The following is a 135090-nucleotide window of genomic DNA, read 5'->3' on the forward strand; positions in this document are numbered from 1 at the left end:
GACATATAGGAGTGCCAACAAAGAAGCTCGTCAAAGGTAATGAATGTTTTATATTTTATTTCTGCGTTTTGTGTAGCGCCAGCTATGCTAATTATTTTGTTTACGTCCCCTTCAGGTATTTCGGGGTGATGCATGCTATCAGATAATAGCTTCTCATGCTTTCGCCGAAAATCATTTTAAAAAACTGACTTGTTGGCTAGATTCGCATCGAGTGTAGCTTTAATTCAGTACCCTGCATGTGTGTTTTAATGAACGTTTGAGTTTTAACGAGTGCTATTAGCATTTGGCGTGGCGCATTTGCATTTCCTGATGGCTAGATGGGACGCCTGCGTGTCGGGTGGGCTTAAGAGGTTAACTTAAGTCACATGTGTTCAGCATTAGGAAAGACACCTACATCCAAATGTGGGGGTTTAAGTAAGACTGCTTATAACAGTGCCCCCTATAGGCCAATCCGGGCCATTATTTATCACTCATGGCCTCTAGTGTGCCAAATTAGAAAAAAAGTTGACAATCTATGCTTGAGTTATTTGACCATGTCAGGGGGAAAAAAATGTACACAAGTTCAGAAAATGAAAATAGGTGGTGTTCAAATAATGTATTATCTTAATCTAAATATTAATGTTTAAAGAATATGCAGCAGAAGCTGTCATGCCCCTCACATATCATCCCAGCATTAATTGATAAAAGTTTGCACTGTCAGTAAATTCTGTCATCTGCAATGTAAATACAGTTGTGAAGACACAAAGTGTAAAAATACAGTGGTACAAAAAAGTATTTAGTCAGCCAACAATTGAGTCTTCAAAAGTTCTCCCACTTAAAAAGACGAGAGAGGCCTGAAATTTTCATCATAGGTACACTTCAAGTATGACAGACAAAATTAGAAAAAAAATCCAGAAAATCACATTGTAGGATTTTTAATGAATTTATTTGCAAACTATGGTGGAAAATAAGTATTTGGTCACCTACAAACAAGTAAGATTTCTGGCTCTCACAGACCTGTAACTTCTTCTTCAGTTATGCATTAGCGGGCGCTATTAACATTTTTGGATGAAAAACGTTCCCGTTTTAAACAAGATATTTTGTCACGGAAAGATGCTCGACTATGCATATAATTGACAGCTTTGGAATGAAAACACTCTGACGTTTCCAAAACTGCAAAGATATTGTATGTGAGTGCCACAGAACTGATGTTACAGGCGAAACCCAGAAATAAATACAACCAGGAAGTGCCGCATTTTTTGAAACCGCCTCATGCCAATGATTCCTTATATTGCTGTGAATGAGCTACGAATGAGCTTAAGTTTTCCACGTATTCCCCAAGGTGTCTACAGCATTGTGACGTCTTTTTACGCATTTCCATTGAAGAATAGCCGTAAGGGACCATATATAGCAAGTGGTCACATGGTGTCTCCAGCAGAAAATCTTGCGTAAAATACTGAGGTAGCCATTTTTCCAATCGCTTCTTATGAGAAACCAATTGCCTCGGCGGATATATTATCAAATATATATGTTAAAAACACCTTCAGGATGGATCCTAAACAACGTTTGCCGTGTTTCTGTCGATATTATGAAGTTAATTTTGAAAAAAGTTTGACGTTGTTTAGGTAGCATTTTCTGGTCGATTTCTCAGCCAAGCATGATGAACAAACGGGAGCTATTTCGCCTACAAAAATAATATTTTGGGGAAAAAGGAACATTTGCTATCTAACTGGGAGTCTCCTGAGTGAAAGCATCCGAAGTTCTTCAAAGGTAAATGATTTAATTTGGTTGCTTTTCTTATTTTCGTGAAAATGTTGCCTGCTGCCAACAGAGCCTAGCATAGCATTATGCCATGATAAACTTACACAAATGCTTGTCTAGCGTTGGCTGTAAGGCATATTTTGAAAGTCTGAGATAACATTGTTGTTAACAAAAGGCTAAGCTTGTGTTTGAATATATTTATTTCATTTCAATTGCGATTTTCATGAATAGGAAAAGTTTCTAGGGGTATTTATGTCCGCTGCGTTATGCTAATTCGTTTGAGGCTATGATTACAATCCCGGATTGCTCTTCGCAAGAGGTTAAGAGGCTCCTCTGTCCTCCACTCGTTACCTGTATTAATGGCACCTGTTTGAACTTGTCATTAGTATAAAAAACACCTGTCCACAACCTCAAACAGTCACACTCCAAACTCCACTATGGTCAAGACCAAAGAGCTGTCAAAGGACACCAGAAACAAAATTGTAGACCTGCACCAGGCTGGGAAGACTGAATCTGCAATAGGTGCGCAGCTTGGTTTGAAGAAATCAACTGTGGGAGCAATTATTAGGAAATGGAAGACATACAAGACCACTGATAATCTCCTTCAATCTGGGGCTCCACGCAAGATCTCTCCCCGTGGGGTCAAAATTATCACAAGAACGGTGAGCAAAAATCCCAGAACCACACGGTGGGACCTAGAGAATGACCTGCAGAGAGCTGGGACCAAAGTAACAAAGCCTATCATCAGTAAGACACTACGCCTGCCAGGGACTCAAATCCTGCAGTTCCAGACGTGTCCCCCTGCTTAAGCCAGTACATCTCCAGGCCTATCTGAAGTTTACTAGAGAGCATTTGGATGATCCAGAAGAAGATTGGGAGAATGTCATATGGTCAGATGAAACCAAAATATAACTTTTTGGTAAAAACTCAACTCGTCGTGTTTGGAGGACAAAGAATGCTGAGTTGCATCCAAAGAACGCCATACCTACTGTGAAGCATGGGGGTGGAAACATCATGCTTTGGGGTTGTTTTTCTGCAATGGGACCTGGACGACTGATCCCTGTAAAGGAAAGAATGAATGGGGTCATGTATCATGAGATTTTGAGTGAAAACCTCCTTCCATCAGCAACGGCATTGAAGATGAAACGTGGCTGGGTCTTTCAGCATGACAATGATCCCAAACACACCGCCCGGGCAACAAAGGAGTGGCTTCGTAAGAAGCATTTCAAGGTCCTGGAGTGGCCTAGCCAGTCTCCAGATCTCAACACCATAGAAATTATTTGGAGGGAGTTGAAAGTCCATGCTGCCCAGCAACAGCCCCAAAACATCACTGCTCTAGAGGAGATCTGCATGGAGAAATGGGCCAAAATACTAGCAACAGTGTGTGAAAACCTTGTGAAGACTTACAGAAAACGTTTTACCTCTGTCATTGCCAACAAAGGGTATATAACAAAGTATTGAGATAAACTTTTGTTATTCACTAAATACTTATTTTCCACCATAATTTGAAAATAAATCCATTAAAAATCCTAGTGATTTTCTGGATTTTTTCCCCTCATTTTGTCTGTCATAGTTGAAGTGTACCTGTGATGAAAATGACAGGCCTCTCATCTTTTTAAGGGGGAGAACTTGCACAATTGGTGGCTGCCTAAATACTTTTTTGCCCCACTGTACTTGTCATACAGTAGTTTCAATATATCTCACAGGAGATCAACCACAATAATATATATGGATTTTCACTTAATGAAGTCCACAATCCTGACATGTGTAAACGTTCTCAACTGTGACTAGCTGTGTAGGCAATTAATCTGATTATACTTTATCCTTACCTACTGAATAGATAACTAAGGATGACCTCAATATGGACAATAGGCCTAGAGCATGCAAAAAATCTGCAAACGATCCACATTCAGAACAACCAGGCTTCTTGCTATGGTCCAGCAATGAAATAATACCACAGGCAGCTAAGAATGTTATCGTTTCCACTATGGAGGAACAGAGCGACGTCAGACCATTCAGCATCATTAATTCTCTAAACATGTTTTGAGATTAGGCATTTTACTCCTCCTGGAGCTCGCTCAGAATGCTGGGGGCTTGGTTCTGAGATCGATGCTAAACCCTTGACCTCTGTGACCGTGCAATGCTAGTCAACAGTCAGGCATGAACTTTGCCTCAGTACTGTCCAGTACAGGTCTAAATCCCTCTGATGTCTGAGGAGAAACCTCATGTCATCAGTTCCATCCACACCCAGAAGAGACATACATAGGCAGTCCAAGGGAGGGGAGAGATCTGGACATGAGCCTAGCTATCCTATAGTTAACGACTAATCATAACTACCACCTCACAGAGAGCTGAGCACTGTTGAACACTTACAATTCATCAAGCCTGAGGTTTCTCCACCATTGAGTCGTGTTAGTTTGCAGGGAGCAAGTAAATTGTGTCGAAAAATGACCACTCTGGCCATTCCCACTGAGATGTGGAATTTAATTTGTAATTTTATGATATTATTAGGATAAAAACACTGTAACGCTAGCTAATCTTCCTGGGGTCCAACACCAATTAACAACATACTACAAACAACCACAATCAAGACATCACAAACATTCAACAAGTAGACAATACAGATAATGAAAATACCTGACAGGAAGCACATTTAACATTCGGTTTGCTGTCCAGTCACATGGTCTTATATTTGAAGGGCTTATCATATTTGACGTTTGTCAAATATGAGGGGTTGATGGGAAAGCTCTGAGACCTTAATGTAGGGTCCGGGTTAACACTGGGTTGAGGACACCAGTCTTTAGTTGACGACAGCAGACTTTAGTTGAGTACACCAGCCTTCTCACTTCCTAGAAAGCAAGTCCTCCTCCATGTTCAGACTATGAATCAGACTCAATGTACTGAACTGAGTCATTCATTTGGTTGCTGCAGGGGTCCACATCTTCAGCTGGATATCTGATGCATGACCCATAAACTGTGGCTTAGGGTTATGCACCTGTGTTCCTGCCTGGGTCAACCTCAAAGAATGCAACAGCTAAGAGTGGTTGGGAACGCGTAACATGAAAAGCCAGGCCACCACTCATGGCATTACCCCTTTAACCCTAAATTATAAATGCCAATAAATGATCCAGATGCTTATTTTGTTGTCTTTATTAGTTTAAATATACCCGTAAAGCACTGCCATTTCTTCTTTGGTATTAAAGAAACCATTAAAGCTATACCACCTACAGTGCATTCGGGAAGGATTCAGAGCCCTTCCCTTTTTCCACGTTGTTATGTTACAGCCTTATTCTAGAATGTATTAAATAAAAAAATGTCTTCATCAATCTACAAAAATACCCATAATGACAAAATAAAAACAGGTTTACATGTTTTAAGCAAAAATGTATAAAACCCTTTGCTACAAGACCCGAAATTGAGTTTAGGCGCATCCTGTTTCCATTGATCATCCTTGAAATGTTTCTACAACTTCATTGGAGTCCACCTGTAGTAAATTCAATTGATTGGACATGATTTGGAAAGGCACACACCTGTCTATATAAGGTCCCACAGCAAAAACCAAGCCACGAGGTGGAATGACTTGTCCATAGAGCCCCCGAGACAGGATTGTGTCGAGGCACAGATCTGGGGAAGGGTGCCAAAGAAATGTCTGCAGCATTGAAGTTCCTCAAGAACAGTGGCCTCCATTATTCTTAAATGGAAGACGTTTGGAACCACCAAGACTCCTAGAGCCGGTCGCCTCACCAAACTGAGCAATCGGGAGAGAAAGGCTTAGGGAGGTGACCAAGAACCCGAGTGTCAGTCTGACAGAGATCCAGAATTCCTCTGTGGAGATGAGAGAACCTTCCAGAAGGACAAACATCTATGCAACACTCCACTAATCAGGCCTTTTTGGTAAAGTGGCCAGACGGAAGCCACTCCTCAGTAAAAAGCACATGACAGCCTGCTTGGAGTTTGTTAAAAGGCACCTAAAGGACTCTCAGACCATGAGAAACAAGGTTCTCTGATCTGATGAAACTAAGATTGGACTATTTGGCCTGAATCCCAAGCGTCACGTCTGGAGGAGACCCGGCACCGGTCATCATCTGGCCAATACCATCCCTACGGTGAAGCATGGTAGTGCAGCATCATGCTGTGGGGATGTTTTTCAGCAGCAGGGACTGGGAGACTTGTCAGGATTGAGAGAAAGATGAATGGAGCAAAGTACAGACACATCCTTGATGAAAACCTGCTCCAGATTACTCAGGACCTCAAACTGAGGCAAAAGTTCAACTTCCAACAGGACAATGACCCTAAGCACACAGCCAAGACAACGCAGGAGTGGCTTCGGGACAAGTCCCAATGTCCTTGAGTGCCACATCCAGAGCCCGGACTTGAACCCGATCGAACATCTCTGGAAATACCTGAAAATAGCTGTGCAGCGACGCTCCCCATCCAACCTGACAGAGCTTGAAAGGATCTGAAGAGAGAAATGGGAGAAACTGCCAAAATACAGGTGTGGAAAGTTTGTATCGTCATACCTTATGAAGACTTGAGACTGCTGCCAAAGGTGCTTCAACAAAGTTCTGAGCAAAGGGACTGAATACTTACGTGAATGTGATAGTTTTACTTTTAATAAATGTGCAAACATTTCTAAAAACCTGTTTTTGCTTTATCAGATGGGGTATTGTTTGTAGATTTCTGAGAAAAAAAATATTTAATCAATTTTAAAATAAGGCTGTAACATAACAAAATGTGGAAAAAGTCAAGGGGTCTGAATATTTTCCGAATGCACTGTATACTGAGCCCTACGGGCATGGTACGGATTGTGTTTGTCAGACCATTCCTTAGCCACATCACCGTTCACCAGTCTCTCTTAGCTGGAGACATTCTGCCACAAGCCAATGTTCTGGATCCCCGGGACCACCCATACGTAGAATGTATGCACACATGACTGTAAGTCGCTTTGGATAAAAGCGTCTGCTAAATGGCATATATTATTATTATATTATTATTCTGCCAGTCTTTTGAAGCTTATAAAAGGTGGTATCTGTTCTCTCACAGGGGAAGGAGACCGATCAATTATGGTGTGGTCTATGTATCTCATTCACTCAGCTCTGTGATCACACTGCCTTGATTCAAACATGACTAAAGGCAGCCTCTTTCCTGAGGCATCTATGCAGCAACTACAGCCATTAAGACCCAAGAGATGTAGGATCTTCATTTGAGCCAGTTTTCTACAGCAGGAAAATAATCCAGCAGCAACATGAAATCAAGTGGAAATTATACTTCAGAAGCACACTCAAATACACTTCAAGTTTTGCATTGCAGGAAAGTTTGTCTGCAACAGCGTGATCAAATTAAGATCCTACATCTGTATGCAGCCACTACATCCTGCAATACTTCAGAGAGAACCGCCTCTTATCTCATACATTAACCACCCTTAATTCCCCCAGCACAACATTTACATTCAGAGCAGGTGGTCAATAAAAGTAGCTTAAAAAGGACACTCAAACATGTTGGTTACTAAACTTCAAGCTTAAGGAATTTGAACAGTGAAAGCAGGGGTCTGCAGACGTAGAATCTTAATTTGAGCACTTTTGTTGCTCAGAATTTGAAATGGAAACTTGTCGTGTTCAAAATTAGAAAGGCTTCTAAAGTTTGTAATTTCCACTTTAAAATGTCAGACTTGATTTGCCCTAACGAAAAATACATCAACCCCTACAAAAAAATGCCCATTGATTATTATCCACATAATTCACAGTTCCTGTTGCTGCAGCATTATTTTCCTGCTAGTAAACTGGCTCAAATTTATGCCTTCATTTATCTTTATCTTCACAGTGAAACCGCTTTGGCTGGGGCTTTTAAGAGAGTCCTGAATACACAGATTCTTTAAACAAGCCGTTTCAGATCAGATACTGTCCAAGATCATTATTGCTGGGCATCAAGAGTAGGAAAATAAAAACAATTATGAAAGGAATTTCTCCAGCGGTAGAGCTTTACATGCTTACGTTGGCTCAATAATATAATTTAAAGTACGTCCAGGAGAGGAGGTATAGTGCGACCAATACACAGATTAAATACTTTAGTACAATTTACCTTGGTAGAAGTAGCATTTGAGGTCAAATGTATACAAGTAGGCCAATTTATTTAAATTCATCCTTTGGCCTGAAGGGATGATTTTATGACATGCTGAAGTAAAACTAGCTTTGAGGCAGTAGCATTTAAGGCCAAATTGTATGATATGAAAATAGCTGTTCTAAGGATGATGATGCACCCACAGTTTGATGGTTGATTGCAAGGGCATTTCTAGCAAATGCCAGATGGGCTGTTCCATTTTTTGCATATTGGACTACTATTGTTTTAGCAAAATTATATTTTTCTGGCAAAAATTGGGGGCTACAAGGAACAAAATGGGCTGGTGTGGGGGCCTCAATGAAAAACATGGTCTAGTATGTTAGAAATGCCAGAGACCATTTCTGGTCCCAGTCCGCCCCTGGTTGGTCGAGGAACATGGTCCAACAGAGAGAAGCCACATCCTTTGTGTCCACTGAGACAAACCACAGCGCAATCTAGTCACATTTGTGGTGAGGGAACCATGTACGCTTCACTCCAATCGCACATAGTTTCATCTGGTGTTGTCTCATTATTTTACTAGGAACTATACAAGGCTGGGGGCTGTTACAGATACAGGATCTTAATTTGAGCCAATTTATTACAGCAGCAACAGGAAATTTGAATTATGTGGATTATAACTAACATTTTTGTAGGGGCTGATACATTTTGTTGTAAGGGAAAATCCAGTCTGAAATGTCAAAGTGGAAATAACTAACTTCAGAAACCTTTTAACCCTCAAATACCCTGCATTGCAGGACAGTTCTTCACAACAGGCTGATCAAATTAAGATCCTACATCTGTAGCTTTCAGTGGAATCAAATGCATATGAGAAGTAATTTAGGTAGACTGCTGGCAAGAGTCATTGCAGAATGAACCAGAGACCTACTTTGTGCTGATGAAGGAATCCTTGGCTTTGGGGAGAAGGAGAGAAATCATGCCATAACAGAGTGTGACTTATAGTGTGTGCGCATGTTGGGTAGAAAGGGCTATCATTGAACTGGACTTGACATTGAAGGTCCCAAATAGCAATGCACATATCCAGATAAAAAAAAATATATTATATAAATAAACATTTGCTTATCATACAGTGAAAACATACTAACACAGCAATACCCTCTGGAGAAATTGCATGCAAGGCCAAGGAAAACAAATCAATTGGCTTTCAATGAAACAGAAACGAAAGGCAATCCCAAGTGGATTTTGAGGATAAGGGTTGATTGTCACTACAGAAAATGTTAATGTTGGCTATCCTCCTATCCTTAGGCCCTGGAAAAATGCTGCTGGCCGAACAAAAGACTGCTTTAAGTAGAAGGTACAGTACGCCCGCCACCTAACCCTTATTTCAGTTACGTCACCTCTCCCCAAACAAGAGGCGGTTTTCCCCGAACGCCCTTACATGCCTGTCAAGAGGATCAGCAGAGAGAGCAGGGTGTCTGAGTGCTACTTGTTACATGATGAAGTAACCCTCATGGCAAACGCATGCAATCCTAGTCATGTGAAATCTTCACTTACATGCCAGAAACTACACCCCATGTTTTGGTCACACACTCTCAGCCACACCACTGCCACCATCCATTTCTCTAAGTGTCTATTACAGCTTTAAGAACTTGTTACTCCATACATTAGAAACTAGCTATAAAATTGGTAAAAATCAACAAAAATGTGGAGACTTGACTTTCCAAGTGCCATTAAATCAAGGTTTATTTAGGGATGATAAACCAGAGAGAAAAACATTCACAGTATTTCATTCATCTCCCCAACATTAGAAAATTAGAACATTAGAAAAATGTTGTGCAGCAAAGCCTGCGTAAGCCTTAACAATTATACAAATAGGTTCTTCTCTATACAAAAATACTTGTGGGAATTTTTTTTGCCATTTCTTCACAACTATTATTTTCTAAAATAATTGTTTCCCTCGAGTTGTTCTTTACTTTACCTCATGACTGAAAACTGGACAGAAATGGGGAAAATTACAATTTAACACCAACTAGGTCTGCTATGGCACCACGTGTACCTGAATAACAACCCTTCATATGTTAACCTTTCTACGCAAAGCTAAATATAGCAAGACAGATACAAGTCTGGAAAGACGGTATTAGTGGAAGAAGAGAATGGTTTACGAAGAAGAGAATGGAAGGTGAATTTGGTCGCTTTAGGAAGCTATGCAGAGGTAGGGATGTTGTCATGGTCAGTTTCTCTAGAGTTGCATTGTATAAGGTCCCGGTAAGGACGCATCAGACAGTGATTCTTTCTAGATGAAGGCATATATGAAAGAGCTTGGCACAGACATGGCAGGACTCTAACTAACCATTTGACAAATCAGCAATTCATAAATGTATCCATGCTAAATTAAGCCATAATCTCACAATTTATGATAAATTCTAACAATCATATTATGATACTCATCTTTTATTAAACTTAAATCTACATGGTTCCTTCAACATCTCTGTAGTGTTAAAAGGGGAAACTTAGCTGCGTGGCGGAGGGCCAACTGAAGCTACATTCACTAAATCCTTCTTCTTGAAGCCTCTAATCACATGTAAAACATTACCACTACATCACAAAGCTGGTCATTACACTAAGCACAGTCCACCAAACGCATTCAAGAAAAAATACAACCCATACAGTTAGTGATTAGAGTAACTATTACTGACAATGGCTTTACATTGAAGTTAACAGTTGCTGCTAGGCAAAGGTTGCTAAATGCAAATCAATTTGACACTTGTGGTACGATTCGGTCAGGTCAAATACAAAAAATCTAACTACAGTATAAAACTGGAAAATGAACAAACATTAAAAAATCTAAAAATAAAATGTAAAAAAAGGTGACACTTGCTTTTTTCCTTGCTTTGAAAAAGAGGGTGAGAAGAAAATGCTCCTGGTGAGAAAGAGAACAGCTACTCATCATCATCGCAAAAAAACTGTTCAGAAAAAAAGGGAGGAAAACTTGTTGCCAGGAGAGGAAACGACAACATTAATGCTACGTCTAACTATTAGCTTGTTTGTGCCCACTCCTCTCCCCCTCTGGACGTGTGATGCCCTGGACCTCGGTCTGACGGTCCCGGGTCCTACTGCACCAGCCACGACTCACTGGCTGGCCTCGCGGACTTTAGCCTGCAGTGCGTCGCAGGTCTTCTTGGCATCTCCAAGCAACATGGCTGTGTTGGGCTTGTAGAAGATGGGGTTGTCCACAGCAGCATAGCCCACTCCCAGAGAACGCTTCATTACAACCACCTAAGAGACAGGGACACACACACGGCCTCAGCTAAGACATTTACACAACTGAGAAAAAAACACCTGATAAGTTGTTCTATCCTACATTTACAAATAATCAAAAGCAATGCAATCACCCAGTTTTTTACCCTCTTCAAACTCAAAATCATGATGTGGCAAATTAGCTAGCGCTCCAAATGTCATTACTGCTATACCACCTCTTGTCTAGTTTGGTAAAGACTTCAGATGTTAAACACTTATCTAAGAACAAACCCTTAACAGGGGTACAAATGTTGCACCTGCATGTCCTGTAAGTTGGAGATGGATGGGGAAGGGTTCCATTTGGAGGAGAATGGGGAGAAGAGTGTTTGTCTCACAACTAAGGGGTACTTAAGTTGAGGCCATTTACAAAATGAAGCATCATTAGTGTCTGAATTTGCAGTCTTAGGCAGAGAGAGAGAGCAGGTCTTGGGAAATGGATTGGAGCATCCCGTGATTGTGAGCATGTGTTTTGGTGCCTGGAGGCACATATAGCATTATAATTGGATAAGTAAAACCAGAGCAACACTCTCAGCCTTTTACTCCCTGCTATCTGACACGCTGAATGATACTTGGAACAGAAGCGCCACATATCAAGACACAAAAATCAACAGGAGGAACGTCGGAAACCCCTCAGAGGCAGGGGAGGATCAGTAGTGGCCAGGTGACTCAAGACACAGTGAAGTGTTCCCATGCCACAGTCCCACCCACAAAACCTATTCTAAAACAAACACTTAAAAATTCTAAGTTACACACACATTCATACAAAAAAAAAAGTAAGCATGTACTGAATCACAAACACCCACTCCCACTCGAACACCCTCCTGTGAGAGAAGACTAAAAATGGATCCCACTATGGTAGTGGTTCAGGCCAGGATTACAGTAAGGATCTGGGACACCCAGGCAGGCCTACCCTAGCCAGCCTCTATGCAGGGCCTCCCAGTCCTAACTCCCAGGCCAGCGAGGGTACAGTACCAAAGGAATGCCCTCTGCCTGCTCTGCCAAGCTTGGCTATGGTGGCATAGAGGAGCCCCGCCCAGTTTGTTTATATCTACAGCCAGACTGCATATAGAGCCCAGACCAGGACACCCACCCACTCTACAGTCTGACCGACCCCACACAGTATCACATAAACATAAGCCACAAGTGGAAGGTTATTAATTCAAGTGTCTGAGTCACTGAAGAACAATGAAAATAATATTTTCAACAGTAGTGCAGTGAGTCCAGGGGATGTAAACACACAGGTCACTCCAGCTCAGAGTAGAGGGGTGGGATGCTGGTAGTCTTAAAGTTCTATGATTTCCCAAGGGAACCTCTGGAAATTAGGGGTTTTAAAGTAGGGTGGTGAGGCATATGAATCTCACTTTTAGGGAACGTTTCACTCGGACGCTCCAAAAATGTCATAATTCCAGAGGGAGCGAGTCACCCCTAATGGAAGCCGTGTGAGATCTGCGCCTGCTTGAGCTACACCTAGGTAGGGACCTATTGCCTCTGTGACAAAGAGTACGAGATGCATGTGTGTGTTTGCATGTGAAAAGAGGCCTGTCTTTTTCTCTAAGGGTGCATCCAAGTCTGGGACAGACTAGAACAGAAAATAAGAACAGCCGCTTTCTGAACCAATGTTAGTCGCTCCAGGAGAAGTTGGCGAACCTCCAAAACTAAACTTTCACCATGGAGAGAGCCAGATTAAATCCACTCAAGCCATTCTGTAACTATCAGAATATGACGGGGATGCAGTACCATTCTCTACCCCTTTTTCCACTTTGAAGTGTGAAACCAATGGACTAGTGTAGAAAATATGGTAGATCTTCTTTCTAGACCATGCAGGCCCCTCCCTCTCACCTGTTTGGACTTCCACACTTCCAGGACAGGCATGCCAGCGATGATGGAGTTGGGATCCTCCAGGGCTGCAGAGTTCACCGTGTCGTTGGCGCCGATCACCAGAACCAGGTCCGTTTCTGAGACACAGGGAAAGAGAATCATATTAGTTCACAGTAAACCAGAGACAATGGGGTAATTTCAAACATGAACACGTGAAGAGATAGATGAGGGTGAAAGCAAACATACCAGCAAAGTCCTCGTTGATCTCCTCCATCTCCAGCACGATGTCATAGGGTACGCCCGCCTCAGCCAATAGCACGTTGAGCTGCCCAGGCATACGACCAGCCACGGGGTGGATACCAAACCTGCAGGAGAGAAGGATCACCATCTTATTCACCTCCACGGCTTGTGGCAATGCAAGGACAAGGGTTAGGAAACCCTTGTAGCTGAAAGTATTATAATAGTTTGGCTATTGACAAAAGTTTGAGATACTTCGGGATTTTTGGCAATGAAGCCCTTTATCAGAGTCAGATTAATTTTGATGTCTCAGCATCCAGTTTGAAAGATGTTAGAGGCAGTTCCGCGAGCCATTGCTATGTAGCATTAGCACACTGGCTGAAAGTCTATGGTAACAGCTAGCATGCTTCCAGTCACTGTGCTAACACTAGTTAGCAACTTCCTTCAAACTGCACCCAGACACATAAAAATGGAATCCACGATGTCATCTGACTTTGGAGAAGTAGATAAAGGGCTTCAGTGCCAAAATCCCAAAGTACAGGATGGAGGGGCCATGATGTTAGTAGAGGGGTAGTTTGAGTTTGAGGGCCTGTTTTAATGTCAGAGGTCATTAAGGGCCTGAGAAGCAGGGGAAATGGGTTGAGGATGGAGGATAAGAGGGCCCTACGGATAGACACTGGAGCAGCAGGTTTATGACCAGAGATTAAAAGCAGAGATCAGAGCAGCTGCAATCCACTCACTCAAATCAAATCAAATCTTAGTAGTCACATGCGCCAAATACAACAGAACTTAGTGAAACGCTTACTTACGACCCCCTAACTAAACAATGCAGTAAAAAAATATATATGAATAAGAACTAAAAAAGTAACAAGTAATTAAAGAGCAGCAGTAAAATAACAATAGAGAGACTATATACAGGGGGGTACCGGTACAGAGTCAATGTGCGGGGGTAGCGGTTAGTCGAGGTAATATGTACATGTAGGTAGAGTTATTCAAGAGACTATGCATAGAAGATGACAACAGAGTAGCAGCGGTGTAAAAGAGGGGGAGGGATGGTCTGGGTAGCCATTTCATTAGATGCTCAGGAGTCTTATGGCTTGGAGGTAGAAGCTGTTTAGGAGCCTCTTGAACCTATACTTGGCGCCCCGGTACCGCTTGCCATGCGGTAGCAAAGAACAGTCAACGGACTAGGGTGGCTGGAGTCTGACAATTTTAGGGCCTATTGCCTGAGTCGTCTCGTTCCCCCTCTCCTGCTCTATCCAGACACTCATCTCCAGCCATTATCAATCAGTCCCCGATTCTCACACACACACACACACACACACACACACACACACACACACACACACACACACACACACACACACACACACACACACACACACACACACACACACACACACACACACACACACACACACACACACACACACACACACACACTAGGAACTTTGCTACACACAAGGGTATTCAGTGTGCGGAGTTAAGTAACCGGTTAGCTACATCATGTAATGCAATGCACATGTTACAGTGTTGAAATGGGAGGGGGCTTGGCTTTCACAAGAAATGCTAATCAGAGCAACATCAGACTGTGTGAATTACATTATATTACTGATACATTAGGAACAATATCCATCTCTTGAGCTCCAAACAGTGGCAGCCCCATGTCCCGCCCTCATAGCAGCCCAACATTCCCACCCAATTATCCAGCCGAGAGGGAAGGGGAGGAGGAACGGGACTACAGAATCTGGCCACTCTGGCCACCCACTTCCTCCTCTAATCAACTGCAAATGCTCTAAGTAGCAGCAGCTGCTGGAACCTCAGATCAAACGAATGAAAGAAAATTACAAAAGCTTCCGGTGTGCCTTACCCCTTCCCTCCTCTCCTCTCTCCGGTGTGCCTTACCCCTTCCCTCCTCTCCTCGGTGTGCCTTACCCCTTCCCTCCTCTCCTCGGTGTGCCTTACCCCTTCCCTCCTCTCCTCGGTGTGCCTTACCCCTCCCTCCTCTCTCCGGTGTGCCTTACCCCTTCCCTCCTCTCCTCGGTGTGCCTTACCCCTCCTCTCCTCTCTCCGGTGTGCCTTACCCCTCCTCTCCTCTCTCCGGTGTGCCTTACCCCTTCCCTCCTCTCCTCTCCGGTGTACACATTCCTCCATTTGTGCTGCTCTCCTTCTTTCTCCCCCTTTCACCTTCCTCTCCTCTCTACAGTAAGCCCCAACCCTGTCCTTTCCTCTCCTGAAGAATTGTTTTTATTTAATCAAGTTTAGAAGTCTATAATGTAACAAAATGTGGAAAAAGTCAAGGGGCCTGAATACTTTCCGAAGGCTCTGTACACACAAAATATCTAATGAAGGGGTTAAGGCGATAGCTTTGGTTACAGTGTATTCTGAATTTATTCAGACACCCTTACAATTTTCCACATTTTGTTACAATCCAGCATTATCTAAAATTAATATTATTTGTTTTCCTCATCAATCTACACACAATTCCCCATAATGACAAAGTGAACAGGTTTAGACATTTTTGCAGATGTATTAAAAATAAACAAACCCCCCTTATTTACATAAGTATTCAGACCCTTTGCTATGAGATTCAATATAAAGCTCAGGAGAATCCTGTTTCCATTGATCATCCATGAGATGTTTCTACAACCTGTGGTAAATCCAATTGATTGGACATGATTTGGAAATGCACACACCTGTGTATATAAAGGTCCCACAGATGACAGTGCACGTCAGAGCAAAAACCAAGCCAGTAGGTTGAATGAATTGTCTGTAGAGCTACGAGACAGGATTGAGTTGAGGCAGAGGTCTGGGGTAGGTAGGGTACCAAAACATTTCTGAAGCAATGAAGGTTCACAAGAACACAGTGGCCTTCATCATTATTAAAATGGAAGAAGTTTGGAACCACCAAGTCTCTTCCTAGAGCTTGCCCCTGGCCAGAATGAGCAAATAGGGGAGAAGAGCCTAGGTCTGGGAGGTGACCAAGAACCAGATGGTCACTCCGACAGAGCTCCAGAATTCTTCTGTGGGGATGGGAGAACCTTCCAGAAGGACAACCATCTCTGCAGCACTCCACCAATCAGGCCTTTATAGTAGAGTGGCCAGACGGAAGCCACTCCCTCAGTAAAAGGCACATGAAGGCCCGCTTGGAGTTTGCCAAAATGCACCTACAAGAAACAATATTCTCTGGTCTGATGAACCCAAGATTGAACTCTTTGGCCTGAATGCCAAGAGTCACGTCTGGAGGAAACCTGGCACCATCCCTACGGTGAACCACGGTGGTGGCAGCATCAAGCTGTGGGGATGCTTTTCAGCAGCAGGGACTGTGAGACTAGTCAGTATCGAGGAAAGATGAACTGAGAAAAGTACAGAGAGATCCTTGATAAAAACCTGTTCCAGAGACCTCAGGACCTCAGACTGGGGTGAAGGTTCACCTTCCAACAAGACAACGACACTATGCACACAGCCAAGAGAACGCAGAAGTGGCGGACTTGAACCTGATCGAAGAGACCTAAAAATAGCTGTGCAGCGACACTTCCCATCCAACCTGACAGAGCTAGAGGATCTGCAGAGAATAGGAGAAACTCCCCAAATACAGGTGTGCCAAGCTTGTAGCGTCATACGAAAGACTCGTGGCTGTAATCTATGCCAAAGTTGCTTCAACAAAGTACTGAGTAAAGGGTCTGAATACTTATGTATAAATGTGATATTTCAAAAACTGTTTTTGCTTTGTCATCATGGGGTAGTGTGTGTAGATTGATGAGAAAAAAACAAATACATTTTAGAATAAGGTTGTAACATAAAATGTGGAAAAAGTCAAAGGGTCTCAATACTTTCACCAGGGTAATGAAGGTGTTCGGGCCAATTTCCCTCCATTTTCTTCCACCACTGAGCACATTTCAGGTCTGCTGAGCGTAAACGTGAACGTTGTGAAAATTCTTTGCATCTTCCGGCGCATTTACTGAGTACACTGAGGCTGTACCCGCTTTAAGTTGACAGTTTTAACAGTGGCTCATAATGTATGCCTACCAGAGTGGCCTATCATCCAAAAAATGCATCATTTTAACATGGAAATAGTTGTTCCATCATTCAGCCTACAGTAGCAGCCAATGTGTGGTGTTCAATGCTTACATTCCATGAGACTTAAAAATAATAATAATACATGCAGGGCTTGACATTAACCTGCTAATCTACTTGTCTTTCAGACAAGGTGACTGAAAATGTTTGATGCAAGTAACCACTTTACAAAGTAAAATGAGTTATTATTCCATACCATTATTACAGAGAATCAGACAAATTATGCTATGCTCTGCCTATTGGCTACTTAGCTTATTCAAGACCGTCTCAAAATACAACACTTTACCTGACTCGCTTTTCAAAGATGCACACATTTTGTGCTCTTGTTGGAAGCAGTCACTCCCCCACTGTTGACTAGAAATGAGTTATAACTGTGCTAATAATGCACTAACTAGCAAAAATATGAACAAATGTGCACAGGTGGCTAAATGCAGCTCTCACTAAGATCTCAAAACAAGCGTAGGGTTGGTTATCTGTTTACCAGGGTACTGAAGGGGTTAGGGCCATAGCTTTGATTATCCTTTTACCGGGACCCTCACCTGACTTTCTTGCCCTGCTCCTGCAGCATCTTGACCAGTTCAGCGATGGGGTACTGGGCCTTGGCAGCACACAGACCATAACCTGAAGGACAGGAACACAGACAGTGAGGGAACCTAGTCTTCCATAAAAACTAGCAGCTTTCAAAATAACATTTTCACATTTGCTTTGAAAACCTGTAAACTGCTGTTAGAAAAACAGAAGGAACACAATAATATAAAAACTTTTGGAGAAACTGTCTACATTGACTGACTGGCACGTCTTAATCCAAATAAAAAAAAACTGACTTCCACCTCTGAATTGTGATTTTTAAAAATGCTTGTAGAAATATCAAACATATTCAGGCAATCCCAGAGATTCTGACCCGGACATTGATATCGTAGATGATTAAAACACACTGGCATAAATCCTTATCGAACTTGCTTCAAAAGAATCCTAATATAAACAGTTTGAACATTTCGTAAATAAATGTTATTTCTCCGTTTTTGGTTTAGACAACAGGTATTTGGGCACCGTGAAACTGATCAAACCAGAACAGTGATAACAAGAAAGTTATTCAAACCAACATATCCCAGCAATAGGGAATTAGGGAGTTTTTCTGTTGAGTATAATTTTAGAGGACCAGCGGATACCCAGAGGAACAGAGGATGTCTGAGGGCTCAGGCATAAACAAGTCTACTAACCTACTTTATCTGCATGGTTGGGTTTAAATTGCAGAATATGGTTTTGATAATAATCCTGCATACAAGGGGAGCTCTTTCCTCTCATTTCAACAAGACCGGAGGTAAAATAACAGAGCATTTTATTTTATAAAACAATAAACAAACGCTGTAAAATAAACAGAAGGGACATCAAGGCTGAAAATAAAAATCAGTTGTGAAATGATTTCAAATCCCTTTATCTGAAGAAGTTCAGTGGGAGAATGTGCAGGATTCTGGAGGAGGGCAAACAGAAATAAATTATGTTACTGTTAAAGGAGCAATCTGTGATTGCTATGTTCATTTTGGACTTTACAATTGATGATACATGGCCATTGATTCTTCAAGAATATAATTTATAAAATGCCACATGAGTTTCCAACTGCAGATTGCCCATGTAAGGATGATGGTATCAAAGTACTGATGGAAAATTACTTATTCTGCAAAACAAAAATAGTGGGATTTTCATAGAGGTACAGTGCGTTCAGAAAGTATTAATACCTATGCACTTATTCCACATGTTGTTGTGCTACAGCCTGCAGTCAAAATAGATTTAATAAAAACAAATGATCACCTATCTACACACAATACCCCATAATGAAAAAGTGAAAATGTATTTTCTGGGCAAATTTATTGAAAATTAAATACCGAAATCTTTCATTTACATACAGTGTTCACATCCCTTAGAATTTTTCCTATTTTGTTGCCCTACAACCTGGAATTAAAATGGACAATTTGGTGGTTTGTATCATTTGATTTACACAACATGCCTACCACTTTGAAGATGCAAAATATTTATTTATTTATTGTGAAACAAACAAGAAATAAGACAAAAAAACTGAACACTTGAGTACATTACTGTTCACCCCCCGAATTTCCTTGTATTTAGCAGCATCCATCAATGAAAAACATCCCCACAGCATGATGCTGCCACCACCATGCTTCCCCTGTGGGGATGGTGTTCTCGGGGTGATGGGAGGTGTTGGATTTGCGCCAGACATAGCATTTTCCTTGATGGCCAAAAAGCTACATTTTTGTCTCACCTGACCTGAGTACCTTCTTCAATATGTTTGGGGTGTCTCCCACATGCCTTTTGGTGAACAACAAATGTGTTTGCTTATTTCTTTCTTTGAGCAATGCTTTTTTTCTGGCCACTCTTCCGTAAAGCCCAGTTCTGTGGAGTCTACGGCTTAAAGTGGTCCTATGGACAGATGTTCCAATCTCCGCTGTGGAGCTTCGCAGCTCCTTCAGGGTTATCTTTGGTCTCTTTGTTAGATCTCTGATTAATTCCCTCCTTGCCTGGTCCATGAGTTTTGGTGGATGGCCCTCTCGTGGCAGGTTTGTTGTGGTGCCATATTCTTTCCATGTTTTAATAATGGATTTAAGTGGTGCTCAGTGGGATGTCAAAGATTCTGATATTTTTTATAACCCAACCCTGATCTGTAAATCTCCACAACTTCGTCCCTGACCTGTTTGAAGAGCTCCTTGGTCTTCATGGTACCGCTTGCTTGGTGGTGCCCCTTGCCTTGTGGTGTTGCAGACTCTGGGGCCTTTCGGAACAGGTGTATATATACACTGAGATCATATGACAATTAAATCAAGTCCACCTTTGTGCAATCTAACTAATTATGTGACTTCTGAAGGTAATTGGTTGCACCATATCTTATTTATGGGCTTCATAGCAAAGGGAGTGAATACATATGCACGCACCACTTTCCCATTATTTTTATTTTTTTATATATTTTTTAAAGTTGTTTTTTTTCATTTCCCTTCAACAATTTGGACTATTTTGTGTATCTCCATTACATGAAATCCAAATAAAAATCCATTTAAATTACAGGTTGTAATGCAACAAAATAGGAAAAACGCCAAGGGGAATGAATACTTTTGCAAGGCACTAAGTATTCACACACCGGAGTCAATACATGTTAGAATCACCTTTGGCAGCGATTACAGCTGTGAGTATTTCCCTTAAGTCTAGAAGACCTGGATTGTACAATGTTTGCCCATTATAGTTTTAAAATTCTTCCAAGCTTTGTCAAGTTGGTTACTGATCATTGCTTGACAGCCATTTTCAAGTCTTGCAATATATTTTCTAGACAATTTAAGTTAAAGCTAACTAGGCCACTCAGGAACATTCAATGTCATCTTGGTAACCAACTCCTAGTGTTTTAGGTTATTGTCCTGCTGAAAGGTGTATTTGCTCCCAGTGTCTAGTGGAAAGCAGACTGAACCAGGTTTTCCTCTAGGATTTTGTCTGTACTTAGCTCCATTCCAGTTTTTATCCCACAAAAACGTATTTGCGGATGACAAGCATACATATAACATGATGCAGCCACCACCATACTTGAAAATGTGTTGGATTCTTCCCAAACACTGTATTCTGGACAAAGTTAATTTCTTTGCCACATTTTTTGTATTTTTACTTTATTGCAAACAGGATGCATGTTTTTCATATTTGTCTTCTGTACAGGCTTCCTTCTCTTCACGCTGTCATTTAGGTTAGTATTGTGGAGTAAATAAAATGTTGATGATCCATCCTCAGGTCTCCGATCACAGCAATTCAACTTTGATTTAAAGACACCATTGGCCTTATGGTGAAGCCCCTGAGCGGTTTCCTTCATCTCCGGCAACTGAGTTAAAAAGGACACCTGTATCTTTGTAGTGACTGGGTGTATCGATACACCATCCAAAGAGTAATGAATAACTTCACCATGCTCAAATGGATATTTCATGTTTGCGTTTTCTATTTTTACACATCTACCAATAGGTGGCGGTCTTTGCAAGGCATTGGAAAACCTCCCTGGTCTTGATGGTTGAATCAGTGTTTGAGATGAGGTAGTCAAAGACACATTAAGAGTCTCATTTTTAATGAATTTGTAAAAATGTCAATAAAAATGATTCCACTTTGACATTGAGGTGCGTGTAGGCCAGTGACACAAAATCTCAATTTAATCAATTGTAAATTCAGGCTGTAACAACAAAATGTGGAAAAAGTCAAGGGGTGTGAATACCTTCGGAAGGCACTGTATATCGTCAGAATGTGTACATTATAAGCTGTAAGAGCACATGCATTGCTCCAGTAAGTGTGGTTGGCTGAACATTTCTAACTTACCAAGTAAGTCTTTACTTACTGTTCGTCACCATTCCAAAGCCAACCTAGGCCTGTCAAACATGATACGGACCATCAACACTCATCTGTCATATGGCCCGTGCAGAGTTCAGAAACCTCTCACTGAAATTAGCACCATCCAAGAGAGAAACAATAATTCAAAGCAAATGGACAATTTAAAGCCTCAATTGCTGTTAACAATGTTTGATTGGCCTGTCACAACAGCCGTCAAATACTCAGCTTTAAACATAGCATGCTGCACTGAACATGTCTGTCTACGGTCTATTCTAGCTTCTTAATGATATATATATATATATTTTTTTTTTTAAATAATAATAATAATACGGACTCAAACACAAGGTTTTCTCCTAACGAAAACAAGTCCGTCCAGACAAGACCCATGTTTATAAAAAATAAAAAAAAGTCTTAAACGTTTCCACAGATGTCAATCAAGAAAAGTGACTGCGACTGGTCCAATTATAGGAAATGTGAACAGGAAAACAAGAGTGCCCCGGGTTCCAGCTCGGGCCTGGTGTAGTTTTGTGCACTGGAGTCAGATGGAGAACCTGGGACCCACTGACAGACCACAACACAGCAAGCAACAGTGCAACAGTGCATCCTAACACCAGGCCTCAGAAGCTGAGGATCACCTTTCAGTCTGGCAGGACTAGCTGGCACATAAACACCAGGTAAATTGGAGAAATTAGGAGAAGATGCTTGAAAATATTGTTCAGGTACAAAAAAAGTCTGGGTTTCCAGTAGTCAGTTAGACCACTGTGTACTTTGAGGATTCAGAACATCCTCCACAATAGATACATAGATCCTAAGTCTCCACCACTGTCTACAGATGCCCGTGGTTTAGATCAATGTTAGATAGACAGGGTCTAACGTCTGGGTCAGGACACCCTACGGTTGAGCCTTGCTGGACGGCTGGAAGACCAGGGGTATTGTGTTGTGCTTGGCCCCACATGCTTGTTTACTCTGGAGTGGCCACATGTTTATATTTACTTTCTCTACATTTATCCTCCCACATCTCATTGCCACTCCATCTGTCCTGGGGTGATGAATAAAACAAGTGAAAATCTGTCACTCATTGAAAGTAAGTCTGGTAGATATGTTCTTTGTGCACTAGTTCTATGCTTCCCATTCTTAAGTTTAGTTTTTGAGTCTTTAAATTTCAGTTTTGCACACCAGCTTCAAACAGCTGAAAATACAATATTCTTGGATATTGAAAATATATTTCACAGCGGTTTAGGTGGTACAATGAGTCTCTACACGACAATAACTTTGTTACATACAGTGGAATTAGGCTAACTATTACACATTTTGCAACCTGGAAATGGCAAGGCGATTTCTGCATATTAAGTGAGAAGTAGGCATTGTTCTGAAGCTTAAAAATAAAGGAAATTCACAAGTACCACAATGCAAGTACCACAGATTCCTGGCAATTTCTCACATGGAATAGCCTTCATTTATCAGAACAAGAATAGACTGACGAGTTACAGAAGGTATTTGTTTCTGGACATTTTGAGCCTGTAATCGAACCAGCAAATGCAGATATTCAACTAGTCTAAAGGAGGACATTTATTGCTTCTTTAAATAATTTCCGATGTCTTCACTATCATTATACAATGTAGAAAATAGTGAAAAACCCTTGAATGCGTAGGTCTGTCAACCTTTGACTGGAACTGTGTGTGGAATTAGGAAGTTAACAAACACTTAGGTTGGAGTCATTAAAACTCGTTGTTCAACCACTCCACAAATTTCTTGTTAACAAACTATAGTTTTGGCAAGTCGGTTAGGACATCTGTGTGCATGACAAGTAATTTTTCCAACAATTGTTTACAGACATATTATTTCACTGTATCACAATTCCAGTTGGTCTGAAGTTTACATAAAATAAGTTGGTTCTGCATTTTAAACAGCTTGGAAAATTCCAGAAAATTATGTCATGACTTTAGAAGCTTCCAATAGGCTAATTGACATCATTCGAGTCAATTGGAGGTGTACCTGTGGATGCATTTCAAGGCCCATCTTGAAACTCAGTGCCTCTTTGCTTGACATGGGAAAATCAAAAGAAATCAGCAAAGACCATTTTTTGTAGACCTCCACAAGTCTGGTTCATCCTTGGGAGCAATTTCCAAACGCCTGAAGGTACCACGTTCATCTGTACAAACAATAGTATGCAAGTATAAACACCATGGGACTACGCAGCCGTCATATCGCTCAGGAAGGAGACGCGTTCTGTCTCCTAGAGATGAGCGTACTTTGGTACGAAAAGTGCAAATCAATCCCAGAACAAAGGAACGTGTGAAGATGCTAGAGGAAACAGGTACGAAAGTATCTATATCCACAATAAAACGAGTCCTATGTCGACATAACCTGAAAGGCCACTCAGCAAGGAAGAAGCCACTGCTCCAAAACCATAATTAAAAAGCCAGACTACGGTTTGCAACTGCACATGGGGACAAAGATCATACATTTTTTGGAGAAATGTCCTCTGGTCTGATGAAACAAAAATAGAACTGTTTGGCCATAATGACCATCATTATGTTTGGAGGAAAAAGGGGGAGGCTTGCAAGCCGAAGAACACCATCCCAACCGCGAAGCACACGGGTGGCAGCCTCATGTTGTGGGGGTGCTTTGCTGCAGGAGGGTCTGGTGAACTTCACAAAATAGATGGCATCATGAGGCAGGATAATTTTGTGGATATTTTGAAGCAACATCTCAAGACATCAGTCAGAAAGTTAAAGCTTGGTCGCAAACAGGTCTTCTAAATAGACAATGATCCCAAGCATACTTCCAAAGTTGTGGCAAAATGGCTTAAGGACAACAAAGTCAAGGTATTGGAGGGGCCATCACAAAGCCCTCACCTCAGTCCCATAGAAAATATGTGGGCAGAACTGAAAAGGTGTTTGCGAGCAAGGAGGCCTACAAACCTGACTCCGTTACATCAGCTCTGTCAGAAGGAATGGGCCAAAATTCACTCAACTTATTGTGGGAACGTTTGACCCAAGTTAAACAATTTAAAGGCAATGCTACCAAATACCAACTGAGTGCATGTAAACTTCTGACCCAATGGGAATGTGATGAAAGAAATAAAAGCTGAAATAATTCTCTACTATTATTCTGACATTTCACATTCTTAAAAATAAAGTGGTGATCCTAACTGACCTAAAACAGGCCATTTCTACACAGATTAAATGTCAGAAATAGTGAAAAACTGAGTTTAATGTATTTGGCTAAGGTGTATGTAAACTTCCGACTTCCAACCGCGCACGCACGCACGCACACACGCACACACGGAACTGGTAGTACCTTTTAACATGAGTCTTCAATATTCCCAGGTAAGAAGTTTTAGATTGTAGTTATTATAGGAATTATAGGACTATTTCTCTCTATACCATTTGTATTTCATTTGTATTTCACAAACCATCAAGCGCTATGATGAAACTGGCTCTCATGAGAACCGCCACAGGAAATGAAGACCCAGAGTTGCCTCTGCTGCAGAGCATAAGCTAATTAGAGAGTTACCAGCCTCAGAAATTGCAGCCCAATAAATGCTTCACAGAGATTAAGTAACAGACACAACTGATCAGCAACTGTTCAGAGGACACAGTGAATCAGGCCTTCAATTGCTGCAAAGGACAAAGGACCACTAAAGGACACCAATAATAAGAAGAGAATTGCTTGGGCCAAGGAACACGAGAAATGGACATTACAACGGTGGAAATCTGTCCTTTGGTTCAATGAGTCCAAATTTGAGATTTTTGTTATCATCCGCAAAGTCTTTGAGAGACGCAGAGTAGGTGAACGGATGATCTCCACGTGTGTGGTTCCCACTGTGAAGCATGAAGGTGGTGGTGTGTCCAACTTTTGACTGGTACTAATATATATATATATATATATATATATATATATATATATATATTAGTACCAGTCAAAAGTTTGGACACACCCACTCATTCAAGTTTTAAAAAATATACATATATTTTCTACATTGTATAAAAATCTATATATATATATATATATCTATATATCTATCTATCTATATATCTATATCTATAGATATCTACATATATATATATATCTAGAGATATGTCATACTTTCCAGGTCCATACCCAAACAGTTCAAACTACTAATCTTGAAAATTACTCTCTCCAGAAATAAGTCTCTCACTGTTGCCGCCTGCTACCGACCCCCCGCAGCACCCAGCTGTGCCCTGGACACCATTTGTGAATTGATTGCCCCCCCATCTAGCTTCAGAGTTTGTTCTGTTAGGTGACCTAAACTGGGATATGCTTAACACCCCGGCAGTCCTACAATCTAAGCTAGATGCCCTCAATCTCACACAAATCATCAAGGAACCCAACCAGGTACAACCCTAAATCTGTAAACAAGGGCACCCTCATAGACGTCATCCTGACCAACTGGCCCTCCAAATATACCTCCGCTGTCTTCAACCAGGATCTCAGCGATCACTTGCCTGTATCCGCTACGGAGCCGCAGTCAAACGACCACCGCTCATCACTGTCAAACGCTCCCTAAAACACTTCTGTGAGCAGGCCTTTCTAATCGACCTGTCCCGGGTATCCTGGAAGGACATCGACCTCATCCCGCCAGTTGATGATGCCTGGTCATTCTTTAAAAGTAACAGATATAGCCCTTGGTTCACTCCAGACCTGACTGGCCTCGACCAGCACAAAAACATCCTGTGGCGGACTGCAATAGCATCGAACAGTCCCCGCGATATGCAACTGTTCAGGGAAGTCAGGAACCAATACACGCAGTCAGTCAGGAAAGCTAAGGCCAGCTTCTTCAGGCAGAAGTTTGCATCCTGTAGCTCCAACTCCAAAAGGTTCTGGGACACTGAAGTCTATGGAGAACAAGAGCACCTCCTCTCAGCTGCCCACTGCACTGAGGCTAGGTAACACGGTCACCACCGATAAATCCATGATTATCGAAAACTTCAACAAGCACTTCTCAACGGCTGGCCATGCCTTCCGCCTGGCTACTCCAACCTCGGCCAACAGCCCCCCCCCCCCCCCAAGCCTCTCCAGGTTCTCCTTTACCCAAATCCAGACAGCAGTAGTTCTGAAAGAGCTGCAAAACCTGGACCCGTACAAATCAGCTGAAACTATCCGCCGCCATTGTCGCAACCCCTTTTACCAGCCTGTTCAACCTCTCTTTCATATCGTCTGAGATCCTCAAGGATTGGAAAGCTGCCGCAGTCATCCCCCTCTTCAAAGGGGGAGACACCCTGGACCCAAACTGTTACAGACCTATATCCATTCTGCCCTGCCTATCTAAGGTCTTCGAAAGCCAAGTCAACAAACAGGTCACTGACCATCTCGAATCCTACCGTACCTTCTCCGCTGTGCAATCTGGTTTCCGAGCCGGTCACGGGTGCACCTCAGCAACGCTCAAGGTACTAAACGATATCATAACCGCCATCGATAAAAGACAGTACTGTGCAGCCGTCTTCATCGACCTTGCCAAGGCTTTCGACTCGGTCAATCACCATATTCTTATCGGCAGACTCAGTAGCCTCGGTTTTTCGGATGACTGCCTTGCCTGGTTCACCAATTACTTTGCAGACAGAGTTCAGTGTGTCAAATCGGAGGGCATGCTGTCCGGTCCTCTGGAAGTCTCTATGGGGGGTGCCACAGGGTTCAATCCTCGGGCCGACTCTTTTTTTATGTATATATCAATGATGTTGCTCTTGCTGCGGGCGATTCCCTGATCCACCTCTACGCAGACGACACCATTCTATATACTTCCGGACCGTCCTTGGACACTGTGCTATCTAACCTCCAAACGAGCTTCAATGCCATACAACACTCCTTCCGTGGCCTCCAACTGCTCTTAAACGCTAGTAAAACCAAATGCATGCTTTTCAACCGTTCGCTGCCTGCACCCGCACGCCTGACCAGCATCACCACCCTGGATGGTTCCAACCTTGAATATGTGGACATCTATGAGTACCCAGGTGTCTGGCTAGACTGTAAACTCCTTCCAGACTCATATCAAACATCTCCAATCGAAAATCAAATCAAGAGTCGGCTTTCTATTCCGCAACAAAGCCTCCTTCACTCACGCCGCCAAACTTACCCTAGTAAAACTGACTATCCTACCGATCCTCGACTTCGGCGATGTCATCTACAAAATTGCTTCCAACACTCTTCTCAGCAAACTGGATGCAGTTTATCACTGTGCCATCCGTTTTGTCACTAAAGCACCTTATACCACCCACCACTGCGACTTGTATGCTCTAGTCGGCTGGCCCTGGCTACATATTCGTCGCCAGACCCACTGGCTCTAGGTCATCTACAAGTCCATGCTAGGTAAAGCTCCGCCTTATCTCAGTTCACTGGTCACGATGGCAACACCCATCCGTAGCACGCGCTCCAGCAGGTGTATCTCACTGATCATCCCTAAAGCCAACACCTCATTTGGCCGCCTTTCGTTCCAGTTCTCTGCTGCCTGTGACTGGAACGAATTGCAAAAATCGCTGAAGTTGGAGACTTTTATCTCCCTCACCAACTTCAAACATCTGCTATCTGAGCAGCTAACCGATCGCTGCAGCTGTACATAGTCTATCGGCAAATAGTCCACCCATTTTTACCTACCTCATCCCCATACTGTTTTTATTTATTTACTTTTCTGCTCACCAATATCTCTACCTGTACATGACCATCTGATAATTTATCACTCCAGTGTTAATCTGCAAAATTTTAATTATTTGCCTACCTCATGCCTTTTGCACACAATGTATATAGACTCCACTTTTTTTTCCTATTGTGTTATTGACTTGTTAATTGTTTACTCCATGTGTAACTCTGTGTTGTCTGCTCACACTGCTATGCTTTATATTGGCCAGGTCACAGTTGCAAATGAGAACTTGTTCTCAACTAGCCTACCTGGTTAAATAAAGGTGAAATAAAATAAAAATAAAAAGGTATTGTGGTGCTCATGTGAATTTCCGTTATTTTTCAGCTTCAGACCATTGCCTACTTCTCACTTTTAAAAAAGTTTACAGGTGATTTTGGTTAAAGGTGGATTATACATTTCCACATTCTTTGACTAACCAAATGACTGTCATTTGCAGTGCTATTGTAACCTACAATCCAGCCTCTGAGAAAAGGTCTGGGCCTTAATGGCACAGGTGGTGTGCTTGCATAACTGCAAGGGTTGCTGGTTTAAACCCTGGTAAGCTGCCTCTAAATAAACGAGACTGCAACAGAGTCTTACATTATAAAGTAGGACTTCCATTCATATTAAAGTTTTAACTCAAAGCAAAACTGTTTTAACTGATTGACTTCTGAATGTCTTAGCTCAGACTCTGATGGTTAGACTTTTACAGTTTGTTTCTAGCCTAAAGCGTTGCGGAGTTATGCATCTTTAAACACTGGTTATCAGGGTTTGGGAGAGGTTGCCAACCACTGCACCCCCCCCCCCTCCAACAAGGGGAAACACTGCAAATAGACTTAGCTAGTACACATGGGATAGGTGTCAAGCAGCCAGCTCAGAGTTGTCAAGTGCAATCAAGAAACATGGCAAAGTTGTTGGCCAGAGATCTTTGGGATTAAATGTCAAGAGGAGATGGAAGAGTTGACGATGATGGGAAATTTGCATCAAGGTCAGAACTAGCATGGCATTTTCCCAAAGTTCCGTGTAGGCTTTGAACTAATTGTTTTGTTGAAGAATGCGGGATATGTTCAACATTGAGTTGGGGTGCACGAATGCCAACACCACTGTTTGGGTATCCTTGGCTAATGTTAGCTAGTTAGCTAACTGGCATTAGGACATGTGTGAAGTAGCTAGCTAAAGTTAGCTGTGTGAAGTAGCTCGCGAGCTAGGTCAGCTGTTGTCTGGCTCTTGTCGCTAGCTAGCTAACTAGCTAATGACCGAAGTAATCTGCGTAAAAACCTTCCATAACCAAATATAGCTAGCTAGCCAACATTAGCCCTCACCTGACTGGCCAGGCTGGAGTGTAATCAATAGTCCAAACAGTTGCAACTAAAACAAGGGTTTCTATTGGACAAATTCAGATAGGTTTTGCAACAGAATTGGTGTAATGAATACACCCCTGGTATAACGTTTTCATGCGTAGCTAGTTAGCTACAACTGCTGGAAAGCTACCTAGATTATCAAAACAAAACCACATTCAGTGGCTTATCAAATCTGAAAACAGCTCACTAATAACAACCAAACCATTGTTTCATGACGGACAATTATCTGTATGCTAATGGAATGATTATAATAAAGGGAATAGGGTGCCATCGGGACAATGGTTGCAAAGATACTGGTAATATACCAAAATTAACAGACTCTTCAGTAAAATAAAACATCTATGGCAATCTATCATAACTTTGGTAATTTATACTTGAATAACTTTTGAAGATGTATTCACATATATTCTTCATGTTTTATATCTGTGTCCATATAGTCCATGAGTTTCTAGTAAGAGTTTTTAAAACATTCTTCCTATTTTTTTTAAGCGAGTGTACATTCCTGCCGTGAGCAGCTCTACGGGCGCATTCTATTTGAGTTGTTGTTGTTATTGTTGCTATTATTATTGTCTATTAGAAGATGGTGTTAATTTAATATTGATCTGCAGATGTTAATGTCTCGATTTAACTTAACAGTGAGAACTCGGTGAATGCACCAATTTGTAAGTCGCTCTGGATAAGAGCGTCTGCTAAATGACTTAAATGTAAATGTAGTAGATAGACCATAGTTCAAGAGAATATCCTAATTAATGAAAAAAGGATAATGTTTTACAGCTTTGTCATCCTATTATAATAATAAGTTCATTACCTGAATGCATCTATATAGCCTAGGCGTTAACAAAATATTCATACAAATATGATTTGGCCTCATAGACTAGGCCTTGTAGAAAGAGGGTTAATCATGTTAGGTCTGCCAAATTAATGTATCATTGGAAAAAACATACTTTCAATCCAGCCAAAGTATAACCTTTCATCAAAAAAGGTTTATAACATGCACAATTAGAAGCATCAACATATATATATATATATATATATATATATATATATATATAGAGCGAGTGTGACTAAATTCGAGCCCAGTAACTTTGCTCGCAGCATCCTCCTTTGATACTCTCGTCTGGCTGCCACGAAAATTAATTATCTGCATGTCGCCTGCAGGTGCGAGCGTGTTTCACTGTCCAATCAGAGGCCCGAAAATGATCTGAGCGCGTGGCCTGAGGCTGTTTGGTCTCTTGGGGATCAACTTGGGAAAGCCTTAAGGGAGAGCGGACAGCGCTTTATAAACAAAGAGCCGCATATATTGGCAAAAAAATATCAGATCTTTAAAATATTTTTGGGATGTCTGGAGAAAAGTGAGTCGGGCATCAGTTAAACAGTAATTCAACTTTGTCCGGCCTCATCTTTAATTATTTCATATATTTTACATGTGATAAGGCCAGAGATAATTAAAGACACCAAAATTCTGGTAGTTTACTGGTAAACTTTGAAAGTTTCCAGTAATATACCCTCCATTTGCAACCCTAATTGGGACCAGGGTTGGGTAGGTTCATTTATTAATATAATCCGTTAGTTACCTGTCCAAAATGTAATCAGTAACTTAACCCTTGAATAACACAAATGTAATCGGATTATCTCCTTAAGAGGTGCAGGTTAATAGTTGGCACTGCCACGAAGTCATGAAATTAGATTTTAAGCCTAACGATCACCTTAACCACACTGCTAACCCTAAGGCCTAACCTTAAATTAAGAACAAAAAGCTCATTTTTACAATGGACTTTAGCCAATTTTGACTTTGTAGCTAGCCCATCTAGCGGAAATCACTAATTGGGATGAACATTGAGTGAGTCACCCACTACATTCAGGGTGATTCAAGTCCCATTCCAAAACATTACCCAGGCTCTTGGACCACCTTGGGATGGAGTGGGCCTGCATGGATGATGGACCCTACAGGAGAGGTGCCCCAGTGAAGGTTTGCAAATTAGCTGGTGATGTAACAAGGTCAGAGGTAAGATAAATAAAGAAAAAAGTTCTGTAATATCTGAAAAATGTGGATGGCAAAGGACATGTTTTATACTTTCTGCACAAGACCTTTGGCCACAACCCACTTACTCTCTAGGTCTTAAAAACGTTTGCAAGTTGAACCCTGTGTACGCGAGTGGTTTAGTTTACATTAACCTACTGTCAGTGTCCCAGTGTGTGTAAGTACACTACATGGCCAAAAGTGCTCGCAAGTATCTCATTCCAAAATCATGGTCATTAAAAATGGAGCTTCCCCCCTTTTATTGCTATAACAGCCTCCACTATTCTGGGAAGGATTTCCCACTCGATGTAATATTGCTGCAGTGACTTGCTTCCATTTCATGAAGCTCCCGACAAACAGTTCTTCTGCTGACCTTGCTTCCAAGAGGCAGTTTGGAACTCGATAGTGAGTGTTGCAACCGAGGACAGACTATTTTTACACGCTACCCGCTTCAGCCCTTGGCGGTCCCGTACTGTGAGCTTGTGTGGCCTACCACTTCACGGCTGAGCCATTGTTGCTCCTAGACATTTCCTCTTCACAACAACAGTTGACCCGGCAGCTGTAGCAGGGCAGAAATGTGACAAATTGACTTGTTTTAAAGGTGGCATCCTATAACGGTGCCACATTGAAAGTCATGGAGCTCTTCAGTTCGTGCAATTCTACTGCCAATATTTGTCTATGGAGATTGTATGGCTGTGTGCTCAATTGTGTACACCTGTCAGCAACGGGTGTGGCTGAAATAGCTGAATCCACTCATTTTTCCACATATTTTTGTGTATCACCGTGTTCATGCTGTGTGTACGTGTACATGTGTGTGGTGCTTAGGTTTTGACTACCTGGAGTAGAGGTTGACCGATCAATCGGAATGGGCAATTAATTAGGGCCGATTTCAAGTTTTCATAACAATCGGAAATCTGTATTTTTGGGCGCCGATTTGCCAATTTTTTTTATACCTTTATTTAACTAGGCAAGTCAGTTAAGAACACATTCTTATTTTCAATGACGGCCTAGGAACGGTGAGTTAACTTCCTTGTTCAGGGGCAAAATGACAGATTCTCACCATGTCAGCTCGCAGGATCCAGTCTTGCAACCTTACAGTTAACTAGTCCAACGCAATAATGACCTGCCTCTCTCTCGTTGCACTCCACAAGGAGTGAATGCAGTAAGCCAAGGTAAGTTGCTAGCTAGCATTAAACTTATCTTATAAAAAACAGTCAATCATAATCACTAGTTAACTACACATGGTTGATGATATTACTAGATATTATTTAGCATGTCCTGCTTTGCATATAATCTGACTGAGCATACAAGCATCTGACTGAGCGGTGGTAGGCAGAAGCAGGCGTGTAAACATTCATTCAAACAGCACTTTCGTGCATTTTGCCAGCAGCTCTTCGTTGTGCATCAAGCATTGCGCTGTTTATGACTTCAAGCCTATCAACTCCCGAGATGAGGCTGGTGTAACCGAAGTGAAATGGCTAGCTAGTTAGCGTGCGCCAACACTTTGTTTTTTAATTATTTAAACCAAATTGAACATGTTTCATTATTTACTTGAGGCTAAATTGATTTTATTGATGTATTATATTAAGTTAAAATAAGTGTTCATTCAGTATTGTTGTAATTGTCATTATTACAAATATATATATATTATTATTATATATATTAGTATTTTTTTATATATATATATATATATTCTTTTTTTAAATCGGCCGATTAGTCGGTATTGGCTTTTTTGGTCCTCCAATAATCGGTATCAGCGTTTAAAAATTATAAATTGGTCGACCTCTAACCTGGAGTGATGATGATGTTTTGGGCGTCTTTGATCATTTCAACAGTTTGGTCCACGTTGACCTCTGTGTGTGTTCCTACGATCTCCATGGGCTTTCCTGACCCAGTGGATGACGTACCGTACCCACCCAGGATCACATTGGCCAGGGAACGGTTCATGGCCTAGCCAGTGGGAGAGAGGAGAAGAGGGGGTGGAAAGAATAAAAAGCTGCTCATTTCTTTTGAGTCAACTGCAGTTTCAATGAACCCAGTTTCCTTCAGGCAGTCAATGCAGCCAGGAAGGCATTTAAGTACAGTTAGAGTTCCTCCTAGTGGAAAACGGTGGAAGCACAGAAAATGCCACTTGCATATTTCAGCATTTTCAAGGTTTACCTGTATAGTCATGGCCTGATGCTCCCTATTCACCTCATACTATCTGATGTGTGACACATCCTACATACAGACAGAAGGATGATATCCTATAGAATGATGAAAGTATAGAGTCTGTGTGATACTTCTAAAATACAGAAGAACTTACAGAGGATGCTTACTTACCACACACATTATGTACGAGAGAATGGCCCCTGAGGAGCCGATGAGGGCGCCTACGATGGTGAGCAGGTTGTTGTTGAGCAGGAAGCCCTCGGCACATAGGGCCCAGCCAGAGTAGCTGTTCAGCACCGTGATGACCACCGGCATGTCTGCACCCCCGATGGCTGCTGTCAGAGTCAGGCCCTATGAGAACAAGACCACCGTTAGACTAAAGGTTCATATGGAATTGGGGTTAATAAAGCAAGACGTACTTTCCTTCATATGTTGCTAAATTGAATATATTGCCCATTCAAAAGAAGGTATACAAAGATAATGTTCCACATGTGCGTAGTAGGCCTGGCCATATATAAACGCACATGTAAGCATTTTCCTGAATCATTTTGGCATAAACAGACAACACCCTGTATTATTGAGCGGAAAATAGCGAAATCTGATCAGGTAGTAGAAATGTTGTGTATTTAACCCCTATCAGATTGCAGTGGGCCTCAGTCTACTCATAAGGCATTTGTCAAAACATGGAGTTTTCATTTCAAGGGCTCTCTATGATATCATCTTAGTGTTACTCTCAAAGATACTGACCTCAGGGAACAGTTATAACCAGAGCCAGCTACCTAACATTATGTAATGATCCACTCCATCAAAAAAAAGAAGAAGACTTGAACAGTATCAGATTTCCTTTTAAAGACATTCATGCTCAGGCACAGGTGATTGTTTAGCTACACCTTAATATCAGTCAGAGTGATGCGATATTGTATACGTAAAAATGAATATCCACTGATTTACTCAACATCAAAATGTCCTTGTTACTGACAAACCACATGGAGGACTGAGCAGCCAACATTCACAACAGTTTTAACCAGAACCACCACCTCGCGGGGCTGCTTCAAAACCTAATCATCTTAGTTAGGATCAATCCATAATATGATGATAGATGGAAGGCTGTGTGTAATGCTTCCAATGAACTCTCTTTCAGGGCCAACAGTTGAGCAGGATCGAGAGGAGAGCATGTTTTATTGAAGGATAGCTGGATGAACCTAAGCCTACCTTAAAATGGGCTAAAGCACAGGATCACAATGGCACAAATAGGTAAGACTTCCATCCTATTTCTAAAGGTTCAGTTCAAAGGCCTTTGTTTAGCACTAGTCAATCCAGGTTGGTGGATATTAGCCGGGCCATAGATATAGAATTAGTAGAACAGGAAATGCCCTCACACCACAACAATTTCACTGTACCATCATGACTTCAAACATGGATTTGAATGGGGGATGTCCATTCCAGTCGTTCTATTTCTATGTTTAGAGCAGAGAAGGCATGTAGATCATACCATGACGGCAGAGAGTGCGGACACAGAGCCCAGACAGGTGATGCCTGTGGTGTAGCTGGGGTCCAGCATGTAGGGGATCATCAGGCCCACACTGGAGGCCATTAGCCCAGCATTCATAGCATGGCGCCCGGGAAGATGGAGGGGGGTGGAGCTCAGCACACCTGGAGAGAGGAACACAGTAGGCATGGAGATAGTGAAATCCTGACATGCATTTAGCTCTATTTGCTGTCCATTTAATTTATGATGTACTTTGTTTAGTATTCAGCCCCCAACCACAAGACACATACTGTATGGACTAAAAAGGGAGTAGCTTTTTTTTATCCCTGATATGATTCAGGTACAAATATAGCAGAGAAATAAAGTTACCTTTTTAAAATAGATTTTGATTTCAGAGACTAAAATGTGTGCAGTTGAGGCTTTCATGCTAATTTAAAACAATGCATGTTGACAATCAAATGAACAAAGCTTGCACCTGGATTCCGCCATCTGTGATACAGGCCACATTTTAATGTTTCATTTACTTGTTTTGAATGCCCTTCAAAAGTACCCCCCAGAAAAAAAGTTTTAAAAGTATAGCATGAAATGGCTACTTTTAATCTTATCAGAGCAGGTTTTCCAGGTTCCAGTGAGACTGGAGTGGGAACGCTCCCTGGGATAATGCGTTCCAGCTTTCGGGAACAAGTGGAAAATGACTGTGGGTGGAGGGGCTAATTAGTGCCAAACAGAGAGGTTCCGCCTGGCCTAGCTTTGAGCAAGAGGGCCTGGGTGGCACAACTGGGCCAGGGGACTGATGCAGAGTGGGTTACAGGCCCTCAGGTATCAACCAGAAGGACTCAGACGGCTATTGGTCTACTACTAGTAGTACTGGATCAAACCCCAGCTGCCTGGAATAAGATGTGGTGTCCAAGAGCAGCAAATTCCTAAAACTTCAGGAAAATGTCTGTGTGTGATATATATTAATAATAACATTATGGACAAATGAATCAAACCAATGAACCATGATGTTGAATATGTATGAGAAATATAAGTATGCTTTTAAGTGCCTCATTTGCTGACAGGAAACTTAGGTAAAATTGGAACCTTAACTCATGGCGTGCTTGGCCTAGGACTGCCTAAATTCCTACCCTTTTTCACTAGCAGCTCCCAACAAAAACACCATCCCGCTTCCACCACCCCAGTAGCATAGAATTTTAAATGTAATGCATCTTCCCAAATCGCCCTTACTCACCTTGCAGTTTCCCATAAGCTACCAGGGATCCACTAAATGTGACCCCTCCAATGAAGGTGCCCAGGTAGGCGATGATCTTGGTGAGGTTGGCAGACGGGTCGGTAGCAAAGTGAGGGTACTCGATCATGTACTCTGCCACGCAGGTGAGCACTGCAGCCAGACCCACCAGGCTGTGGAAGGCAGCTACCAGTTGGGGGAGGTCAGTGATCTGGATCTTCCTAGCAATACCCAACCCTGGGGAGCAGTGAGGATGACAACCAGTCAACACACGCACACAGCATGGTTTCCACTAGGAAAATTTGGCAGTGGACAATGTGAATTTACCAGATATTCATAATCATTGGGTGCGTAACACATTAGGGAGGTCCACCAGTGCTCAAAATCACATATAGATTATTGTAATTCATTCATAGAAATTAGCCTGTAAAGTTGTAATAAAATAAAGTAGAACGATGTTCTTATACCAACATGACAGGATTTATTGAAAAGCACAACATTGTGCCCGTTGCGTCTTCATCCCTGAAATAAAAGTTATATAGAAGGGAAGGACATAACTTTTGTCAGATTTAACTTTTCGTAGCAGGTTAGGAGAATTAGGTTGAGGTTAGGAAAAGGGTTAACTAAAATGCTAAATGTTTTTACTTTTGACATTAATTTGACAAAAGCTGGATCCCTTCTAGTCATGACTGGGCCGGCTCGCTTCACTCCCCATTCCTGCTGTGATCAAAATCACAGCAGTGGAAGGGGACACTTGGCAACCACAAAATTAAGAAATTATAAAACTGATGTTGGACAATCAAATTCGATATGTAAATAAACAAAATTAGTTAAGGCTGGTTCATTGAGCGAAAGCTTATTTTTACAATGCTCCTGTGAAACGAGGCCCGCCACCATGAATTTATGAAAGCACGTTTCCAAAGCTCAAATTATAGCTCATTCTTTTTACAGTTCTACTGGATGATATTAATAAATGTGATGTTTATTTTGATAGCAATTTGAACTATCGTGGGGTCGTGGCTCATGTCATGTCTGATTTACGTGGCTTATTGATAACTTTCCTACTAATAGGCAGTTGGCTGCCTAGTGATTACAACATTGTAACTTTCCGATTTGAATAGTTAACAACAATGTTTCATTTCCTAGAACAACTGAATAAGCTCAACTGATATGAACCAATTGCACATGATACCAGTGGCGACCCGTCATTCAAGAGCCCCATCTGTTTTGAGCCCCACCTGTTTAGCTAAAATAAATACATAAAAATAGCTTTTTTGCCTGTTATTTTGGCATTAATACCTGTCACATATCAGTTTGTAAACAATGTAAAAAAAATAATAATAATAATTGTCGAGTTAATAAATCCACACACAAAACATGGTCTCTTTGTTACTTTCTAAGGCAGGTCCATGCAGATTTTCTGTGTGCTTCACAACAAAACGTATTTTGCATCTTCAAAAGTGGTAGGCATGTTGTGTAAATCAAATTATATAAACCCCCCCCCCAAAAAATCAATTTCAATTCCAGGTTGTAAGGCAACAAAATAGGAAAAATGCCAAAGGGGGTGAATACTTCGCAGCCACTGTATATGCCACCTTTATTTATCCTATAGTTTTGACTTGGTGTGCATGGAGAATACTGTAGTAGTTCATTTCAAAAGTGCTGACTAAATAGTTATATTGACTACGTCCGTCTTATCTCACTCATTGTCTTCATCAAAAGTACGGATTGCCTCTTATCCGCTCATTGTTCCCTTATGCCAAAAGGTTTGTACAGGTATATCTCAATTGTCAGTAGAAACCACATGTGTTTAAGCAAGTCAGCCATATCAGCTATGTTTTTTTTTAAAGGCAGTAAATTAGGCTGAATGAAGTGTTTCGCTGCCAGACAAGGCTCTGTTGATAGCCACGACTACTAGTGGTAAGGATTCACTCCAAGGTGCTGAAAAGAAAGCTCTGCTGTTCGGACAGATTTATGTAGGCCCTAACAGTTTGTGGGCACCATTTGTCACAGTTCGAATGCAATTAATGTATTGTTGAGATTGCCCGACCAAGATTTACATGCTAAGATCACCACTGCAAGATACACATCATTACTCTACTCTATCAATCCATTACAAATCTTTATATTATATTTGACACGGGGGCAGCTTATGTTGATCTTGCCTCAGGCAGCAGCAAATCGTTAGGACCGGGCCTGATGAACACAATAATTTGCCTCTAATTTACTTGCATTTGCGGCAGACCTTGCTTGACCGGCTCAAAGTCAAAACTCAAAAGTCAAAACTGTCCAACTCCCTGGATCAACTTGCGATGCACATCAGCCTCATTACGTTGTGCCTCAATAAGGCGCAATCTGGAGGTCATCTTTACTCTGTTTTAGAGAAAGAATCCCCTCTCAGCAGGCACATTAGAAATGTGGACAATAAACTCAATCTTTGCTGTCCTTTATGGGGAGTAAAAATAGAAACACCCAAACCTAAGCATCTTGAGGATTTATTATCCTATGAAGCATATTTGCTTTTGAAGTTGGAGAAAATCGACTGGTATTTCCATCAATGAATAAAAAGCATTATTTTGCAATGCATTTTTCTTCTCCCGGACAATTTGGCCGGCAACAATTTTATTTATCGGCTAAAGGAAACCCTGAACACATGCAATCACACGAGCCAACACACACTAAAGGATTGCTGGGAAATGGGTCGTCCTGAAGCACAGGTGTTGCTGATGAGGGTTGTTTGGGGGAAATTCCTTGTTTGTGAGTGCACCTCAGTGTGTGTGTGTGTGTGTGTGTGTGTGTGTGTGTGTGTGTGTGTGTGTGTGTGTGTGTGTGTGTGTGTGTGTGTGTGTGTGTGTGTGTGTGTGTGTGTGTGTGTGTGTGTGTGTGTGTGTGTTCTTCTTAAAGCCCTGTAGACATGGGAGGGGTTAACAAGAGCATCTGGAACAGGGCTAGCGTCTGAATCAATGGTTTAGTCTAGGTTCCAGCTTGATTCCAGGAAAAATTTACCATGAAGATGGACGCAGAGCTCCAGAGGTCTGCTGGGTAATACTGGTGATTCAGACATAATGGTGACCATTACCTTGGCACCACTGTAGTACAGCAGTTGGAAGCAGACCACCACATGAGGACTACAGACCACCACCTGCTGTTAGACGATATGTTCAGACAGAACATACAAATGGCAGACAAATTTCATTTACCACCACACACTTACCAGCGGTGCCACCCACAGCCATGGCGGCACTCATCTGTGCCAGGAGTTCCGGGGTGGGCTTCAGGAAGCCCAGGGTGGCAGCGATGCCCCCCGCCACCCCCATCATACCCAGGGCATTACCCAGACGGGCAGTGGACTGGTTAGACAGACCAGCCAGGGCTCCCACACAGCACATACCAGAGCCCAGGTACATCATCTACAGAGAAAGGGATAAACACACAGCTGCATGTTCAGGAGGGCACACTATACTATAGCAACAAGTATTTTGCAATTCTAAATTGGCCAAGTCTAGGTAATGCATGCCTGTTTAACTCTAGTTTTCTGCCTACTTAAAGGTGTACTATGCAGAAATGTTAGAACCGGAAGCTTAGAAATAGCGCACAAAGAACAGATATACTGCTTCTTAGACTTGCTTTCAATAAAAATAACAGATCTATAACACACATTTCTATGTTTATTTGGTCAGGTCGCCCAGAAAGTTACATATTGCAGCTTTAACAACCTACTGAACACAACTACTAACCCTGCCACTGGTTAGAGTTAGGTGATGCTCACCTGTTCAATGTTGTAGCCAGCCTGCATGGCAACTCCATAACCCCCAACGAACACCCCGGTGGGCAGTAAGTAGAGATAGTTGTATTCTGGAGGGTCAGTGGGACGCTTGAACATGTCCAACATCTTCTTGGTGACCAGGAAACCACCTGAGAGAGAAAGAGAACAAACCCCGTCAAACTCAACCTGGTAGACAACGGTCTGCACATGCGCTCTTTGCAACCGTTTGGCATCTGACCACAAGGCATTACAGCGGGTAGTGGGTACGAATTCCCTGCCATCCAGGACCTCTATACCACCCAGTGTCAGAGGAAGGCCCTAAAAATGTTCAAAGACTCCAGCTACCCGAGTCAAAGATTGTAATCTGCTGCCGCACGGCACCGATGCACCAAGTCTAGAACAAGCAGGACCCTTAACAGCACTAACCCAAGCCATAAGACTTCTAAATGGTTAGTTAACCAAATAGCTACCCGGACTATCTGCATTGACTCTTTTCTATTGACTTATCACATATGCTGCTGCTCCAGTTTATTATCGGTTATTATATTCCTAACTATACACAGTGTACAAAATATTAAGAACACCTTCCTAATATTAAGTTGCGCACCCTCCTTTTGCCCTCAGAACAGCCTCAATTCATCGGGGCATGGACTCTACAAGGTGTCGAAAGTGTTCCACAGGGATGCTGGCCCATGTTGACTCCCAATGCTTCCCACAGTCATGTCAAGTTAGCTGGATGTCGATTGGATGGTGGACCATTCTTGATTGACACAGAAAACTGTTGTGTGAAAAACCCAGCAGCGTTGCAGTACTTGACAAATCCAAACCGGTGCACCTGGAACCCACTACCATACCCCATTCAAAAGGTAGTTAAATATTTTGTCTTGCCCATTCACCCTCTGGCACACACACAATCCATGCGTCAATTGTCTCAAGGCTTGAAAATACTTAATTAACTTGTCTCCTCCCCTTCATCTACATTGATTGAAGTGGATTTAACAATAGACATCAATAAGGGATCATATCTTTCATCTGGTCAGTCTCATGGAAAGAGCAGGTGTTCATGTTTTGTCCACTCAGTGAACATACATATCTACCTCAAATACCTCGTACCCCTGCACAATAACCTGTGTATATAACCAAGTTATCGGTATTCTGTGTATTTACTACTACGTGTTCTACTTTTTTATTATTTCTCTATTTTTTTCTCTCTATTTTTGGGAAGGGCTCGTTAATAAGCATTTCACTGTTAGTCGACACCTGTTGTTTACGAAGAACGTGACAAATAAAATTTGACTTGAATGCTTTAGGCATAACAGGGTGAAGACCATAATATTTCAAATATTATTTATTGCACTCTTATTTGAGTAAGTCATTAAAACTGCACACAAAAGGTTAATATAGTGGTCAGGGGTTTTCTTGGTGGGGTCTCTCCCGATATAAACGACCAAACGGAACACTTCATTCTGTTGGGGCGGATCACGTTACGTTCCTCTGAGTTCTCTTCAACCCCACTACACCCAGACAGGTTATACACTGGCTAACATCTGTCCACTTCAGCTGTATGGGCTAATTTTAGCCCAGCCCAGACCTCAATCACTTAAACACACGAATAATAAAATAAAATAAATTCAGACTAAGGCTTAGAGTCAATACATTCAGATTCAAGAATGAAAAGGGCAGGTATTTAAGAAAAGCAAGCGCAGGATTTTTCCATGCTCCCACTATAAAAACACATGGAAATACTAAAGACTCTGGCTAGAGCCAGAGGAAGAAAAAACTATTCCTCGACCCCTGTCGTATAAGGACCAGGTAGTCTATAAATTTCAGAGCTAGTTTATGGAAACTAATATTGGAGGGTCATTTTTTGTGTATTCACTTGACAATATAAAACGTGTAGAAGAAGGGGTAGGAAAACAGACGGTGGAATGTCAGTTTTGATGTTAGTTAGGGTTTATGGGTGGCGCGGTAGACCACTAAGAAATGTTGCGTGTGGAATGGAAACCAACTGGACCATTAAACTGAAATTAAACATCTGCTCTTTAAATAACATACATACATACATACATACATACATACATACATACATACATACATACATACATACATACATACATACATACATACATACATACATACATACATACATACATACATACATACATACATACATACATACATACATACATACATACATACATACATACATACATACATACATACATACATACATAGAGGTGGACTTCAAGCACGCTGGAACACATGCACAAAAGAGATCTGAGAATTATTAACTGGTTATTACAGCAAATGGCAAAAATCTGCCATAATGCCCCAGTAACAGGGCTTTAAATCCCTGCCATGATCTTTGAACCTGCTAAGTAATCTGACCTATCAGAGGGCCCTCGCACACACTGAGACCTTTGGACCTCTGCAGCTTTTGCCTTAGTGGCTGTCTAGAATCATGAAACTTTTCTGAAACTACCGTTAGTGACATTCCCTAATTTCTTCTCAGCAGAGCCAGACTAAGCCTGGTTTATAGCATGTCCGGTGCTCTTTTGAAGATAACTCCGTAATTTCCAGTTCAGGTGTGGAATTCCTAATTTCCCACCTGAAGTGAGTCAGGGAACGTGTGCTCTCACCTGAACCATGGACTAATTCACTTCTTGGTGACAGGGGGGCAGTATTGAGCAGCTTGGATGAATAAGGTGCCCAGAGTAAACTACCTGCTACCCTATCCCAGATGCTAATTTATGCATGTTATTAGTAGTATTGGATAGAAAACACTCTGAAGTTTCTAAAAACAGTTTGAATGATGTCTGTGAGTACAACAGAACTCATATGGCAGGTGAAAACCTGAGACAAATCCAACCAGGAAGTTGGAAATCTGTGGTTTGTACTTTCATTGAAGTGATTGCCTATCCAATATGCTGTGTCTATGGGGCAAGATTGCACTTCAAGGCTTCCAGCAGATGTCAACAGTCTTTAGAAAGTTGTTTGTGGCTTCCATTGTGGAAGGTTGTCGAATAAGAGCGGGCGTGTCGTTCCTTCTTTTTCCTCTGTAATGAATACGCTTATTGAAGATATACTACAAAAATACCCTAAGGATTGATTGTTAACATCGTTTGACATGTTTCTACAAACTGTAATGGAACTCTTGAATTTTCGTCTGGATTTTGCGCTCGCACATTGTGTCTTTGGAAAAGTAAACTAAAAGCACAAACAAAACAGAGGTATTTGGACATAATCAAACAAAAATATTTCTTGTGGGAGTCCTGGGAGTCCTGGGAGTGCATTCTGACGAAGATCAGCAAAGGTAAGTGAAGATTTATAATGCTATTTATGACTTTTGATGACTCCACATTTGGCGGGTAACTGTATGGCTTGCTTTTGTGGCTGAACTGGTTATCAGATTATTGAATATTGTGCTTTTGCCATAAAGCTTTTTTGAAATCTGACACAGCAGTTGCATTAAGAACAAGTTTATCTTTAATTCTATGTTAAAACATGTATCTTTCATCAAAGTTTATGATGATTATTTCTGTTATTTGATGTGGGCATTTCTGAACATGGTGGTTTTTGGATATAAATAGGAACTTGATCGAACAAAACATACATGTATTGTGTAACATTGAGTCCTGGGAGTGTCATCTGATGAAGATCGTCAAAGGTTAGTGATTCATTTTATCTATATTTCTGCTTTTTGTGACCTCTCTTTGGTTGGAAAATGGCTGAATGCTTTCTGTGAATAGTTGCTGACTTAACATAATGATTGATATATTCTGCTTTCGCCAAAAAGCCTTTTTGAAATCGGACACTGTGGTTGGATTAACGAGAAGTGTATCTTTAAAATGGTGTAAAAAAAATGAATTTGGCATCCTGCAATTTCACTGGCTGTTGGCGAGGTGGGACGCTAGCGTCCCGAACGATCCCAGAGAAGTTAACGGTCACAAGTTAGGAAGCGGGCACAGTGGAGCAATAGCCTTACTTCACCTGCCACGATGCTCTACCAGTTTTTTAAATAGATAGTCAAATGAAATAAAATGTCCCTAAAGGGTCTGATATCCTTGTCTCTAACGTATTCGAAGATCTTATATATGGGGACGAAGGGGATACAATGTTGAGGTAATTGAAGCTCAGTTTGTCTGCTCCATTCACTGTCTTTTTTCACAGTTACTGTCTGGTTTAGTCCAAAGAGTCACTCACCAGCGATGTTGACTGAGGAGATGAAGGCAGCCGCGACAGCCAGGGTCTCGGCAGAGGAGGAGGGGGCGTAGCCTCCCCCCCCATGAGAGACAGACCGCCCACAGCTGTCAGACCTGGGGGAAAAAAAGAAGAAAAAAAGCTTAGATCACATGGCAACCCTTTCCTTTCTGATCTTTTGCACAATTGGCAAAAAAATGGAGGATCAGAATTAGGCTCTGTGTAAACAGCCTTAGACCCACATGTGTTGAACTGATGACAAAATAACAGTACAAAACAAACAATTATTGATTACAGTTTACATAGACAAATACATTTAAACCATTTGAGTTTCACAATGCCTGACATTTAATTCAAGTAAAAATTCCCTGTCTTAGGCCAGTTAGGATCACCACTTTATTTTAATAATGTGAAAATGTCAGAATAAAAGTAAATGATTCATTTAAGTTTTTATATATTTCATCACATTCCCAGTGGGTCAGACATGCTACCAAATACTAATTGAGTGTATTGCCTTTAAATTGTTTAACTTGGGTCAAACTTTCATGGTAGCCTTCCATGAATTTTGGATGAATTTTGGCCCATTCCTCCTGACAGAGCGGGTATAACTGAGTCAGGTTTGTAGGCCTCCTTGCTCGCACACGCTTTTTCAGTTATACCCACAAATTGTCTATAGGATTGAGGTCAGAGCTTTGTGATGGCCACTCTAATACCTTGACTTTGTTGTCCTTAAGCCATTTTGCCACAACTTTGGAAGTATGCTTGGAGACATTGTCCATTTGGAAGACCCATTTACGACCAAGCTTTAACTTCCTGACTGATGTCTTGAGATGTTGCTTCAATATATCCACATCATTTTCCTCCTCATGATGCCATTTATTTTGTGAAGTGCACCATTCCCTACTGCAGTAAAGCACCCCCACAACATATTGCTGCCACCCCCGTGCTTCACGGTTGGGATGGTGTTCTTTGGCTTGCAAGTCTCCCCCTTTTCCTCCAAATATAACGATGGTCATTATGACCAAACAGTTCTATTTTTGTTTCATCAGACGAGAGAACATTTCTCCAAAAAGTACAATCTTTGTCCCCATGTGCAGTTGCAAATTGTAGTCTGGCTTTTTTATGGCGGTTTTGGAGCAGTGACTTCTTCCTTGCTGAGCGGCCTCAGGTTATGTCGATATAGGACTTGTTTTACTGTGGATATAGATACTTTTGTACCCGTTTCCTCTAGCATCTTCACAAGGTCCTTCGTTGTTCTGGGACTGATTTGCACTTTTCGTACCAAAGTATGTTCATCTCTAGGAGACAGAACGCGTCTCCTTCCTGAGCAGTATGACGGCTGCGTGGTCCCATGGTGTTTATACTTGCATACTATTATTTGTACAGATGAACGTGGTACCTTCAGGCGTTTGGAAATGGCTCCCAAGGATGAACCAGACTTGTGGACGTCTACAAAAAAATGTCTGGGGTCTTGGCTGAAATGTTTTATTTTCCCATGATGTCAAGCAAAGAGGCACTGAGTTTGAAGGTAGGCCTTGAAATACATCCACAGGTACACATCCAATTGACTCAAATTATGTCAATTAGCCTATCAGAAGCTTCTAAAGCCATGACATTATTTGATGGAATTTTCAAAGCTGTTTAAAGGCACAGTCAACTTAGTGTATGTAAACTTCTGACCCACTGGAATTGTGATAGATTATTCACTGTCTGTAAACAATTGTTGGAATAATTACTTGTGTCATGCACAAAGTAGATGTCCTAACTGACTTGCCAAAACTATAGATTGTTTAACAAGCAATTTGTGGCATGGTTGAAAAAAGAGTTAATGACTCCAACCTAAGTGTATTCCGACTTCAACTGTATGTACCCAATTGCCTTGTCAGACAAAAACAGCTTAATAACATTTGAAGTGCTGTGAAGAGAGGTATGTTTTACACATTAGAGAACAGCTGTACAGCTTAATGTGGAAATTGTCAGAGCACAGAGGGAATCCTGATCACTATCAGCCCTATATTGACTTACAAATGCTGCCTGCTATACTGTAGTGAACACCACAACAGGCTCGTCAGAGACCGAGCCAGCAGGTTCGTCAGAGACAGAGCCAGCAGGTTCGTCAGAGACAGAGCCAGCAGGTTCGTCGGAGACAGAGCCAGCAGGTTCGTCGGAGACCGAGCCAGCAGGTTCGTCGGAGACCGAGCCAGCAGGTTCGTCGGAGACCGAGCCAACAGGTTCGTCGGAGACCGAGCCAACAGGTTCGTCGGAGACCGAGCCAACAGGTTCGTTGGAGACCGAGCCAACAGGCTCACAGTCATGTGTTTCTGTATGACTGGGTGAGATTTTCCTGACTGTCCCTTTCTGGAATTACACAGTAACAATTAGTCACAGACAGACAGACCAGGGGTTGAATTAAAAGGTGCATTGCACACTACCTCAGTGTCACAGGAAATGCATACAGCAGGCAATTAGAATTTTCTAACCTATTTACACACTCAAAAAGCGAGACATGCTGTTCACTCACACTATCCTAGACACGTCGCCTACAAGGTGAACTTTGAAATCTTTATGCCATCAGATACCCACCTAAAGTTCCCCCCCTCGAAAAAGAGGGTGATTTACTCCACCCTCAATGTGAGGTTACATTTGGAAGGGGCGTCATAATCAGGCCATTGAGATCACAGACATAGGCTACCTGACCAAATAGACACCAATACCACCTACCTCCTGCTGACTTATCAAGACAGCTCTTAGATAGTAAGCCAGTGATATTTAGTTTGATCACATAAACCCACACACAATAGAGATGAGGTCCCATGGGAGGTGCATAACATCTCACCTAGAGCAGACTTCAGAAAGGACAGACTTTTTCCAATTGTGAGTCAATAGTTTCAGGTAGATTAAAGAGACTGTCAAGAGACTGGAGGATGGCGCCATAACTGCCATTGGGCAAAACCAAAGGTTCCCTATCAAAAGTAACCCAATGCTCTAGACGGAGTGACACCCACTTCTCATTCCCTCATGAGAATATGAAATTCCAAATTCCATTATGCTTCACTAACGTCTCGGGCTCTTTAAGTTTTTTACATTTGGCACAACAATAATAATTCCAATGGCTTCAAAGTTTCCACTTCTTTGCATGACCAAAATAAAAGGCATTGTTTAGGTAATGCCAAATATGCGGGGAACACACCCAAGAGTGTGTTAGGATAGAGACTGACTAGGGTGGGGATGGTGTGTGTGTAGTAGTGAAGGGAGGAAGAAAAAAATCATAGCTACATATTTCAATATTCTTTTTCGACAATATAGCGTATTTGACTCCTTTTAGTCATCCCTAATGTAGGGAGCTTACCTAGCGGTAGTCGGCTGTGCCAAAATTCTGATATTTTTCATCGTATAGCTTGTTCTCCTTTTTAAAATAGTTAGCCAACATGTTTTCAGCACTTTTATTTCCCCGACTTATCAAAACTAGTTCTCATGCTCTCTCGTCTCTCTGCAGCAGACATCAGTGTTGTGTTCGAGACCACCTAAACCGATTCAAGACCAAGACCGAATCGAGTCAGAGTCAAGACTGAGAGGGGGACGAGGAGTCTGAGACAGAGTCAAGACCAGAAAATTGCGAGTCCAATTCAAGACCATGATTGTAATTGTCAAGTCACCACCATAAGAGTTCAAAATGTCCAGTATTTCTGTGTTCATATTTCAGGAGAACATATAGATTCTTTAGACATTCAGAATGGTGAAAAAATGCATGCTGAGGGCAAATAGAGCCACTTTACAAGTTGTTACTAACCCAAACACAGTGGGGAACAACAAGGGCCTTCTAGCCCATCAGGGAAGAGCTAAGGATTTATAAAATAATACAATAATAATAATAATAATTTAAATGATGTTCTGCTTTAATCCCTTCAGTTTTTGTTGGAAAGGGATAACTAACACTGGAGAAAAAAAAATATCCAAATCAGGATTTGTTTTGTTGGTCTCTGGGGAGATAAATCAAGCTAGCTAAATCAGCCATTGACTAGGCCATCTGCCATTGAACTATATTTGGGCCAAATTTTGGAGTGACAGCAGAATCAACCAATCCCATTTTGACTTGTAATGGGTGGCACCATTTTTACAAAAACCTTCTGCCTTCTCCAAGGCCAACAGGTCACTGCACAATAGTGAGCTGTAGTTCTCACGGTCTAGCTAGCTTTTGTTTTAGCTTAGTTTGCAGTTTCAAATGATCATCGTCTGATGAGGAAAACTGTATTTATTGCAGCTTGGTTGCTGTTGTTTGCCATCTCTTTGAAAATAACTTGTGTGTGAAACATTGTTGCATTTAAATTAAACTTTAGATCACCGGTTACTTTGCGTGCTCAACATTAATATGTTTTTTGCAAGGGGAAGTAATAGTTGTCCATTTTGATTGGGAAATGCTTAGCCTAATGGTTGTGTTTTTGTATTCTTAGGATTGGGACCTACTGGCCTTTTATGTGAGTGAATGACTGCTTATCCTTAAACCTCATGCTGTGTGTGACTGATGTCTTTCTAGCAGCCCTATGTGTCTCACTAAAAGTGCACTCTCCTACATTGAGCGTGCTGGTATTAATGTCACTGTCCTTTCAGCATCCTTTGACGTGTCACTGTTGGTGATAGTGAGGGCTTTAGGCTACCATAAGTTGCGTAAGCGGTACAATTGTAGTTGTTGGCAGCATTATCGGTGTGGGTGTTCTCTCTGTGTGAGTGGCAGCCTGAAGCTCGAATCAGCCTCAGGGCTGTTTGATTCAGTAGGGGGCATTAAGTGATGCTATGTTTCTGTTTGCTACAACGTGTTGGACAAATTGTTTTCCCCACTGAAGGCCTAGGTCCAATAGCCACAGTTCGCCACAGCACAAAACAAGTCTATAATAAATATAAATACTGTTACAATTCCTCCCGGTCTCCCCTTACTAATAGTGAGCATGCAACTTTCAAACAATTCCCCCCCACTCTTCCCTACCAGGGAATCAAGGAAATGCTATAGTAATGTTACGAGTAAAGTAGGAGGCCCAAGATTCAATAGGCGATAAGATGTTTCATGAAAGGAGTGTATATATTTGGCCTGGCGCAGCGGTTTTATGCACTGACTGAATGGAAGCGGATAATTACTGTATGATTTTTTTACTCCGCTGGTATCGGGAAGAAATTACGAGTTCTCACTGACCAGTTTAGAGCAATACAACACTGGCAGACACCGTGAGCAATATCTTTGGAACATCAAATCGCAATACAATTGCAGTAATACATACATATAGTATTGTGAGAATCAATGCCATACAACACTTCTTCTGTGGCCTCCAACTGCTTTTAAATGCTCTTAGTAAAACTAAGTGCATGCTCTTCAACCGATTGCTGCCCGCACCCTCCCGCCCGACCAGCAACACTACTCTGGATGGTTCTGACTTAGAATATGTGGACAACTACAAATACCTAGGTGTCTGGTTAGACTGTAATCTCCCCTTCCAGACTCACATTAAGCATCTCCAATCCAAAATTAAATCTAGAATCAGCTTCCTATTTCACAACAAAGCCTCATTCACTCATGCCAAACATACCCTCGTAAAACTGACTATCCTACCGATCCTTGACTTCGACAATGTCATTTACAAAATAGCCTCAAACACTCTACTCGGCAAACTGGATGTAGTCTATCACAGTGCCATCCATTTTGTCACCAAAGCCCCATATACTACCCACCACTGCGACCTGTAGGCTCTCGTTGGCTGGCCCTTGCTTCATATTCATCACAAAGCCCATTGGCTCCAGCTCATCTATAAGTCTTTGCTAGGTAAAGCCCCGCCTTATCTCAGCTCACTAGTGACCATAGCAACACCCACCCACAGCACGCGCTCCAGCAGGTATATTTCACTGGTCATCCCCAAAGCCAAAACTTCCTTTGACCGCATTTCCTTCCAGTTCTCTACTGCCAATGACTGGAACGAATTGCACAAATCACTGAAGCCTTATCTCCTTCTAACTTTAAGCATCAGCTGTCAGAGCAGCTTACCGATCACTGTACCTGTACACAGCCAATCTGTAAATAGCACATCCAACTACCTCACCCCCATATTGTTACTTAACCTCTTGCTCTTTTGCACCCCAGTATCTCTACTTGCACATCATCTGCAAAATTGTCATTATTTTGCCTCTATGGACTATTTATTGCCTACCTCCCTACATTTGCACACACTGTACATAGATTTTTGTGAATGCACCAATTTGTAAGTCGCTCTGGATAAGAGCGTCTGCTAAATGACTTAAATGTAAATGTACATTTTTCTATTGTGTTATTGACTGTACGTTCGTTTATGTGTCATTCTGTTGTTGTTTTTGGTCGCACTGCTTTGCATTATCTTGGCCAGGCTGCAGTTGTAAATGAGAACTTGTTCAACTGGACTACCTGGTTAAATAAAAGGTGAAATAAAAATGTTAAAATACTATCTTATCGTGAGATCCCTGGTAATTCCCAGCAATAACATGCAGAGTGTGGCATAATAAAGCAGTCGACAGGAACTGTGCAGTAGGTCCAGGGAGATAATTGCTACATTGGATGCCGCCATCACGCCTTCTCTGAAGTTGGCATCTGTGGCGACATGAAGGGGGCTTTAATGTTGGGCCATCATGGGCTCATTAACAACCAAGTCTTTCCTGGTTCCTGGACCCAGACCCTGGTCGTGACCGACTGTCCTACCGCCGAAGGGAAGAACGAGGAAATGCTTAACGGAGTACCAGATACCACAGCCAGCTTGTCACTTCCACCCTTGTCAAGAATAATCAACATGCTGCGAACGGACACACACCCTCTCATGTTAATGAAGTAGTTGTGGAGGGTGAGAAAGAGGTTAAGGGGCAACTCATAACCAGGGATGCAAACTGGGGAAGGCCCAAAAAGGTGACACTTATTTTTTGGTTTGCACTGAAATTCCTGCTAGGGGGAAATGCAGGTTAACTAATTAAACAAAGAATAGGATCTACATGATCAGTCTCTGTGTAAAATAAGTGCTTCATGGGAACCTAACTCACAGCTAAAAAATATAAAGAAAGCAATCCAATGTTATTTGTAGCCTAGACTTTACTGCAAAATGACACTCAAGTCTTGAGGAAAAACAATACACTAATATTGCAGTTAGCCATGATAGCCTTTATAATAGAAAGCTTGTGACCACACACATAAATATTGCACTTGGGGGAAAAACATCTTAAAGTAGAAATAGAATGAAACAAACAGGCATTCTATTTTTGCACTATTATATAGTGGCCACTACAGACATCGAACAAGTGCACAAAAATAACTTTCACTGAGTAAAAAAACATGTGTTACTGTCAAGTTCAACAATTTGCTATAGTATTAAACTGGTATATGACTCCTTACCGTTCCTCAAGTTATAACGCGTTAGTTTCTTACTGGACCCTGGCAATGTGTGTGAAATGTTAACTAGCTTACGAACTAATGTTTTTCCTCTACCGTATGTGGTTCATTTACAGAATGAGAGAATTAGGTGAAAATGAGGCGTTGCTTGTTAAAAAAGTGGATTCAGGGATCAAGTGTGGCTGGAGCTGGGCCTGGTTGAACTGGATGCCACTATAGAGGTGTAAGGAACACAACACACTTCCCTCATTCTCACTTTTGCTGGCACATTGTAGAACCGATGTTCACAGGCAGAAAGTGTACAATGTAATAATGTGCAGTGTAGCCCAAAGATGTTGTTTTTGTTGTGGTTAGGTTACTAATGTTAGCTCATCTGATGTTGTAACATTAGCTGTCTAACATTAGCTAGCTAACATTAGCTGTCTGACTAATTTTCACATCAATAACTCAATTATTTGATCAGATTTGGCTAATGTTGCGCAACATTTCTCTGGCTAGCTATTACTGCGAAAAAAATGCCATGCTATTGTTTGAAAGCGCCTAACAACAAAACACTTTCTTCGTGGTAGGTTTGATAAATCCACCTCTGAAGGTCAAATGTGTACTTACATTCTGAAATCTTGCTCTGATTTATCATCCAAAGGGGTCCAGAGATAACATGAAGTGTTAGATACATGTTTTTTTAGATAAAATCCTTTTTTCATATCCTAAAAAGATCCAGAGAGCATGCACGACCGATTTTGTACTCATTCAATTTACAAAGAAAGGAATCTGAAAATCTCACCCAAAACGTTGTTTCAACGAGTCAAATCATGTTCATATCTATTCCTCAGAGTAACAAGACTTATTTGGTCAGAGAGCTGCGCCTCCATGGCACGCCGATGATGCGGGTGGTCATCACTCAAATGACTGAATCTTTGTCAAATAAGCACCAAATCGGGGTCAAACAACGCTAGCTAGATGAGCTGGGCTTTACGGGAGTAGTCAAATGTAGCTACTAACCTTGTACAACAGCATGCCTTTTCATTTTGGAAATAATAAGGATATTCAGAGTTATGAAGACTGGTTGTTTTGCAAATGTTGAACTTATACGGTAACTAATACTTGGAAAGCTAAATCAAAGTCCAAGTATACAGATTTGACAATATTCTTGCAGAAAAAAACGAAAAACGGAATATGGATGTCTCCTTCACAATTTGCACAAATGTACCTGGGGACTTCATACTAAAAGTCTTGTTCACTCATTTTTCAAGTTATCCATCTGAAACTTTGCACATACACTCCTGCCATCCTGTGGACACTATCATAATTACATCCATAGTGATGGCTAGAACTGGGACCTTTCTCTTGCATTTCAAAGATGGTGGTAGAAAAAGACAGGTTGGTATTTTCTTCTATCTAATCTATTGTTATATTCTCCTACATTCAATTCACATGTCCACAAACATCATTGTTTCCTTTCAAATGGTACTTTCTATCTCTTTTTGATTTTTATTTTGTTTATACCTTCCGGAAACCTGCCTCACCCACTGTGGTACGGAATCGCTGTTACTTTTAATTTTAATTTTATGACACACTCAAGAACCTCCAGACGCTAACCAGCTAACTAGCTACAAGCTATTTAGTCATTGTTAGTTTAAAAAAAAATTTAAAAACCTGGATAACACTCGCCAGCCCAGCCCCCCTGCCCCATCCACCGCTGCCCCCTGGACACTGATCTCTTGGCTACATAGCTGACGCACACTGGACTGTCCATTAATCACGGTACTCCACTCTGCTTGTTTGTTTTATCTGTCGGCCCAGTTGCCTAGTCAACGCCATTTTACCTGTTGTTTGTTGTGCTAGCTGATTAGCCTCGCCCACTGTTTTTAGCTAGCTTTCTGAATTCAACACCTGTGACTACTGTATGCCTCGCTGTATGTCTCTCTCAAATGTCAATATGCCTTGTATACTGTTGTTCAGGTTAGTTATCATTGTTTTAGTTCACAATGGAGCCCCTAGATCCACTCTGCATACCCCTGTTACCTCCCTTGTCCCACCCCCCACACATGCGGTGACATCACCCATTACAACCAGCATGTCCAGAGATACAACCTCTCTCATCATCACCCAGTGCCTGGGCTTACCGCAGCTGTACCCGCACCCCACCATACCCCTGTCTGCGCATTATGCCCTGAATATATTCTACCATGCCCAGAAACCTGCTCCTCTTATCCTCTGCCCCCAACGCTCTAGGCGACCAGTTTTGATAGCCTTTAGCCGCACCCTCATACTACTCCTTCTCTGTTCCGCGGGTGATGTGGAGGTAAACCCAGGCCCCGCATGTCCCCAGGTACCCTCATTTGTTGACTTCTGTGATCGAAAAAGTATTGGTTTTATGCATGTCAACATCAGAAGCCTCCTCCCTAAGTTTGTTTTACTCACTGCTTTAGCACACTCTGCTAACCCTGATGTCCTTGCCGTGTCTGAATCCTGGCTCAGGAAGGCCACCAAAAATTCAGAGATTTCCATACCCAACTATAACATCTTCCGTCAAGATAGAACTGCCAAAGGGGGCGGAGTCGCAGTCTACTGCAGAGATAGCCTGCAAAGTAATGTCATACTTTCCAGGTCCATACCCAAACAGTTTGAACTACTAATTTTGAAAATTACTCTCTCCAGAAACAAGTCTCTCACTGTTGCCGCCTGCTACCGACCCCCCTCAGCTCCCAGCTGTGCCCTGGACACCATTTGTGAATTGATCGCCCCCCATCTAGCTTCAGAGTTTGTTCTGTTAGGTGACCTAAACTGGGATATGCTTAACACCCCGGCAGTCCTACAATCTAAGCTAGATGCCCTCAATCTCACTCAAATCATCAAGGAACCCACCAGGTACAACCCTAACTCTGTAAACAAGGGCACCCTCATAGACGTCATCCTGACCAACTGGCCCTCCAAATATACCTCTGCTGTCTTCAACCAGGATCTCAGCGATCACTGCCTCATCGCCTGTATCCGCCACGGAGCCGCAGTCAAACGACCACCCCTCATCACTGTCAAACGCTCCCTAAAACATTTCTGTGAGCAGGCCTTTCTAATCGACCTGGCCCGGGTATCCTGGAAGGACATTGACCTCATCCCCTCAGTTGAGGATGCATGGTCATTCTTTAAAAGTAACTTCCTCACCATTTTAGATAAGCATGCTCCGTTCAAAAAATGCAGAACCAAGAACAGATACAGCCCTTGGTTCACTCCAGACCTGACTGCCCTCGACCAGCACAAAAACATCCTGTGGCGGACTGCAATAGCATCGAATAGCCCCCGTGATATGCAACTGTTCAGGGAAGTCAGGAACCAATACACGCAGTCAGTCAGGAAAGCTAAGGCCAGCTTCTTCAGGCAGAAGTTTGCATCCTGTAGCTCCAACTCCAAAAAGTTCTGGGACACTGTGAAGTCCATGGAGAACAAGAGCACCTCCTCCCAGCTGCCCACTGCACTGAGGCTAGGAAACACGGTCTCCACCGATAAATCCATGATTATCGAAAACTTCAATAAGCACTTTTCAACGGCTGGCCATGCCTTCCGCCTGGCTACTCCAACCTCGGCCAACAGCTCCGCTCCCCCCGTAGCTCCTCACCCAAGCCTCTCCAGGTTCTCCTTTACCGAAATCCAGATAGCAGATGTTCTGAAAGAGCTGCAAAACCTGGACCCGTACAAATCAGCTGGGCTTGACAATCTGGACCCGCTATTTCTGAAACTATCTGCCGCCATTGTCGCAACCCCTATTTACCAGCCTGTTCAACCTCTCTTTCATATCGTCTGAGATCCCCAAGGATTGGAAAGCTGCCGCAGTCATCCCCCTCTTCAAAGGGGGAGACACCCTGGACCCAAACTGTTACAGACCTATATCCATCCTGCCCTGCCTATCTAAGGTCTTCGAAAGCCAAGTCAACAAACAGGTCACTGACCATCTCGAATACCACCGTACCGTCTCCGCTGTGCAATCTGGTTTCCGAGCCGGTCACGGGTGCACCTCAGCCACACAAGGTACTAAACGATATCATAACCGCCATCGATAAAAGACAGTACTGTGCAGCCGTCTTCATCGACCTCGCCAAGGCTTTAGACTCTGTCAATCACCATATTCTTATCGGCAGACTCAACAGCCTCGGTTTTTCGGATGACTGCCTTGCCTGGTTCACCAATTACTTTGCAGACAGAGTTCAGTGTGTCAAATCGGAGGGCATGCTGTCCGGTCCTCTGGCAGTCTCTATGGGGGTGCCACAGGGTTCAATTCTCGGGCCGACTCTTTCCTCTGTGTATATCAATGATGTTGCTCTTGCTGCGGGCGATTCCCTGATCCACCTCTACACAGACGACACCATTCTATATACTTTCGGCCCGTCATTGGACACTGTGCTATCTAACCTCCAAACGAGCTTCAATGCCATACAGCACTCCTTCCGTGGCCTCCAACTGCTCTTAAACGCAAGTAAAACCAAATGCATGCTTTTCAACCGATCGCTGCCTGCACCCGCATGCCCGACTAGCATCACCACCCTGGATGGTTCCGACCTTGAATATGTGGACATCTATAAGTACCTAGGTGTCTGGCTAGACTGCAAACTCTCCTTCTAGACCCACATCAAACATCTCCAATCGAAAATCAAATCAAGAGTCGGCTTTCTATTCCGCAACAAAGCCTCCTTCACTCACGCTGCCAAGCTTACCCTAGTAAAACTGACTATCCTACCGATCCTCGACTTCGGCGATGTCATCTACAAAATGGCTTCCAACACTCTACTCAGCAAACTGGATGCAGTCTATCACAGTGCCATCCGTTTTGTCACTAAAGCACCTTATACCACCCACCACTGCGACTTGTATGCTCTAGTCGGCTGGCCCTCACTACATATTCGTCGCCAGACCCACTGGCTCCAGGTCATCTACAAGTCCATGCTAGGTAAAGCTCCGCCTTATCTCAGTTCACTGGTCACGATGGCAACACCCATCCGTAGCACGCGCTCCAGCAGGTGTATCTCACTGATCATCCCTAAAGCCAACACATCATTTGGCCGCCTTTCGTTCCAGTACTCTGCTGCCTGTGACTGGAACAAATTGCAAAAATCGCTGAAGTTGGAGTCTTTTATCTCCCTCACCAACTTCAAACATCAGCTATCCGATCGCTGCAGCTGTACATAGTCTATAGGAAAATAGCCCACCCATTTTCACCTACCTCATTCCCATACTGTTTTTATACTGTTTTTATTTATTTATTTTTCTGCTCTTTTGCACACCAATATCTCTACCTGTACATGACCATCTGATCATTTATCACTCCAGTGTTAATCTGCAAAATTGTATTATTCGCCTACCTCCTCATGCCTTTTGCACACATTGTATATAGACTGCCCATTTTTTCTACTGTGTTATTGACTTGTTAATTGTTTATTCCATGTGTAACTCTGTGTTGTCTGTTCACACTGCTATGCTTTATCTTGGCCAGGTCGCAGTTGCAAATGAGAACTTGTTCTCAACTAGCCTACCTGGTTAAATAAAGGTGAAATAAAAAATAAATAAAAAAATATGCATATCCATGCTTCAGAGCCTGAGCTACAGGCAGTTAGATTTTGGGAATGTCATTTAGGCGAAATGTAAAAAATAAAATTAAAATAAAAAGGGGCCTATCCCTAAGAAGTTTAACAATGCTAATATTTGTTCCACCACACTTTCTCAGTCACCTCAAGCTTTACAAATGCCAGTAGTTTTTCCGTTACAGCTCATGAAGTATTCTTCATCACCTTCTCACCCCTGTCCCCATGGTCAGGCTTCTCACCTAACGCTACCTCTTCGTTAACTGGCAAGCTGCCTTTCCAGAGTGTGCGCTGATGCTGTAACTAGTAAGTTGGTTGTCTCTTCTTCAATCGTGTGCTGCGCTGCATTCTGTTATGTAAACAATTGGCTGAGCCTTGGATACAGCAGCTAGTATTGCGCCAAACGCACATCACTCATTTGCTCACAAAAAAATGTTCTCGCCCGTTCTACACGAATCACGTAGGTCACACATTTTGGATTCACAACTGCGAATATCGCCGAAAGGTGACTAGTTTGCATCCCTGAATAACGCCACAGACATCAGTGCGCAAATTAATGTCTTCTTCATCTAGAACAGAGTAATGATCAAATGTCTTGTCAGCATTATCAAAGCATTGAGATACCATTTTATCAGCCTAATAATCCGTTTCTATTTTATTTACAGACAAAGAAATATTCAATTACAGATTAATCTACTATAATCTATTAGCCTATATTCAGAGTGGAACCTGAGACCTATGCTTTTAGTTGCTTGAAGCGGATCTCAACTCTGGAGTAGAAGCATTTTAAATCATCCAGACTACAAGGATCATGAAATATTTCCTGTTCCCTCCAGGTCTTACTCATCACCGAGAAGAGAGGACCTGCAGGTGTGGAGGTAGAGGGAGATTTTAACCTCCACGTCTGTAATGGAATCTCCTCTGGACAGCATGCTCTTTATGGACGTAAATCAAATAAAAAACATTGGAGTTTAAAAACTGGATTTATTCTCATTTGAAGCCAAATCCCAAGTGATGTAATGTAGGCATATATGCATTTTTATCAGTTGGTTTACCTCCCTTCATATCTATAAATACATCACTAAATATACTAAAATAATGACTTGCCTATGTTTAGTCTTGCCATTGGTGAACTAACACTCACACCCAACTTGCATATTTATTTATACTTCTTTTCTACTAGCACTGACTTTGCTGATAGCTACTTGGAGGAAAAATGTGTTCTATGACAGATGTGTTGTTGTCCCACCTAGCCATCTTAAGATGAATGCCCTAACTAAGTCGCTCTGGCTAAATTACTAAAATCGAAATGTAAAATGTAGTCTTCTTTGCACTGTGTCCATTTCATTAATAGAAGTCTTCATAAACACTCACCAGAGATGGCGTTGGTGACGGACATGAGTGGGGAGTGAAGGGCTGGGCTCACCCCCCACACCGTGTGGTAGCCCACAATGGTAGCCAGGCCAAAGATGGTCACCATCTGAGTGAAGGCTGCATTGGGCGCAGCTAGGCCCAGGCCTAACATGGTGCCAAGACCTGAGAGGGGCAAAGGGTTAATAAATAACTTTACACTAACCCATGCTACATATCTAATGTCTATATGTAATATAGATAAGGGCTTTTTACCAATTCAAATGCAAAATAAATAAAATTATAATCATTGATTGTCATAAGGTGTTGAATTGAATTAGGCCATGTCCTATGAGGCACACTAGACATTATAGAGTAGAAATGCTGACTATTTCTGATGTCTACTAATTTTCTTAAGTGAGGACAAGAGACAGACGTTGCCGTTAGCAATTTATCTAGGCGCAATTAGACAGCAACCCAAGTATGGTGGTGGTACACGACGCGCCGACCACAGCCAACCTAAAACGAGCTGCTTGGAGGAACGTGTGAACGGGGTTTACAGGCCTGCTGTCTCCAGTCGCCACTACCAGAGCAAGTGTCTGTGGGAAACAGCTACAGCACTACTTCAGACAGACACAGCAGGCGGAGGGAGGGCTCGACATCCCACATTTTATTAGTCCCAGTTTCCTGGCACTAAGGGGCTGCTGGTGGTGGTTTGAGCTGAGAGACAGAGAGGGAGGGGGCATGTTAGGTTAGGTTGAGCTCTAATTAGGTGACCAATCCTAATTTCAAAGGGGATCTCCTCCTCTCTGGCTTCTCGCATGGCTGATCCGGTGGTCAGGACATCACGATGGTCAAGCAGCACCTTCCTTGGCTTCAGCAGGGAGATACGGAGCAAACTCACTCAAGAAAGAACAGGAAGATGAATGTGCCCGTTTGTTAATCTCAGGGTGTAAACACAGTTTGTGGCTCATTTATCTGACTGTTGGGGAAGGAGGACGTGTTCTCTGGATCTCTTTGATGTGATTTTAGAACAGAACAGAGACGACAGTTCCTGCCTGCCTCGTCTGTAACCAATAGAAAAAATCTGCAGGGATTTCTGTTCAGAGTAGCTTTTATGTCTGATCACGACTGTTGCTACTCTCAGAATGGGGTCACAGCTCACCTTTCCCACATAAGTCAGATAAGCAGAAAGACTTGTGCGTGTGTTAGTAGAGAACGTAACAATGTAATGAATGTGGTAATAAAACATTAACGGGCTGCTTTTAACCCACCCGCCATAGTCCTGTTAACCCAGGTCGTTGTGAGGAGAGCGAGACCACCATAGGAGCTCAGAGAGACTCGTGACACCGCTCAGTTTAGGGGCCATTATCCTGACAGCCAGGGTTGTTCTGCATCCTCTGCTTTCTGCGATGTCAGACATTTTAATCCCCTTACATTATAATTAAGTAAACAACTGACTTAATTTACGTAAGTATTCACATCCCCGAGTCAATACATCGTTGGCAGCTGTGAGTCTTTCTGGGTAAGTCTCTAAGAGCTTTGCACCCTTGGATTGTACAATATTTTCCCATTATTATTTTCAAAATTCTTCAAGCTCTGTCAAATTGGTTATTGATTAATGCTAGACAACCATTTTCAAGTTTTGCCATAGATGTTCAAGCAGATTTAAGTCAAATCTGTAACTCTGCCACTAAGGAACATTCACTGTCGTCTTGGTAAGCAATTCCAGTGTAGAATTGGCCTTGTGCTAAGGTTATTGTCCTGCTTTAAAGGTGAATTAATCTCCCGGTGTCTGGTGGAAAGCATCTTGCCTGTTCTTTGCTCCATTACGTTTATTTTTATCCAGAAAAACTCCCCAGACCTTAATGATTACAAGCAGTCCTTATCCATAACATGATGCAGCCACCATTATGCTTAAATATGGAGTGTGGAACTAGGTAAATGTGTTGTATTGGATTTTCCCCAAACATAACACTTTGTATTCAGGATGAAAAGTTTAATTGCTTTGCCACATTATTTGCAGTATTACTTTAGTGGCTTTAGTGCCAAACAGGATGCATGTTTTGGAATATATTTGTATTCTGTACAGGCTTCCTTCTTTTCACTCTGTCAGTTAGCTTAGTATTGTGGAGTAACTACAGTTTACTATCACAGCCATTAAACTAACGGCTTTAAAGTCACCAATGCATTGGCCTAATGGTTAAATCCCTAAGCTGTTTCCTTCCTCTCCGGCAACCAAGTTAGTAAGGATGCTTGCATCTTTGTAGTGACTGGGTATATTGATACACCATCCATAATTTAATTAATAACTTCAACATGCTCAAACAGATATTCAATGTCTGCTTTTTATTTTTACCCATCTACCAATAGGTGCCCTTTGCGAGGCATTAGTAAACCTCCCTGATGTCCGTGGTTGAATCTGTGTTTGAAATTCACTGCACGACAGAGACCTTACAGATAACTGTATGTGTAGGGTACAGAGAATAGGTAGTCATTCTAAAATATGTGTTCAACACTATTGAGTCCATGTAACTTATTGTGTGACTTGTTAAGCAAATGTTAACTCCTGAATTTATTTAGGCTTGCCCTAACAAAGGTATTGAATAGTTACTGACTCAAGACATAATCAGCCTTTCATTTGTAAACATTTTGAAAAACATAATCCCACTTTGACATTATTGGGTATTGTGTGTAGGCCAGTGACCAAAACATGTCAATGTAATCCATTTTAAATGCAGGCTGTAACACAACAAAATCTGGAACAATTCAAGGGGTGTGAATACTTTCTAAAGGCACTGTAAGTATAAATGAATGAAGTGTCTAGGCAGTCAGTAATGGTGTGTCTCACCTCCAGTGTACATGCCAGCGGTGGTTAGGGTAGCCTTGAAGGGGGACACGGCAGCAGCCTTCTCCTTAGCCAACTCCTGCTTGCTCTTGGGTTTGGGAGGGGCTGCCACTGGGATGTTATCGGGCAGAGGAGCTGGGAAGAGGTTGGTTCCATTCTGCACCAGATAGAAAGGTGGAAATCATAGAGAACGCCAAACAAACAAAAGTCAACCATGCATGGATGTACATTTGAGATCAAAGTTTCATTTTCACCAAACACTATCAAAACACTTCATTATCACCAAACAAACCAACAAAGACTATTTTAATTTGTCAACTGTAGAACTAGAGTATAGTGTCAACATTATCTAATTAACCAGTCTTATCTAAAAACAGATAACCAAGGAAACCAAACCCATTTAACCCAGATGATTCACCTGCATGACAACAGATCCTCTGATGACATGGTCCATGGTTCCGTAGTTAAACTTCTCCTTGACCTCATAGTTGAAGTTCTCAGTAGAAGGGCTGATGGCACGGATGAGTTTGGTCAGGTTGTTTGAGTACAGGGTGCTGGACTGGGTGGGCAGGCGGCTGGGAAGGTCGGTGAAGCCAATGTGGGTCACACCCTAAGAACAAATCACATAAGCCATTATTTTATTGAAGACCAAAATTGTGCACTCTCACTTTGACCGGTTAAAATGGGACTGAATTACAATACTGCAACAAGGTGAACTGGTAGTATGATTTCAGTGCTAGGGAAACCAAACACAGAAGCTAACAAAATGACTGACAATAAGGAGCCGGTTCACCACAACATCACAAGGGAAAACAGTGATAATGAAATTGAAGGTAATAATGATAAGCGACTGTGGACAGGCCCATCTGACCTTGTGTACAGACAGTTCTCCAGGCACCGTGGTCTCAATGTTTCCTCCAGCCTCAGCAGCCAGGTCCACCACCACAGAGCCATCCTTCATGCTCTCCACCATATCCTTGGTGATCAGGATGGGAGCCTTGCGACCTGGCGACAGGACACATCACCATGGTGACAAAGGGGTCTTGTCTGCAGTACCAACAGGGTGCTCTATCAGCAGCTGACCTCTATTCAGCCTTCTGTACAATAAAGTCTTCAAATATGGATTTAAATGACAATGAATCTAACCCTGGAAAATAAACAAATTGCAGTTTGTTGTTCTCGGTTTACTCTAGGCAATGTTCAGGTCTCTTCTGATGTTTACACTAGCTTTCAAGTCAACAGATCTCATGAGAACACAGAGAAACTCTTTCAAAATCATGTCGAACTGGTCAGAACAGAAGACATCAGTACTGATCAAGCTAGGGTAGGCTGGTGTCAACCAGACAAAAGGAGTCGGTCTCTCCAAGCAACAGGACAGTAGCATTAGTATAGGGGACAGGACAACATGCCCTAGGGCACATGAAGTCAGTGGAGAGGAGAATGTCATTCATAACTATAGTGGCGTGTGAAAGTATTCACCCCCCTTGGCATTTTTCTTATTTTGTTGCCTTACAACCTGGAATTAAAATGGATTTTTTTGGGGGGGGGGGACGGGGGTTTGTATCATTTGATTTACACAATATGCCTACCACTTTGAAGATGCAAAAACATTTTTTCTTGTCAAACAAAGAAAAAAAAACTGAAAACTTGAGCATGCATAATTATTCACTCCCCCCAAAGCCAATACTTTGTAGAGCCACATTTTGCAATGACAGCTGCAAGTCTCTTGGGGTATGTTTCCATAAGCTTGGCACATCTAGCCACTGGGATTTTTGCCCATTCTTCAAGGCAAAACTGCTCCAGCTCCTTCATGTTGGATGGCTTTCGCTGGTGTACATCAATAATTAAGTCATACCACAGATTCTCAATTGGATTGAGGTCTGGGCTCTGACTAGACCATTCCGTGCCATTTAAATGTTTCCCCTTAAACCACTCGAGTGATGATTTAGCAGTATGCTTTGGGTCATTGTCCTGCTGGAAGGTGAACCTCCGTCCCAGTCTCAAATCTCTGGAATACTTTTTTTCTGGCCACAGCTCTGTGGCCTAAGCCCAGCTCTGTGGAGTGTACGGCTTAAAGTGGTCCTATGGACAGATACTCCAATCTCCGCCAAATAATAATCCATTTAAATTACAGGTTGTAATGCAACAAAAATAGGAAAAACGCCAAGGGGGTTGAATACTTTTGCAAGGCACTGTACGGCTGCATATCTTATCACAGCCGTCAACCAATGTAAACAAGGGATGAGAATGTAGAGTTTTGCTTTTCCTTGTGTGCTATTTAGTCGTTCAGTTTTTATTGCTATTCTTTTGTATCATGTTTTTTAAAATCACATTGAGTTGCATTCCATGTCTGAAATGAGCTGTTTACAAAGCTTGATTTGATCATAGCAATATCTCTATGGTGTCTCTGTGGTCTGTTATAGGCTGCTACAGGAACGGAATAATATCAACTCAGCCTTGAGGGGCAGAGTTAACCAGATGGATAGGACCTAAACACTACCTTAACTACACTAGGTAACTGAGCTGATGGAGCCTTAAAGCAGCTTAGTGTCTCAGAGGATTGGACAGATGAGAGCTGACCATAGCAATACATGCATTTCATACATGATTGAGGTAGAACAAAACAAATGGGTGAAATCAGGGGTGACAATAGCCTGGTTGCCAGATCTCCTGCTCCGAAGCCAAACTGTTTGATGACAATGGTGTGAGTAGGCCAGAACACAAACAGATCAGACCAGGAGGACTGCAGTGCAGCTTAAGATGTAAAGGGAAAGTAAAGCCAGTAGATTAAGAGGACAAAGAGATTGGGGTAGTGAGGGACGTTTCCCTGAAGGAGGGGATAGATCGGGGTAGTGAGGGGCATCTCCCTGCGGGAGAACAGATGTAGCCCTTGGTTCACTCCAGACCTGACTGCTCTCGACCAGCACAAAAACATCCTGTGGCGGACTGCAATAGCATCGAATAGTCCCCGTGATATGCAACTGTTCAGGGAAGTCAGGAACCAATACACACAGTCAATCAGGAAAGCAAAGGTTAACTTTTTCAAACAGAAATTTGCATCCTGTAGCTCAAATGCCAAAAAGTTTTGGGACACTAAAGTCCATGGAAAACAAGAGCACCTCCTAGCAGCTCCCACTGCACTGAGGCTAGGTAACACTGTCACCACCGATAAATCCACAATAAGCATTTCTCTACGGCTGGCCATGCTTTCCTCCTGGCTACCCCAACTGGGGCGGCAGGGTAGCCTCGTGGTTAGAGCGTTGGACTAGTAACCGGAAGGTTGCAAGTTCAAATCTGTCGTTCTGCCCCTGAACAGGCAGTTAACCCACTGTTCCTAGGCTGTCATCGAAAATAAGAATTTGTTCTTAACTGACTTGCTTGGTTAAATAAAAAGGTTTAAAAAAATATATATATATATTTTTTTTTTATCCGGCCAAAAGCTCCGCACCCCCCACAGCTACTTGCCCAAGCCTCCCCAGCTTCTCCTTCACCCAAAACCAGATATTCTGAAAGAGCTGGAAAACCTAGACCCGTACAAATAAGCTGGGCTAGACAACCAGGATCCTTGCTTTCTAAAATTATCCGTCACCATTGTTAAAACCCCTATTTTACCAGTCTGTTCAACCTCTCCTTCGTATCGTCCGAGATCCCTAAAGATTGGAAAGCTGACGCGGTCATCCCCCTCTTCAAAGGGGGTGACACTCTAGACCCAAACTGTTATAGACCTATATCTAATCTGCCTTTCTAAAGACTTCGAAAGCCAAGTTAATAAACAGATCACTGACAATTTCGAATCCCACCGTACCTTCTCTGTGCAAGCCGGTTTCCGAGCTGGTCAATGGTGCACCTCAGCCACGCTCAAGGTACTAAACGATATCATAATCGCCATCGATAAAAGATTGTACTGTGTAGCAGTCTTCATCGACCTGGCCAAGACTTTCGACCGTCAATCGCCGTATTCTTATCGGCAGACTCAACAGCCTTGGTTTCTCAAATGACTGCCTTGACTGGTTCACCAACTATTTCTCAGACAGAGTTCAGTGAGTCAAATCGGCGGGCCTGTTGTCCGGACCTCTGGCAGTCTCTATGGGGGTATAACAGGGTTCAATTCTCAGGCCGACTCTTTTCTCTGTATATATCAACGATGTCGCTCTTGCTGATTGTGATTCCCTGATCCACCTCTACACAGATGACACCATTCTGTATACACCTGGCCCTTCTTTGGACACTGTTAACGAGCTTCAATGCCATACAACACTCCTTCCGTGGCTTCCAAATTCTCTTAAATGCTAGTAAAACTAAATGCATGCTTTTTCAACCAGCATCACTACTCTGGACGGTTCTGACTTAGAATATGTGGACAACTACAAACACCTAGGTGTCTGGCTAGGCTGTAAACTCTCCTTCCAGGCTCACATTAAGCATCTCCCATCCAAAATTAAATCTAGAGTTGGATTCCTATTTCGCAACAAAGCCTCCTTCACTCACGCCGCCAAACATACCCTCGTAAAACTGACTATCCTACAGATCCTCGATTTCGGCGATGTCATTTACAAATTAGCCTCTAACACTCTACTCCGCACATTGAATCCAGTCTATCACAGTGCCATCCGTTTTGTCACCAAAACCCCATATACCACCCACCACTGCGACTTGTATGCTCTAGATGGCTGGCCCTCGTTGCCAGACCCACTGGCTCCAGGTCATCTATAAGTCTTTGCTAGGTAAAGCTCACTATCTCAACTCACAATAACAACACCCAACCGTAGCATGCGTTCCAGCAGGTATATCTCTAACTGGTCATCCCCAAAGCCAACACCTCCTTTGGCCGCCTTTCCTTCCAGTTCTCTGCTCCCAACGTCTGGAACGAATTGCAAAAATCGCTGAAGATGGAGACTTCTATTTCCCTCACTAACTTTAAACATCAGCTATCTGAGCAGCTAACAGATCACTGCAGCTGTACATAGCCCATCTGTAAATAGCCCATCCAATCGACCTACCTCATCCCCATATTTTTATTTACTTTTCTGCTCTTTTGCACACCAGTATTTCTACTTGATCATCATCATCTAATTTGCTAAACTGTAGTTACTTTGCTACTATGGCCTATTTATTGCCTTACCTCCTCACGCCATTTGCACACACTGTATATAGACTTTCCTTATTCTATTGTGTTATTGACTGTACGCTTGTTTATTCCATGTGTAACTACACTGTTGTTGTTTGTGTCGCACTGCTTTGCTTTATCTTGGCCAGGTCGCAGTTGTAAATGAGAACTTGTTCTCAACTAGCTTACCTGGTTAAATAATGGTGAAATAAATAAATACATAGACATGGGGGTAGTGGGGGGCATCTCCCTGTGGGAGGGGATAAATGGGGGTAGTGAGGTGTGGTTGCTTAGATCACTGTACAAACCGGGGATGAGTGCCGTGCTGATGAGGATGTCTACTTCCAGACACTGCTTAGCAAACAGCTTCATCTCAGCCTCGATGAACTCCTTGGACATCTCCTTGGCGTAGCCGCCCTGACCGTCGCCAGCCTCCTTAATGTCCACCTCCAGAGTCTCAGCTCCCAGAGACTTGAACTGCTCTAAGGCTGCCGCTCTGGGGAGGGAACACAGGGAATGTCATGGAAGGCACTGGCAAGAGGAACGGTGTGCTTAATGAAAGACCCTGATTACATTCAAAAGCATCACTGCAGGATCTTAGGCTATGTCTATGATTGTTGTAAAATCTCCAAGTAGTAAACAATGTTACACAATGGTCAGGGTGGGGAGATTCAAATCTTTGAATCTGGAGAGTAAAAACAGTAAAGAACAGCGTTTTATCCCATTATTCCACCCTTTAAAGTAAGTGGAAGCAATCTGCAGTTTTCTAAAGACAATGAGCTGCAAGTTGTCATATGTAATGGAGCTACTACCACCAACTGGAGAATTAGCAACATCACACTTTCAAATCCACTAAAGAGACTTAGACAGCAGCCAATCTGGGGTGAGTTAGTTGAAATAAAAGCAAAGGAGAAGGAATCTGGTCAGAAATCATTTGTAACATTTTATCAGGGTTTTTTAAAAACAGCTTGTACCCCCAAGCCATAAATAGTTAACCAAATAGCTACCCGGACTACCTGCATTGACCCTTCAAATAGCAACTCTTTTGACTCTGCTGTTATTGTTTATCATCTATCCTGTTGCCTAGTCACTTTATCCCTACATGTACCCCTGCACTCGGTCCTGGTACCGCGTGTATGTAACCAAGTTATCGTGACTCATTGTGGATTTATTCTTCCTGTTATTATTTTCCTATTATTTCTTTCTTTTTCTCTGTGCTTTATTGGGATGGACCCATCAGTAAGCATTTCACTGTTAGTCCACACCTGTTGTTTACGAAGCATGTGACAAATTTTTTTTTTTAATTAAATCTCAAAACAAATATGGGGGCAGCTCTATAATGTGATAATGAACCAACCAATGACTCACAGTGATTTCATTGGTAAAGTAATAACTGAATGTCCAGGGTTGGGTGGTCCCACTCACCGAGTGTCAAAGCCCCTGACGATAGCACCCATGGATCTGGCAGTACCAGCAGCAGCCAGGCCTGCTACTCCTCCTCCAATGATCAGCACCTTAGCAGGTGGGACCTTCCCAGCAGCAGTGATCTGTCCAGTGAAGAAGCGCCCGAAGCTGTTGGCTGCCAGCACCACAGCTTTGTATCTGGAAACACAGAGACAGAAAAATGGCCAATTACAAATACTGTCAGAGCACGTCTACCCAGCCTCAAAACACATCACAAGCAATTTACTCTGCCAAGTGGACCACACACACAGAGACACACACACAAGATGATGCAGCTGGACAGACACAGTAGTGAGCTGACCAAGATAAGTGCATTCAACACAAATGTTTTCCATTTACTGACATGACAACCTCCCTCATTAAAACAAACTGCCTCAGACACAGGCTCGTTCATTCTAGTTGCATTTCAAAATACTTGTCTTGGACATAAATTTGTACCTTTGAAGATTCAGCTTTTACTTGGCTCTCTAGTCTTCCAGCATCATCTCACCATTTAGCCATTTGTAATTGTAAGCTACACAAATAAAGCACATTAGCAAGAAAAAGGCCAGTGGCACAGCTCTGGGAGTCCACCCTCCCCTCCCTCACACCACCCATACCGTCTTCACCCTGCAATGTTAGCCATGGAGCTGAGAGCGTCGTAGCCCTGTGCGATGGTGACACGGGGCACCTGGTCCATGGCCAGCACAGTGGCCTTCCTCTGGGACAGCATGTCCATCAGCTCAGGGTTCTGGGCCGGGTAGATGAAGCTGAACAGAGTGGCTGCCTCCTTCATCAGCTCCACCTCATGGGCTCCCAGCTCAGGGTTGAAGACGGGAGCACGCACCTGAGAGAGACAGACAAACACAGACAGAGACAAGCAATAGAGACGTTTGATGTAAAAATCCCTTGCGCGATACAATGGTTACCATGGCAGCAAATGAGGGTTGAATGACTATCCACCCTATTTTCATCACTTACACAGCATCTTCCCTTACCTTGACCAGCACATCAGAGGCCAGGACATCTTTGACATCTTTGATGGTGGCTCCAGCCTGGATGTAGTGTTGATCGGGGAACTTGGAGGGATCTCCTGCCCCAGACTCCACCACCACGTTGAAGCCCTGTTTGATAAGGGCCTGCACTCCGGCCGGGGACAGAGCCACACGACGCTCATTCTGGAAGATCTCCTTCGGTACACCCACTGTCAGCTGCTTATAGGGAATACCTGGAAGAACAGTAACACAATTCTAAGGTAAGTTTTATTCATACAGCAAAGAGTAACCTGCAAAGATATGTTGAAGAAAACTAGGTAAATCTTAAAAACATCCGCATTCAGAAAACTAGAAATACCACATTATGAAGCTATGCTGCCATTTTCATATGTTGACATGTATTGTAATAAATTTACCAATTTGCTGAAGATGATATCAAGTTGGAGCCTTGGGTTTCAAAACGTATTATGTACAGCATTCAACATTCATAAAACAGTTGACCAATTTAAAACTAAATATCTACTACTAGTGATGGGGGGGGAATTACATAGTTACATATTGGGATATTATTTAATGATATATCGAATCGTATAGTTTTCACAAGGTCGCACCAAAACTTAGCTTGTTGTCCATTTTTCTTTTTAATTAGTGAGCCAATATGTTTTGAGCACTTTTATTTCCACGATTGATAAAAAACTCGTTCTCATGGCTCCATCTTGTCCCTCTGCAGCAGACATACGGTGAGAAATGTTTGGTATATCGAATAGCAATACATATAGAATCGTGATACATATCGTATCGGCACCTAAGCATTGCGATAATATTGCATAGTGAGGTCCCTGGCAATTCCCTGCCCTATCAGTTACTCTGCACTCATGAATGAGGTGGAATTGGGAGGGGTAGGATATATGATGCACAGTAGTTTACAACAATCGCTGCTAATCAGAGGGACATTTTACACTACTTTGGAGACCTTTGAAACTTCTGTGTACAATAAACCACTCAACTGTCTGTGACAAATCCTCCTTATAAGACATAAGCTTCCTCCTCTACCATCTGAACTGTGTGGCCATGTTTGGATACTGGTAGATGCATTCTGCTATCAGTGCAAAACATAAATAGATGACTCAAGAAGAAAGACCCATTGCTTACGACAAAAATCTCTATATATAATACTCTTCATTGGGCATTGGTCAAAATCACATTTTCACCTTTTTATAGGCTACAATTTGTCAATTCTACCAAGAGTGTGTTTACTGTGACGGTGTCTACTGCCTTCATTGTAAGAAAGATCACATGCCCCCTTCGGAAATTTCCACTCTTGGTCTATAGATAAACAGCATTGGAATGTCTGGCTGTCACCACCCTATACTGACTCAGAGCAGAGTGAACCACAAGACTGACCCCAAGAACAGGTGTTTTAGCTCTAATTGTTATTCTGAAAGCAAATGACAATTTACTGGCAGTAATGTGCATTCCAGTATAGATATAAATCAGACATTGAAGTATCAGATAAGCAGTGCTGCTACTGGTTAATGAGGCAGAGATATAAGGCTGATGTGGTTCACCAATAGGTGAAAGCGACAGTTATGGAGACAACAATGTAAAGATGTGTTTAGCAGACATGTCTTCTCAGATAGCTGCTACGCCCTGGCCCCTTCAGTTGATACTCTGCCAGGAAAAGCATCTGCCAGCAGTCAGAGTGCCAAGAACGTCAATCATGACAGGCCTGTCTCAAAAAGACTTGCAGAGTACAGCTACAACCACACCAAACGAACACATCAGCGCACAATTACACATACAAGATCACCAAGGCATGCAATGGAGACTCCTCCAAAGAGGAAGAGGACCATCCTAGGTGAATTTGATAAAAATGGAAACATTTTTAAAAGTTTGCATCTTTAGATAAAACTATATACATTCACGTCACCAAATAATTGATTCAAACACACCGTTTTGCAATGAAGGTCTACAGTAGCCTCAACAGCACTCTGTTGGTTAGCACCATGGTGTAACAGCTAACACCTGTCCTCCTCTGGGTACGTTCCACAGACTTACACAGTAATTATGACAACTTCCGGAGCATGTCCTCCAACCTATCAGAGCTCTTGCAGCATGAATTTACATGTCAATCAAATCAAAGGATCAGAAAATGAATCTAGTACTGAAAGCGAGAGGGCAAGAGCTGGCTAGCTAGATTTGGTTGTATTCACTCTGCTAGCTGAATGCAACTAGCTAGTTTAGCCTACTCAAACACCCGGCTCAAACAAAGAGGGATGCTATGTTAGCTAGGTGGCTATGGCTGTCCAACACTGGAACTATTTCAAGGCAAGGTAAGCTTTTGGTTTTATTAATTTATTGCCACCAAGGCCTGCCGGTATAACTAAAACTGCTTTCTGACTACACTGTACCATGTGATTGTAGCGAGTTACTAACATGTTAGTTCTAGTAGCTACAGTGCTTTCATTTACTTTTTCCACATTTTGTTACGTTACAACCTTATCCTAAAAATGGATTAAATCCCCCCCCCCCCATCAATACCCCATAATGACAAAGCAAAAACAGGATTTTACAAATGTTAGAAAATGTATTTATTTTAAAATCAAAACTGAAATATCACATTTACATAAGTATTCAGACCCTTTACTCAGTACTTTGTTGAAGCACCTTTGGCAGCAGTTAGAGACTCAAGTCTTCTTGGGTATGATGCTACAATCTTGGCACACCTGTATTTGGAGAGTTTCTCTCATTCTTCTCTACAGATCGTTTCAAGCTCTGTTAGGTTGGATGGGGAGCGTCGCTACGCAGCTATTTTCAGGTCTCTCTAGAGATGTTCGATCGGGTTAAAGTCCGGGCTCTGGCTGGGAAACTCAAGAACATTGAGACTTGTCCCGGCTGTGTGCTTAGGGTCGTTGTACTGTTGGGAGGTGAACCTTTTCCCCAGTCTGACATCCTGAGTGCTCTGAAGCAGGTTTTCATCAAGGACCTCTCCATACATCTATCAGGATTAGACTCCCAGTCCCTGACGCTGAAAAACACCCCCACAGCATGATGCTGCCAACACGCTTCACCGTAGGGATGGTGCCAGGTCTCCTCCAGACATGACGCTTGGCATTCAGGCCAAAGAGTTTCATTTTGATATCATCAGACCAGAGAATCTTGTATCTCATGGTCTGAGTCCTTTAGGTACCTTTATGCAAACTCCAAGTGGGCTGTCATGTGCCTTTTACTGAGGAGTGGCTTCCGTCTGACAACTCTACCATAAAAGCCTGATTGGTGGGGTGCTGCAGAGATAGTTGTCCTTCTGGTTCACCCATTTCAACAAAGTAACTATGGAGCTCTGTCAGAATGAGGCCCTTCTCCCCTGATTGCTCAGTTTAGCAGAGCAGCCCGCTCTAGGATGAGTCTTGGTGGTTCTTCCGTTTAAGAATGATGGAGGCCACTGTGTTCTTTGGGACCTTCAATGCTGCAGACATTTGTTGGTACCCTTCCCCAGATCTGTGCCGACACAATCCTGTCTCGTAGCTCTACGGACAATTCCTTCAACCTCATGGCTGGTTTATTGCTCTGACATGCACCGTAGACTGTGGGACCTTATTTCAACAGGTGTTTGCCCTTCCAAATAATTGCAATGTTAACAGGATGCACCTTAACTCAATATAAAATATCATAGCAAAGGGTCTGAATACTTAAGTAAATAAGGTACATTAGCTAAGGAGAATCGCTAGTTAGCTAGCGAGCTAATAAATGTACTGAGTCAGGGCAAACGTAGCTAGCTAATACCAGTGTTGGTGTTGGCCTAAATTAGCATGTTGTTTGAGCAACAGTATCTTCTAAATCAAAGAGGAATAGGCTAAGCATGAATATGTTGGCTACATGAAGAACCATTTAATGTAGCCAAAGATTATATGGTCCCCTAGGAAACACTGACCATCACTTTGGTTCCAACCCTGTCACAATAACTCCTCCCTGGCATTTTCACTAGTTGTCATGTCAAATAACACAGTATTCAAAGTGCCCACTATTATTTATAGTCTAACAATAGAATTAGAATAAACATATTTCCATGATTCAGACAGTTCACCCAAGTAGCTCTACATGACATTTTTGAAATTATCTCAAATGAGTGTAGGAAATGAAGAAATTGATGAAATGCAGGAAATTATTTTAGGCTGAAGTTGAATTGAACAGTAGAAAACAATCAGAATGGAGAAAGACCCATTGAACAGTTGAAGTCGGAAGTTTACATACACCTTAGCCAAATACATTTAAACACAGTTTCACAATTCCTGACATTTAATTCTAGTAAAAATCCCCCATCTTAGGCCAGTTAAGATCACCACTTTATTTTAAGAATGTGAAATGCCAGAATAATAGTAGAGAATGATATATTTCAGCTTTTATTTCTTTCATCACATTCCCAGTGTGTCAGAAGTTTACATACACGCAATTAGTATTTGGTAGCATTGCCTTTAAATTTTAGTCAATAAGATTCTTGCTACGTAAGCTTAACTTTCTGAACATTCGAGACGTGTAGTCCACTTGTCATTCCAATCTCCTTTGCATTAGCGTAGCCTCATCTGTAGCCTGTCAACTATGTGTCTGTCTATCCCTGTTCTCTCCTCTCTGCACAGACCATACAAACGCTCCACACCGCGTGGCCGCGGCCAGCCTAACCTGGTGGTCCCAGCGCGCACGACCCACGTGGAGTTCCAGGTCTCCGGTAGCCTCTGGAACTGCCGATCTGCGGCCAACAAGGCAGAATTCATCTCAGCCTATGCCTCCCTCCAGTCCCTCGACTTCTTGGCACTGACGGAAACATGGATCACCACAGATAACACTGCCACTCCTACTGCTCTCTCTTCGTCCGCCCACGTGTTCTCGCACACCCCGAGAGCTTCTGGTCAGCGGGGTGGTGGCACCGGGATCCTCATCTCTCCCAAGTGGTCATTCTCTCTTTCTCCCCTTACCCATCTGTCTATCGCCTCCTTTGAATTCCATGCTGTCACAGTTACCAGCCCTTTCAAGCTTAACATCCTTATCATTTATCGCCCTCCAGGTTCCCTCGGAGAGTTCATCAATGAGCTTGATGCCTTGATAAGCTCCTTTCCTGAGGACGGCTCACCTCTCAGTTCTGGGCGACTTTAATCTCCCCACGTCTACCTTTGACTCATTCCTCTCTGCCTCCTTCTTTCCACTCCTCTCCTCTTTTGACCTCACCCTCTCACCTTCCCCCCCTACTCACAAGGCAGGCAATACGCTCGACCTCATCTTTACTAGATGCTGTTCTTCCACTAACCTCATTGCAACTCCCCTCCAAGTCTCCGACCACTACCTTGTATCCTTTTCCCTCTCGCTCTCATCCAACACCTCCCACACTGCCCCTACTCGGATGGTATCGCGCAGTCCCAACCTTCGCTCTCTCTCCCCCGCTACTCTCTCCTCTTCCATCCTATCATCTCTTCCCTCTGCTCAAACCTATCTCCTGATTCTGCCTCCTCAACCCTCCTCTCCTCCCTCTCTGCATCCTTTGACTCTATGTCCCCTATCCTCCAGGCCGGCTCGGTCCTCCCCTCCCGCTCCGTGGCTCGATGACTCATTGCGAGCTCACAGAACAGGGCTCCGGGCAGCCGAGCGGAAATGGAGGAAAACTCGCCTCCCTGCGGACCTGGCATCCTTTCACTCCCTCCTCTCTACATTTTCCTCCTCAGTCTCTGCTGCTAAAGCCACTTTCTACCACTCTAAATTCCAAGCATCTGCCTCTAACCCTAGGAAGCTCTTTGCCACCTTCTCCTCCCTCCTGAATCCCCCCCCCCCTCCTCCCTCTCTGCAGATGACTTCGTCAACCATTTTGAAAAGAAGGTCGACGACATCCGATCCTCGCTTGCTAAGTCAAACGACACCGCTGGTTCTGCTCACACTGCCCTACCCTGTGCTCTGACCTCTTTCTCCCCTCTCTCTCCAGATGAAATCACGCGTCTTGTGACGGCCGGCCGCCCAACAACCTGCCCGCTTGACCCTATCCCCTCCCTCTCTTCTCCAGACCATTTCCGGAGACCTTCTCCTTACCTCACCTCGCTCATCCCTGACCGCTGGCTACGTCCCTTCCGTCTTCAAGAGAGCGAGAGTTGCACCCCTTCTGAAAAAACCTACACTCGATCCCTCCGATGTCAACAACTACAGACCAGTATCCCTTCTTTCTTTTCTCTCCAAAACTCTTGAACGTGCCGTCCTTGGCCAGCTCTCCCGCTATCTCTCTCTGAATGACCTTCTTGATCCAAATCAGTCAGGTTTCAAGACTAGTCATTCAACTGAGACTGCTCTCCTCTGTATCACGGAGGCGCTCCGCACTGCTAAAGCTAACTCTCTCTCCTCTGCTCTCATCCTTCTAGATCTATCGGCTGCATTCGATACTGTGAACCATCTGATCCTCCTCTCCACCCTCTCCGAGTTGGGCATCTCCGGCGCGGCCCACGCTTGGATTGCGTCCTACCTGACAGGTCGCTCCTACCAGGTGGCGTGGCGAGAATCTGTCTCCTCACCACGCGCTCTCACCACTGGTGTCCCCCAGGGCTCTGTTCTAGGCCCTCTCCTATTCTCGCTATACACCAAGTCACTTGGCTCTGTCATAACCTCACATGGTCTCTCCTATCATTGCTATGCAGACGACACACAATTAATCTTCTCCTTTCCCCCTTCTGATGACCAGGTGGCGAATCGCATCTCTGCATGTCTGGCAGACATATCAGTGTGGATGACGGATCACCACCTCAAGCTGAACCTCGGCAAGACGGAGCTGCTCTTCCTCCTGGGGAAGGACTGCCTGTTCCATGATCTCGCCATCACGGTTGACAACTCCATTGTGTCCTCCTCCCAGAGCGCTAAGAACCTTGGCGTGATCCTGGACAACACCCTGTCGTTCTCAACTAACATCAAGGCGGTGGCCCGTTCCTGTAGGTTCATGCTCTACAACATCCGCAGAGTACGACTCTGCCTCACACAGGAAGCGGCGCAGGTCCTAATCCAGGCACTTGTCATCTCCCGTCTGGATTACTGCAACTCGCTGTTGGCTGGGCTCCCTGCCTGTGCCATTAAACCCCTACAACTCATCCAGAACGCCGCAGCCCGACTGGTGTTCAACCTTCCCAAGTTCTCTCACGTCACCCCACTCCTCCGCTCTCTCCACTGGCTTCCAGTTGAAGCTCGCATCCGCTACAAGACCATGGTGTTTGCCTACGGAGCTGTGAGGGGAACGGCACCTCAGTACCTCCAGGCTCTGATCAGGCCCTACACCCAAACAAGGGCACTGCGTTCATCCACCTCTGGCCTGCTCGCCTCCCTACCACTGAGGAAGTACAGTTCCCGCTCAGCCCAGTCAAAACTGTTCGCTGCTCTGGCCCCCCAATGGTGGAACAAACTCCCTCACGACGCCAGGACAGCGGAGTCAATCACCACCTTCCGGAGACACCTGAAACCCCACCTCTTTAAGTAATACCTAGGATAGGATAAGTAATCCCTCTCACCCCCCCCCCTTTTAATATTTAGATGCACTATTGTAAAGTGACTGTTCCACTGGATGTCATAAGGTGAATGCACCAATTTGTAAGTCGCTCTGGATAAGAGCGTCTGCTAAATGACTTAAATGTAAATGTAATGTGTGGAGTGGTTGAAAAACAAGTTTTAATGACTCCAACCTGAGTGTATGTAAACATCCAACATCAACTGTATGTTTTGCCACTGCAGGGTCACGCACTATTATTATTCAAAAACATAAAACACAGTTAAATACCATATATATACAGTGAGGAAAAAATAATTTAATCCCCTGCTGATTTTGTACGTTTGCCCACTGACAAAGAAATGATCAGTCTATAATTGTAATGGTAGATTTATTTGAACAGTGAGAGACAGAATAACAACAACAAAATCCAGAAAAACGCATGTCAAAAATGTTATAAATTGATTTGCATTTTAATGGGGGAAATAAGTATTTGATCCCTCTGCAAAACATGACTTAGTACTTGGTGGCAAACCCCTTGTTGGCAATCACAGAGTTCAGAGGTTTCTTGTAGTTGGCCATCAGGTTCGCACACATCTCAGGAGGGATTTTGTCCCACTCCTCTTTGCAGATCTTCTCAAAGTCATTAAGGTTGAGGCTGACGTTCAGCTCCCTCCACAGATTTTCTATGGGATTAAGGTCTGGAGACTGGCTAGGCCACTCCAGGACCTTAATGTGCTTCTTCTTGAGCCACTCCTTTGTTGCCTTGGCCGTGTGTTTTGGGTCGTTGTCATGCTGGAATACCCATCCACGATCCATTTTCAATGCCTTGGCTGAGGGAAGGAGGTTCTCACCCAAGATTTGACAGTACATGGCCCCGTCCATCGTCCCTTTGATGCAGTGAAGTTGTCCTGTCCCCTTAGCAGAAAAACACCCCAAAGCATAATGTTTCCACCTCAATGTTTGACGGTGAGGATGGTGTTCTTGGAGTCAATGGCAGCATTCCTCCTCCTCCAAACACCGCGAGTTGAGGCCAAAGAGCTCCATTTTGGTCTCATCTGACCACAACACTTTCCCCCAGTTGTCCTCTGAATCATTCAGATGTTCATTGGCAAACTTCAGACAGGCATGTATATGTGCTTTCTTGAGCAGGGGGACCTTGCAGGCGCTGCAGGATTGGTCCCAGCTGCCTTGAGATCATTGACAAGATCCTCCTGTGTAGTTCTGGGCTGATTCCTCACCGTTCTCATGATCATTGCAACTCCACAAGGTGAGATCTTGCATGGAGCCCCAGGCCGAGGGAGATTGACAGTTCTTTTGTGTTTCTTCGATTTGCGAATAATCGCATCAACTGTTGTCACCTTCTCACCAAGCTGCTTGGCGATGGTCTTGTAGCCCATTCCAGCCTTGTGTAGGTCTACAATCTTGCAGGACTACAACCCTGACATCCTTGGAGAGCTCTTCGGTCTTGGCCATGGTGGAGAGTTTGTGATTTGGATTGATTGCTTCTGTGGACAGGTAACTTTTATGCAGGTAACAAACTGAGATTAGGAGCACTCCCTTTAAGAGTGTGCTCCTAATCTCAGCTCGTTACCTGTATAAAAACACCTGGGAGCCAGACATTTTTCTGATTGAGAGGGGGTCAAATACTTAGCTGGAACATGCAAACAGCCAGCAAATTCTGGCTATACAGACACACACGCCATCACATTTCTGACTCTAATTGCAGGTTTTGCTGGACGCATAGTCAAGAGAGAAGGGGGTGGGAAGAGGAAGAGCTGTGAGTGTTCGCTGTAGTATCTATAATATGACCTTGGTTGGTTGCAACAAAAGCAAAAAAAGAGGTGGCAAAAGAAATGGCCCCTGCCATGCTTCCTCTCCGGACAACTACCAAGACAGCCATTGTCTGAGTAAGCAGGCGACTGTGGATGATAGGCTACATGTTTGTCCAAAATCTATGGATAACATTTTGATCAACGATCAACTAAGCATAAGAGAAGGCAATCCTGTGTTTTACATTGGTGTGTATGTGCATTGAAATTGCTATTGTGCTCAAGCTGTTACCTGGGTTACTGTAGCATAGTGCTGGGGTGCTGTCGGAGGGAGAGTAGTTATGCTAGTTACCTGGACTGGCGCAGCGGTTGAGAGCTTGCTGAGTCCTGAAGAAGCGCAGGCATGGCGCCTTCACTGACCGGGCACTAGCCTGCAGCGAAACAAAGGCCACCCCACTGAACAGTGGAGCAGAGCAGCTGCTAGCCACCACACGCAGAAGGCTCGACGCCATCGCAGACACACAAGGAGGAGCAGTGCAGCCGGATCGACCTCCTCCTATAAACACACACACACACCACAACAAGGGAAAGAGAAGAGGGGGGCAAGACTGTGAGAGTGAACTGTGAACAGTAGAGAAACCGACTGACCTATCGTGGCATGCCCAACTCTGTTCCTAAACAAAAGCCCCTATACCACTGCCTCAGCTGGTCTATCTTTACACACAACTCTGTAGTTAATACAATAAGAATGTGCTCCAGTGTGCTATACACAGACATGCCCATTTAACCTAAAATCATGCAGCAACAGGAAAATATTTGTCCTTATACTGCAAGTAAATCATTGCTAGCGTCACAAATATACCCGTTTAACTGTTTTCAGCATATCAGTACAACTAGTAATAGGCTTTCATATTGACAGGGATCCAGCTGTAAAGTAAGGGGGGGAAAGGCAGTCAAGGACACTCCAAATATAATGTCCACAAAGGTCCGGTGACCCGGTGTAGCTGTGTGTAATATGTTTGGCTTAGTCACTTCAGAGGCCTGATGTGTCGAGATAAGAGCTGTTACCAGAGTGAACCTCTTGACTGGAAGAGTCTGGTGTGGTTCAGGCCCTAGGGGGTTCCAGGCAGTATCGATTAGATAGTACACCATTACAGAAAACAGGGTCAGTTCAGCAAGAGTCGTATGAGCATTCAAAATAATGATCCCAGATATTTAGTGCCTTTCTATCTTATATAATATACAGTGCTTTCAGAAAGTATTCAGTCCCCTTGACTTTTTCCACAGTTACATTACAGCCTTATTCTAAAATTAATAAAACTTTTTTTTTTTTCCTCAATCTATACACAATGCCCCATAATGACAAAGCAAAAACAGGTTTAGAATGTGTTATTTTTTACATTTATTTTTAATGAATTATGGAGTAATCAGACACTTTACTCTGTACTTTGTTGAAGCACCCGTGGCAGCATCAAGTCTTCTTGGGTATGACGCTACAAGCTTGGCACAACCGTATTTGGAAAGTTTCTCTTTCTCTGTTCATCTTTAACTCGATCCTGACTAGTCTCCCTGTCCCTGCCGCTGACAAACATCCCCACAGCAGGATGTTGCCACCACCATGCTTCACCGTAGGGATGGCGCCAGGTTTAATCCAGACGTGACGCTTGGCATTCAGGCCAGAGTTTTCAATCTTGGTTACATCAGACCAGAGAATTTAGTTTCTCATGGTCTGAGAGTCTTTAGGTGCATTTTGGCAAACTGCAAACGGACAGTCATGTGCCTTTTACTGAAGAGTGGCTTCCATCAGGCCACGACCATAAAGGCCTGATAGGTGGAGTGCTGCAGAGACGGTTGTCCTTCTGGAAGGTTCTCCCATCTCCACAAAGGAACTCTAGCGCTCTGTCAGAGTGACCATCGGGTTCTTGATAACCTTTTGACCAAGGCTCTTCTCCCCGACTGCTCATTTTGGCCGGGCGGCCAGTTCTAGGAAGTCTTGGTGGTTCAAAACTTCTTCCATTTAAGAATGATTGAGGCCACTGTGTTCCTAGAGACCTTCAATGCTGCAGAACTGTTTGGGTACCCTACCCCAGATCTCTGCCTCGACATAACACTGTCTCAGAGGTCTACAGACAATTCCTTCAACTTCATGGCTTGGTTTTGCTCTGACATGCACTGTCAACTGTGGAACCTTATATAGACAGGTGTGTGCCTTTCCAAATTATGTCCAATCAATTTAATTTACCACAGGTGGACTAATCAAGTTGTAGAAACATCTCAAGGATGATCAATGGAAACAGGATGCAGTTGAGCTCAATTTCAAGTCCCATAGCAAAGAGTCTGAATACTATAAGGTTCACTTTGTCATTATGGGGTATTGTGTGCAGATTGAGGAAAATGTTTTACTTAATCAATTTTAGAATAAGGCTGTAACAATGTTTCAAAATTAAAGGGGTCTGAATACTTTCCGAATGCACTGTGAATGTCAGATATTGTGAAACCATGAACTTTAGAGAGTGCGTTTACTGTATAGGCTTACAATTCATTAGGCCTAGTTTACCAAACAGTTTCAGTGCTAGAAGGAGGAATGCATTTGCTAATGCTACAAATTCTGTCCTGACATAAGCTAGTTAGCTACTGAATGAAGGCAGACATGCTACCTGCAGATTAAACTTGAATTTATTGCACTATATGCTGATCAAGCAGATTTCATAGAAACAGTGGGTTTCCTTTCCACACTGTAAACTTCAACTTGTGTGTGACCTCATTTCTTCAGAATAACAAAATTACCGGGCTTAATTTAAAAACTAACGTTAGCTAGCTACCGAAATACATACCACGTCAGCAATATGATTCGCCTGGCAGGCTTAATAAACCAAAACCGTCTACTGACCATTGTTGTTCAGCTATCTATCTAGCTAGTCCAGCCAGATATCTTTGGTTTAACGTTAACTACCTATGTCGCTTTTGATGTGAATTTAAGTGTTATGACATATACGTTAAATCGGCATTTGTTTATATTGCCAATATAATTATGCAAACATACGTGCATAGCAATCTCACGAGCCAACAAAAGCGAATGACGAAAATAATCAAATTCATTCATTCATTGCAACCGCACCAATTTGCCATTTGGGTTATGATAGTTAGCATATACTGATTATTTGCTGTGTAAAAATGCATGACATTATTTGTAGTTTTCGCCTCAAAATACTGTGCATTAGCTGGACAGATAGCGAGCCATCTGTTCAGAACGGATTTAGAGCAGTTGCCGAACATCACTTCCCTTTTTTATTGAATGAAAGGACTCGGCAGCAAAACTAGCTAAATGCTAACAAACAAAAACTAAGCTTTTTTTGCATCAAACTGGAGGCCATCGAGGCTTTCACTTTCCACAACACAGCTGTTTGTGTGTAAAAAAAAAAAACAACAGGTCTAAAAAATAAATACGCTTTCTTTAAATAAAACAACTGACCTTTGCAGACTGTCTTGATTTTGTGAACCACAGCACAGCCGAAAATTCTTTCCAACCGGAAGAAATTACATGAATTGGACAGAACCGCCCACTTCATACAGTCAACAACAGTACAGCATATTACCTACCAGGGTATTGAAATAGATAATTTTGAGTAGACATTTAAGCGTTTTTGAGGTGGTCACCATAATGATCAATAGAAGGATTTACTCCATACTTATTTGTCAAAGTGATGCTCAAGAATAAAACGTTGAATTGTGGGTTTATCTTTTTTGATCATATTGGGAACATAATGTAGCAATTAAATCATGGTTGCATAAACATATAACATGAAATAAGATGTGGCTTTATCTTGAGAGTGAGTAATTAAAAAAATAATACAAAATATAGACGTTGGTATTTCTGACGTCTGGATGTTTGGCGTAAGATGTTAATGTCTACAGCAGATGGTACTGTTGGACACTTTTAAGTAGGCCAAGCCCTCCAAACTGGGCCAGTCATTTGCCCATGTGGAGGCTGCAACAGTAGATATTTACGATTTGAATGGGAGACATGAAATACAAAACATTAAGGACACTTGATCTTTCCATGACAGACTGACCAGGTGTATTCAGGTGAAAGCTATGCCTATCCCTTGATTGATGTCACTTGTTAAATCTCTTACAAAAAAAAGTCATATAGGAATCCAGAATGCAGAAATACAAATCCTGCAGGAAAACAAATATCTCAAAGGATTTTGTGGGCCACTTCTGCAGGAATCCTGCAGGGTCCAGCAGGAATCCTAAAGGTAGTCCTTCAGGAGAAAAATCATGCATGAATCCTGCAGATTGTCCTAAAATAAATCCTGCAGGATTGTTTCCTGAAGAACTACATACAGGACTCCTACAGGAATTGTCCTACAGCAAAATGGCCCCAAAATCTTATGGGATATGCTGTAGGTAAGATTCCTGCTTATAATTCCACAAGCTTTTCAGGGCCATTTTCCTGTAGGACAACCTGCAGGGTCCCCTCATCATCCTTCATAGAGAACTGTACTGTAAGACAAAACACATTTTCAAAAGTATGGACAGAAAGCACAATATATAATATTCAATTTCAATTGTATTATTCAATGGAGCAACAAAGGATTTTGATTGTCCATTTCAGCTCCAGGGTTGTATAAAAGATGATTCCTAGGAAAATCACCTGCATGGCTGTCCAGTGCTGCATCCTGTGTTAGTCAGTCTCACTGTTGTTGGAGAGGAGATAGATAAGAGGGGCAGAGTTCATAGGATGTAACAGCAGAAACTGTGTGTGTGAATGTTTGGCTCCGTTTTAACAGTTGTTATAGAAATGCACCACTAATGACTCAAACTCAATGTAAATTAATCAATCTTTATTATCACGGCCGGAGAGGTTCACAAACTCAATCCAAGCTTGATGAAAACTCTTATAAAGGTGTTCCCTTTCGGTCCTTATATACTGCTACGCAAACAAGTCATATAAACATGATTTACATTACTCATTCATTTTTGTTCTGCATGTGACTGACATGGCTTCTTCTCTCAAAGCTGGGACCTTGAAACCAACATACTCCTTTTGGATCCCAGAGCAATGTTATGGATTCCTCCCATGTACAATAAATCAGATTGTACAGTCAATCAGTCACTCACATAAACTCAACAGCATTGATCTGATACACACAAACAGAAAATGTCAGTATAACAGCTGAAACAGTGTATTTTGTTACCTTCGCCTGCAAGTGTGTCCAGTGCTGCGAACCTGTGAGTCTCACTGTTGTTCATAGGCTCGGTCATACCTGGGGAGGAGAGGAGAGAGATGAGGGTCATAGGAGTTCATTGGATATAACAGAAGAAATGCTCTGTGTGTGTGTGTGTGTGTCATGAGGGATTGTGACAAAGGAAATAACAAGTAACAGTTAGGTCATACTTACCAGACAGGTACTTACTGTAATAAATCTACATCAATGAAAGGGGTCATCTTGGAACAGCAACAAACTTGATTGATTACGATGTTTAACAACAATTACATTTATTTACATTTAAGTCATTTAGCAGACGCTCTTATCCAGAGCGACTTACAAATTGGTGCATTCACCTTATGACATCCAGTGGAACAGTCACTTTACAATAGTGCATCTAAATCTTAAAGGGGGGGGGGTGAGAGGGATTACTTATCCTATCCTAGGTATTCCTTAAAGAGGTGGGGTTTCAGGTGTCTCCGGAAGGTGGTGATTGACTCCGCTGTCCTGGCGTCGTGAGGGAGTTTGTTCCACCATTGGGGGGGCCAGAGCAGCGAACAGTTTTGACTGGGCTGAGCGGGAACTGTACTTCCTCAGTGGTAGGGAGGCGAGCAGGCCAGAGGTGGATGAACGCAGTGCCCTTATTTGGGTGTAGGGCCTGATCAGAGCCTGGAGGTACTGAGGTGCCGTTCCCCTCACAGCTCCGTAGGCAAACACCATGGTCTTGTAGCGGATGCGAGCTTCAACTGGAAGCCAGTGGAGAGAGCGGAGGAGTGGGGTGACGTGAGAGAACTTGGGAAGGTTGAACACCAGTCGGGCTGCGGCGTTCTGGATGAGTTGTAGGGGTTTAATGGCACACGCAGGGAGCACAGCCAACAGCGAGTTGCAGTAATCCAGACGGGAGATGACAAGTGCCTGGATTAGGACCTGCGCCGCTTCCTGTGTGAGGCAGAGTCGTACTCTGCGGATGTTGTAGAGCATGAACCTACAGGAACGGGCCACCACCTTGATGTTAGTTGAGAACGACAGGGTGTTGTCCAGGATCACGCCAAGGTTCTTAGCGCTCTGGGAGGAGGACCCAATGGAGTTGTCAACCGTGATGGCGAGATCATGGAACGGGCAGTCCTTCCCCAGGAGGAAGAGCAGCTCCGTCTTGCCGAGGTTCAGCTTGAGGTGGTGATCCGTCATCCACACTGATATGTCTGCCAGACATGCAGAGATGCGATTCGCCACCTGGTCATCAGAAGGGGGAAAGGAGAAGATTAATTGTGTGTCGTCTGCATAGCAATGATAGGAGAGACCATGTGAGGTTATGACAGAGCCAAGTGACTTGGTGTATAGCGAGAATAGGAGAGGGCCTAGAACAGAGCCCTGGGGGACACCAGTGGTGAGAGCGCGTGGTGAGGAGACAGATTCTCGCCACGCCACCTGGTAGGAGCGACCTGTCAGGAAGGACGCAATCCAAGCGTGGGCCGCGCCGGAGATGCCCAACTCTGAGAGGGTGGAGAGGAGGATCAGATGGTTCACAGTATCGAACGCAGCCGATAGGTCTAGAAGGCCATCTTACATCACCTGTAATGTAAGCAATGCAGGTGTAGAAGCATGGTGGCTTGGATTTAAGGCCATTAATTTATTACCAATAGGCTGTTAACTCAGTCACATGGGTAATGATTGACATATGTAATTATATGCAATTAAACATGATACAAAAGAACACCGAAGACAACTTATTTTTTACTTTTATTAAATATTGATATTATCTTTCTATGCTGAAATTGGAAAAAAAGCACAACACAATGGTCCAAACCATGCAAATAGCCTCATTGTGACAATACAAAGCTCAGGTGTTGTGGCATGCCCGATCACTGCTGTTACACACGCCTCTATGAAGAGGGAACGCAACACCCTGCTACAACTAAACTCTCCGTGAAGTGAAAAAGGTATGGACTGTAGGTGCGAGTAAGGATGACAACAGACAGAATGTGGTACCGTTTACAAGGACTTTATTCCTTTACACGGTAATATGGGGAAAAGGGGCTGGACGGAACCAAAGCAAAGAAAGTAAATTTCAAAGCCCCCCCTCTCCTATCTTACCTGCCTACCCACTACTTACCTAATTTAGCACCACCTGGTGCCCTAACCAAAATACAGGGGGTGGTCCGCCCAGGTCTTACCTAGTGTGCCTAGACAGCGAATATGCTACGGGTATATGTATGCCCGCGGGCCTCTTGCCTAAGCACTCCCTAGGTGCCTTCCCCTTCCCCCCTGGGAACAAATGAAACCGAATATTAAACAATTTTCACAAACAAACTAAGAAACAAAGGACATCAAATAAGCTCTATCTGAGCAACAAACTCACAAAACATACCAACTCTCAGCATTGAACATCCAGCAAAATCTCTAGCAAAATCTCTGCAATGACCTCCCAGCAAAACTCTAGCAAATCTACCTCCAGCAAAATCTCTCTTAGCAAAATCCCTGCAATGACCTCCCAGCAAATCTCTCTAGCAAATCTCTGCAATGACCTCCCAGCAAATCTCTCTAGCAATGACCTCCCAGCAATGACCTCCCAGCAATGACCTCCCAGCAATGACCTCCCAGCAATGACCTCCCAGCAATGACCTCCCAGCAATGACCTCCCAGCAATGACCTCCCTAGCAATGACCTCCCTAGCAAAATCTCTCTAGCAAAATCTCTCTAGCAAAATCTCTCTAGCAAAATCTCTCTAGCAAAATCTCTCTAGCAAAATCTCTCTAGCAAAATCTCTCTAGCAAAATCTCTCTAGCAAAATCTCTCTAGCAAAATCTCTGCAATGACCTCCCAGCAAATCTCTCCCTCCTGAACAGAACACTGGCATTTATATAGCTTCAGAATGAATGGGTAATTGGAGACAGCTGTGTCTTGACGAGGGGGCGGGGTCAGCTCTCCAATTAGCCATGGGGTCGACCAATCAGCTGCTTGAGGGATTTCAGGAAGCCATTTCCTGACATAAACACATGTAAATACACAAACCACAACACATAAACTGGGGAACGTAACAACTGCACATAATGTGGTTGACTCCCTGGGGATATGTCATCTCTTGTGAAGAGTGGATCAGTTTTCATGAACTTGTCAGTCAAAAATCAACTAGAGGAAAAGTTATCAGAGCCCAAATTCTGTAAAGAATATAAGTATTCTTATACAAAGTAAGCCTTTGTAGATGAGATTTTCAGGGACCTGCACGGGCAGGGTGTAGTGGTGTATATTGATGACATTCTGATATACTCCGCTACACGCACCGATCATGTGTCCCTGGTGCGCAAGGTGCTTGGTCGACTGTTGGAGCATGACCTGTACGCCAAGGCTGAGAAAAGTTTGTCTCCTTCCTATGGTACCGCATTTCCACCTCAGGGAGATGTGGAGATTGAGAGTGACCGCATCTCAGCCGTGCGTAATTGGCCGACTACCACCACAGTAAAGGAGGTGCAGTGGTTTGTTTGTGGTGGTTGGCTGTTGCGGACAGGGCTTTTGGTCACCTAAGGGCTCTGTTTACCTCGGCTCCTGTGCTGGCCCATCCGGATCCCTCTTTTGCAGTCATAGTGGAGGTGGACGAGTCCGAGGCTGGGATAGGAGCCGTACGCCACCGAAGCTCCGCCCCTGGGCCTTCTTCTCGAGGAAGCTCAGCCCGGCAGAGCGAAACTATGACGTGGGGGAACGGGAGCTGTTGGCTGTTGTCAAGGCTTTGAAGGCGTGGAGACATTGGTTTGAGTGGGCTAAACACCCTTTTCTCATCTGGACTGACCACCGCAATCTGGAGTACATCCAGGAGACTGAACCCTCGCCAGGCAAGGTGGGCCATGTTTTTCACCTGTTTTGTTTTCACCCTTTCTTACAGACCAGGTTCCCAGAACACGAAGGCAGACGCACTGTCCCGGCTGTATGACACAGAGGAGCGGCCCATGGATCCCACTCTCATACTCCCGGCCTCCTGCCTGGTGGCGCCGGTAGTGTTGGAGCTGGACGCGGACATTGAGCAGGCGCTACATGCAGATCCCGCTCCCCTCCAGTGTCCCGCTGGGCGTCTATACGTTCCGTCTACTGTTCGTGACCGGCCCACACGTCACCCTCCTCTGGTCATCCAGGCATCAGTCAGAGGGTGCGCTGTCTGAGTGGGAAGTACTGGTGGCCCACTTTGGCTAAGGGCGTGAGGGTTTATGTTTTCTCCTGCTCGGTGTGCGCCCATTGTAAGGCTCCTAGGCACCTGCCCAGAGGTAAGCTACACCCCTTACCCGTTCCACAGCGGCCATGATCACACCTGTCGATCGATTTCCTGACCGATCTTCCCCCATCACAGGGAAACACCACAATCCTGGTCGTTGTGGATCGTTTCTCTAAGTCCTGCAGTCTCCTCCTGCTGCCCGGTCTCCCTACAGAATGCGGAGGCCTTGTTTACACACGTCTTCCGGCACTACGGGGTGCCTGAGGGCATAGTGTCTGATCGGGGTCCCCAGTTCACTTCGAGGGTCTGGAGGGCGTCCATGGAACGTCTGGGGGTCTCGATCAGCCTTACCTTGGGTTTTCACCCCGAGAGTAACGGGCAGGTGGAGAGAGTAAACCAGGATGTGGGTAGGTTTCTGAGGTCTTATTGCCAGGACCGGCCGAGGGGAGTGGGCAACGTTCGTGCCCTGAGCAGAGATGGCCCAGAACTCGCTCCGCCACTCCTCCACTAACCTCTGCCCCTTCCAGTGCATACTGGGGTATCAGCCGGTTCTGGCTCCTTGGCATCAGAGTCAGACCGAGGCTCCTGCGGTGGACGACTGTTTTCGGCACGTGAAGGAAACATGGGATGCCACCCATGTACACCTTCAGCGCGCTGTTCTGAGCCAGAAAGCCGGCGCAGACTGTCACCGCAGTGAGGCCCCAGTGTTTGCACCGGGGGACCGGGTCTGGCTCTTGACCCGAAACCTGCCCCTCCGCCTGCCCTGCCGGAAGCTGGGTCCGCGATTGTACAGGTTACAACTTCCCCCCGATTACCGAATTAACCCCTCGTTCCATGTGTCTCTCCTCAGGCCGGTGCTGGCCGGCCCGCTCCAGGAGTCTAAGGTGCGGGAGGTTCCTCCGCCCCATCTGGACGTCGAGGGGGCCCCGGCGTACTCCGTTCGATCCATACTGGATTCGAGGCGTCGGGCGAGGGTCCTTCAGTACCTTGTGGACTGGGAGGGGTACGGTCCGGAATAGAGATGCTTGGTTCCAGTGGAGGACGTGTTGGAACCTTCAATGCTGCGGGAGTTCCACCGTCTCCGTCCAGATCGCCCTGCACCTCTCCCTCCGAGTCGTCCCCAAGGCCAGTGTCGGCATGCTGCTAGAGCCGCACGTCAAGGGGGGAGGGGGTACTGTCACTTCTTACACCGAAGTTGTTTCCTCTCCTTGTACGGGCGGTGTTCGGAGGTCGGCGTCACCAGTCTTCTAGCCATTGTCTACCCACTTTTCATTTTCCATTTGTTTTGTCTTGTTTTCCTACACACCAGGTTTCCATTTTCTTCATTAAGTGTTGCGTATTTAACCCTTTGTCCCCCCCCCCATGTCCTTGTGTGGAATTGTTTGTTTGTAAGTGCTTGTGCAGTATGTTACTGGGGCGCATCGGGTTTTGTACCCATTCAGGTAATTTTTTTATTGCCATTGGTTTTGAAATTAAACTGCTCCGGCTATTACCTATTTCTGTTCTCCTGCATCTGACTTCCCTGCCACCAGTTCCACAACCCTTACGTAGACCTTTGTGATGTGGGCTGCTTTGTTCTTGTGTAACCTTGAGGACGGGACTGAGAAAAGTATGTCATTTGTGAGCCTTTTCCACCACGTGTATCACTGACCTTGTGAACACCTTTCTGACGTTCTGCATGTCCCAATAGCTCAATAGTATCCCTGTGGGCAAGCTCGAGTCCAAATATGATATCACAGGCTTTCTTAAAGGTCCTTCTCTGACAGAAGCCTTCTGTGATATGCTTAACCTGTGAGACCACATACAAACTTGTCTCAGAGAGCGTCATCAAGAAATCATGCAAACTCACATGTACTTGCCAGCCTTTTTAAAGCAAGGATGTAGTCATCCACGGTTTCCCTTTGACTCTGGTGACGTTGGTAAAATCTGAAATGTTCTGCAATGAGAATTGGCTTATGCTTGAAATCCCTTGAAAGCTTTTCAGTCAACTCCACTACTTTTATTGGTTCAATGCGGCCTTTCAGCAATCCATACTCAGTTGGACCCAAAACACTGAGAAATACGTCTGCTTTTCTTTCATCTTTGATTTAATTTGCAGCTCAGTCCCGTCCTTAAAACACTCTAAATAGGAATCAAAATCTTCTTTTGTAGCCTCAAACTCTGGTACTCGGCCAATGGTTGCCATTTTCACAATTAATTGTTCAGTATCCTCATTCCTTGTATTCCTTAATTTTCTGAATTTTCATGTAATTCTTCACTTTCTTCATTTCAGAAGTTTCTGCAATTACTTAATTCACTGCACTCATTTGTAATAATGTACACACTGTGTTAAGTTTCTTCTTCCTTTTTTTAACAATATTTCTCCATTGAGATTGCCTAATTTCAATGGGTTCAATGACAGTTTTTAATTGAATCACCAGAGGGCAGTGACACTAGTCTGGACTCCAATAGGCTTGCTACTTGGCAGCTCCTAAACGCTGTACCTACTAGCAGTGCTTAGCCTTTTCTACTGCGAAAAAAATGCATAAATAACTGACCATTTACAAAATCATTTTGAGTTCCATTATTCACGCAACATTCTTCCCTTCAAGCAAGGTCTGTTTAAGAAGCTTTAATGATCTCGTCGCCGCTGTAATACTTGTGTTGTGGAGAAATGACCAGGCAGGAGCCGGGAGTACAGTTAGTTTTGTTTAGTCAAAACCTCTCGTGCTCTACAGCCCCTGGGCCCAATAGTGTGCATGTGCATTTCCTATTAGGTGTAGTAACGTAACACTGCCGTAATAGATTACTGCTTAGTAACAGCATAGTAACTCATATAAACAGATATAGATTACATATACTACAAGCATCTGCTTCATCTGACCACTTTTTTATTGATTGAGTCACTGGTGCTTCCTGCTTTCATTTTTTCTTGTTAGCAGGAATCAGGAGGATAGAATTATGGTCAGATTTGCCAGATGGAGGGCGAGGGAGAGCTTTGTATGCGTCTCTGTGTGTGGAGTAGAGGTGGTCCAGAGTTTTTTTCCTTCTGGTTGCACATTTAACATGCTGATAGAAATTTGGTAAGACCGATTTAAGTTTTCCTGTATTAAAGTCCCCGGCCACTAGGAGAGCAGCCTCTGGGTGAGTGTTTTCCTGTTTACTTATGGCGGAATACAGCTCATTGAGTGTGGTCTTAGTGCCAGCCTCAGTCTGTGGTGGTATGTAGACAGCTCCGAAAAATACAAATGAAAACTCTCTAGGTAGATAGTGTTGTCTACAGCTTATCATGAGATACTCTACCTCAGGCAAGCAAAACCTCGAGACTTAGATATCGTGCACCAGCTATTATTTACAAAAATACATAGTCCACCGCCCATGTCTTCCAGACGCCGCTGTTCTTGTCACGCCTTGGTCATTGTTTCTTGTGTTTTTGTTATATGTTTGGGTAGGCCAGGGTGTGACATGGGTTTATATGTTGTATTTCGTATTGGGGTTTGTATTAATTGGGAGTGTGTATTATTAGGGGTGTGTCTAGTTAGGCTTGGCTGCCTGAGGCGATTCCTAATTGGAGTCAGCTGATTCTCGTTGTCTCGGATTGGGAACCATATTTAGGTAGCCTGAGTGCGCGTTGTATTTCGTGGGTGATTGTACCTGTCTCTGTGTTAGTCACCAGATAGGCTGTAATTAGTTTCACTCGTTTGTTGTTTTCTTCTTCTGTTATTTCATGTACCGCATTATCTTCATTAAAAGTCATAGTAACCTACACGCTGAATTTCGGTCTGACTCTCTTCAAACAACAGACGAAGAACGTTACAGAATCACCCACCACCATTCACAGACCGAGCAGCGTGTGAACTGGCAGGATCTAAAGGAGGACGTTATGGACGGCAGAAGCAGGGATTATACGACGTGGGAAGAAATCGACAGGTGGGCGGCCGACCCAGAGCGAGTGCAGGAGCCCGCCTGGGATTCCCTACAGCAGTGCGAAGAAGGCTACAGGGGAATCGAGTCAAAGAAAAAGACACGCCGGGAAAAATGGAGAGGCGCTGGTTTAAACAGGCAGCGACAGCTGGAGCAGCAAAGGGAGAATGAATTATTTGGAGAATGGACATGGGAAGACGTGTTGGATGGTAAAGGTTGTTAAACTTGGGAGGAGATATTGGCCGGAAGAGATCGCCTCCCATGGGAACAGGTGGAGGCACTAAGGAGAGCAGAGGCAGCGGGAGATAGGAGCCGACGATACGAGGGAACACGGTTGGCAAGGAAACCGGAAAAGCAGCCCAAAAAAATTATTGGGGGGGAGCTAGAAGGGAGAATAGTTATGCCAGGTAGGAGACCTGCGCATACTCCCTGTGCTCACCGTTGGGCTAGAGAGACCGGGCAGGCACCGTGTTATGCTATGGAGCGCACAGTGTTTTCAGTGTGGGAGCATAGCCCGGTGCGGCACATACCAGCTCTTCCTATTGGCCGGGCTAGAGTGGGCATCGAGCCAGGTAAGCTTGGGCAGGCTCGGTGCTCAAGAGCTCCAGTGCGCCTGCACGGTCCGGTCTATCCAGAGCCACCTCTACACACCAGTCCTCCGGTAGCAGCTCCCCGCACCAGGCTTCCTGTGCGTGTCCTCGCGCCAGTACCACCAGTTCCAGCACCACGCACCAGGCCTCCAGAGCGCCTCGCCTGTTTAGCGTAGCCAGAGCCTTTCTCCTCTCCTGCGCTGCCGGAGTCTCCTGTCTGTCCAGCGCCACCAGTGCTACCAGTCGGCCCAGCGCGTCCAGTGCGCCTCGCCTGTTCAGCGCAGTCAGAGCTTTTCTCCTCTCCTGCACTGTTGGAGTCTCCCGCCTGTTCAGCGCAGCCAGAGCCTTTCTCCTCTCCTACGCTGCCGGAGTCTCCTGTCTGCCCAGCGCCGCCAGTCGGCCCAGCGTCACCAGTCTGCCAGGATCCGCCTGAAGTGCCAGTCTGCCAAGATCTTCTAGATCGGCCAGACAACCGGAATCATCCAGTTCTACCAGCCAGCCAGGATTTACCGGAGCCTACTACCTGCCTGAGCTTCCTCTCAGTACTGAGCTTCCTCTTAGTACTAGGCTTCCTCTCTGTACTGGGTTGCCTCTCAGTACTAGGCTTCCTCTCTGTACTGGGCTGCCTCTCAGTACCGGGCTTCCCCTCAGTACCGGGCTGCTTCGGTCCCGGGCTGCCCCTCTATCCTGAGATGCCCCTCTATCCTGAGATGCCCCTCTGTCCTGAGTTGCCCCTCTGTCCTGAGTTGCCCCTCTGTCCCGAGCTGCTCCTCTGTCCCGAGCTGCCCCTCTGTCCCGAGCTGCCCCTCTGTCCCGAGCTGCCCCTCTGTCCCGAGCTGCCCCTCGGTCCCGAGCTGCCCCTCGGTCCCGAGCTGCCCTTCGGTCCCGAGCTGCCCCTCAGTTATGTGGGGATCAGGGTGAGGACTATTAGGCCATGGTCGGCGGAGAAGGTGGATTATCCTAGGACGCGAAGGGGAGGAACTAGGACATTTATGGAGTGGGGTCCACGTCCCGAGCCAGAACCGCCACCATGAACAGACGCCCACCCGGACCCTCCCTATGCTCGAGGTGCGTCCCGGAGTCCGCACCTTAGGGGGGGGTTCTGTCACGCCTTGGTCATTGTTTCTTGTGTTTTTGTTATATGTTTGGGTAGGCCAGGGTGTGACATGGGTTTATATGTTGTATTTCGTATTGGGGTTTGTATTAATTGGGAGTGTGTATTATTAGGGGTGTGTCTAGTTAGGCTTGGCTGCCTGAGGCGATTCCTAATTGGAGTCAGCTGATTCTCGTTGTCTCGGATTGGGAACCGTATTTAGGTAGCCTGAATGCGCGTTGTATTTCGTGGGTGATTGTACCTGTCTCTGTGTTAGTCACCAGATAGGCTGTAATTAGTTTCACTCGTTTGTTGTTTTCTTCTTCTGTTATTTAATGTACCGCATTATCTTCATTAAAAGTCATAGTAACCTACACGCTGCATTTCGGTCTGACTCTCTTCAAACAACAGACGAAGAACGTTACAGTTCTATCCTGCCAATAGAGTGTATAACCTGCCAGCTGTATGTTGATAATGTCGTCGTTCAGCCACGACTCTGTGAAGCATAAGATGTTACAGTTTTTAATGTCCAGTTGGTAGTTTAATCTTCCGCATAGCTCGTCGATTTTATTCTCCAAAAATGGCATATTTGCTACCAGAATGGAAGGCAGAGGGGGTTTATTTGATAGCCTACGAATTGTCAGAAGGCAGCTCACCCTCCGGCACCTTTCTCTCCACCTTCTCTTCACACAAATGACAGGGATCTGGGTCTGTTCCCGGGAAAGCAGAATGTCATTTACGTCGTGCTCGTCAGACTCGTTAAAGGAAAAAAGGATTCTGTCAGTTCGTGGTGATTAATCGCAGTTCTGATGTCCAGAAGTTATTTTCAGTCATAAGAGATGGTAGGAGCAACATTTTGTACAAAATAAGTAAAAAAATAAGTTGCAAACAAGGCAAAGAAATTAACAAAAAAACACAATGGGATTGGAACACATGAAACGTCAGCCTTCTTCTCCAGCACCATCTTAATGATAATGGCTAGAATGGCGTCAGTGGAATGGTATCAAACACATCAAAGATGCGGTGGTTTCCATGTGGTTGATTCCACTCCATTAACTCCATTCCAGCCATTGCTATGAGCCTTCACTGCACTCAAGGTGTGACGACCCTCCCACTCTGTCTGCCGTATTCTTTCTGTTATTTCCATATTAGGATGCTGGTGGGCGGAGTTGGGAGGGTCATCAGCTACATGGGAAACACCTGGGCCCGGTGACTCCCAGGATAAATACACCACTTCCCCATTCATGGAGGAGACTCTCTCCATGCAGACACCTTTATAGATTTGGTTGTTTTTCTTGGTGGTTTTTTGGTTGTTTGCTTTGGAACCTTTCAACACCCTGCATTATCACATTCATGCAAAACACTCACACTACTGACTACTGATTACAGACACCATTGTATATTATACTTAGTTACTTATTTAATAAATATATATTTTTATTACTCCTTATCTCCACGTTGTCTCCCTTTTGTTACGGGCTTTGAGCCGGTTCGTGACAAAGGTGTACCAGGACAAATAGTGGAAATGTTCACTCTCTACGAACACTGTCATGGAAAATTGATTGTTATGTTTGTATTGCATTGTAATTGTTTTTTTATTCGACAGAATAGAGTATTGTGTGTGCGTTCCACTGAGGATGGGCCTCTATGAGAGCACTGACAGAGGAGATTTACGATGTCTTTGGGTGAAAAAACCTAAAGAGCATTCCAGATTGGATGAGGTAATGGTTTTGTACTATGAAGTACCAAGAACGAGATTAGAAACTCATCCGAGGGACCAAACTCAACGATAAATAATAGTGAATGTTATCAGGTTAAGGGATACTCCTTTCTCAAAAACAAATTCCATTGTGAACAGTTTCTAAGATCTGTGGTTCGTCATGTAAGTTGAGAGGGGTGTATCTTGGCTATAAAAGATCTTTGTATTTTTCTGTAGTCACTTTCAATGGTTAGAGATAGCCTTTTTGACTTTCAATGATGCGCTATTGCAAAGCTTATTATTATAAAAGATGTTGTTTACATAACTCTGACTGGTGTGTAGTTTGTAACTCTCCTCATTTGGTAAAACAGAAAAATGCCACCACATTTGGTGACAAGGATGGGATGTGAATCTTCACTCGGTGACCGCTCCTGAAGATTTGGGCAAATCGTGCATGAGGGATCCCTCAAACTTGGGATCTCAAGGAAACAACACTTCGGGAACGAAGCAGATGGACCCACCTTTGATCTGAGAGGCAGCGAGCCGAGTGGATACCACATCTCGAACTTAGTGGATACCACATCTCGAACTTAGTTTTTTTAAGAAAGACGTGAGCGAACCACACTTGAAGTCGAGTTTTTAGATGAGCCTCTGTTACGTAGGCTCTGAGTGTGTATTCCTTTGTGAGGAGGGCACCTTGGAGGCGTAAGCAGGGCCGACTCAGTGGGGGATGATCTGAGAATCAATCGACTCAGACACCTATCGTTGGTCGGTTGCGGGCGACCTAGAGCCGTCCTGACACTGAATTGATCACAGTGGGGAATGGTGCGGTTTGTGGAGGTGAGGGGCCAGGGTGGCTGTGTGTTCTGTGTGAAACACAGTACTTGTGAAGCCCTATTGGAAGAAGGACCTCTTTATGAAAGTGTCTGTGTGACTGTCTAAGTGACCCTCAGAGGTGGTGAATTCCAATTATTTTAAATGTGCTAGCCAGGTATGCCCTGGGTTACTATGTGTGAGTATTTTGTTTTGTGACCACTAGGTAATATTTTGATTCCATTATGGGTTTCCCTGTACATATAGACAGGGTGTGAAATCCTGTGCGTGGTAGGTTGACTCTGTGTGGGTAACCTTTTAATTATGTTCTGTGTGAACATCTAACCAATCCTGTGTGGGTCATCCTTAAAGTTCTGTGTGATTACCTAAGATTTTCTTACGTTTTATATGGATTCTGTGAATATATGAAAACATGATAAATTGTATGTGTATAATCGATTACTAGTGATATCGATGAAAGTCATGCTGAGAATATAATTTCGATACAATTTAAACCACCCCTTCGTAGACGTATGTAGGTTTTGGTATCTTTAATGGATAATTTGATAAAGATGAGGTTTTAAGCCCTATTAAACTGTCTACAAAAGCTGGGCAATTGTGCTCTAGAAACTGATCGGAGTGTGTACACTTTTGGTTAATTTACTGTAACGATATAACTACAAATGCTTATTGGATTATTTCCGCCTGGGAACAACATTTGAAATAAAACTGCCCTTAAGGTCTGAAAATGTTTTATTTTTTCTTCCCAGTATGAGAGGAGTTGCGGAATTGATTGAATAAACCGTTTTCCATAAAGTTAGCACAAAGATGGAATCTCAACGCAATTTATAATGTCGTACAAAGCCTAGAGTATCCATCAAACTAATTATCATTGTGTGATTAATGTTATGTAGTAATGTAATTGAAATAAGTTGCATGAGAAAACAATCTACTTTTATTCAAATGCGCAAGATCTGTTTCCTCGTCAATGAATGTCGATTTTACTCTTTGACTGCTGTAACGTCATTCGTCTGTTGAATGAAGAGAGTCAGACCGAAATGCAGCGTGTAGGTTACTCATGACTTTAATGAAATATATCGCGGTACATGAAATAACTGAATAAATAGAAAAACAACAAAGGGAACGTAAAACCTATTACAGCCTATCTGGTGAACACTACACAGAGACAGGAACAAACACCCACAAAATACAATGCGAACTCAGGCTACCTAAATACGGTTCCCAATCCGAGACAACGAGAATCACCTGACTCCAATTGAGAATCGCCTCAGGCAGCCAAGCCTAACTAGACACACCCCTAATCATACACAATCCCCAATACGAAACACAACATATAAACCCATGTCACACCCTGGCCTACCCAAACATATACCAAAAACACAAAATACAATGACCAAGGCGTGACAGAACCCCCCCCCCTAAGGTGCGGACTCCCGGACGCACCTCAAGAGCATAGGGAGGGTCCGGATGGGCGTCTGTTCATGGTGGCGGTTCTGGCTCGGGACGTGGACCCCACTCCATTAATGTCCTATTTCCTCCCCTTCGCGTCCTGGGATAATCCACCTTCTCCGCCGACCATGGCCTAATAGTTCTCACCCAGACCCCCACATAACTGAGGAGCAGCTCGTGACAGAGGGGCAGCTCGGGACAGAGGGGCAGCTCGGGACAGTGGGGCAGCCCGGGACAGAGGGGCAGCCCGGGACAGAGGGGCAGCTCAGGCAGGTAGTAGGCTCCGGTAAATCCTGGCTGGCTGGCAGATCTGGAAGAGACCGGTTGTCGAGCGGATCTGGAAGAGACCGGTTGTCGGGCGGATCTGGAAGAGACCGGTTGTCGGGCGGATCTGGAAGGGACCGGTTGTCGGGCGGATCTGGAAGGGACCGGTTGTCGGGCGGATCTGGAAGGGACCGGTTGTCGGGCGGATCTGGAAGGGACCGGTTGTCGGGCGGATCTGGAAGGGACCGGTTGTCGGGCGGATCTGGAAGGGACCGGTTGTCGGGCGGATCTGGAAGGGACCGGTTGTCGGGCGGATCTGGAAGGGACCGGTTGTCGGGCGGATCTGGAAGGGACCGGTTGTCGGGCGGATCTGGAAGGGACCGGTTGTCGGGCGGAGCTGGAAGAGACCGGTTGTCGGGCGGCGCTGGGCAGACTGGGAGCACTGGCCGCGCTGGGCAGACTGGGAGCACTGGCCGCGCTGGGCCGACTGGGAGCACTGGCCGCGCTGGGCCGACTGGGAGCACTGGCCGCGCTGGGCCGACTGGGAGCACTGGCCACGCTGGGCCGACTGGGAGCACTGGCCGCGCTGGGCCGACTGGGAGCACTGGCCGCGCTGGGCCGACTGGGAGCACTGGCCGCGCTGGGCAGACTTGGAGCACTGGCCGCGCTGGGCAGACAGGAGACTCCGGCAGGGCAGGATTGAGAAAGGCTCTGGCTGCGCTAAACAGGCGAGGCGCACTGGAGGCCTGGTGCGTGGTGCTGGAACTGGTGGTACTGGATCTAGGACACGCATAGGAAGCCTGGTGCGGGGAGCTGCTACCGGAGGACTGATGTGTAGAGGTGGTTCTGGATAGACTGGACCGTGCAGGCGCACTGGAGCTCTTGAGCACCGAGCCTGCCCAAGCTTACCTGGCTCGATGCCAACTCTAGCCCGGCCAATAGGAAGGGCTGGTATGTGCCGCAGCTGGCTCTGCACCCGCACTGGAAACACTGTGCGCTCCATAGCATAACACGGTGCCTGCCCGGTCTCTCTAGCCCAACGGTGAGCACAGGGAGTATGCGCAGGTCTCCTACCTGGCATAACTATTCTCCCTTCTAGCCACCCCCCCAATAATTTTTTGGGGCTGTTTTTCCGGTTTCCAACCGCGTCGCTGTGCTGCCTCCTCATACCTGCGCCTCTCCACTTTAGCTGCATCTATTTCATCCTTGGGACGGCGATATTCTCCCGGCTGCACCCAGGGTCCTTTACCGTCTAATATCATCTCCCAAGACCAGAAGTCCTCATATTGCTGCTCCTCACAATTAACAGGGAGAGTAGGCTCAGGTCTGACTCCTGACTCAGCCACTCTCTCTCTGCGCTCTCCCCCGTTACTTTCAGTTTTCGCTCTGCGTCGCCGTGTTTTCCTCTTAGACTCCATTAGCCTGTAGCCCTCTTCACACTGCTGAAGCGAATCCCAGGTGGGCTCCTGCACTCGCTCTGGGTCGGACGCCCACCTGTCGATTTCTTCCCACGTAGTATACTCCATGCTTCTGCTGTCCATAACGTCGTCCTTTAGCTCCTGCCAGTTCACACGCTGCTCGGTCTGTGAGTGGTGGTGGGTGTTTCTGTAACGTAGTTCGTCTGTTGAATGAAGAGAGTCAGACCGAAATGCAGCGTGTAGGTTACTCATGACTTTAATGAAATATATCGCGGTACATGAAATAACTGAATAAATACAAAAACAACAAACGGAACGTAAAACCTATTACAGCCTATCTGGTGAACACTACACAGAGGCAGGAACAAACACCCACAAAATACAACGCGAACTCAGGCTACCTAAATACGGTTCCCAATCAGAGACAACAAGAATCACCTGACTCCAATTGAGAATCGCCTCAGGCAGCCAAGCCTAACTAGACACACACCTAATCATACACAATCCCAATTAATACAAACCCCAATACGAAACACAACATATAAACCCATGTCACACCCTGGCCTACCCAAACATATACCAAAAACACAAAATACAATGACCAAGGCGTGACAACTGCTAATCTATTCATTTGGCATGTTAGAATCATCACCGGAGTAACGCTTGGACCTTTAAATTAGGGCTATTTTCTGGGAATTGTCTCGGTTGTACGTGTCTGATTATACGATTAGACAATTGTAAAGTTGGTTTATTTGCAGGGAGTCTTAGTCATTCAAATAGCATCACTGGTGTAGTGGTAGAATTCTTGCCTGCCAAACAGGAAGCCTGAATTCGGTTCCCAGCCAATGCACTGACTAAAATCTGAGTTTCTGATTGTAATTCAACTATTGGTATGTTTTGCCTGGAAAGATACGGTCGCTAGTGTTTGTTTAAGATTTAAAACTTTCAGTTTATTAGCTTGTTTGGTTCAAATTGAAAGACGAATTCATTCAATTTAAATAGCGAGGAGAGTTTGATGTGATACGTCTGTTGCCTAAATAACATATTAAATAACATATTAAAAATAGGAGTCATATTTAAATAACTGTCTCTTCCTTGATTCAGTTACCTAAATCTAATGAATACATTTGACGCTTTACATGTTGTTTTTAAAGTCTTGAACATTTCATAAGTGTGAAGCCGAAAGAGAAGAGACAGATGTAAAGTTTGGTTATAATCTTACCATAGAGGGAAGGCAGAACGTTGTTTGAGTAGGGGCTATGTTTTTACCCACTGGTAAAAAAAAATTAGGGTTGTGTGCGTTGGGTTATGTTGGGCTGAAAGTGATTCAGGTCTGAATAGTTGAATCGTAAAAGTTTTGTGATGGTTTCTAGTTATTGATTATTGGTTTGATTGTTGAGGTAACACCAGTGAATTTGAACAGGAAGTTAATGTATTCTAACATTATAATCCGTTTCCATTACGTGGAACAATGTCATGTAATTAAAGTGGATTGCAGTTTGAGTTTATTTGTATTTTTACAGGGACAGTGCATATTAATCATAGTTGTGTGTGTGTCTAATGGCAGGGTGTTCCAGACATGGGAAGCTCTCACACTGAAAGCAGATTGACTAAAGGTGCTTTTCCTTAAGGGAACTATACAGTCATCTCTCATGGTGGATCTTGTGGATTTGTTGCCATAAGGTTTGGGTTATCTGTTTAACAAAAGTACTGAGTGGAGGGGGAGCCTGGACATTTAGAATCTTCAATACAAGATAGTCAGTATATTGCATAAGACTTTTTCCAACTCAGGAGCTTATGCTTTCTATACCTATTGGGTTTCCTATCAAGTACTTTGAGAGCCTGTTTGCAGACAGACTGAATGGGTTTTAATGTTGAACAGCAAGCTTGGGCCAAACTAGTCAAGTAGTATGTTAAGTGGGGGTATCATACATTTGAAATATAGTTTTGTTACCTCTGTAGTCAAAACAATTTCACATGTTTTGGAAATTAGCTAGGTTGAATTTGGTTATTTTGAGGGTTTTTTTTCATTTGCTTTTTAAAAGAGAGGTTGGAATCAAGTATGATGCCGTGGTACTTCAACTCAGATATCACCTGGAGCTTTTCCCCTGATACATAGACATCTGTCTCAGGGGCATCAGTTGTTTTCTTTGCGAGGAACATGTAGACTGTTTTTTTAAATTGAGATGCAAACATGAGTCTCTGTGCAACTTTGTCATCTGAACCATTACAGTAGTGAGTTCTTGTGTAGGTTGTAGTTTGTTATTTGCATGCATTTATCACTGCATCATCAGCACACATTGGAACTTCAGACCCTGTACAGACAGAAGGAAGATCATTAATGTACGAGCTGAACAGTATTGACCTTTGGGGAATGCAAACATTGTAGATATGAGTGGAAAAAAAGTTAGTTTTGATTTTTACGCTGATGAGACAGCGCCTACTTTTGAAAGATTTTAGATTTGTTAAGAATCAGGATAGTTTTTACTAAATTTATGCAACAAGTTGAAATGATTAGATTGGTGGAAAGGGGTTATGGGTTTGTTTATTTGTTTACTGTTTATTGTTTATTTTAGGTGTTGATTTAACTTAATTAAACATTGTATTATCTGATGTGTTTGAGTAGGTTTCTTTCTTCCGGGACGGAGGGAAGTAACCTAAAGTATGTATGTTAAAGGAGCCATGGGAGAACACGTCTCAAACAACATTTTATTAAATGCCTGGGATTAAATATCACTTATTTCTTACACTGAGAAATGTACTATATTTGCGACAGAGGGAAAAAAACATTTAGATAGTAATGATACCAGGATAATTGTATCTAAGTGTAGCGTATGTTCAATTTAGCATACATATACATTGATGTAGATTAAAACTAATGATTCATGATTTGAGGTACAGTGGAATTATCATTATTATTAGGTTTTGTTTATAGTTAACATTTGTGTTTCTGAATCGATGTAGTATAATGAATGCAGTGAAGTGTTGTGTTTATTCTGGGAAAATGGGGGTGTCATTGTCTCTTTTTTAAATGTTTCTTGGGACTATAATCTTGGAGAGAGTGAGTGAGATTGAGGCCGTAAACTATCCAATTTGAAAAGGGCCTGGAAGTTTGTGTGTTTTTACCTTAAGGTTTGCATATACACACACAACATATTTTTATGACTATTTGTTGGTGTTTTTAAAATACTGTTTGATTTGTTTTTTTAAAATTTCCTTTGGGTTTGTTGAGTTTTCCATTTGTTTTAGTGCCAAGGTATCTTAAAGGGGCATGCATGCACATGGAATTTGTGTGAGTTTTTATTTTCTCAGTTTTAAATAAACATGTGAATTATTTTGATAAAGGAATGTTCTGGGAACCTGGGATACAACATGTAGGAAATGTTTGACTATTTTTTAAAGTTGTCTAATATAGTAAGAAACACATATTTGAAGGGTTTATATGACCTATGTGTCACGACTCCTACCAAAGGTGGCTCCCCTTCCTGTTCGGGTGGCGCTCGGCGGTCGTTGTCACCGGCCTACTAGCTGCCACTGATCCTTTCTCCCCTTTCTGTTTATTGGTTTCACCTGTTTGTGTTTAGGCTGATTAGTCGGGCTTTATTTGCCCGCCTGCTCTGTGTGCAGGATTGTTTGTTGTAACTTGTGCACGTCTGTGGGTTACGGGTTTACCATTTCGTGAGTTTTGCTGGACAGTTTAAGTCCCCGTGTTTGGGACATTTTTTTGTTGTGCACTCCATTTTCATGGGGTTGGCTTATGTTCGCCGTTTTGTGCATTAAATTAGCACTACCCTGAACTCTCTGCTTCCTGCGCCTAACTTCTCACCCACTACACCCAGAACGTTACACTATGACCTCTATCGTGACTTTCCTTTGTGGCTTCATCATCCTCATTGGAAAGCCATTTGGATAATGCATTTAAGGTAATTTGTAATACTGATTTCAAGGTAATTTGTGTAATTGATAAATATGGAGTTTATAGTTCTTTGCCATATTTACTAAGGGTAGGCTGCTTAACTAAGTCTATTTTCCTATGACTATATTTGAATTTGATTAGGTTATTTGAAATTTTGTTTTCTCTTCTGTACCAGTAGTAGATTTGTTTTATATATTATGGAGAGTTGTGTTAAAAATGGGGGAGTTCTTTGAGGTTTTGGATTGAAGTTTACACACCTTGAGTGATATGTGAAGGGGTGTATTGTTGTGTTTGTTCTGTTCTATTCACGATGGGTTATAGGTCTAACTTCCTGATCCTTTGGCTCGACAATGGAGTTGGAGAAAAAATTGTTTCAATAGAATGTGTTATGTTTAGACATTTGTATTAAGAATAATTGGTAAAAGTAATAATTTATGTAGTTAATGAACTGAACTAAACTGTTGTTCTGATCTGTTCTTTTGAGGTTATCATGAAAAGTGACAAACGGTATCTTAATGCATGGAAGAGATAATTGGACCGAACAGTGTGTGTACCTCAAAACCCCCTCTAACTGGGTGAAGAAGAGTGACAAAGGTGTTGAATAAGGCCCTGTCCGAACCACTTCTACCGAGAGAAGGGAACCAAGCCAGAAATCGGTGAACAGTATCCGATCTAAGCTATCAACTGCTTTTCTTTCATGTTTTTCTCAGGAGTGAGAGGAGTCCACGTGGAGTGAGCATGGAGAGAAATCTGTTCTAAACTTCTCTTATGTTGCTAGTATACTGGTTGACGAATGGACAAGACATAATGGTAAATGTGAGACATTGAAATTGGGACATTATTATGGGACATCCACTTTGAACTGTAAAGCTATCTGAAGAAGAACGAAAAGGACGCCAGAATAATCAGTGCCTGAAGGAGAGGGTTGGTCAACTGTGCCCAAAAATTGTTTTAGAATTTTGGGGTATCAGGTTGATGGTAGAGGTCTACACCACGTAAAAGTATAGTAATTTAGATTAAGAATGCATTGAGATACTGATCTGTATTTTAATTGTGATTTTAAAAAGTTAAATTGTAGAATTATGGGGTAATTATACTGGATGGTAATATAAATGTACATACTGCCAATGTTGATGTGTGTAATGGTTTTCTTTAGGTGAAGTAGAGGCGGGCCAAAATGCAGCGTGGTTGTTATTCATTGTACTTTAATAAACTGTACACGAATAAACTGACAAAACAACAAACGTGCAAAAACCTAAAACAGTCCTATTTTTTATTTTAATTTAAAAAAAAAAAATGTATTATCTTCAATACCATTCATTCTTTACAACTCAGAATTTACATACATACACAAATAATGGTATTTTAAATAAACTAAAACCCCAAACAAAACCTCAGGGGAGCATCTTCCCTCCCAGTCACCCTACAAAATACCTCTCCCTATCTCCCCGTCCCTAATCTATCCTCTTACAAATCTAAATGACACCCAGCCCTAAACCCCCCTTCCACCTCTCCCGAGCAGCATGCTGCCCCCACTTCCTCTCCTCCCTCTTCATCCTCCCCCTCAAATCTCCTTCCACCCTCCTCACTATCCCTTCTACCCCCCAATCTCTCCCTGTCTTCACCATGTTCTGCCTTGCTTCCCACAGCCCCCGTTTAAAGAGACTCATGAGAAGCCAGAGCAGAAACCTGTCCCTATCCGTCCCTCTCGCTCTCCCTACACCCCTGTCTAACCTGGCCCACGTCAATACAAAATCCCCCTTTACCAAACCTAACAACACCCGTGCCCTAGCCCATACTACTCCGGCAAAGGCACAGTCCCAAAAGACATGGCGCACAGTCTCCTCCCTGCCACAAGAGGATCTTAGACAGGTGGGGGATTGCACCAAATTATACCGGTACAAGATGGAACGTACCGGCAAACACTTATGAAGGCTCGACCAATTCAGGTCCTTGAGCCTGTTATCCAGACCCCGCACCTGCACTCCCTCCCAGACCACTTCCGAGATGCCCACTACAGGCGCCGGACTCCCTGCCTTTCTGACCTCCTCGTACAGGTGCCTGTGATCTAAACCTACTCGGGCAACTTCAACCTCAGGGTGCACACTCAGCCACTTGGCCGCATGACCAAAGTGCCACGGCAGCTGTTCCGCCCGAGGACCCGTGTTAAACCACACCATTATGCTTCTCGCCTGATACGAGAAACACACGCAGGAGGTAACCGGACGGGTGTATCACTGGCTGAGCAAGCTCCGTTAACAAGAAAGAAACAAAAATTTTGTCCAGCTTGAGGGGGAAATGTGGTACCCCCCTACCTCCCTCCCCGATGGGACAGATCATGCGTGCCCTGGCGACCCACTCGCACCTGCCACTCCACATAAACTGAAACACAAGCCTCACTAGAGGCCTCCTCAGACAAACCGACAATGGGTAGATGTATGCCAAATATAAAAGAGACGGCAACACATCCACCTTTAGGACCAGGACTTCGCCCATAAAAGACAAATACCTAGCTTTCCACATTGCTAGCTTCCTCTGGACCACTGCGATACGCATGTTCCAGTTTAGCATCTCTGAGCCGGAGGTCTCAAAATGGACCCCGAGAATCCTCAGGGCCCCCTCACAGAGAGATAACCCCCCCAGGCACATCCGTTCTACCGCGCCATCTTCCGAAAAACTTGACGGAAGACTTTGCATGGTTCAGAACTGCTCCCGACGCTCGGGTGAAATCCCCAAAGATGGCAAGGGACCTTGTCAGGCACGAGTCCTTGCACAACAGCAAGGAAGTGTCGTCGGCGTACTGCGTCATCTTAACACGCAGCCCACCACTTCCAGGGATCAGCAAACCTTCCACCCCTGTGTCTGCCCTAATGGCAGCCTCCAGAGGCTCCATGTACAGAACGAAGAGGAGAGCCGAGAGTGGGCACCCCTGCCTGACCCCAGACGAGAGGTCAAAAACGTCACCCAAGTGACTATTTACACTAACTCGGCACCCCGCTCCGACATATAATGTACGAATCCATCCTATAAACTTCTCACCAAATCCTAATCGACTTAACACTCTGAATAAAAAGGATCTATTCACGCAATCGAAGGCTTTCGCCTGATCTAGCGCTGCTACCATTAAAGGCAGACCTCTATCGTCAACCCAAGCGATGGAGTCCCTGATTAACTGTAGGTTCCATCTAATAGAGCGGCCCTCTACCCCGCACATCTGATCCTCATGAACGACGTAGGGAAGGGCTGTGCGCAACCGGTCTGCTAAAACCTTTGCAAGTAGCTTGTAATCTACACACAGCATGGTCAACGGCCGCCAGTTGCCAAGGTCTGTTACTTCCCCCTTCTTATATAAAAGTGAAGCACACCAACAGCCATTGATCCCCCCGGGACCCCCGTCTCAAGGATGGCCTTCAAGACTTCGAGGACCACTGGTCCAAGTATACCCCAAAACTTGAGATAAACTCAGCCGGCAGCCCAGCTATCCCAGGCACCTTCCCTTTTCCCATCCTCCTAAGAGCGCTCTCAACCTCTTCTAGTGAGATCTGGGCCTCAATCACTTCTCTAATGTCCTCCAGCAACCGCCTGGACAAGTGTTCTAAAAACACATTTCCCTGCTCTACATCTATTTCCCTTTCCTTAAATAAACCTCGGAAATGATCAGTTGTCACCCTGACCATATCCTCTGGTTCTCTAACTATACTACCATTTTCTTCCCTAGCACCATGCATTACCTTCCTACTCTGTCTTGCCCTAACCAACTTAAAGAACATAGCAGAACAAGTCTCATTATGTTCTAGAAAGCCACTATGCGCACGCTCAAGGAAAGCTCGAGCCTTCCGCTCCTGCAACTCCCTGAGCTGCGCCTTTAGGGTTGCGGATATCTCCCAGTCAAACGACCCGCCGAGGTTGCCTGCCTCGTATTAGAGTTCAATTAACCTCTGGATACGATCCACCTCCCTCCTCTCCTCCCTTTTTTTCCTCTTGCAATACCCTATTATAAAAGCCCTAATCCTCACCTTAACTAATTCCCACCACTAACACCCCCTCGCACATGGACCGTAGGCCCTCAAGCCTCCAAAAGAAACCATAAAACCAGTCAACAAAAGCCTGCTCCTCCAGCACATCCCGATCTAGCTTCCAGTACCCCCTACCAAAGAGGCAGACTGGCGACCCCACCTGCAGAAGCACCCCGTCGTGGCCCGAAAAGAAAACAGGCAACAGCCTCCCAGACAACTTACCCAAAGACCTGGGTACAAAAATATAGTCAAGCCTCCGCTCAACCCCCCTGGAGTTGCGCCATGTAGGACCGTCCATTTTCGGAGTAGTGTGCAGACCACCATCTACCAGACCATGGCAAGCCATTAGCCTGGGAATGGCGCCCGCACTGCTATCCCCCCTCTTCCTAAATCTGTATTAAAATCCCCCCTATCACTAATTTCCTATTTGTGACACATAGGGGCGTCAGACAGTCCACCATCTCCCTCCTGTCTGCCACCACCTGTGGCCCATACACCACCACTAATCTAAATTTACAATCCCTTATCGTGACATCCACCCCTATAACCCTCCCCTGCATTACCACAAAAGATTCCTCCACTTTTACCTCCCTGTGCCCACACAAAATCCCTACCCCCGGTGAGTGCACCCCCCAACCGACTCCCCCTTGTCCCATTCCCTCTTAAACCTAATAACATCCCCTCCATCCCTCAGGTGAACCTCCTGTAAAAAACAAAAATCAAACCCCACAACCTCCAAATAACTAAAAACCACCCTCCTCTTAACAAAATCCCTTAAACCCCTTACATTTAAACTAACAAAAGTAAAATTAGACTCCATGAAAAAAATAAAAACATGTAATACACTCAAATTCTAAACCCAGACAGAAAAAAAACATAAACAGGAGACTCACCCGATGCTCCCCTGCTCCATATCTACCAGTGAGAACACCATCCGTAATTCCGACATCCCCCCTCTTCCTCCATCACATCCTCCCAGGATGCAGGAATAGTGTTTGGCTCCGGGGTGCGCTTTTTCTGGTTCTCCTACTCCAGTGCCTTCCGTTTCCTTCTCTCTTCCATCCGCCGCTTCTGTCTCCTCCTCCTTCCTTGTGTCCTTCCCCTCTGGACCTGAACTCTGGTCATGAGGCGTGCTTCCTTCCCCTCCTCTTCTTCCCCCATCCCCCGCCCCTGCCCCCCCAGCCGCAGACGCATATGACCTCTGACGGGCCGGGCACCCCCGCCACAGGTGTGCTGACGAGCCACACCCATGGCACGTCTTAGGCTTGTCACAATCTCTCGCCTCGTGATCCTGAGATGCACAAAATCTGCATTTTCGTGTACTGCACGAGGCGAATATGTGACCGTAGGCCATACAGCGCCTGCAAAATGGGGGCTGACGTGCATAAAACAACGTCCCCCTGTCAGCCCCTAGGGAGAACATAGCAGGAGGATGGAGGTAGCCACCATGTCCCTTTGGGTCCTCTCTGAGGAGGGCCTGGAAGCCTCTCCTCCCATTCCAAAACCCAAGGGAGTCTTTGAGGTGCCTTGCTGAGGAGACGTTATCCATGTATCTCCCCAGAAAAGCCCTCACCGCTTCATCCTTAACATAAGGGTTGTAAATGTTGACAGTTACAACCCTAAAGTTATTCTTCGCCAGGCTTGTTATATCGTAGTGGCACATCGGCCTCACCTCCCACTGGTCTTGCCCTTCTCAGGATATCATCGTGTTTTTCCTCTGTATACAGTGCCACGTCGTATGCTCCCTCCAACGAGTTGCCTTGGAAACAAAACACGTCCTTCACCGTCAGCTTTAGAATCCCCATCAATATTATCCTTCCAAAAGATTCCCGTCCTAAAGGCTCCATCTCCTTTTCCTTCCAAGCAAACCGAATCGTGTTGGCCAGCCCAATCCCAGGGACCGACCGTGTAGATGTATTTAGCACCATCTCCGCAAGGAGAATGGCGCTTGTTCTCTTCTTCCAAAACAAGTAAAAAGAAAAACCAACGTGACCGCGCCTATCTGGTGCAAAACACAGAGACAGGAACAATCAACCACAAACACACAGTGAAACCCAGGCTACCTAAATATGGTTCCCAATCAGAGACAATGACTAACACCTGCCTCTGATTGAGAACCATATCAGGCCAGACATAGAAATAGACAAACAAGAGATCCAACATAGAATGCCCACTCAGATCCCACCCTGACCAACCAAAACATAGAAACATACAAAGCAAACTATGGTCAGGGTGTGACAAAGTGTGTTAAATTGAGTTTTCTACTTTGAGTGATAAGACCAAATTGAATCCCTGAGCAATATCATTCTAAATGTAGGTTGGATAATTACCTGAGTTGTGTAATTATGATTTTATTTGGAAAAGGAATGATTTTTAAAACTGAAGGATTGTTATGAACTGAAGATGTTGAAGCTATTATAAGCATGCAATGGTGAATGGAGAGGGTGAACTCTGATTTAGAGAGTGAAATTGATGCTTCTCTTGGTTCATGTTCATTAGCTACCAAGGAGATACATTTTATTTTAACTAGGAGTCATTACCTGGATTTGTACAACAGGATATGCTGTTTCTGGAATGGAAATAGTCATTTCCAACATACTATGCTTGGAGTGTGATAACTAAATATTATTTGATTAAACTCCATTGTTGCATGCACTACATATGCATTAAACATGTGCTTTTCACTGTCAATGGAAAATATAGCTTTGAATCTCATAAAATGTATGCATTTTTTGTTTTTCTTCGTGGGTTCGTGCAGGTGACTGTGGATCCTAACCTTCCCAGACAAATTGCTAGAGTGCTTAGGAAATGTGTTGGGGATTGAAATAAGAGACCGTGTTGAGTTTCTTGGAATGAAGCTGGTCATGTGCAGGAACCCCATGCAATGAGTTATTGTTTGTGATTTTTGGTTTATGTAGAATATATGTATTTTCTATGTAAATGAATGAACTCTTAAATCTTGTAATTTTCTTTTAAATTGAGAATATTCTCAAAATGGGGGAGATGTCGAACACTGTCGTGGAAAATTGCAAGATTATGTTATAATGTTTGTATTGCATTGTAATGGTTGTTTTATTCGCCAGAATAGAGTATTGTGTGTGTGTTCGACTGAGGATGGGCCTCTATGAGATAGCACTGACAGAGGAGATTTACGATGTCTTTGGGTGATAAAACCTAAAGAGCATTCCAGATTGGATGAGGTAATAGTTTTGTACTCTGAAGTAACAGGAACGAGATTAGAACCTCGTCTGAGGGACCAAACTCAACGATAATTAATAGAGAATGTTATCTGGTTAAGGGATACTCCTTTCTCAAGAAAAAATATTCCTTTATGAACAGTTCCTAAAATCTGTGGTTCGTCATGTTATTTGAGAGGATTGTATCTTGGCTATAAAAGATCTTTGTATTTTTCTGTAGTCACATTCAATGGTTCATTAAGTCAAAAGGCTATTGCAAAGCTTTTATTATTAAAGGTGTTGTTTAAGTATAACTCTGACTACACCTTATGGAACAGTGGTGACTGTGAATGGACACACACAGAGGTACAAACACCGGCATACATCCATAAACACTAGCATACTCACTCTACACACACATACATTGTAATTGTAACGGCATTCGTCTGTTGAAGGAGAAGCGGACCAAAATGCAGCGTGGTGGTTACTCATGTTCTTTAATAAAGGTGAACGAGACATGAAGTAACTTATAATATACAAAAACAACAAACAGAACGAGAAAACCTATACAGCCTGTCCGGTGAACAACTACACAGAGACAGGAACAATCACCCACAAAAACACTCACAGAATACGGCTGCCTAAATATGGTTCCCAATCAGAGACAACGAGAATCACCTGACTCTGATTGAGAACCGACTCAGGCAGCCATAGACTACGTCGATGCCCCACAAAACCCCAAGACTAAAAACACACCACAATAACCCATGCCACACCCTGGCCTCACCAAATATATAAAGAAAACACAAAATACTAAGACCAAGGCGTGACAGTAATATTGTTGTATGGTGGTATTATACATTTTGTATTGTAGATATGTAATAATGTACTTTGTTGATATGTGTAATGTAAGTGCCTTAATGTGTTTGGACCCCAAGAAGAATAACTGCTGCCTTGGAAGCAGCTAAGGGGGATGCCTAATAAATTCAAATAAATACATTGACTGAACTGTGGGCCTACTGAACCATTATCAATTGTTTTGGTATCTATCAAATAAAAGTAGCATACACTATATCTACTACATGTAGACATTATCCAGTATCTATGCTGCAATTTTTTATGTGCTGGGGGGCTAGGGTCAGTCTGTTATATCTGGTGTAATTCTCCTGTCTTATCTGGTGTCCTATGTGAATTTAAGTATGCTCCCTCTAATTCTCTCTCTCCCTTCCTCCCCTCCCGGAGGATCTGAGCCCTAGGACCAAGCCTCAGGCCTACCTGACCTGATGACTCCTGGCTATCCCCAGTTCACCTGGTCATACTGCTGCTCCAGTTTCAACTGTTCTGCCTGCGGCTATGGAACCCTGACCTGTTCACCGGACGTGCTACCTTGTCCTGGACCTGCTGTTTTTGACTCTCTCTCCTGCTCTACCGCACCTGCTGTCTTGACCTCTGAATGACCTTACTGGTGATCGATGAACGTTTGAACATCTTGAGGAGCCATCTGGCCTTAATGGCCATGTACTGTTATAATCTCCACCCGGCACAACCAGAAGAGGACTGGCCTCCCCTCAGAGCCTGGTTCCTCGCTACGTTTTTTCCTAGGTTCCTGCCTTTCTAGGGAGTTTTTCCTAGCCACCGTGCTTCTACATCTGCATGACTTGCTGTTTGGGGTTTTAGTCTGGGTTTCTGTATAGCACTTTGTGACATCTGATGTAAAAAGTGCTTTATAAATAAACTTGATTGATTGAAATTTGATTGATTGTCATTTCTTTCATTTCTCACATCCACTGAGTTGAAATGTATGATATTGCACTCCATTTCAAAATTATCTTTTCTCAGTATGTCAAATCCTGTAGTTAAATTGAAATTGCTATATCCTGCAGGAATTTCAGCATCCTGCAAGTTTTGATCTTGCTGGATTCCTGAAGGTATGTTCTTTGTCCTGCAGGAATTGTCATATCTTGCACGAATATCAAAATCCTGAAGGTTTCGGTCCTGCATGATTCCTGCAGGAATGTACTTGGTCCTAAAATAATTGCCATAATCTGCAGGTTTTGGTCCTGCAGGATGGCTGCAGGAATGTACTTGGTTGTGCAGGATTATCAAAATGTCTGTAGGACAAGTCATACTCCTGCAAGAGACACTTGCACAATTCCTTCACAAAGGGTCAAATTCCTGTAGGATTCCTCTAGGAGTTTTCTGTAAGTTACTGTCACATGGGATGACACTGGAGAGACGAAGCAGGTATGGGGAGTCAAACATTTAATATAGAATGGACATGGAACAAGACAGGAACAGCGTCAGCAAACAAGTTATACACACAAAAAACAATTAATGCAGCAGCAGGGAACACAGCTGGGGATCTGACAAATATAGGGGAGGAAATAAACAGGTGATGAGTGAATCCAATATCGCTGATGTGCATGACAAGGGAAGGCAGGTGTGCGTAATAGATGGCAGGGGTGCGTGATGCAGGGCAGCCTGGCGCCCACAAGCACCAGACGTGACAGTTACTTTTTCTAAATTGCTTCATGATAAATTATCATATCTAAATATGAAATGTCATAGACTACAAATTCAAGGATCAGATCACTCTGGAGTCAGATGTTAACAGAATCTGTAATCTAGCATATTAAACACAAAAACTAAGTTTAAAGTGAGAATTCGGCCGGCCTAATCCCAAAAAACAAAGGGAGTTCTTGCCTACTTCACCCATATTCTTATTCTTTTTTTTAACAGAAAAAGTAGTGTGTAGCTCCAGTAGTTTGCTACACTGCTAAATGGCAGAAACTTTTTTGAATTAACTACTGAAAACACTCTCAAGATTTTAATTTAGTTCAACTTTCCACCAAGCTACTGCAAAATGTACTACGTACTTCACTGCTACCCAACACTGGTTGTTGGTCAGACATGAGTCTGGTGCAACAATTTCAAATTCCCCAATAAGGTAATGACTGGAAAAATGGGTGTGTATAAATAAGTGTGTAAACAGATAATAACACATTACCTGATAGTTACTGCTTCTTTGAAGTTAAAATAGCCTATAGTCAAACTCAGCATGACTGGGGTTGACACAAAGCTAGGAGCCTCACATCAAAGATTATATTAATACTACTGTATGCATCTTTGGTTTTTATTTATCATCTCTTATAGTGGAGAGATGTTTCATCATGTGTTTCTAACTATCTGGCTCTTTATTACTGTAGGAATGTGCGGTGACCAGGGCTTTTAGCGATTACAACTTTATAAGGATTCTGCCTTTAATTGTCTTGGCTCTTATCATTGATTCAAATCAGGAAAAAAATATGCAAAACATACTCTTATATTTTTCTTTTCTCCGTCAGTACCAGGGGCACAAGTGTTTTCATGCAAACTTAGTATTCGTTACCTCCTATATTATTATCTGTCTGTCTCTATATCAATTGAATTCAATTCAAATGGCTTTATTGGAAAGGGAAACATATGTTGACATTGCCAAATCAAGTGAAATAGATCATTAACAAAAGTGAAATAAACAATAAAAATTAACCGCAAACATTACACTCACAAAAGTTCCAAAGGAATGGAGACATTTCAAATGTCATGTTATGGCTATATACAGTACAGTGTTGTTACATTGTGCAAATAGTTAAAGTGCTATATCCCTGTTACTGAGAGGATGCGTGCTTACTCTCATTTCACAAGATTCTGACATCTTCCTCTTTTCGGCTGATTTCTATCCTCCATGTTATCATGGAGTCTTAATTTCCATGGTGCAATGTGCGAAATAAAATGTCTGTGAAGACATACTGCAACCTGTTCTGTCCTACACCAAGTGTCCCAAAGGAGTATACAATGCAAAGGGAAGGGATCATTGCCGCTACCTCACTTTCCAACCAAGGTGCATGAATTGAGGAGCAAACGAAGGTAGAGATGGGTGTTGCTGAATCTCATCTCTACCAAGGGAGTATCAATTGGTAGAGCATGATGCTTGTAATGCCAGAGTTGTGGGTTCAATCTCCATGGGTAGACGAGTATGAAACACATGTACACATTCATTACTGAAGGTGAATTATTATGCAGCAGGAAATGTGAATGATTATGCAGATTATAAACAATGTAGAGGGTAATACATTTTCCATAAGGAAAAATCATGACTGAAATTTCAAAGTGGAAATTACAAAGAGGCCTCCACATGGAACTAAAAATGGTTCTACCTGGAACCAAAAAAGGTTTTCCTGGACAGATGGACAGTCGAAGAACCGTTTTGGAACCCTGTTGTCTAAGAATGTGAGGTCATGAATGTCATTGAACAGATGATCTTACTCTGTCTCTCTTTCTTTCAGGAGGAAAAAGCAGATCTTAAAACTGACATACAACATCTGAAAGTCCAGCCAATTCAACATCAGTGAAGTAGAAGTGATAGCACCCCTGTAAAGATTGAGCACGGAAAGAATTTTGCCAGCTATAATCTGGAAAACAACTGCTTTAGTGTGTGGTGTGAGTGTCAAACCTCAAACCTCATGTGGGATGGTGAGTGGGATGGTGAATTAGTAAAAACAATACATTAAAGAGCAAGTTTACCTTAAAAAACATAGATCAAGACGAAAACATGGGATTAAGCTACCTGTTGCTATTTATCAACTATAAAGTCCGCACTTGAATATCTGTCAGATGCTGGGATCAAAACTGTCAAATAAAGCCATTCTCTAAATCTCAGCAATAATGTGAATCATATTCTATTCATAGCATTCTCTCTCCCCCAGCTTGGGTCTGCTGTGCTGGGATCTTGTCCACTCATGGAGTCCAGGCACTGTGGGGTGTATTGTGTAATAATGGGCCCCAGATGTGTCAGCCTTTAAGGCATGAAGCACCAAACAAGCCTCGTGTCTGTCTCTCAAACGTCTCTGGATCGCAATACGATCCCAAGTATGTTTGTTCACGACAATGGAAGAAAATATGTGTTACTGTGCACTGCATGTTTACATTTAATGATCTAATTTCAATAAATATATCCTGTGTTTAATTTAGATGTACAATACAGATAAATGCTTGTTTATGTTCCTGCACTGTTTTTATGTTGGAATTTGTAAAAGCTCAGGTTTCAGTACCCCTCCGCTCTCACCCTTTCTTCTCCTCCACTCTGTTATTCTATAGCTCAGCATCGAACACATTGAAGGCAGTCTCAGTCTGAAGAGGAGCTCCCACCAAGCATGCTGCTTAAGAGAGTAATGCTTTGAAGTTGAAAAAATTCCAGGAGTTTCCTGTAACAACGTTGGAGTATAATGTGAACCAGGAGCCGTGGAGTATTCCTCCTTATCCCCAGTCAAGCCAATCTGCTTGGGAGAGACATCATCACTTCAGCTGTGCATTGCGTCTGCTTCAAGGCAGTTTCCCTGTGGATTATAAAGTGACCACGACCCCACCAAGGATGTCGAGGTTGCTCTGTGCTCTGCTTGTCCTTATGTCTCTGTGTAGTCACAGCCTAGGGGTTTCTGCCTCACAGCCAGGGAAGGGAAGACATAAGACCAGACCTCAGTATAAAGAACCTGCTGGTCTCCTGGCTCCGGAGGATGATCATGGCGGAGAGAGACCATGAGACCAGGACAGTCCTTGACCCAGAACAGGAATTCCTGGCTGATTTTGCAGGTAAGAAGCGTTTGTGGGTAATCACGGCCCCGTCGCACAGTGACAACTACCTCCGCATGATGGAGAAACAGATTCAGGACATGGAGCAGGAGGGGCTGAACTGTCGCCTGGCTGAGAGGGACACCTTCATCATCACCATCATCCAGAATGCCATGATGGAAGGCAGGATCCAGAAGACCACCTTCCAAGGAGAGGCCACCATGGAGAGCATTGACTCAGACATGGTCACCAAGCTGCTGCATTACCTTGAGCTGGGGGATCAAGGCTTCGCCATGCTAGTCATGAAGAAGAACCTTAGGGTGAGTGAGCGGTTCCCCTACCCTGTCCGTGTGGAGGCCATCCTAGAGGTCATTGATCAGTTCCCCTTGCGCAAGCTGGAAAAACTCACCAGGAAGGGCTCCCCTCTGAAATGTAAAATCACCAAGAAGAGGCTGATGAAGAAAAAGATTCCTGTGAAAAAGAAGGTGTTCAGTCCCCATATGCATGGAAACGTTACCTCTGTCACCCAGAGGAATACTGTGGCCAAGAAGGCTGCACTGAAGAGCAAAATTCAGGACATTCTCAGCGGTCGCTCCAGGTTCATCATTCGAAAGACGACAACTGATTCAAAAGGAACACAAGTATTCATCGCAGGGAAGGCAAACTCCAAAGCTGTGGGAAAGGACAACCAAAAAAAAAATGGAAATGTTTTTACAGAAATAAGCACATATCCTTCTACTGTAGAGAAAAGAGAAAGAAAGACTGTAGCCAACTCTAGAGATAATAAACCAGAGAACGTTGGCGGGGGAGAAGAATCCTTGGAGAAAAACAACTCCCCCAAAAAAAGGCAAGGGAAAGAAAGATGGGAAGAAAGGGAAAGGGAGAGGGAGAGTGAAGAAAAACCACAGAGAAGTGAATGAGAACAATAAGAAAGCACTGATGGACTTTGTAGAGCATTTGAAGGGGAAGAAAAGACTTATGGTATGTGCTTTTATAGGTCTCTTTTAAGTATATCAAATGATCTGTTTGTTTGTGATAGATGTGTTCATCCATTTGTGATACAGGTGATAGCCACGCCCAGTGCCAGCACACCTCAGTATGTCCAGCAGAGGGAGGAGAACGAGCTTCATTTCTGTGACCTTGCCCTGAGAAAGGTTACTATGGCAACCATCCTGAGCTCAGGGCCTGACACTACCCTCACCCTGCACCACTACCAACTTGGTACTATTATGTGTGTGTCTGTGTCTACTGACTCCATTTCCCTTAGATAGATCCTACATTGATCCTATATCATATTCTCTTCAGAACTATAGTGTAATTATTGTCTTAAAGAGATTATCCTGTACTTTAAAAAATACTTTTTAGCCAGTAGTTCTGAAAGTAGCCCTCACAAGCCAAAAGTGGAACCCGAAAATTGCATAATGCATCCCATATGTGCAGATATCTATATGTGCACCATTTCATTGCTCTCTCTTTCTCGCTCTGCTGTGTGAGCATATTTCTAGTTGTCACTCAAATGGCGAGGGGCTGAAGCTCATTGACTAGAACTTGAATTTCTAGGGGGTTGGCCCATGTGGGGGAAAATGTAGGGAAAAGGGCGTAACACAGCTTCCAGAAAACAGTCGCTTTCAAACTAGGGATTTCGTAGATAGTTGAGGTAAGACAGTAATAGTGCTCATAGATTATGTATATATGAACTACACATAGACACATTCAGCCCAAAGTGGGAGGTTTTAAAAATACTTGGCAGCCACCAAAGTTGCAGATCATGTCTTCAACAAAAAATCAGGTTCCTCTTTGGGCTTTCATACAGTAAAACTTCATTTCTATATTCCAGATTCTGAGACGCCATTCACCTCACTACCAGAGAAGTTCACTGACCCAGATCTCATCTCTCAACTGATGAAGCAGTATGGGATGTCCTCTAAGGTTTTCTCTATGACTATGACTGACTATGACCTGAAACCCAATGTAAGCATAATCTCTATCTTGCCAGTGATTATTTGATAACACAGATCACTTTCCTCAGAAAAGTGTATACATTTTTCTTGTACTTAACGTGCCAATTATAAATGCAGTATGTGGTATTTGTATCCTAATTATTTATATCCCTTTTAGAAAGTATTTGATGTACCTCCACCCTCATCTGCGTTGATGGAATATGTTGACACCTTTCCATCGCGACGATCTGAAATGGAAAGAGAGAGAAAAACTCCACTAACCTGCTCCAAATCCCAAGAACAGGGCGGGGCATTGTTGAGGTATGTGATTAAGACTACACAGTATCTGTAATGACACCATAGTACTTAAAAACTTTAAAGCTGCAAAAAAACAGTGTAGTACTTGGCAGCATGTAGCCTAGTTGTTAAGAGTGTTGGGCCAATAAACAAAAGGTTGTTGGTTCATATACCCTTACCGACTAGGTGAAAGATCTGTCGATGTTCCCTTGAGCAAGGCACTTAACTCTAATTGTTCTGCATTAAATTATTAACTCAAATGTAAATGAAGTGGTTATAGTGCTTTATAATGCAGTGCACAGATAATGATGCTTCAAGTGTAGCGTACAGATAATACTAGAGCCATTTATCCCTACTAGGTTCATGTCTAAAAGGAGACTGCTGATCATCTCTACTCCATCTGAGGACGACTACTCCTTCCAACAGCAGCTCCAGGGGCTGAGAGGACAGGCCTGTCCCATGGGTTAGTATTAGGCTCCCTGTTAAACATCTCCAACCAGACTAGTCTAAAAGCTATTGTGGGTTAACCTCAGCAACATTATGCTATTATCACAATAGTTCTCAGTCACAAGTAATGGAAGAATAATGACTAAATTCTTACATTTCATTGTTGGTCTTTCCAACAGGCGTCCGTCATTTTGCCTTGTTGAAGTTGATCGGAACAGGACCAACCGCCTCAGGCACTGTGGAACTGTTTCCACTCAATGGTGAGTTGTTTTCTCTAAAGATGATACTGTGTACTGACACAATGTCAACAGTTAATGTCAACATGTCATGCATTCTGTGTTGTTGGGCAGGAAATGGAATCCAACTTCCTTTGAATGATCTAACCATTCCTATACACAGACCTTTTCCAAGAGATATGCTACAGAAAAACAATCTGTCTATGCTCCCCTACCAAGCAAAAAGACAGTAACTGCTCATTTGGTCGAAAATGAGTTAATGTCATTTTTTCTACATTAAATACATGCTTAATCATGTGGACAAGTATCCCGCCTCTATTGTATTGTGTTCTGGAGAAATGTTGGTTTATGCTAGCAGTAATTGCATAAAGTTACTGTGAAACCAGGGTAAATAAAATATATTTTTTAAGTTCAACGCTATGAGCAGTTACTGCCTTTTTTACTTGGTAGGGAAGTATGTTCTTCTGTCATGTCCCACATTAATTCATACTCAGACTCTGGATTGATCATTTGACCAGTTCTGTCATTTCTTGATTTCTTGTTTAGATTGATTTATTATTTGTATTGTATTTGATAGACGTTCTCCTTCACTGTTGGAGCTAGTAGCATAAGCATTTAGCTGCACCTGCTATAACAGCTGCAAATCTTTGTACGTGACCAATCAACTATGATTTGATTTATTAACAGTCAAATGGTGATGGCAATAATGGGGAAATAGCATGACAAACACTTTTCCTTTATCCTTGACAGGAAAGAGCCAAACAGAGAACGAGCCTTTGTCACAGGACGTGGTCACTGGTCTCCAGGACCAGCTGAAGATCAACCGGGAGTACTTCAGTATGCTGGTGGTGGGGAAGGACGGGGACGTGAAAGCCTGGTTCCCCTCGCCCATGTGGTCTCTGGCCAACATCTATGACCTGGTGGACTCCATGGAGCTGCGGCAGCAAGAAGAGAAGCTGCAGAGGACTTTAGGTATTCGCTGCCCTGAGGACACTGGCGGTAGTTACCAAGGTTATGATGAGGAAGCAGATTACCACAGGTCAGAGGAGTAAAGGACAGTAAACAGCCCAAAGGCCTCAAAGACCCCATGGCAGCCAGCTCAAATGAATGGTTGTGGGTAAACGTTTGACACAATAACAGATTGAACCATGAAAGGCTTTTTATTTTAAATGTTTTTGCAAACATTTATCAGAGGCGTGGCATTTGTAGTTAAAAATGGCCGACATTACATAAAATGATCTACAATTGAAGAGTTGCATTCCAAAACGCTGTATATCCATTTTCAGAAATGTTGGTAAATTAGCTTTTATTGTTTAATGTAATATCAAATCATGACATGGGGTTGTTCAATAACAAACATGTATTTCTTTAAAATCTATCTTTTGATGCTTTCAGAGGCAAATAATCATGTTTTTTCACAAAACGCTATATACCGGCCTCACTCTCAGAGAAATACACAGGTTTTACACAGTGAAATGTTACAAATAACTACATTTGTAATAAAGAACAGTACAAATTATACATTTATATGACATTTTTAAATGTATAATTCACTACAGTAATATGAGATCTGTATGGAAAACATTTACATTTGACATTTTAGTCATTTAGCAGATGTTCTTATCCAGAGTGACTTACAGTTAGTGCATTCATCTTAAAATAGCTAGGTGAGACAACCACATATCACAGTCAGATATACAGGATACAAACGTTCCATTCCAGCTAAACAATGAACATATACTGTTTTACCCCCCCCCAATAAAATAATCTAACATCAATAAATAAAAATCAGAGAACAGTAATATTTTACATACTTTATGCTAACCGTAAGCAATCATTGCTGATGAAAAAACACAAATGTAAAAAATTGATGGATGTAACGTTTTGGAAATAAACTCTTCAAATACTTAATGTTTCTTGAAATTAAAAAAAGGTTTGTTTTTATAATTGTGATGTTGACATCTGTTTCTTTCAAAATTACAGACGTGGAAAGCTGTAAAAAAGAAAGTAATGAAAAACTATGCCTGAAAGTGTGCTTCAACAACTCCCCTATTTGGCCACATCAATCACACATGTCTACATTGTCATGGAAAATAACTACAACTCTTACAGTTTGTTATAGACTAATATCCAGGTAGTAGGATAGGAATTGGTTTGACAACAGAAGGTCAGGTCATTAGCTGTAAGCTAATAGTAATCTGTGTTTCATCATGACCTACAGATGTAAGATCTTAATTTAATCACCCTGTTGTAGGTGAACTTTTCTGCAATGCAGGAAATGCAAAACGTATAATGTATTCAAGGATTAAAAAGGCTTCTGATTTTTGTAATTTCCACTTTCAGACTTGACTTTCCCTTGTGAAAAATGTATCAACCCCTACAAAAATGTCCATTAGTTATAAAACTGTTGCGTCAGGATTATTTTGCTGCTGTAGCAAACTGGCTCAAATTAAGATCCTACATCAGTAAACATATAATAGGAATAAGATGGGTCTAAGAAATGTGGTTGTACAGTATTTGACCTGGATTTTGGGCTGTTGTTTTTCAGCTATGCTGGGAGCAATTAAAGTAGGATTTGTGGGGAGAAAAAAGCATGTGTTCAGCAGCTTTGAAATGGACGCTGATAACTAGGTGCAGCACATAGTAAAAAAGAAAGTTACAGCACGCCGGGAAAAATTTGCAGTAATAACTGTCAAAGACAGACCTTCATCTTTCCATTATTTCAGTTTGGACAAATCAGTTGTTAATTTCAGATCAATCTATTTCATTAAAGATCTTGGCTAGGTACTATCTAAAATTTCACACAGCATTCATCCAGACACTTTTCATTTCATTTCCACAGTCTCTTTCAACAATGACAACAACAACATCAACCCTTCATTCACATATTGGCGAGCCCTCAAGTTTGACTGCATTGGCCAGTGGACTTTCTGTCTTTATGTCTCTGAACTTCTTGTCACATAATACAGTCAATTGTATTACAGGGTTTTGTATACTAGTCCATGACGTACACTACCAGTCAAAAGTTTAAGAACACCTACTCATTCAAGGGTTTTTCTTTATTTGTACTATTTTCTACATTGTAAATAATAGTGAAGACATCAAAATTATGAAATAGCACATATGGAATCATGTAGTAACCAAAAAATTGTTAAACAAATATACATATATTTTCCATTTGAGATTCTTCAAATAGTCACGCTTTGCCTTGACATCTTTGCACACTGTTGGTATTCTCTCAACCAGCTTCATGAGGTAGTCACCTGCAATGCATTTCAATTAACAGGTGTGCTTGTTAAAAGATCATTTGTGGAATTTCTTTCCTTCTTAATGCGTTTGAGCCAATCAGTAGTTTTGTGATAAGGTAGGAGGTATACAGAAGATAGCCCTATTTTATAAAGGACCAAGTCCATATTATGGTGAGAACAGCTCAAATAAGCAGGGAAATAACAGTCCATCATTACTTTCAGACATGAAGGTCAGTCAATCCGGAAAATGTCAAGAACTTTGAAAGTTTCTTCAAGTGCATTGGCAAAAACCATGAAGCGCTATCATGAAACACACACACACACACACACACACACACACACACACACACAGAGGAACTAATTCACATGCACAAACAAAGACACTCCTCTACCCAAGGGCCACCAGCCCACGTACAGACTAGATAGATACCCTGGGCGCTGACTGTACCCACTATGGTGAGTACCAGACTTGCAATCATATCATCGTGAGTTGGGACCCTGAGAAGTAAATGGTACTGTATCTTTATTAGCTACTGTATAACTAACTTCAACTTTCAAAGTTTATTTGCCATGTGCACAGGATACAACAGGTGTAAAACAGTACAGTGAACAGGAGGGTGCTGAGGGGAGAACCTAGACCACTCCAGTACATTGAGTACAGGCACTGGCACTGACCTACATATACTTGCATTCTCATGTTTCTTTAACTCTCATCTTTGTTCTTGTATAGTTTTTATTCAGACTTATTTTTTTTAAATGTTATCTAAGTTATTATCTATGTTATTATTATCATTGCATTGTTGGAAAGTTCTCTCAAGGTTAGAATTCCACTGTACCACAGGATGTTGTAGGCACCTTTAATTGTGGAGAACGGCTCATAATAACGGCCTGAACGGAGCAAATGGAATGACATCAAACACCTGGAAACCATGTGTTTGCTGTATTTGATACCATGCCACTAGTTCCACTCTAGTCATTACCATGAGCCCATTCTTCACAATTAAGGTGCCAACAACCCCCTGCCCAATATCCTGGCATTTGGGACTGGCTCAGCCAAACCCAGTCGGCCTCCTAGGTTCAACTTGGAAAGTTCAAGAAGGGCATAGAGGCTTGTACCGATGGTAAGTGTTCTATCTCAAACATAACTAATAAGTCACAAGAGGCCAAAATCTGACAACTGAGAGACAGATTAGAGCTGTTGAATTTGCTTTACAGCACAGTGCGTTGCTTTATATAAGCCCTGTTACATAAATAATAAGTGAATTTAAACACGCAGCTGTGCTGTAATTTAATGTCAAAATGTAAAACCAAAGATGCAGAAATGAATGCTTCCCCTAAATAAGTTCCCTCTAGTTTCTCTTTTTTCTTCCTCCTTTCTACAGCTGATGTTTACACCCTAACTGGGAAGTTCATCTTTAAACTGGCACATATTCAAGTGAAAGGTTTCAGGTTTGGATCCACATGGGAATATGGTTTTGACTAAAGACACATTTCAGCATGGTTTGCATGCATTGCTGTTAGTCAGCAGAGAGAAGAATCCAATGTGAATTCCACACTCCCCCTGGTGAGAATGTAGGCCAAAGCTGTTACAGACACTATTTATCGATTTGAGTAATGATTGTTGCCTACATGCAGGTTGAAAATCAACATATTCAGTAACCAGGTATCCAAGAGTACAAGGGTCATCTCAAACTCTGCTATTCTCCCTTTCAACTACAGAATAACTTCCACAGAACAAGTTGGACTGAGACTTGATTCAAATAAAATAATTTGTATTTGTCACATACCAGTTTTGCAGATGTTATTGCAGGTGTAGAAAAATGCTTGTATTTAATCACTATATGCAGCTGATTTGAAAATGAACATGTTCATGCAATTTCCTTCTTCAATGTATGCGTGAGGAGGTCATCTAAAGGCCTGTATTGTCTCCCCTGAAGGTCCTGCTGGGTTAAAGAAGGGATCTGTTCCCCCAACCCCTGCCTCTCACCCCAGTAACCATATGGCCCCACCCCTGCCCTCTCACCCCATGGCCCCTAGCCTGTCCCCGCGACCACCAGAAGCCATGTGAGTGCCGGACTCTGATAATCAGAGGAGAGTCGTGTGAAAGCCGGACGATATTTGAGAATACCACTACTGGCATTGAAGTACATCACAGGAGGCTGCTGAGGGGAGGACGCCTCATAGTAATGGCCAGAACAGAGCTAATGGAATGGAATCAAACCCATGGAAACCATGTTTGATGTATTTGATACCATTCCACACCAGCCATGAGCCCGTCCTTTCCAGTAAAATGCACATAAGGCTCTAGAGACACACTGTACTTGCTTCAGAGCATAGAAACAGCACATCTTCCCTTTCACAAAACCCAGTTCTTTGTTTATATCCTACTATTCATTATTTCCTTCAGTAACTTTCACAGTTGAATCCCACTGGGCACACAGTGGTTGAATCAACGTTGTTTCCACATAATTTCAAATAAATTACAGTGAACCAACATGGAATCGACATTGAATTGATGTCTATGCCCAGTGGGATACTTGTCCACTGATCTTGTTTCCATTGTGTTGTGCTGAGTCATTTTGGCCAGTGACTGACTTTGTGACTCTGCCTCCAGAATCCAACCTGACCCAGAAGAGAACTATGATGATGTTACGTACGCCTCTAGGAAGAGGGAATGCAACACCCTGCTAGAATTCAACTCTCCGTGGAGTGAAAAAGGTATGGGATTGTAGGTGTGAGTAAGGATGACAAAAGCAGATAATTTATTCCTTCACAAGGTAAATTTGGGGAAAAGGGGCTGTAACAGAACCAAAGCAAAGAAAGTAAATTTCAAAGCCTTCTCTCCTACCTTACCTGCCTACCCACTACTTACATAACCTACCCTCTCGTACCTTACCTGCCTGCCCACTACTTACCTAACCTATCCTCTCCTACCTTACCTACGATTTCAATAATCAAAAACACACATACCTTAATAGCAGCGGCTACAAAGTATTTAACAATAACATTTCACTCTCACTCACTCTCACTCTCACTCTCACTCTCACTCTCACTCTCACTCTCACTCTCACTCTCACTCTCACTCTCACTCTCACTAACCAAAATACAGGACATAAACCTCAGCTCTCTGTAGCAACAGAACACTCGCTTATATAGAAGGAGTCTGTAATGAGATACAGCTGTATCCACTGACGAGGGGGCAGGGGTCAGCTCCAATTAGCAAAAAGGGCTGACCAATCAGCTGCTTGGGGGAAGGATGGAAGCCATCCTGAAACACACACATACAAAAAAAAAAAAACACAGAAACTGGGGAACGTAACAGATTATATGGGGTTAATGAACAGCCCTCCAACCCCTCTAGTATTCGGATTGCATCTTTTTATCCAACAGGACAGTGAAAGTGATGAAATGTATGAAGATCTTGATGAAAGATGGTGAGAAAGATTCCCTCCAAGTTCTATTCAACTTTTTCTATTGTACCAATCTGTGAAATGTGCAACAGGCTTTAGACATAGACAGAGGACTCTATAGCGCCCAAAAGCTGATGAGATGTCTAAGTCTATAGTTTTATATAAACACTGCCCTCTAGTGAGCATTAACACCACTGACACTTATTTATAATCAGGGGGGCAGTGGAATCAAAGGAGCAGGAGAAGATGAGAGAGAGGGAGGAGAAAAAGCGATAGGAGGTGGAAAAGACAGAACTAAAAGAATATATGAGACAAAATAGACCAAAAGGTAATTCAAAGTAAGTGTTCCCAAAAGCCTGCTGTTCAGTAGTTCCCCTAGATCTTGTTGTATTGTAGAATCCATCTGGTAGACTATAGAGAGAATAAAGGAGACTGATTTATGACCCTATGTCCGGATGACGCGTACATACCCAAATATCGGTATCCGGCCAGGACATCCTGTTCCTGTTGTCACGTGTTAGAGGGTGTGTTAATTTATATCTATACATCTATTGGGGGGGGGTTGTGGCAGACACATTATAAATAAAGCCCAGAACACCACATGGGGCCCCAGAACAGCTAAAAGATCATCCTTGAATCTGTCCTAATGGAGCTTTCTGAAGATGAGTTAGTGAAAATAACTCAGTGAAAATAATATATTTGATTTGAAGGCTAGGTATTTTCAGGGAATGGTATGGATATTATTGGATTAAACCGGCGTGATATGGTTTTTTAAACGGGGGGCAATGATTTTTTAGGAAATATGTCAAATGCACGTATTCTTATAATTTAAAATGTATATATAAATCGGAAAAATATATGTTAATATTATCTAACATTTGTAGGGTATCCATCCTTTACGCAGTTGCTCAGGGGAATAAATGATCTGGAACAGCCTTCGGGGTTCAGAGGAGCAAAACGCATGCAGCCAGTCCCCATCACATTATTGTAGACGTAAGTCCAAGAATAAAATACATAAGAATATTTATACATTAAAAACAAAAAGTGTGCACCCTATAGTAAAAGCTGCAGTGCCTTGCGAAAGTATTCGGCCCCCTTGAACTTTGCAACATTTCAGGCTTCAAACATAAAGATATAAAACTGTATTTTCAACAACAAGTGGGACACAATCATGAAGTGGAACGACATTTATTGGATATTTCAAACTTTCTTAACAAATCAAAAACTGAAAAATTGGGCGTGCAAAATTATTCAGCCCCCTTAAGTTAATACTTTGTAGCGCCACCTTTTGCTGCGATTACAGCTGTAAGTCACTTGGGGTATGTCTCTATCAGTTTTGCACATCGAGAGACTGAATTTCTTTCCCATTCCTTCTCGCAAAACAGCTCGAGCTCATGGATGGAGAGCATTTGTGAACAGCAGTTTTCAGTTCTTTCCACAGATTTTCGATTGGATTCAGGTCTGGACTTTGACTTGGCCATTCTAACACCTGGATATGTTTATTTTTGAACCATTCCATTGTAGATTTTGCTTTATGTTTTGGATCATTGTCTTGTTGGAAGACAAATCTCTGTCCCAGTCTCAGGTCTTTTGCAGACTCCATCAGGTTCTTCCAGAATGGTCCTGTATTTGGCTCCATCCATCTTCCCATCAATTTTAACCATCTTCCCTTTCCCTGCTGAAGAAAAGCAGGCCCAAACCATGATGCTGCCACCACCATGTTTGACAGTGGGGATGTTGTGTTCAGGGTGATGAGCTGTGTTGCTTTTACGCCAAACATAACATTTTGCATTGTTGCCAAAAGTTCAATTTTGGTTTCATCTGACCAGAGCACCTTCTTCCACATGTTTGGTGTGTCTCCCAGGTGGCGTGTGGCAAACTTTAAACGACACTTTTTATGGATATCTTTAAGAAATGGCTTTCTTCTTGCCACTCTTCCATAAAGGCCAGATTTGTGCAATATACGACTGATTGTTGTCCTATGGACAGAGTCTCTCACCTCAGCTGTAGATCTCTGCAGTTCATCCAGAGTGATCATGGGTGTTACGAATCCCTTTTGGCCCGACAGTCTAGGGGGGATGGTAATGAGACCCATAACATAACTCATGCAAATTATTATTGTGACAAAGTAAAAGTGTGCACGAAATAACCACGACAACTGAAATCTACCGTCAAACTCTAGGTTTATTTATAAACACACGGTAATGGGGGGAGCAGGAAAAGGGGCTGAGCTGGACCCAAGGAAAGAAACAATAAATATACAAAAACACACCCCTAAGCTAGACTAGCCTACTTTAACAACAGCTAACTAACTAACCAAAAATACAGTGGGTGGTCCGCCCAGTTCTAACTAGTGTATTTAACAAAGTTCTCCTACGGGTAGTGTATGCCCATGGGCGATTTGTCTTGGTTTCCCCCTTTTCCCACCAGCAACAAACAAACACCATAACCAAAAACAATACTCACAGGTGATGACAAAGTGCTATGAGGTGCTTAAAAAAAAGAGAGGTTAAGACACAAAGCGAGAGTGAAACACAGAGACCTACAGACATGGCATTTACAGAGAGATTGAGCTCTAGAACAAACAAATGATGGGGTTTTTAAACCATGGGGAAGGAACTGTGATAGGTTAGGAAATAGGAGGAGGTGTGTCTTCTGATTGATGATTGATTGTTGACTGATTGGGGAGTGATGATTTTCACCTGTGAGGGGAGAAGGAGAGAAAAGAAACACACACAGGATACACACACACACACAGGATAACTGTATCCGTAACACTAACCTACAGATGTAGGATCTTAATTTAATCACCCTGTTGCAGGTGAACTTTCCTGCAATGTGGGGAATGGAAAGGAAATAGAAATAGGGAGAAGCCTATAAATGTATTCAAGGTTTAAAAAGGCTTCTGAAGTTTGTAATTTCCAATGAATTTCCCTTGTGAAAAATGTATCCACCTCTACACAAATGTCTAAGACATTTCATTATTTCTTTAATCCGGAAAATTTCTAGAACATTGAAAGTTTCTTCAAGTGCAGTCGCAAAAACCATCAAGCTCTATGATGAAACTGGCTCTCATGAGGACGACCACAGGAATGGAAGACCCAGAGTTCATTTGAGTTACTAGCCTCAGAAATGGCAACTCAAATAAATGCTTCACAGAGTTCAAGTAACAGACACGTCTCAACATCAACTGTTCAGAGGAGACTGTGTGAATCAGGCCTTCATGGTCAAATTGTTGCAAAGAAACCACTTTCTTAAGGACACCAAAAATAAGAAGAGACTTGCCTGGGCCAAGAAACATGAGCAATGTACATTAGACAGGTGGAAATGTGTCCTTTGGTCTGGAGTCCAAATTGCAGATGTTTGGTTCCAACCGCCGTGTCTATGTGAGACACGTTGTGGCTAAACGGATTATCTCTGCATGTGTTTTTCCCATTGTAAAGCATAGAGGACGTATCTGTCATGCAGGTGAAAGAGGACCCAAAAGCGACTTGGCGAAAACAGAGTCTTTAATCCAGTAAAGTAAATACAATCAAAAAACACAACTTTCACTCGAAATGACGAGGACAAACTGGAGACTCGGTCTTGAACAGCAGGTGAACAGCAGGTTGCCTCGGGAAGGCACTTGAACCAAACAGACTCAGACACCTGCTCACCACGCAGCATCTGAGGAAAACACGACACGACAGGGCGATACACAAACACAGCACGGTGAATTCTAGACAAGGAACCGACAGGGCAGAAACGAATAACAAGGAGAGAAATAGGGACTCTAATCAGGGAAAAGGATCGGGAACAGGTGTGGGAAGACTAAATGATTGATTAGGGGAATAGGAACAGCTGGGAGCAGGAACGGAACGATAGAGAGAAGAGAGAGCGGGAGAGTGAGAGAGGGAGGGGGAGAGAGAGGAATAGAAAGAGGGAAAGAACCTAATAAGACCAGCAGAGGGAAACGAATAGAAGGAGAAGAACAGGGACAAGGCATGATAATCAATGACAAAACATGACAGTACCCCCACTCACCGAGCGCCTCCTGGCGCACTCGAGGAGGAATCCTGGCGGCAACGGAGGAAATCATCAATGAGCGAACGGTCCAGCACGTCCCGAGACGGAACCCAACTCCTCTCCTCAGGACCGTAACCCTCCCAATCCACTAAGTATTGGTGACCCCGTCCCCGAGAACGCATGTCCATGATCTTATGTACCTTGTAAATAGGTGCGCTCTCGACAAGGACGGGAGGGGGAGGGAAGACGAACGGGAGTGCGAAGAAAGGGCTTGACACAGGAGACATGGAAGACAGGATGGACGCGACGAAGATGTCGCGGAAGAAGCAGTCGCACAGCGACAGGATTGACGACCTGGGAGACACGGAACGGACCAATGAACCGCGGAGTCAACTTACGAGAAGCTGTCGTAAGAGGAAGGTTGCGAGTGGAAAGCCACACTCTCTGGCCGCAACAATACCTTGGACTCTTAATCCTGCGTTTATTGGCGGCTCTCACAGTCTGTGCCCTGTAACGGCAAAGTGCAGACCTCACCCTCCTCCAGGTGCGCTCACAACGTTGGACAAACGCTTGAGCGGAGGGAACGCTGGACTCGGCAAGCTGGGATGAGAACAGAGGAGGCTGGTAACCCAGACTACTCTGAAACGGAGATAACCCGGTAGCAGACGAAGGAAGCGAATTGTGAGCGTATTCTGCCCAGGGGAGCTGTTCTGCCCAAGACGCAGGGTTTCTGAAAGAAAGGCTGCGTAGTATGCGACCAATCGTCTGATTGGCCCTCTCTGCTTGACCGTTAGACTGGGGATGAAACCCGGAAGAGAGACTGACGGACGCACCAATCAAACGACAGAACTCCCTCCAAAACTGTGACGTGAATTGCGGGCCTCTGTCTGAAACGGCGTCTAACGGGAGGCCATGAATTCTGAATACATTCTCGATAATGATTTGTGCCGTCTCCTTAGCGGAAGGAAGTTTAGCGAGGGGAATGAAATGTGCCGCCTTAGAGAACCTATCGACAACCGTAAGAATCACAGTCTTCCCCGCAGACAAAGGCAGACCGGTAATGAAGTCTAGGGCGATGTGAGACCATGGTCGAGAAGGAATGGGGAGCGGTCTGAGACGACCGGCAGGAGGAGAGTTACCCGACTTAGTCTGCGCGCAGTCCGAACAAGCAGCCACGAAACAGCGCGTGTCACGCTCCTGAGTCGGCCACCAAAAGCGCTGGCGAATAGACGCAAGAGTGCCTCGAACACCGGGATGACCAGCTAACTTGGCAGAGTGAGCCCACTGAAGAACAGCCAGACGAGTGGAAACAGGAACGAAAAGGAGGTTACTAGGACAAGCGCGCGGCGACGCAGTGTGCGTGAGTGCTTGCTTAACCTGTCTTTCAATTCCCCAGACTGTTAACCCGACAACACGCCCATAAGGAAGAATCCCCTCGGGATCAGTAGAAGCCACAGAAGAACTAAACAGACGGGATAAGGCATCAGGCTTGGTGTTCTTGCTACCCGGACGGTAAGAAATCACAAACTCGAAACGAGCGAAAAACAACGCCCAACGAGCTTGACGGGCATTAAGTCGTTTGGCAGAACGGATGTACTCAAGGTTCTTATGGTCTGTCCAAACGACAAAAGGAACGGTCGCCCCCTCCAACCACTGTCGCCATTCGCCTAGGGCTAAGCGGATGGCGAGCAGTTCACGGTTACCCACATCATAGTTGCGCTCAGATGGCGACAGGCGATGAGAAAAATAAGCGCAAGGATGAACCTTATCGTCAGACTGGAAGCGCTGGGATAGAATGGCTCCCACGCCTACCTCTGAAGCGTCAACCTCGACAATGAATTGTCTAGTGACGTCAGGAGTAACGAGGATAGGAGCGGACGTAAAACGTTCTTTTAGAAGATCAAAAGCTCCCTGGGTGGAACCGGACCACTTAAAACACGTCTTGACAGAAGTAAGAGCTGTGAGAGGGGCAGCAACTTGACCGAAATTACGAATGAAACGCCGATAGAAATTAGCGAAACCTAAAAAGCGCTGCAACTCGACACGTGACCTTGGAACGGGCCAATCACTGACAGCTTGGACCTTAGCGGAATCCATCTGAATGCCTTCAGCGGAAATAACGGAACCGAGAAAAGTAACGGAGGAGACATGAAAAGAGCACTTCTCAGCCTTTACGTAGAGACAATTCTCTAAAAGGCACTGTAGAACACGTCGAACGTGCTGAACATGAATCTCGAGTGACGGAGAAAAAATCAGGATATCGTCAAGATAGACAAAAACAAAGATGTTCAGCATGTCTCTCAGAACATCATTAACTAATGCCTGAAAAACAGCTGGCGCATTGGCGAGACCAAACGGCAGAACCCGGTACTCAAAATGCCCTAACGGAGTGTTAAACGCCGTTTTCCACTCGTCCCCCTCTCTGATGCGCACGAGATGGTAAGCGTTACGAAGGTCCAACTTAGTAAAGCACCTGGCTCCCTGCAGAATCTCGAAGGCTGATGACATAAGGGGAAGCGGATAACGATTCTTAACCGTTATGTCATTCAGCCCTCGATAATCCACGCAGGGGCGCAGAGTACCGTCCTTCTTCTTAACAAAAAAGAACCCCGCCCCGGCCGGAGAGGAAGAAGGCACTATGGTACCGGCGTCAAGAGACACAGACAAATAATCCTCGAGAGCCTTACGTTCGGGAGCCGACAGAGAGTATAGTCTACCCCGAGGAGGAGTGGTCCCCGGAAGGAGATCAATACTACAATCATACGACCGGTGAGGAGGAAGGGAGTTGGCTCGGGACCGACTGAAGACCGTGCGCAGATCATGATATTCCTCCGGCACTCCTGTCAAATCGCCAGGTTCCTCCTGAGAAGTAGGGACAGAAGAAACGGGAGGGATGGCAGACATTAAACACTTCACATGACAAGAAACGTTCCAGGATAGGATAGAATTACTAGACCAATTAATAGAAGGATTATGACATACTAGCCAGGGATGACCCAAAACAACAGGTGTAAACGGTGAACGAAAAATCAAAAAAGAAATAGTCTCACTGTGGTTACCAGATACTGTGAGGGTTAAAGGTAGTGTCTCAAATCTGATACTGGGAAGATGACTACCATCTAAGGCGAACATGGGCGTAGGCTTCTCTAACTCTCTGAAAGGAATGTCATGTTTCCGAACCCATGCTTCGTCCATGAAACAACCCTCAGCCCCAGAGTCTATCAAGGCACTACATGTAGCACCCGAACCGGTCCAGCGTAGATGGACCGACAAAGTAGTACAGGATTTTGATGGAGAGACTTGAGTAGTTGCGCTCACCTGTAGCCCTCCGCTTACAGATGAGCTCTGGCTTTTACTGGACATGAATTAACAAAATGTCCAGCAACTCCGCAATAGAGGCACAGATCCTCCGTTCCCTCTCCTTAGTCGAGATGCGAATCCCTCCCAGCTGCATGGGCTCAGACTCTGAGCCAGAGGAGGGAGATGGTTGCGATGCGGAGCAGGGAAACACCGTTGATGCGAGCTCTCTTCCACGAGCCCGGTGACGAAGATCTACCCGTCGTTCTATGCGGATGGCGAGAGCAATCAAAGAGTCCACATCTGAAGGAACCTCCCGGGAGAGAATCTCATCCTTAACCACTGCGTGGAGTCCCTCCAGAAAACGAGCGAGCAGCGCCGGCTCGTTCCACTCACTAGAGGCAGCAAGAGTGCGAAACTCAATAGAATAATCCGTTATGGACCGTTCACCTTGGCATAGGGAAGCCAGGGCCCTAGAAGCCTCCCTACCAAAAACTGAACGGTCAAAAACCCGAATCATCTCCTCTTTAAAGTTCTGGTACTTGTTAGAGCAATCAGCCCTTGCCTCCCAGATAGCTGTGCCCCATTCTCGAGCCCGGCCAGTAAGGAGTGAAATGACGTAAGCAACCCGAGCTCTCTCTCTAGAGTATGTGTTGGGTTGGAGAGAGAACACAATCTCACACTGCGTGAGAAAGGAGCGGCACTCAGTGGGCTGCCCGGAGTAGCAAGGTGGGTTATTAACCCTAGGTTCTGGAGGCTCGGCAGGCCAGGAAGTAACAGGTGGCACGAGACGAAGACTCTGGAACTGTCCAGAGAGGTCGGAAACCTGAGCGGCCAGGTTCTCCACGGCATGGCGAGCAGCAGACAATTCCTGCTCGTGTCTGCCGAGCATGGCTCCTTGGATCTCGACGGCAGTGTAACGAGCGTCTGAAGTCGCTGGGTCCATTCCTTGGTCGGTTCCTTCTGTCATGCAGGTGAAAGAGGACCCAAAAGCGACTTGGCGAAAACAGAGTCTTTAATCCAGTAAAGTAAATACAATCAAAAAACACAACTTTCACTCGAAATGACGAGGACAAACTGGAGACTCGGTCTTGAACAGCAGGTGAACAGCAGGTTGCCTCGGGAAGGCACTTGAACCAAACAGACTCAGACATCTGCTCACCACGCAGCATCTGAGGAAAACACGACACGACAGGGCGATACACAAACACAGCACGGTGAATTCTAGACAAGGAACCGACAGGGCAGAAACGAATAACAAGGAGAGAAATAGGGACTCTAATCAGGGAAAAGGATCGGGAACAGGTGTGGGAAGACTAAATGATTGATTAGGGGAATAGGAACAGCTGGGAGCAGGAACGGAACGATAGAGAGAAGAGAGAGCGGGAGAGTGAGAGAGGGAGGGGGAGAGAGAGGAATAGAAAGAGGGAAAGAACCTAATAAGACCAGCAGAGGGAAACGAATAGAAGGAGAAGAACAGGGACAAGGCATGATAATCAATGACAAAACATGACAGTATTATGGTGTGGGGGTTCTTTGATGGACACTGTTTGTAATTCATTTAGAATTCAAGGCAAGCTTAACCAGCATAGCTACCACAGCATTCTGCATCATTCTACAGATACACCATCCCATCTGGTTTGGGCTTAGTGGGACTATCATTTGTTTTTCAACAGGACAATGACCCAACACACCTCTAGGCTGTGTAAGGGATATTTTACCAAAAAAGAGAGTGATGGAGTGATGTATCAGATGACCAGGCCGCCACAATCCCCCGACCTCAATCAAATTGAGATGGTTTGGGATGAGTCGGACCACAGAGTGAAGGAAAATATGGTTAATATGTAATGAAATTAATTATATGTACACATGAAGACAATTGAAAGGGTGAAATGAGAAACGTCATTGTTTGCTAACTGACCGACTTTGATACCAAACTAATGGGGATTATAGATTGAATAACCATTCACTGTTTGTATTCTTTCATGATTTATGATAAATAGTTACGAGCCTAAATTACTTACGGATGATTACTATTGACTTATTAATGAACTGGATTGTTGACTTCCATAATTATGTTAATCATGAATGATTGTTATGATATAATCTTTGGGATGAGGAATTTGAACGGATACATGTTATTTGTTTCCTTAGTGATGCAGCACAAACTACTCAGTAAATATACCACTTTATGGTTAAAGGAATTCCTGCCTCAGTCTCATCCATTCCTCTGTCACCTGACACTTTGATTTAACACCTCACTGTCAGTCATCCTACCTGTCCAGCTACCCACACAGATTCCACTAATCTTTCAGATGGCTACTTTGAAGAATCTCAATTATAAAATATATTTTGATTTAACACTTTTTTGGTTACTACATGATTCCATATGTGTTTTTTCATAGTTTTGATGTCTTC

The 135090-nt window shown here is 43.5% G+C and overlaps 1 protein-coding gene and 1 pseudogene across 2 annotated transcripts; one reads left to right on the forward strand and one right to left on the reverse strand.

Annotated features, from left to right (window-relative positions):
* Positions 1–9519: 9519 nt before the first annotated feature.
* LOC123999304 lies at positions 9520–82016 on the reverse strand (annotated as a pseudogene). Its single transcript, XR_006832426.1, has 21 exons — positions 81886–82016; positions 78766–78969; positions 69147–69376; positions 68778–68995; positions 68131–68307; positions 67014–67201; positions 62470–62603; positions 62017–62208; positions 61602–61755; positions 58775–58936; positions 44441–44553; positions 40241–40386; positions 39686–39881; positions 36475–36708; positions 35247–35407; positions 33926–34105; positions 33394–33553; positions 17763–17844; positions 13156–13274; positions 12931–13046; positions 9520–11070 (listed from the first exon to the last, which is right to left on the reverse strand). The product of XR_006832426.1 is annotated as an NAD(P) transhydrogenase, mitochondrial-like (transcript).
* A 34622-nt stretch (positions 82017–116638) lies between these two features.
* Positions 116639–121617, forward strand: ccdc80l2 (coiled-coil domain containing 80 like 2). The gene is made up of 7 exons (XM_046307326.1): positions 116639–116773; positions 116857–117013; positions 117630–117763; positions 117911–118053; positions 118389–118492; positions 118656–118736; positions 119463–121617. The coding sequence occupies exons 1-7, from the start codon at positions 116732–116734 to the stop codon at positions 119762–119764; spliced, it is 963 nt and encodes a 320-aa protein (XP_046163282.1). The 5' UTR covers positions 116639–116731; the 3' UTR covers positions 119765–121617.
* Positions 121618–135090: the final 13473 nt, after the last annotated feature.

This window comes from Oncorhynchus gorbuscha, linkage group LG16, assembly GCF_021184085.1.
Source record: "Oncorhynchus gorbuscha isolate QuinsamMale2020 ecotype Even-year linkage group LG16, OgorEven_v1.0, whole genome shotgun sequence".
Lineage (NCBI taxonomy): Eukaryota > Metazoa > Chordata > Actinopteri > Salmoniformes > Salmonidae > Oncorhynchus > Oncorhynchus gorbuscha.

What these genes read in the sequence shown, in the direction of transcription:
- ccdc80l2 (XM_046307326.1), top strand. Translation starts at nt 116,732, where the DNA reads ATGGACTTTGTAGAGCATTTGAAGGGGAAGAAAAGACTTATG. An exon ending in ACTATGACCTGAAACCCAAT is followed by an intron (nt 117,764 to 117,910) that starts GTAAGCATAATC and finishes TATCCCTTTTAG; the next exon opens with AAAGTATTTGATGTACCTCC. An exon ending in CAGGGCGGGGCATTGTTGAG is followed by an intron (nt 118,054 to 118,388) that starts GTATGTGATTAA and finishes TATCCCTACTAG; the next exon opens with GTTCATGTCTAAAAGGAGAC.